A 144,179-nucleotide genomic window follows, 5' to 3' on the forward strand; every position below is an offset into this window, starting at 1 on the left:
AGCCGAAGAAAGGAAGCAAAAAATGGATGATGATGTGAATAAGGTGTTGGAAGAAGTTATGAAATTAGATGGTGTTTCTCCTTTTGTTGAAACCCATTGTAGCCCACTTGTGAGTGTCCCATATTGGAGAAAGAGGAGAGGTGGTTCCACTTTATAAGGTAGAGGAGTAACTCCTACTATTGCCAATTGGTTTTAGTATGAAAGCTCTGAATCCTAGTTTGTGGACCAAACTTTCCTCCTCCTTGTCCGGGTTCCCCAAGCCCATTTCATATTGTCTCGAAATTTAACTCCTTCGGGATCCTTAGAGGTGGCAACGACTCTCATGGCTGATAAACATAAGCTTTGAATATTTTTTCAAGCTCCAACTAACTTGAATATGTGAATGTTGGTTTAGTAGTGATTAGGACTACAATTGGTAGCGAGGACTTGTGTTCGATCCCCTGCAACAATAATTGGGAGGGGACTGAAACCTAACCACCCAAAACTAATTCCTGAATCTGGATTAGCCCAAAGGGTGAACCAGGTGGAACAAAAAAAAAAAAAAAAAAAAAAAGGGTAGATGGGAGCATTGTAGATAACTACAATGTATGGCCTTTGGAACTAAATTAAGGCTTATGGGTGCTTGAAACACCATATTTTGTGCCCCTTGATAGTTGGAGTATTGTTGGTAAACTAGTTGAATGTTATGTTTTGGTACTAATTTTAGGCCCTGTTAGATCTTCTAATTTGCATTTTGAAGTGATTCCTTTCTATTAAAAAAACCAAACAAGAACAAAGGGAGTATAGTTTAACCGATTTCTTTTCATGTTAAACCAAATAAATGAAAAGGAAATAGTGATTGATTCCTTTCCCCCCTCTTATTTGTTTCTTTTCCACTCCATTTCCATTATTCGAACCAAACACCCCTTATAATAATGTACGAAGTATGAGATTAGTCATGTTAGTCCTCATAGTATGTATCAATTAAAAATTACACATTAATTAAAATACGATTAAACTCATTACAAATTATAAGTTGCCCTTAAAGAAATTAAGGTAATCATAAAATTAGTTAAAATTAATTACCATCAAATTGACTGTTTTATAATAAAATTAATGTAAACCAATTGGTCATATTTATTCCATGTGAACTTACACTTAAAGGATTTTTTTTAAAAAGATGTCGTTACTTAGCTTGTATCAAAGATTCAAAGTTGGACTCAACTCCTCAAGCGACCTATATTGGCATTTTTAGCTTATCTTTGATACTAAGATAATTTATTGTTACAGATTTATAGTATCTATACACCATTATTATTTATTTAATAGTTTCGAAATTTTACTTTCATATAGCTAGTGTTTGTACTAATAGACACCTTTGTTAGCACCTCATTGTACCAAAAATGCACTAGAACTTATCATATCACACGGGTTGAATTGGATTCAAAATGTCCATATAGTTATATTTATATTAACTTAACTTTCATATTAGCTAGGTTTACAATTTTGTATGAATAAGTTACTATCCTAAATTAAGCTTCAACATAATAGGGTTTTCTTTGGACTATGAACATTTCCATTATCTAACCAAGCACCCCCATAGTGTTAAATGACCATGGCAAGGAACGAATGAATCATTTAACATAATAGGAATCCTAAAGTTAGCTAGATAAGTGCTGTACTAATAGAAAGGAATCATTTACTATCATAAATTAAGCTTCAAAAGTAATATTAAGCTTCAAAAGTATTAGTTAAATGATTCCTTGTTCCCTTCTTAATTATTTTCTCTCGATTTCATCCTCATTATCTAACAACACCCCCATAGTGTAGATTTTTGCTCTCTCCCAATGGTGGATCGGAGTGCCTTATTATGGGGAGTGGATTGTTGTTGTAATTGTTTGTCCCCTTTATTATTGTTTGCATTTTAAGTTTATTAAAAAGTCTCTTATGTTTTGCATGTAAATAAGTTCATTGGCCTAGTTAAGATTTGTGTGGGATCCCAATAACTATCAAATAACTTTTCAAATATGTTCAAATGAATCAACTTGATGAAATTTATCCATCTCCATTGTTGTAACAAATTGTTAGATCATTATATAAATGCGTGAGATATATGTATATTCTAGCAATACGTGCGAAAGATTTTTATTTGATTCAATAAATATATGTGCTTGAGATATATATTCCAGCGACTCGATGTACCACAATTCATTGCAAGCCTATTCATTGATCATTTTATTTTAATTTATTTGATTCAGTTTTCTGTGTTTGTTGAAGTTAGATTTTCTTTGCAGATATTTTTTATGTCACTTTATTAAAATATATAATTGATTTTTTGTTAAAAGAAAAAACCCCTACTATATTATGTACATTCATTGAATCAAGTGGAAAATAATATAATATGTTGTAGTTGAAGGGGGTATATAACTTAATCAGTTGGTAACAAGAGACATAAATTCTTCAACAAAATAAAACATACATCAAATCGTTTATCTTTTGTTTAAAGAAAACAAGCATCCGAGGCATCACATTAGACTTTGAAAGGCTAACAATTAACAACGTAACTACCTCTCTAGGCTGGCTTGGATCATCTTCCTCACATGCATGGCTTATTAGGGTATTACAAGACACAGTACTAACTGTCAAATTTACAACACATCTTTCTTTATCTATCTCTCATCTAGTATCACCATCTTTTCATACTTTATCTTTACCTCTCTATTATGGTGTACGTTTCAGAGTTTTGGATGATGAGGAAATGAGGATGATATTAGTTTTTTCGATAAATTAGTATCCTATTATTTGTTTAACATTGTTGTTCCTTTTTTTATTGGACATGACTGTTAACACGTAAAGTTGACAAGTATTATCTTTAAGCATATATATCTCAATAAAATAAAGAAAAAAGATTAATATATATATATATATATATATATATATATATATATATATATATATATATATATATATATATATATTCAAATCCAACATCATGTGAAATCTTCACAATTGATTTTTAACGAAAAATATCTAAATAAAGTATGATTATAGAATAAGGCAAGATTGCCTTCAACACCTTAAATTATAGCTTAAGTGTACTCATCACCTTAAAATTTGACTAGTAGAACACCATCAACTAATAATTGAGGTGCAATGCGTGCTAGTAAATCAGTAATTAATGGGTATTTTAGACACTCAAACTGAGACATTTTTGGTAACCAAAGGGTAATTGATGGCACATGTTTCACCCATACCTCAATCAATAATTGACAGTGTTCTAGCTACTAGTCAAAGTTCAAGGTGTTGGTTATATCCAAACTATAATTCAGGGTTTTGAGACCCTTTTTTCCACAAAAATTCAAAATAAGGACTTGTTCTGATTTACTAAAATGAGCTGAACTAAACTGAACTGATTGGAGCTGAAGTGAACTGAACTGATTGGAGCTGAAATAAACTGAATTGAATATTTTATGAGAAAAGGAAATTAAATTAGGAACTGAACTGAACTGAAATGAATTGAAGTGAAGTGAAGTGATTGGAGCTGAACTGAAAATAAGCTACAGAGAACAGGCCCTAAAGCATGTGAATAGATTAAAATGTCAAAGTAGCACAACCCTTAAAAATTGAACTACTAGATGAACATGTACATTCCTTTATTCTTTCCTATGCAATTGTATATGTCGAAGGAGAATCTAATCACGTACAAACTCCTTTTCTCTCAATTCAAAGCTTTTAGCTACTAAAAGAGAGTTTTATGCTAATATAGCACTTTTAGATGTTTGGTTGGTATGTTATTTGTCCTTAATCACACAAGACATAACATATCATTGTTGTTTATTAATCTCTTAATTAGCCAATTAGACAACAAAAACCAAATCTAGGCTTTTTTTAAAAAAAATAATATATTATATAATAGTCATTTTTTTATCAAACATGTTATCACCAAAATTTAGAGAAGATAGGGAGTTCAAAAGGTTAAATAGCAATCACTACTTCAAAGTATGGTTTTTGACAAGGCTAACACACCGACATTAAAATGATTTTATCACTACAATAATCGTATGAACTTTTACCATAAAACAAATAATGCTCAAACCTTTCAAAAGTAAATTTACATGTACCATAGCATAGGTGATTTATTTAGAATCCAAAGGAATTCCACAAAAATTAGACACCTTATCCTCGAGTTTGGAAATCAAGAACCCCTTAAGTTACATCACTTGGAATGCATGTGCTTAATGTTGGTAAAAATATCCTAAAATCCAAGATATAATATTTAATGGGGGAGATGTTAAAGATTTCGCTGTACTAGTTGCACAATGGTACGGAGACATAATCAACCTTAGATGCACAATATCCTGGTAACAAATGCCGTCCGCAATTAACACAACTACTTTCAAATCCGTGTGCCCAAACTCGAGGGGTGAGTAATGAATAGGACTATAGGAGGCCAAAGGATTATATTTTTGTAAGAGTGAGGGATAATTTAAGTGGTTAAAGCTCCCCCCTCCTCTACCGATTTCAGGTTATTCTAGGATCGTTTCTTAAAACTTGTCCTTGTGACTCTCTTAACACCCTAAAATAAAAAAGGATTATATTTTTGTGAACAAAGAAAACAGAAACAAATGAAAAAAAAAAAAAAAAAAAAAAACACTTGCGTTTTGATGTTAGAGGGTGTGGGTCGTCATATAACTTTACCGGCCAAAATTTCTAAAGCGGGTGTGAATCAAGAATAAATTTATTTGAAGCCTCAAAATTATTGGGTGCGTGGATGTTTGCCTGTTTAGCTAGAGGCTCGCCCTCCCCATCGGGTAAAGAGGAGGGCAAAGGTAAACACTAAGGTGCAAAGTATTCTCATATAATGCACAAAATGTATGTACATGGTACGTAACATGGTACAATATAACACACTTGAAAGCTGTTCTAATCTGGAGGCTCGATCAACTCCGTGGATATTAATGCAAGGCTATGCTCAATAGAGGCAAAGATTAAGAGAGCATGATAACTTATTACGTGTGGAATAAGCCAATAATCGATCGAGTTGGTTCTCTAGTGAGCTAGAGAGGAGAGAATGGAATAGAGGTTGCATTGCTCGATTAAACAGAATTACCAATTCTCCCTCTCATAGTTCACCACGAGCTAGTTCTCTACTTAGGGTGATTGAAATTCAAAATACAAAGGAAACTTAATTAGTCCAAAGTATAGAGACCTTAACTCAAAAACCTATCATCCAAATCCGGAGTAGTCCTAAGGATGGTTGACCTTTTTCGTAGTTGGTTGCCTTCATCATTTACAGTTACATTTTTCCCGTTTAAGAATGCTGAGTACCATCTCTGAGACAGCTTAGCATACCTGGTCCGTTTTGGATCATGAAAATCAACATAGTACAGACCAAAGCTGTATTTGTAGCCGTATAACACCTCGAATAGATCCACAAATGACCAAACAAAGTACCCTTTTGTATTTGATCCATTTCTGCAAACAAATTGAGGAACACAAAGAAATCAGAAAGTTGTATGTGGATTTCGACAGACTGATGCATTGATCGATATAATTAAAAACCAGCTCTCACAATTTAAGCTAAGAATTTTAATAGGTATATGCAGTAAATCAGTAATCATAGTTGATTATGCTCAATTATATACAGATTGATTACTGAGGTTTAGCAGAACTGTCATCTGTATTCATAATCTACTTCCTTCGCCTTCATTTTCACATTTCAATTCAGAAAATTGAAACCTAGTATATAAATCTTACCTCACAGCATCGAGCACACCTCCAATATGAGCTTGCAAATACTCTACCCTCGATAAATCATATAGTGTGGTACGATGCTCTGTCACTTGACCTGCAGGAAGTTTCATAACAAAACTCGGTTAATAAAAATTGTTATGAACATATGATAAAGTAATTTTTATGAATGTTTTTAATTTTTGTAGAAAGAGAACAAAATATCGAACCATTTTCATATATATAAATCTTAGGATTATTGTAAACATCTTTGAAATATTCCAAAAGTCCTTGCAGAGCCCATGGTATATTTGGGAACGTAGTCTGGGAGAAAAAGGTAAAATGTATTATACGATCAATAAATATAGCGAAATCATAACACAACTGGGTAAATATAGTTCCCTACCACTTCAGTTGGTGAATCACTTGTATAATTATAATCTGCAAAAGATGAAATTAAGATCAGCTTATACATATAATTCGATATGTAATATAGGAATTTCAGCCTATTCATCAGTCCAACAATCTCTGTTAATGACATTTTATTCAGTAAGATCACTATGTATAACCGATGAAATGAAATTAGTCAGTCTTATAAGACATACAGACACTTTTTATTGCCGTGTCAGCTAGATAATCCCTTGGCTCCGGGGTAAGGCTTGTGTGTGAGATCAACATAGCAGTGTAGTAATTCACTGCAATAAAGTCAAATGATCCTTTCACCAAATCTGATTGTTTTTTGGTGAAAACAGGAATCCAGAAGCCAGCATTTTCCTTCATTATTTTCGGGTAATCTCCATACATTAAGGGATGCATGAACCTGGTGGTCAATGAAACATATAGCCACTTAACACGTCTCGCTTGAGTCTAAATACAAAGTAAGTATTAAGCTCCAAGGCATTTTAACATCAGAGTAATATGAAATTACCAGCCAACAGAAAATTCACGTGCTCTCTGTGTTGCAACCACATCTTCAGTAGAATCTGTTGAAGGAATATAATGGTAGGTATAAAGACTGAACCCTATTTGGCCGAGTTGTTTAGCCTGCATAAATAAACAATGTGATTGTTTTGACTTACAAATCAAAGCACGACGAAAATGTGCCTAACAATATAGCATAAAGGAAGCGAAAATGATCAAGAAAAAAGCATGTGTGTCTAGATTATGAAATAAATGTTTTTTTTAGTCAAACCTGATACTTCTCCTTGTAAAGTGAAGCAGCTGATGCATGAGCAAGCAACATGTTGTGAGCAGCAAGATATGGCTCAGTTGTTGAGTCTCCTTTCGTGCAATTAACTCCGAAAGGGTTATAACATCTACCAGGAGGTGAATTACCAACATCATAACCACCTAAAACGAATATATTGGCCTCATTGATAGTTGTCCAATAAAGAACTCTGTCCCCGAATTCTCTAAAGCAAACATCAGCATATGCAGTGAAATCTTCTCTGTTTCAACATATCAATATCAGAAACTCATACCAACCACTACCCTTCCTAGAATAATAAACGTCGATCATCCAGGTAGCATTCATTGGCTACATGGAGGAAAAGGTGTAGTATCTTTAAACATGAACACTTTTTTACTAAAAGAAAACAGTTTGTAACCGAGGTAATTAAAGAAACACATACATAATCCTCGCATTGATAAATCCTCCATATTCATCCTCCAACTCCTGTGGTGTATCTAAGTGCATTAATGTAACATGCGGTTGGATCCCTGCAGAATGAATCGAAACCATAACTATGCTATCCAATTCAAGTTAAAGATATATACAATAACCAATGTAATGCTCTATATTAATATGAACTTAAACATATAAGATTTTACCGCGACTGATGAGCTTATTGATTAGATTGTTGTAGTATTCCAAACCCTTGGGATTTAAACGTCCTCTGCCATCTGAAAGCGATATGATAACATCAAGAAATTGACTACAAATTAGCACTTTGATTTCATCGCTAGCATCTCAAGGATTTGACTTTTTTACCCGGTATTAGTCTTGACCATGAGATAGAGAATCTATATGCATCTAATCCTGTTTCTGCCATGAGTTCGACATCTTTCTGAATAGAAGATCAATCATCCAATACAAAAAGTTTGTCAATTATAATGTAGACACTTAAAACTAGTGTGACAATAATATTATACTCCGTAGTAATTCATAACACAGAAGACATGTAATATGGAGTAGAACTTTTGACACCTTGTAATTGTGATATGCATCAGATGTAACATCTCCAGTGCCTTGCAAATGTTTCCCTGAAATTTTCTTATTCTAGTTAAGTGATAAATTATTGCTTGCGACGTTGGAAAAAATAATTCCAATTCAAATAATCGTACGTTTATAATTAAATTTCTTATTCTTGTGTTTTTATAGTCTTAAAATTACTTATGAGTGCTATCTATCTTAGATTCTTTCTAGAGTAAATACCAAATTATAAACTTTTTAATCTTTTTACACTACAGTTTTAGCATGTAATGAAGAATCTCACTAATCAACAATTAACAGCCTTGACAACAAATTTCAATATTTTTGATTAAAAATTACTCTAGATTAGTTTTTGTGAATTTTATGGTGTAAAAGTAAAGGAAAACCCAGTGAACGTAAAATCAAAAACAATGAAATCGTGTAAAAAGTAATGGAACTGGAACTAGCTTGTAAAGATGCAATATTACGATAATGTTATTAATGACACCAGAAGCATATTTATCTTCCAATTTTGGTGATCCAAGGGTGACTTAGGGTCTGTTCACTTCAGCTTAATTTCAATTCAGTTCAGTTCAACTCAGCTCCAATCAATTCAGTTCAGGTCAACTCAACTCCTAATTTCCTTCTCTCTTAAAATCCAGTTCAGTTCAACTCAGCTCCAATCAGCTCAGCTCAGCTCAGCTCAGCTCACCTCACCTCACCTCACCTCACCTCACCACCTAATTTCCTTCTCTCATAAAATTCAGTTCAGTTCAACTCCTAATTTCTTTCTCTCGTAAAATATTCAGCTCAGTAAATATGAACAGGTCCTCAATAGGTTGATTTTTTGTTCTCATTTTAGGCCATGACCCTCACCAAATCTTAATTCAATTTGTAGTTTGACTACCAAAATTAATTTTGGCCAACATATACACTTGCCGTTTTTACCACAAAAATGTCATGCTCACTAGTTTCGTTGACTTATTTACAAAATTGGCACTTGATTTGCATTTTTTGTTTGACAAAAGATAACAAGTGTCCCTTAAGAGTTAGGTAACATTGGATATATTAAAGTAAAATAAATATTAATTCTATAGATTGACACGAGATGTTGACATACATTTAAACTTAAAATTAATATTTTAGGTAATATATTACTTCAATAATTGGTTTTTTAACGCCCCGAACGCTCAGTAGCAAGATCTTTTTGTATAAGGCCCTGTTTTTTTGAGTTTCTGAGTAGAGTAATGTAGGACAGGTGTCAACAGATTATTAATACTTAGCAGAGCAAAGAGGGTTTAGCGCAAGAGAACAGGGCTAAGTTGTTGGTAAATTTGTGATCACTCTATAATAATTAATGACAAGCCACAAACATGCATGTATATGGAGTAATTGTAAAGTTAATTGCTAAGATAATAAGTAAATAAAGGTTAAAGAAAAATACAAGAATGAGCAAAGGTATCAAAGACGCTAGCTTTCCTTCCATCTTCAAATGCTGCTCCCTCAACCTTCATAGTACCAATTTATCAAATTAATTATTCAAAATTTAAAATTTAAAATAACCCACAAAATTAAAGCTATTTAATTCACTAAAATAAATTTAATTTGCTCATAACAAAATGAAAAAATAAAATAACCTGATAAGAAGATGTACCAGAACCAAAGATAAAATCAGTTGGGAAATCGTAACGGTTATACAATTTAGCACCAACAATAATTAATTTTGCCGCCCAAATTAAAAATAAGGTAAAGCATAGAGGAAGATGAAACTCATGAAAGGAGTTTAACATTTTTTTTTTCCTTTCTTGCTCACTCACATAGTAGCCTCCGCTTTCTCGCTCCTATCATGGCTATGTATCACGAGTAAACATAAAATACGATCCCTAAAATTTGTCAAAAGTTTGATTTTGGTCCTTATACTTTCAAAAGTATGATTTTGGTCCCTCAATCACCAATGACTCATCAATTGTGGTGGCTAGTACAATGAGTCAGCAAATTTAAGGACATTGCCTTATTTTATTGCTGACTGGACTATAGTTTAGGGACTTCTAATGCTGACTGGACCAAAATTTAGGGACTTTGTCTTTTTTTTTTTTTTTTTTTTTTTCTCAATTGCTACTAAATATGTTAATTAACCATATATACCCTTAATTAATCTAAACTATTATTTCCCTTCAAAAAAAAAAAAAATCTAATACTATTATTTCTCTATCTAATATTGAATTTATTTAATTTCCCACATTAATTTTAATAACTTTATGTTTTTCTCTCCTCAACTTCTTACCTTCCCCATTTTTAAAGCTCCACTACCCTACATATCTAACCCACTTCCACCAGCACCACCCTCTCCCACCGGAACCTAAACCCCCACCAAAGCCACCAAATTCCCCAGTGTACTACTCCCACTAAAATCACCCAAAACTCAATCATTTCCTATGAAAACCGCCAAAACCCCCACCAACACCATCAACGAACCACCAACATTGCTGCCATAAAAAATGAAACACCAAAACCATCAACAACCCAACCAAAAACCATCAAAATCTCTATCACTCTCACCAAAACCATCACCACTCGCATTGAGATTGACCAATACCCCCATCACTCTCAGCGAAAACCACCTGCACCGCCACCACTCTACTGAAAACCACACACCACCTCTAGATTTTCAAGCCTTTAACTTACCAATACATCCAGATCTATAACCTATAAAATTATAAGTATATATTATTATCCAAACTTCAAGATGGTGGTCGTCTCGTGAACTTGACATGGGTTACTCCTTAATGTTTTTTTTCTTAAATTCAAAACTAATTGTTTTCGATTTGATTTTTTTATTTATTTTTTTTTTCAATTTGACTGGCTTTTCTAGATTTGTTGGAAATTTTGGTTTTTTTTTTTTGGTTTTTTTTTTATTAATTTTAAGACAGTTGTGGTGTAATGATGATGGTGACGGTGGTGGTTTATGTAGTGGCGGTGGATGTGGTGGTGGAGGTTACTATTGTGGTTTTATTTTTGGGGCAAAGCGAAGACCAAAGCGCGTCGTTTTATTTTTGTGGTGTTTCATTACGCCACATGTCTTGCTCAGTTTTTAAACTTTCCCCTTAAAAAATATCTAATGCCAAGGTTTCTAAACTTTCACCATTCTTTATATAAAATGACATGTCATATGAGCAAAGTCCCTAAACTTTCCCCTTCATTTGACAACTCAGCAATTTAGTCCCTAAACTTTGCCTAGTCATCAATTTTTTCGCCGGAATAAGTGTTTAGTGGTGGTGGAGGGACCAAAATCAAACTTTTGAAAGTTGAGGGACCTAAATCAAACTTATACCAAAGTTTAGGGACCGCATTTGGTCTTTACTCCTATGTATCACAAGTATTCTTGGGAATGCAACAATTTTATTAATTTCATTGGATACTGTCTCGGTTTTTTAAATACTCTCTCTTGGATACTACTCCTCTATTTTAATAATACTTGTACTTGTTTTATTTCTCTATGACGGAGTTTTAGAAGAAATGCTAGAAATTACTCTAATAAAATAATATGGAAGTGATGTCGCTTGGAAAAAAAAAAAATTTATATGAGGGGATTATTAATGGGAGAAAAAAAAAGAGTAAAATACTAGATTAGCTCCCGTGCGATGCACTGATATAATAAAAAAGAGAGCTATATAAAACAATACTCTATAAAAAAAAACATAGGCAAAAGCTAATGAGCGCCCCCGGGGCGTTAGTTAAGAGAATTAAAGTGCAAATATTATAGTAAAATTAACATTAATTACACCAAACGACGCGTGATTTTGTCATGCTTTTCTAACTTAATACCATTTCAACCAATATAATTACTCCTTATCTAACGCCTCGGGGCGCTCGTTAGCAAGATCCAAAAACATAAACTAATGTTTCATTGGGTGAATGGTTGCCAAAAGTTTTATTAAAAAATTGTGAAGTGTTTAATGTACAGTATTCTGTATTAAAATATTTTGAATTTAATATTTAGTTTTTTCCATAAAAAAATGTCAAAGAGAAAAAAAGTTTAGGCGGGAAAAAATTAAAGGAGAAGCTGACACGTGTACAATATGGATAAATTATTGATGCAGCGGTTGCTACTTTAGTATTAGTTATAGACTAGATAATACCTGAGTCATGCTCGATTTTTTAAATTATTGATATTTGAAATATAGAATTTTGTAGAGAAATTCGAATTATAACACAATAGTCAATTTCTCAATTATAATAATAGTATTAAAATAAATTATATTAATAATTGAAGGGGGTACGAATTTGAAATATATTATTGATGATTTGATGCCATATAATTTATAATTAAGTGATTCATATTCGTTTTAAGAAGAACAAATTGCATGCAAGATCCGTTAGTGGGGCTAGTAGAGTTTTTCTTTTCTTTTTTTATAAGGTAATGCATATAGGACATACTTGTAGTTTTTTTTTTTTTTTTTTTTTTTCCTCCTCCAAAAACCGAGCAAAACACTTTATTAATCAACCAACTGATTCAAATCATCTGTTACAAAATCAGAAATGCCACTAGGGACCTCCTCCATCCACATTCTAACATCATCAAAAGAAAGACTTAGTTTTGCTAACTCATGAGCAACCCGGTTACCATTCCTCTTCACAAACGAGAACGAACAAGCTTGGCTGCGAAGAACAAGCTGTAGAATATCATTAACAACAAGGCCACCAAAAAAAATTGGCCTTGTTTACCACCATAAAAAAAAAACTTGTTGGAAAATTAGTATTATGTGCACCATGGTACACCTATAAATAGGAGTATCACGTCTATACTTTTGAACATTTAATAAAAAAAAATTGAACATTTTACAAAAAAATTGAACATTTAGTAAAAAAATATGAACACGTCACAAAAACAGAACATAAACATGCAATTTTTATGTTCATATTTTATAAAAAAATGTTCATTTTGTATACAGTAAATGTTCAGTTTATATTACAAAACTATTGAATTATTACGAGTCATACAAATTTCTTTCAAAATTTGTCTAACTCGTAATAATTCAAAATTTGCGATTGTTCAGATTTTTTTACTAAATGTTCAAAATTTGTTATTATTCATATTTTTTTTACGAAATGTTCAAATTTTGCGATGTTCATATTTTTTTTACTAAATGTTCAAAATTCGCGGTTGTTCAGAATTTTTTTACTAAATGTTCAAAAGTATAGGCATGATACATTGCGATTGTTCAGATTTTTTAACTAACTGTTCAAAATTTGCGATGTTCAGATGTTGTTACAACATCTTCAAAATTAGCAATTGTTCAGATTTTTTTTACTAAATGTTCAAAAGTATTGATGTGGTGCAACTATTTCTAGGTGCACCATGGTGCATCTTAAAATTTGCGCTTGTTAGCTATTACTAGCTCCACTTTTAAAAGTTTTATTTTACTATCAAAAAGTATTTTTCAAAAATTGGCTTTTATCACCAATTAACGGATTCCATCCATGAATCCATTAGTAGGGCCCACTTTTTGGCATTTCCTCCATCACTTCCCTCAATCCTCCACCTCTCTCGATCCTCCAAGACTACCACCCAACGACATCAACGCCACTCTTGCCCGTAAAACCCATCCGCTAGTAGCACATAAAAGCAACCACCATCTGACTTCAATGGTGGAATAATTAGAAGGGGTACGAATTTTAGGCTAGATGACAATTTTTTTGGGGCTAGGGAGGGGGTCGGAATGTGATTTGGGCTAGGGAGAGGGTCGAAATTTGGTGGTGGCTAAGGAGAGGGTTGGAATTAGGTAGTGGTTAGGGAGGGGTCGAAATTTGGTGGTGGCTAGGGTTTTAGGGTGGTCAAAATTCGGTAGGAGGGGGTTTTAAGGGTGGTCGGAATTCGGTGGCTAGGGTTTTGGGGTCGGAATTTGGTGGAAGGGGGTCGGAATCCGGTGGAAGGGGGTCGGAATTCAGTGTGGCTAGGGATGGAAGGGATACTGGCGGTGGGGCTGGGAGCCATTCCGGCGGTGGCTAAGTCGGCTCGACAGTGGGGGTGTCGCCAGTTGGTGGCTGGGATTTTTTGTTTTTTAATTTTTTTTATAATTTTTTTTTTGTTTTTTTAATTTTTACACAATAATATGATGACACGTGTACATGGTAGGCCCGACTAACGGATTCATGGACGGAATTAGTTAGTTGGGGGTGATTGGTGGTAAAAGCCAACTTTAATTTTTTTGAGTGGTGGTAAAATAAAACTCTTAAATGTGAAGGTAGTAAAAGCCAATTATTGGTTTTTTTAAGGTGGTAAAATTCAATTTTTTATTTATTTTTATTTTTTATATTTTAATTGTGAGACTTACAATGTTTTAGATTACATATGAATCATAAAAGACGATTAAAACATAGCTTATAGATAATTTAAAAGTCAAGCCTATCATCGGAGAAAAAGAATGAAGGAAGTACAAATATAGGTTTCCTAAGAAGAAATTCTAACACAATCGAGTATTTAATTTCAACATATAAACATCCATTAGAATTGGAAAAGAAGAATTTCCTCAACATACATGATACATTTTCTCCTATAAAACCAAACTTAGTTTCTAAATTGAAGATCGAGCACCAATAGTTGTATCCTCTGCTTGATTCATTTGTATATTTGTAGTTGCGTTTTTACCCTTCAAAAATTGAGAGTACCATCTTTGAGAAAGTTTAGGGTGTCTTGTCAAATTTGGATAATTGTAATCGACATAGTATAGACCAAAAGTAGCATCGAAGCTAAACAATAGTTCATATACGTCCAAAAGTGACCATACAAAATATCCTTTAGTATTTGATCCATTTCTGCAATATAGAGAAAATTAAATGAGTTAAAGATTTATTATATAATTATTTCATCAATTTTTAACAATATAATATTCCACTAAAATACAACTAAAATGAATAGTGTTTCAAATAAAAAAATTCTTTGATATTGTTGTGATCACAATTTTACTCTTTTGTCTAAAACTCCACGCACACTTCAATTAGTGGGACATTTAAAAAGAATATAAAGTATGATAATTAAAGATATTCACAATGAAAATAGTGTATCAGTAAACGTAAATATTCAACCCTGAATGGATCTTGTGTTGCTGTACTATAGCTTTCCGCTTGACCTACAACAAATTTTGCATTTTAACTACAATTAATTTACAATCAAAATGTATTAATAAATTCAAAAGTGAGGAGAAAGGAAAAAAAGAATACCATTTTCATGGATATATATAAGAGGATTTTCATATACATCCTTGTAATACTCCAGAATTCGCTCAAAACCCCATGGTTCATTTGGAAACATAAACTATAATATGGATCACAATAAAAAAATGTAAGATACTAATTAATAGCACTGTCAAAACGGTTTGACAGTTCGGTTTCGGTTCGGTTTGAAATCGGTTCGGTATTTAATCGGGTCGGTTTGGAATCGGTTTAATTGTCTCACGGGTCGGTTTTGGTTCGGTTTAAATAGTTATCGGTTCGATTCGGTTTCGGTTTATTCTTAAGCGGTTTTAATTCGGTTCGGGTTGTAAACAGTCCGGGTAGTAAACGGTTCGGTGCAAACGGGTTGCGGTTTGTTAACGGTGCGGTGTAAACGGTTTTTATCCCGGTTCAAACAGTTTCGGTTGGAAACGGTTTCGGGTTAGAAACAGTTCGGTTCTTTTTCGGTTCAGTTTTTAACTGGTTTGGTTCTTTTTCGGTTCAGTTTATAACTGGTTCGGTTCTTTGATGGTTTAACCACTTTAACGTTATTCATATCGGTTCCATTTCAAGTTTACTAAATTACGGTTCGGGTCGGTTTTCGGTTTCAAAAAATAAATTGTTTATCGAGTTGTTTGGATTCGGGCAGTTAAATGGTTTTGGTTTGAAATTTGATAGTACTTGCTAACCTTTTGTGTTCACAAGTTTTATATAAAGTCACGAATCATTTCATATTTACTATTTAGGCATCATATTATAAACAAATTCTCATTGATTTCATAAATACATATTATGTTCTGTTTCAAGTTTAGTCATACTGATCTTACTAGTTTATTACGAAGTAGATTATAAGAGTTAGTGTATTCATGTATTATTGTGCTTACAATTAGGTTATTATATGCTTCTTATTTAATCATTAATATACATGACTAGAGGTAGTAGTGTTGCTAATAGTTTGAGGCAGGGCCTGAGCCTGCTTGTTTTGCTCTTGTTTGTGAACACTGATTATCCTTAATGAATGATTTGCCTTGCTATTTTTAAAAAAATATTCTAAGATTTCTAATATTTAATCCATTTAATTATATTCCCGTCAAAAAAAAAAAATCCATTTAATAATATAAAAAAGTTTGTAAACGGTTCGATTTAGAAGTGGTTTGGTTCGTAAACGGTTCGCTTTTTAACCAGTTCGGTTTACAAACAGTTCGGTTTTTAAATGGTTCGGTGCAAACGGGTAGCAGTTTGCTAACGGTTCGGTGTAAGCGGTTTTTTTGCCAGTTTAAACGGTTTCGGGTTGGAACCGGTTTCGGGTTAGATACGGTTCGGTTCTTTTTCGGTTCGGTTTTCTTTTAGTTCGGTTTATATTTGGTTCGGTTTGATAACGGGTTCGGTTCTTATACGGTTTAACATTATTCGGGTCGATTCGGTTTCGGGTTTACTAAAATACGATTCGGGTCGGTTTTCGGTTTCAAAAAAATCGGTTATTAATCGGTTCGGTTCTCATTTGGGTCGGTCGGTTTCGGACAGTTAAACGGTTTCGGTTTGAAATTTGACAGCACTACTAATTAAATCATAAAATAAGGATATGTCTATTTCCTGTTATTTTAACTTACTTTAATCTTATTTAAGAAATATAAGTTCTGATATAATAAGTTTGATATAATAAGTTATGATACAATAAGTTTTTGAAAAATAGATCAGATAAAATAAGTTAAGACAATTAATTAATCAGAAAATTCAAAGAGAATAAGTTCAGATGAAATGAAATAAGTTTAGATAATATAGTTTCACACAAATCAGATGAACCAAATAGAGCCTTAACTATGTCATAATTAAAGCATGATAAATTAATGGAGAGTTTGTAACCTCTTCTGGCGATGCACTCGAATCAGAAATTGTAAGGCAGGACAGTAAATCTAATTAGGATTGTACCAGAAAAATAAAGAAATGTTTAAGAGAAGAAATTAATTGAATGTACACTTATTTATTATGTAATACTATATCTACAATTCTTCCTAATAAACGTATAAACTCAAGTGTTGCAAGTGTTAAAACACAATAAATGCACTTATGTTAAAACACTCAAGTAAAGCATACGATAGAAGATGAAGACATATAAAACATACATATCCACTCCACTGCCATGTCTGCAAACCAATCTCGTGGCGTTTTGGTGAGGCTCATAGAGTTGTCCTTAACCTTCCTGACGTGATAGTAATTAACTCCAATGAAATCAATTGAGCCCTTCAATAATTTTGACTCTTTTTTTGTGAAAACAGAAATTTTGTTGCCAACATTTTTCTTCATTATTTCAAGGTAATCACCATAAGTTAAGGGATGCATAAACCTAATACCCAACAAAATAAGGTCAAAATTAGAATTTCTCTTAAGATTCTAGAATAAGAACACAATTAATTAATTAATTTATTATATAGATCAATACAGAGTAAATGATAATAAGTTACGTTGAATAGAAATATAACTTTAAAAAGTGAAAAACTTCATCCAAACTATTGAACTACCATAGAAAACCATATCCTCATCCCACCTATCTCACCTAGGTGTTCCCACCAACTTAATTCCTACCTTCAAAGTTTCAATGCCTACATAATCTCCACCCTATATACCATAAACATACAACAAATATCTGTATAAAATACATAATAAGAAATCAATAACTCTAAAAGTGCATATTCCTCTACTTCACCACTTGTTTCAATTTCAATATCAAGTCATTCTTCCAATTTTCCTATTAGTTTAGCAAACTCGGATCATCTTCTTGGTATGAATATTTTTTTTAAAATATGTGGGACCCGAGCGAGATAGATACAATCTAACATCCACCCCCACCTTGCATGCATATTTCAAATTTAGACCCATCTCCGCCACATTAGAGAGTGGGGATGGGGGGACTCCTATTTGACTCATCCATGTGATATCTCTACTTGTATAGATAACTAAGCAAATTGGATAGCAAATTGGATTGTACATTGTTTAGCACTATTAAATATGACATTTAACAAAATGGTTGGCCATAAATAAACTAGCTTTTAATTGATGTCAAATACTAGATCTTAATTTTTCGTCTAACTAACAATTAGATAATAATCTTAAGAAAAAACGAACTTATTTTTTGAGTACTTTATTCTATATATAAATAAAATCATGGTATTCAACCTTGAACAATTCAGCTAGAGGTTGGTTGAAATGTTGGAGGGGTGGCACGACCTCAACCTCAAACTTCTGAGCCTCTCGGCTCAAACCTTATGGAGCTTATTTGACAGATATCGCTTATCTCATTCCTCATAATAAGTAAATTAAATTAACCTTGAGCTTACCAGCCGATTAGAAAGTCGTAGGATCTTCGACTTGCAAGTATATCTTCTCTTGTGTCTGTGAGAGGTGCAAAATGGTAAGAAAGGAGATTGATCCCAACGAGTCCGCATTGTTTGGCCTATATCCAATTGTATTAAATTACAATAATGCAAAATTAAGGTGGTAAGCAAATTTTGTGTACATTGTGTTATATCTAAATGACTAACAAAAAACAATATAATTATATATACAAAATTTTCTTTTTTTTTTGGCCATTAGTTAACATAGCTATGCAAGTCAACGCTTAATAACAGTAAAGGGGAGGGTAGAGGAATCCTCTACTCCCAAGTTTAGGTAGGTGATGGGGCTTAACCTTGTAATCTTAAAGTCACAAGGTGAATTGCCCACTACCTTCACCAATCATGCTTGGTATATATACGTAATAAATGATATCCAATATTTGAATGATTTAGAAGTACTACATACCGTGGTCCTTCTTGCAAAGCTAGTCGTCTAATCCGTGATTAAGCATGTGGCTTTATGCAGCATTCAAAATAGTTATGCATTTATTATATTCTAAGCAATGGATTGGAATTATTGCATGGAATTGAATCAACATACCTTATAGTTTTCCTTATAGAGCTTTACGGCGTATGCATGAGCCAACAATATGTGGTGAGCAGCAATGTATGGTTCCGTAGTCGAATTTCCTTTAGTACAATTGATAAATCCAAAGGGAGAAGAACATCTACTTGGGGGTGTTATACCAGCATCATAGCCACCAACGGCGAAGATATTCGCCTCATTGAAAGTTGTCCAATGTCGAACCCTATCACCAAATTCTCTAAAGCAAACGTCTACGTATGATGTAAAGTCTTCTCTATATAAGTGGATAAATTAATTGTCAATAGAATAACTTAGGTAGATTCATCTTTTTTTTTTTTCCTTTTGTATTTACGAATATAAGAAGAGAATACAATAAATATTGTTCATCTGATACAAGGTTATCTATAATATATGAAGTTTTAGGTGGGTGTAAGGTAACCGTTTTTTATTATTAGTTACAAAGTGCATAAGATTTAATGATAAAAGAGATTATTTTTCATAAATGAAATAAACCGAAAGTATTAATCAATAACTTGTTGGAGTAGGACTCGAGAATCAATTGAGGCTTGGCATATAAGCTAAGGGGATGAATTACTTGTGTTAAGCAAGGAATCATTGGATTGGTCAACTTCAACTGAGAATGTCTCTCAAACTACTTGGATTTTTGAGGTTATTCAAGTTGGAGGTGAAATCTTGTTTCAAGAGCTTTCTAAGGATAGGCCATAAGCTTAATTCCGATGAGAAACGAGGAAGTTATAATTGTTGTACTACGAGCTATCTGTGCTGATTCGAATAGGGGTTGCACGTCACGTCCGTGCAGCTACAATTCTAGACGACCAGTAGCTTCTGGTCTAATTTATCTTGTCTAGCACGTCCGTGCCTACTTGTTGCCATGTCCAAATATGTCGAGGGTATAAAACACATTAAGGGTTATTTTATTCATTATCCCCAAATTGAGTAAAACAATTAGAGCTAGGGTTTTGTTCTTGAAACCATTATGCTTTAGAGTGGAAATTAGTGAGAGATTACTCTTGTAAACACTAACTAAAATCAATACAAACATTCTCCTTGTTCTTGGGTGGGTTTTATAGTCTTCAAGTAATTGCTTGAAGGATTCTCCCACCTTGTCTCTTTTATTATCAAATTTCTTTATTGTTCTTTGCTAATTACTTAAATAATCAACCATTTGCTCTAACAAATTGGTATCAGAGCCAAGGTTAGATATTTGGGTATAATTAGGGCTTGTTATTGGTTCATTGAAAATTGAAGGTATTTTGGCCATGGGAGGTTCAAATTTCAAAATTGAGAAATTTAATAGGTCAATCAACTTTGGGTTATGAAAGTTGAAGATGAATGCCATTTTGGTTCAAAATGGCTTGGATGAGGAAATGCTTAGGATTAAGAAGAAGCCTTCGGCTATGGCGGAGGAGGAGTTTAACAAGTTGGAAAAGAAAGCTCTCTCCTACTACAAGAAAACTCATTTATAGCAAAAAAAACTCTAAGTTAGGGATTGATCATGTTTAGTGTTTGTTTAGTTGAATACATGTACACCTTAGAAAGTTGCACATTCCATGGAAGGTGTCTAATACTTTTGGAATTACATATTATAAGCATAGGTTCAAGTTTTTTCCATTGGGCTATTCAAGAGCTGATATTTAATTTCGTCTATCAATTTTTCCATTTGTGACTTTATCTTCTCCAATAACAAATAATGTGCTCTACAAAACTAACAGAATTTTCTAATATGCATGTGAGGTAGTAGATGACTTGTTGAGAAGATTCCTTCGAGCTCGTAATTTAAACGTGTAGAAGGCAGTATGAAGCTCTTAAAGTATTTGAAATTATTTAGATAGCTCAATTATACTCGTATAAAGAATAATAATTTATTGTCTCTATATTCAAAAGCGTTTGTCTCTTTGTGGTTTTTAATAGGTTTTCTTCTGTTTACTCCTGAGTCTTGACAAGTAGGAAGATACCCCTTTGGTTTTCATTCTAGACTTCTACTAGATTTATTGTTGTTACTATTGTAAATGTTGTTGTTGTTGTGGCTTATGCTGATGCTATTAAATATTGTAATTAACGCCTATCCCAGCATTGAACAACAGAAATACTTTCTTTTGGAACGAAATTGTAATGTTACAATAATTGTTAAAATATAAATCATCTTCTGCAACGACTTTTATTGTGGCTAAAACGTACTTTGTTTTGCAACAACAAATATCGTTGCAAAACAAAGCTTTGACAACGACAATGGGCATTGTATAAAATATATCTCATATAAGTAATAATGCAATTTATGGCAACGACAAATTTATAGCAACGACTTCTGTCGTTGTGAAAAAACTTTCTTTGGCAACGACAAAAAGTCGTCGTTTTGATTTTTTGTGACGCCAACACTCGCAACGACCTTGCAACGACAATCTTTATTTAGCATTGACTTTTACCATTGCCAAAAACCAGTTTTCTTGTAGTAAATTTAATTCAATTGAGCGTTTCTAATGAGGTGTTGAGGGAGGTAGCGAAGGAACCAACAGCGGCGAGGTTATGGTTGAAGCTTGAGTCGCTCTACATGACAAAATCGGTGACCAATCGACTTTTGTTGAAGAGCAAACTACATGACCTCAAACTTGAAGAAGGTAAATCCTTGAGATCTCATCTTGATGAGTTTTATTCTATAGTTATGGACTTGCATAATATAGATGTTACTTTAGATAATGAGGATTTAGGCATTTAGCTATAAGTTTGTTGTGCTCATTGCCTCCCGATTATAAGGACTTTAGAGAGACAGTTTTGTATGGTAGAGACGAATTGTTACTTGAGCGTGTTAGGAGTGCGTTGTTGCAAAGGAGTTAATTGAAAACCCAGAAATGATGATCTTGTTCATGGTGGTGAAGGTCTTGTTGTGAAAGGTAGACCAAAGGAGAGGAACAATTTTGGTGCTAAATCCGGTACTTCTAAGTCTAGATCAAAATCTAAGTTTAATAATGTTGTTTGTCATGCTTGCCATAAGAAAGGCCACATTCGGAAGTTTTGCCCGGAGAAGGGGAAAAAGGATAAAGGTAAGAATGTTGCTAGTACATCTTACTATGATGATTCGGCGGCGGTGGCTCATAGTGATAGTGATGATTCAATTCTTCTTGCGGTTGAATCGAATTCAAGGTCCAATGACAAATTGATACTTTATTCGGGGTGTTATTATCGTATCACTCCCAATCGACATTGGTTCTCTACTTATGATAGTTTTTAAGGTGGAGTGGTGCTAATGGGAAATAGTGTGGCTTGTAAGGTTACGGGGATTAGGGCGGTTAGGATCAAGATGTTTGATGGAATGGTCCTCTACCTATCAAATGTGCTTCATGTTCCGGATATGACTAAGAACTTGATCTCATTGGGCACTTTGGATAGCAATGGTTGTCGGTGCACTCTTGAAAAGGGTGAACTTAAGGTTGCTTTGGGGGCTCAAGTTGTGATGAAAGGCAAGAAGGTTGGCTTACTCTATGAGTTAATTGGGTTAACAGTTGAGGGTTCGGCATCGGTGGTGTCTTCGTCAATGTCCGAGTCCGATAATACGAAGTTGGGGGGGTGTTCTTTTTACTGTTCTTTTTACTGTTTGTTGCTGTTGTCTATTTGATTTGTGTTTGGTCTGGTTAGGGGGTGTTTGCTGTTGTCCTGGTCTTGTTCCCTGTGCCCTTCTTGGAAGGTAGTAGGGAATATGAGTCCAGGTAGTGTACTGTTAGTTTTTTCCAAAAGAACCCTTCCTATGAGGTGGCTTTTAGATTACTAACAGTCATAAGTGGTGGGTGTGGCCCAAATGGGTTTGTGTAGTTTGGGAGTATTTTGCCTCCTTTTTGTTGAGGCTTGTATTTCTTGTACATTTTGTACAATTTTTTGATCTAATATACTACTTACCAAAAAAAAGATAATACGAAGTTGTGGCATATGAGGCTTGGGCACATGAGTGAAAGAGGTTTGTCGAAATTGACCAAGAGGGGTCTATTAGATAATTAAGCTATAGATCCTATGGAATTTTGTGTTGGGGAAACAAAGAAGGGTTAGCTTCAAGGCGCCACACATAGAACCAAGGTTACACTTGATTATGTTTACTCGGATTTGTGGGGTCCTTCTAGAAAGCTATCTGTAACACCCCCAAATCTCCCTCTACGGAAATACTAGTATAATACGTTTAATTATACCGTAGAGATAGACTTAGGCGTATTACCGCCGCGTGATTACGCAAGGCTACTCAAAACTTACTAAATAAAAATCAATACTTTGCACTTTCAAAGTTCAATCACGAATACACCTTGCAAATAACATAACCATAAGGTTATCACAATATAAACTCAAATCTAATGTGCATGAACTATAAAACTCTTTTGAAATAATACTTTACTATAAAATTATAACTTTGAAATAGGTATTTTTATTTTAGAAAACTAACCATGAAGAAGATAAAGGAATAAAATTAAAGAGAATTGAATTTCGTTGGAAAGAATATGCAGAACTTGCAGAGGCCATAACTCCTTCAATATAACTCCGAATTAGGTGATTCTTGAGCCTAACCTCAAGGATTTTTCAAGAGGAACAATCTTTTGTCAAAACTGATCAGAAGTGCCCGAAAACTGGATTCAAAGGTATACGGGCTGATTTGTATAAAAAGAGGAGAAGAAAGTATGAAAAGGTTTAGGGAAAAGAAGAAGAATAAGAGAGAAGAAGAGAATTGAGTTTTGGTGTGAAGAATATGAGAGGTATGAGGGGGTATTTATAGGCTCACGAATGAAAGAATTATGGTAGGAGAATGTAGGAAGAATTATGGTAAAAAGTATTAAGGAAATTACTTGGAGAAGAGAGTTAAAGAAGTATGGAAAGTTAAATATTAAGGTGATTAAGAATAATAGAATTAAGGAAAATGTGTTGTCATAAAAATTAATATGGCAAAAAATATTAATTGGGGAATAATCAAGGATGAAATAAGGTAGGGAAATAAGATGATAAAATCTTTGTGAGATGGAAAATAAAATTAAGGAAAATAAGAGATTTTAAGGAGATAATTAAAAATACAATTTACCAAAATAAATCACCCAAAAATCCATCATGGTGGCCGAAAATTTGATCTTTCCTAAGCTCATATTTCGGACCTCCCTTTAGATATTTAGGGAATTAATTTACTAGTTTTAAGGAAATAATTGTGTAAATAATATATATTGTACAAAATAATTAATTAAGAAAATATCAATTATTCACTAAATAAATTCACTAAGAAAATAAGATTTTCTACACTTAGAAAATCCGAAAATCATAGCTTATTATTTAGGAAATTCGGACCTCCTAATTAAATAATTAAAATATAATTTTCGCTTAGTTAAAATATCCTAAATATATATAAATAATCCGGGTTTTAAAATAAAATAAATGGATAATAAATCTTATCCAAAATCCAAAAATAATACTTGAGTTTTAAAATACTTTTGGCGCCAAAATTTAAAGATCATTTTGGCTCTAAAATTCAAATAGTAAAATAAGTTACTAAAATACCCTTTTAAGATAATACTAATTAATTAATTAATTAGAAAATACGTTTTAAAAATACGGGGTATTACACTATCCTTGGGTGGTCACCGCTATTTTCTCACCTTTATTGATGATTATTCACGGAAGGTGTGGGTTTTTTCTTGAAAAGCAAAGATCAACTCTTTGAGGAGTTCCAAGATTGAAAAACCTTGATTAAGAAGCAAATCGGAAGGCAAATAAAGAGGTTGAGAACGGATAATGGGATTGATTTTGTGGAGAAAGAATTCACCAAGTATCTTAGAAACTTGGTATTGCTCATCATCGCACTTGTACCGGTAGACCACAACAATATGGAGTGGCGGAAAGGATGAATAGGACTTTACTTGAAAAGGCTTGGTGTATGTTGTTCCAAGCGGGGCTAAGCAAGGGATTTTGGGCCGAAGCGGTGAAAATGGCGGCTCATTTGGAAAATCGGTCACCACACACTGCTCTTGGGTTGAAGACGGCGGATAAGATGTGGTTGGGTTTGCCAGGAGATTATTCCGGATTGAGAGTCTTTGGCTGCCTGGCTTATGCCCATGTGAATGACGGGAAGTTGGAGCCTAGAGCAAAGAAGTGTATCTTCTTAGGATACACGAATGGGCTCAAGGGTTATAAACTTTGGGACCCTAACACATCAAGAATCATCATTAGTTGAATTGTTACCTTTAATTAGGCCGTATTTCTTCAAAAGGGTGATACGTCTTCTTTTGAGCTTGCCGAGAAGGAGGTGGAGAATGTTGACGGTGTTGAAACTCGTGAGAAGGTTGATGAAGTTCCCGATAATAACGGTAGTGTAGAGACACTACAAAAAGGTGGAAATTTTCCTTCCGCTTTATCCCCTAGGAAGGCCACCACTCTTAGAAAGGAACAATTTCCACCAAGTGCAAAAACCAAGTCTTGCACATGGAAGGGCTAAGAGGCATATAAAGCCTCCGGTTTGATTCGGTTTTGAGGAGATGGCGGCATTGCTAGTGACGTAGTCGATCTTGAGCCATCTTCATATACCAAAGTAATGGAGTGTGTTGACTCCAAAAGATGGCAATTGGCCATGGAAGAAAAGATGGAATCTCTTCACAAGAGTCAAACATGGAAGCTTGTAGAGAAACCACGAGGCAAGAAAATTGTTGATTGCAAATGGGTCTACAAGTATAAAGAGGGAATTTCGGGGATTGAGGATCCAAGGTGCAAAGTAAGAGTTTTATCACGTGGTTTTAGCCAAGTTCTGGAAATTGACTACAATGAAATTTTCTTACCGGTGGTAAGGCACACTTTTATTTGTTCACTACTTGCTCTTGTTGCCATGCATGATTTGGAGTTGGAGCAATTAGATGTGAAAACCACATTCTTGCATGGATAGCTTGAGGAGGAAATCTACATACGACAACCGGATGGTTTTGTTGTTGAGGGTAATGAAGAGCATGTATGCTTGTTAAAGAAGTCCTTGTATGGTTTGAAACAATCACCTCAATAATGGTACAAACTGTTTGACCAATGTATGTTGGGGCATGGTTTCTCCCGAAGTGACTATGATAGACGAAGGTGAATGATGACTCTTTGTTGTATCTTTTGCTTGTTAATGACATGATTGTAGTGGAAAAAGACATGTTTGAGGTCAAGAAGATGTAAGAAATGTTAAAGGGGGAATTCTAAATGAAGGATTTGGGGCCAGTAAAGAAAATTCTCGACATGAAGATCATAAGAAATCGTGAAAGACGGAGTTGGTACTTATCCCAAGAAAAGTACATTGAAAAGGTCATGGAAAGATTTCATATGATGGATGCTAAGCCCGTTTCCTTTCCTTTAGCATCTCATTTCAAATTATCATCCTTAAATTCTCCAAATGCCAAGGAGGACAAGGAGTTCATGTCATCCATTCCTTATGCCAATGCGGTTGGGAGCATTATGTATGCAATGGTTTGTACTCGACCGGACATTGATCAAGCTGTAAGCGTGCTGACTAGGTACATGGAAAATCCCGAGAAGGCACATTGGCAAGTCATCAAGTGGATCCTTCGGTATTTGCGGGGTAATTCTAGCACTTGTATTGAGTATGGGCGGAATGGAGATGGCTTGATTGGTTATGTGGATTCCGATTATGGTGGTGACCTTGATAATTAGAAGTCCACTTTGAAGTATGTGTTTTTCCTCGGTGGTTTGGCTATTAGTTAGAGGTCGGCATTGCAAGAAGTGACCTCCTTGTCAACAACAAAAACCGAATACATGGCTTTGACAGAGGGGTTCAAAGAAGCCCATTGGCTTGGTTCCTTTGTTGGAGAGTTGAGTTCGGAGAGATGTATTCCTATGATGTAAAGTGATAGCCAAAGCGCCTTTCACTTGGCTAGAAATCAAAATTCTTTCCGTAGGAGAACAAAACACATCGACATGAAGTATCGCTATATTCGAGATACTATTGCTAGTGGCAAGGTAGCATTAGGGATGGTGCAAACTTTGGAGAATCCGGCGGATTGTTAACTAAGCCTTTGTCGGTTGCAAAGTTTAAGCATTGGTTGTTATTAGCTATGTTACTTTTGACAGCCTTGTAAGGGTGGTTACACCTCTTGTAGGTGGTTTCATCTTTGTTGAAAATGTTAATTACACCCGTTGTTTTTCGGATGGTTGTTGTGGTTACTTGACATGATTGATTATCTTTTCAAGGTGGAGAATTGTTGGAGTATGAATTGAAAATCAATTGATGTTTGGCATATAAGCTAAGGGGGATGAATTACTTGTGTTAAGCAAGAAAGCATTGGATGGGTCAACTTCAACTGGGCAAATCTCTCAAACTACTTGGAGTTTTGAGGTGATTCAAGTTGGAGGTAAAAGCTTATTTCAAGATATTTCTAACGATAAGTCATAAGCTTAATTCTGATGACCAATCATAGATGTTTTACTACAAGATATCTATGCTGACCCGAATAGGGGCTACACGTCCGTACCAACTTTGGCACGTTTGTGCAGCTACAGTTCCAGACGACCAGTAGCTTCTGGTCTAATTTATCTAGGCTAGCACGTCCATGCCATATTTGGCACGTTCGTGCCTACCTGATGCTATGTCCAAATCTAACGGGGGTATAAATACCAATTAAGGGTTAATTTGTTCATTATCACCAAATTGAGTGAAACACAATTAGAGCTAGGCTTCTTGTTCTTGAAACTCTTGTGCTTTACAATGGAAATTAGTGAGAGATTACTTTTGTAAACACTAATTAAAATCAATACAAACATTCTCCTTGTTCTTAGGTGGGTTTTATAGTTTTCAAGTAATTGCTTGAATGATTTTCCCACCTTCCAATTTCTTGTCTCTTTTATTATCAAATTTCTTAGTTGTTCTTTGCTAATTACTTCAATTATTAACCATTTGCTTTGACAATAACATTAAGAAATGAATAACAATAATAATTATTTATAATATTATGAAACACAGATTGAATATTGATCGAATTCACAAGAACATACATGATCCTATGATTGAGGAAGCCTCCATACTCATTCTCAAGAGCCTGTGGTAAATCTGAGTGCACCAGTGTGACATGTGGTTCAATCCCTGCAAAAATTAAACATGGGGCTCGAATTATGGCCTCAAAATCCCAAGGTGAATTCCCCACTAACTCTACCAAGCTTTATTGATGTTTAAATATTTAGTCATTGAATTTGTATATGTACTAACGTAATAAAAGAAACGTATCAACTAAAAATGAATGGAGAAGTATTACATACCGTGACTAAGGAGCTCATTGATGAGATTGTTGTAGTATCTTAAACCCTTAAGGTTAATAGTTCCTCTGCCATCTAAAAGACATAAGTTTAATCACATTTTAAAAAAATGTAGTGGCTTGATTCGTATGATGTACAATATAAAAACGAAAAGTATATCAAATTAATTTACAAATGTAGTATGGAGGAATATGGTGTGTCATATGTTGCAACTTGCAAGTGATATGGTGTTTTGACATTATAGACACCTAAAAATGTCTCCCAAAAACCAAACCCGATGATGAACAACCTTTCACCGCCATTATTGGTTGGGTTGAGTATTTAATCTTTGGAGTGATTAAATCCACGCTTCCATTCAATACATTTCATAAACCAATCCATTTCCTAGCTCATTTCCCTATGCCATAACTTACTTTTCACTTTCCGTGTCCACATCACAAAATCGAGAGAAACAGATTTTGTGGCCCTATAATTTTGATCCAATTATTATTTTATTGGATAGGCCTTGAAATAAGCTTTCCAAAAATATATCATAAGCCCAATTCCAATTTAAAACGAAGAAGATATGAGCAAAATACTAAACTCGGCCCAAAACCGACACCCTTTCACTAAAACGGCCATATCATAAAATCTACAAATGATTTGGACATGATTTTAATTGGGTTAGAAAGTAGACTTGATAATATTTCCAATGATATATTATATGCCTTATTCCGAGTTACGGATCAAAAGTTATGGTTGTTTTAAAAACGCGTAAAAAATTGAAATTACCGCGCAGCAGCTAAAAAGACATGGCACGGTGCTTGTTCCCGTGACACGGTACTCCACACCGTGTCTCGATGAATTTTTCGTGTATTTTCCGCAATTCTTCATGCATTTCGATAAAAAGTACACCGTGACACGGCGCCACGTGCCGCGCCACAGTGGACTTTACCGCGTCACGACATTTTCTGCCATATCACGGTACATGTGCCATGTCACGGGAAGTTCCCGTGCTTTCCCCGTGTATTAGACTTCACGCGTATTATCTTTTAGGCCTTTTTCTGTCCCGCTTCACACCAAATTACCCCGCGTCACACTAAATTATACCGTGTCACGGCATATTTTGCCGTTTCGCGGCATTGATTTTTAGGGTTTTATCTTTTTAGGGTTCCGTGTGTTCCCTCAGCTCATTTTCTCTATAAATACCCCCTCCTTTCTACAGTTCGGGGTACCAAATCATTTTCTCTTCCTCACTTCTACACCAAAAATCATTCTCTTCTCTCTCTCATATTTTAAACCTTAAACATGTATTTCTAATTACATTATTCCTTCCCTAAGCACTCCAAGGAGTCCATACTTAACCCGATGTTCCGTCCTTAAATCAAGCCGTGAAAGGTATAATTAACTGATGGTTTGGATCAAATCAACTCTACTTTTAATTTAATTTAATTTCAATTTGATTTATATTTTTATTGAAGTTACTAACAATTTATTCATGATGTAGCAATTTAAAGGAGCACGAGAAATGTGAGTAATTAATTAATTTAATTACTTATTTTATTTTTATATTGCTAGTATCATGATTAGTTTAATTTATATTTAATTTGACTAACAATTTATTGTTAAATTGCTTCCAATATTAATGTTTATTCTATTATATTTATTGATCACCATATTGCATGTTTAAAGGGAATATGTAATTGAAAATTACGCCTAATAAGATAATTTGGACGACCGGTTTAGGTTCCTTTTTTAATCTTGTTATTAAATTAAGTGATCACAATATTTTAGAATTATGTGTGCATTAATATTCAACCAATTTAGCATAATAATAATGTGGAGCAAATTGAATCTTTGTTTGCATGCCTTTGAGAACGCAGTAATCATTTTTCACAATAAGAATCGAGTAAAGGCTAATACGGGAGAATGTGACTCCATGACTCACTTTGTACTATCATCCCCGATCCTTCTTTCGTGGTTCCGAACCATATGGAGTTAGTAATCTCATGGATTGTGAATGGGGTGTAACCTTCATGGGTCAATCGTTGTTGCCTACCATTGTCCCTTTATTTGTGGTTTCCTTTTATGATCCGTGAACGGTTTACAAGTTCCTTAAAAACTTGTTGGCGGCTCCCTACTTTCCTTGTCCTTAATCGTATATGTCAATTCCCACTTCCTATGAGTGTCAAGCATATTCACAACATGCTTAACGTAGGCGCACTTCAAATGACGCCTACAATTTGGCGACTCCACTGGGGAGGATTCTTGGTTATTTATCGATTTGGGTGATCGGTATTTAATTAAGATGAGTGGATGAGACTTGAAAGATTCTTGAAACTACGCCTGTGATTAAATTGGCATTTTTGCATATGCATAGACGTTTTAACTTCGTATTTCAGGTTTGTCCCATAGGAAAAATTGGATAACCTGGTCGCGAAAGAAGAAAATAGGGGCACTAGTCAGATTTTCTGACTACCGCGCCACGGCAGAGCTTGCCTGTCACGGCGCAGGGCACCATGACGCGGTGTCCAGCACCCTGAAACGGTAGATTCTGCCGTGTCGTGGCAATTCTGAAATCCTTCCAATGACCTTATTTCTCTTTTCACAGTCAGCTTCCTTCGATTTTTCTGAAAAAACATGTTAGTTCTACATACGTCTTAGCCCTGGGGGATTTATGCTCTATCAACCAAAAAACGCTCATGGCAATAAGGGTTCATCCGAGTTATTAAATCCACCCAAACCATGGTGTCGAGTTCGATTTCATCACGAACTCGCGGAGCCGCCCGTTGGCATACACCCTCAAGGGAGGCTACCTTGTCAATGCGTCCAAACTCTTAACCATGGTACCCTTTTGACATCAAATAAACTTGACCATAGTGTAACATAGAACTTGACCTTAGGTTGCGAACTCTTCTTTGCATCATTGTGCCTACGTGCCCTATGTGTGATTGTTTTGATCCTAACCTTAACGAGTTTTCTTTGTCTGTGGTGGTTTATTTTATGACTTACTAACGCCAATGGACCGTAATCACTTTGTAATTAGCGCAAATACTAAAATAAAATAAAAACTGAAAAAAAAAACAAAACTCTTGGAACTGATCACCGCGCCACGGCAGAAATGCCGCGTCACGGAAATCAGTGCCACGTCACAGTAGGTTGTACCGCGACATGGTACAGTTTTCCGTGTCACGGCGCCCAAGGAATAAGTCTAGTCAGCTTTTTTATAGTCTTCCGTGCTAATTTGGTCCTCGCGACAGTCATTTTGGTTATTGTTCACATGTCTAGCCATACGATTATACCACGAGTCTTATAACATCACTTAATCACTCACGAGTCAAGTATAGTCCAAACATTTTCTTTATTTTCCGACTCGAGTCGTGCACCATGTCGTTTATGATCGTATACTAGGTTCATGTACCCTTTTTTCGTCATAATAAAAAATGAGTGGAGTTTTTCTCACCTGTTTTCAAATGTCAATTTTTTCCCTTTCCTTTGCTATCTTGAGCAACGAGTCAAACAATTAAGTGAATTATTTTATTTCACATTACTTGGTCAAGGAGTAGGGATAGATTAATACGGTTCGAGTCATTACCGCAACAATCTCTCAGATCTAAGAGGCGTTCAAAGAAAACTTCGCCATCTCCACATTACTTATCACCTTTAAACTACTTTCTGTTCGTTCCAAATGGCCACTAAGGAAGATATTGAGAAAATCAACAAATCCATCGAGGCATTGTCTACCATGATGCAAACCCTTACCACTAGGGTCATTACCATGGAACAAAACAAGGTCACTGTTGCTACCCTTGACAAATTGAAAGAATAGATGAGCAAGATTTCTGAGGATTTTACCTATGTGGAACAGCCTCCTACTCCTGTGGATATGAAAGACAGGGTCCCTGAAAAGTTCTCCACCGCTGATATTCCAAAGTTCAAGCCTACTGACAATCCAATATTCCATTTGAAGGTGTTCTTTGCAACCATGGCTCTTAAGGGATTGGACGTAACACTCTTCCCTACGGTGTTCCCTCTCTCCTTAGAGCGTGCTTGCCAACAATGGTTTTATTCCCTAGATGCCAAGCGTACTGCGACTTGGAAAGATGTCACCGACAGTTTCATGAATCGTTATAAGTGTAACATTCAAACCAAAACTTCTGAACGGGAACTCTCCATTCTCAAATAGAAAGAGAATGAAGGCTTCACTGCTTATCTGTACAGGTGGAGGGAAACGACTTCACTCTTAGTAGATCCTCCTAAAGAAAGAGTGATGGTTCGCCTCTTTATCTAAAATCTGACTCACAAGTATAGGGAACATCTCAAATTTCTTCCACTGAACACTTTCGAATCTGTATACCACATCGGCATCAATATCGAGGATGAGCTAATAAAGACTGCTGGTAATAACAATAATAACACTTGGAAAAACAAGAAGAACGACCTTCCTTCTTCTTCGTCTTCTAAGCACAAAAGTACTACCAACAATATAAGCCAAGTTGATCTCGATGAAGTGTTAGCCCTTGATACTCCATTGCCCAAGAAAATGAGAACTTACGCTCCTTTAGGAATGACTTATGATGCGGCCTATGATCGCCTCTATGGTCAAGGCTTGATCACACCTATTGGGCCATTTCTAGAGCCAAAATCTGAAGAAAGGAGCGCTAAATGAAATCCCAATGCCCATTGCAAGTACCATCAAGGAAGGGACCACACTACCGAGCAATGTTGGAATTTGAAGGACGTCATTCAAGACTTGGTGGATGCAAACAAACTTCCTGTCCGTCCAGGTGACAAGAAGTAATGAACACAAGGCGCACAACAGATCCTTCGTGCAAGATTCCATTATTTCTTTTTTTTTTATCATTCATCTCCATTCCCCCATTCATGTCTAGCATAAGTTTTCCATTTCGAATTTCTATATGTTTCATGTGTTTCGTTCACCTTTTCCATTAATAAAATGAGCATATTTCCTTGACATCTCGATCATAGCATTTTTCGTTCACTCATTCAAAAAAAAAAAATCAATTACCGAACTAAACACAAGGTACACCAATGACTTGAGGCATCTTTGCAACCCTGTCATTCCCTATTAACCATTCAATCACTATCCATTTCTTCGTCAACCACTTTGAGTCTTGTCTAACGATTGACCTTATTTATTCAACCCACATTCACTTAACCCTGGGATGGGAAGGTGTGCAATTTGTGTAACAGTCAGAAAGCAAGTTCAAATAAAAGAAAATAATAAGTAAATAAAAAAACAATGTCTAATGGCAAGTGTTCCAATGTCTTTGATATGAACACGTCTCAAATTGTGTCTCTTATCGAGTGCTTGATACCGTGCCTAAGAAACATGAATGCTAAGTGATTGATGGACCGCATGATCTGAGATTGCCTACATTGATTCATAAGAATAAAAAACAAAAGAAAAGAAATTCAAAACAAAAAAATATATGATAAATAAAACTTGCAAAGTCCAATACATAATTGCATATCTTGGGGGCTTATCTAAGGTCTTGAGCCTTTTACCCCTTTCTTCCTTAAACCATCAGCTTAACCATTACAACCCTTGAAATACCTCTTTGAGGTGTATACACACTTGTGCAAAGTTCGGCTAGAGCTACGTACGGCCTGATTCCTAACGGATACGTAGGCAACCTCACAATGAGGTGCGACCACATTCATACTCACACTCATATTCATATCCATGCATGATCAAGTCAAAGAATATCCAATGCTTATCCCTACCCATTTAGAGCTAGACTTGGGGGCTTGAACCAGACCATCTAGCCTACCTAGCCTAAAGAGTCACCTTCTCGACTCTTCTCACATCTATTTCCCTTACCATAGCTTTTGCAGCCTCACCTTAGTATCACTTTCACACACTTCTTGCACACATACATAGCCATATCATCTTTCCCTTAGGAACCCTTTATCATGAAATCTTGTTTCTCTACCGCGCATGCTTCATCATATTTCAAGACAACATTCATTAGAAGAAACGTTGTATACTTGCTTAGCTTCCTGACTTGAGCAATATTTATTGTTTCACGCATCGCATAATGTGCATAGTACCATTTATATATCAATGATTTGTAATCATACAAAGCATATCGTTCTCAGCTCCTTGACCTAAGCAACGTTCATTATGCAAAAATCACTTCATCTATATACGTGCTTAACTTCCAGACCTAAGTGACGTTCAAGATTGTTTCTTTACACCATATATGATTCTTAGCTCCATGACCTAAGTTCATTCATCTATTGTGTCACATGATGTAATTTTCCTTAGCCTCCTGGCCTAAGGACATGCATCATGCATACATTATTTTCAAGATAAGCAATGCAATCCATACGATTCATTTCTTCTTGCTCAACGAGGAAGTTCAAAACTTCTTCCCTTTTTCATGTCTTTTCTTTTGAGGAAGTTCAAAAACTTTTTCAAAATTTTTTCATCGAGAGAAAGTAAAAAACAAAACTTTTTTTTTACGTCTTTCTTTTTTGGGAGAAAGTCGGTACTCTCCACTCATGACCAAAATAACGAAAAAATTTTGCTTTTTGCATTGTCGATTGCTTGTGTCTGCTCATACACTCAAATCATACTTATACAGACACAATCACAAGTCATACACATGTCATGTCATGTCAAGTCAAGCTTGATCAAGTCAATTGATCAAGTCAATCACAGTATATGTGAGTCCCTTGGCAAATTTCATTTTGCAGGTCTCATTTACAGCCCACGTTCGGGGACAAGCGAACCATCTACAGCCCACGTTCGGGGACAAGCGAACCATCTACAGCCCACGTTCGGAGACAAGCGAACCATCCACAGCCCACGTTCGGGGACAATCGAACCATCATCATTTTAGTGATCATCTCCCAAGCGAAGATGATTCACAACACAAGGTTCTCGACACACAGAGACTTGCAATCTCATCATCAGACAAGTTTTTCCTCAAGCATGGAAAATTGTCGATCGTTGCCACCTCTCAAGGCGAAGAAATCAGCGATTATATCATCTCTCGACTTTCCTCAAGCATGGAAAGTGTCATCCGGTGGATTTCTTCAAGCATAGAAACCTGCCAAAATCATCTGTCGACTTTCCTCAAGCATGGAAAGTGTCATCCGGTGGATTTCTTCAAGCATAGAAACCGGCCAAAATCATCTGTCGACTTTCCTCAAGCATAGAAAGTATCTCAACAAATATCATCCAGTAGATTTCTTCAAGCATAGGAAGCTACCAAACTCATTTGTCACCGATACACTGGTGTCAGATACTATCGAACATGTTTGCCACCAATACACTGGTGTCAGATAAGCATTCTATCCCTTTACTCTTTTATCTGTGGAACTAACATTTTTCTGCAGGTATCGGCGTATACAAAGTGATTTAGGATCGCAGAACGTCTTAATAATTCTCCATCCCTATCGACTACTTTGACTATCATTTTCGAAACTGACGTTTCTACAAACTCAGTCAAAGTGGGGGCTTCTGTAGACACCTAAAAATGTCTCCCCAAAACTAAACCCGATGATGAACAACCTTTTACCACCATTATTTTGTAGGTTGATTATATAATCTTTGGAGTGCTTAAATCCATGTTTCCATTCAATACATTTCATAAACCAATCCATTTCCTAGCTCATTTCCCTACACCATAACTTGCTTTTCACTTTCCGTGTCCACATCACAAAATCGAGAGAAACAGATTTTGTGGCCCTATAATTTTGATCCAATTATTATTTTATTGGATAGGCCTTGAAATAATCTTTCCAAAAATATATCATAATCCCAATTCCGATTTAAAACGAAGAAGATATGAGCAAAATACTAAACTCGGCCCAAAACCGAAACCCTTTCACTAAAATGGCCATATCATAAAATCTAAAAATGATTTTGACATGATTTTAATTGGGTTGGAAAGTAGACTTGATAACATTTCCAATTATATATTATATGCCTTATTCCGAGTTACGGATCAAAAGTTATGGTTGTTTTAAAAACGCGTAAAAAACTGAAATTACCGCGCGGCAGCTAAAATGCCACGACGCGGCAAGAAAAGACGTGGCACGGTGCTTGTTCCCGTGACACGGTACTCCACACCATGTCACGGTGCATTTTTCGTGTATTTTCCGCAATTCTTCACGCATTTCGATAAAAAGTACACCGTGACACGGCGCCACGTGCCGCGCCACGGTGGACTTTGTCGCGTCACGACATTTTCTGCCATGTCACGGTACATGTGCCGTGTCACGGGAAGTTCCCGTGTTTTCCCCATGTGTCAGACTTCACGCGTTTTATCTTTTAGGCATGTTTCTGTCCCGCGTCACACCAAATTACCCCGCGTCACACTAAATTATACCGTGTCACGGCATATTTTGCCGTTTCGCGGCATTGATTTTTAGGGTTTTATCTTTTTAGGGTTCCGTGTGTTCCCTCAGCTCATTTTCTCTATAAATACCCCCTCCTTTCTACAGTTCGGGGTACCAAATCATTTTCTCTTCCTCACTTCTACACCAAAAATCATTCTCTTCTCTCTCTCATATTTTAAACCTTAAACATGTATTTCTAATTACATTATTCCTTCCCTAAGCACTCCAAGGAGTCCATACTTAACCCGATGTTCCGTCCTTAAATCAAGCCGTGAAAGGTATAATTAACTGATGGTTTGGATCAAATCAACTCTACTTTTAATTTAATTTAATTTCAATTTGATTTATATTTTTATTGAAGTTATTAACAATTTATTCATGATGTAGCAATTTAAAGGAGCGCGCGAACTGGGAATAATTAATTAATTTAATTACTTATTTTATTTTTATATTGCTAGTATCATGATTAGGTTAATTTATATTTAATTTGACTAACAATTTATTGTTAAATTGCTTCCAATATTAATGATTATTCTATTTTATTTATTGATCACCATATTGCATGTTTAAAGGGAATATGTAATTGAAAATCACGCCTAATAAAATAATTTGAACAACTGGTTTAGGTTCCTGTTTTAATCTTGTTATTAAATCAAGTGATTACAATATTTTAGAATTATGTGTACATTAATATTCAACCAATTTAGCATAATAATAGTTTGGAGCAAATTGAATCTTTGTTTGCATGCCTTTGAGAACGCAGGAATCACTTTTCACAATAAGAATCAAGTAGAGGCCAATACGGGCGGATGTGACTCCATGACTCATTTTGTACCATCATCCCCGATCCTCCTTTCGTGGTTCCGAACCATATGGAGTTAGTAATCTCATAAATTATGAATGGGGTGTAACCTTCACGGGTCAATCGTTGCCCCTTTATTCGTGGTTGCCTTTTATGATCCGTGAACGGTTTACAAGTTCCTTAAAAACTTGTTGGCGGCTTCGTACTTTCCTTGTCCCTAATCGTATATGACAATTCCCCCTTCCTATGAGTGTCAATCATATTCACAACATGCTTCACGTAGGCACATTTCAAACGACGCCTACAGACATATTTATTAATTTATTATGTTTGGACGAAGAAAGTAAAGTATTGTTAAAAAAAAAATTAAAAATTAATAATAGGATTTTCTTTGAACAATAATCATCGATACTTGTTGGTGTTTCAGTAATAACCATCAATAGCTTTTTTTATTATTATTTTAAATTTACCACCTACATTTTATGAAAATGATAAAACTTCCCACTGAGAAGTGGTGTGAAGTCTCAGTGGCAAGTTTTAGTCTTTTGGAAAAAAGTTGGGGATATATTTCAAAAAAAAAAAAAAAAAAAAAAAAAAAAAAAAAAAAAAAAAACTGTTGGTTGTTATTACTAAAACACCTACAATTGTTGGTGGTTATTGTCAAAAAAACCGTAAAAATATGGTACAGAGGGTGTATTTATTATTTTTTTCTTAGACGACAAAAGTAATGTATTAATACATACTTCCTGCGTTCTTTTTTACTTGACTTGTTTTTTTAATCACACCTGCCAATGCACAACTTTAACCATCAATAACTCTAATTTTTTATAAGTAAATATAATAAAAGTTATATATTGTAGTAGTAATTATTGAAATGATTCTAACAAGATCTCACATGAATATATTTTTTTTTTTTACTTATACTTCACAAAAGATGGTTAAAAAAGGGGTAGGTTGTGAATAGTGTAAAAGTCAAAGCGGGTCAAGTAAAAAAGAATAGAGGAAGTATTAATTAAGTAAAATATGGTATGAAAAATGAAGGAAAATTTGTTGAAAACCATCTTATAAAAACCAAATTTTGTTGAAAACCATCTTATAAATTTTTTTTTGTCAAAACACACCTGTTTTAAAAAAAATTTTGTCAAGACACAACTATTTTAAAATTCTTTTTGTTAAGTCCCATCATTTTCCCACGTTCCAACTAATTACTTACATTTTCGGCATTGACTCACATGTGCACCTCACGTGACTCACTTAACTCCACTTTTCTTTTATTTCCCCCCCCCTTTACTTCCATTCATTCCCCTATTCGTCACTCCTCTTCATCATAATTTGGTTTTTATAGCCTTTAATACAATTGCACGGAATATGTAAGTGACGAAGGGGGAATGAATGGAGGGAAGGGGGGAAAAATAATAGAAAAGTGGGGTTAAGTAGGTCACGTGAGGTGCACATGCTAATCAACGCCGGAAATGTCAATCAATAGTCGAAATCCGAAAAGTGGTGGGATTCAACAAAAAAAAAAAAATTAAAACAGGTGTGCTTTGACACAAAAAAATTTATAAGATGGTTTTCAACAAAATTTGGTTTTTATAAGATGGTTTTCAACAAATTTTCCAAAAATGAAACATCAAAAATCCCTCCTCTTGATTCACGAGAAGAGTTTTTAATGCGATAAGGTAAGTAAATTGGTGATCGTACCTGGTATTAATCTTGACCATGAGATAGAAAATCGATAGGCATCCAATCCCGTTTCCACCATGAGTTGAACATCTTCCTAATGAATAGACGACCTACATTTATTAACGAATACTAACAAATACTGTAATAATTTTGATTAGAACAATTATAAAATTAATTGAAATACAAAAGTATAAATCAATCACCTTGTATTTATGATATTGATCACAAGCTACATCTGGATTACGTGTGTCATGCTCTGACAATTATCAATGTTGAATGACGAAAACAGTTATGAGAAGTTGAGAAAAGTAACATTTTTATGGGCTCATGGGTCAAATAATTAGGGGTGAGGAAGAATCAGATATCCGATCCGAAACTTAGTTTTAGTTCAGATATCCGTATCCGAAAATTCATATATTTGATATTTGGATCCAATCCGAAAACTTTCGGATATCCGAAATCCGAAAATCTGAAAATTTTGGATCGGATAGCTCGGATATCCAAAATCCGACCCCTTAAATAACATTTTTTTTATAAAAGAAATCCTTTTAATAATATTATATTATATAAATAATAATTTAATTGTAAATTTTTATGAAAATAGGTAAATTAAATTAATTTTGCAACAATTTTCTAAAATAAATACAGTAATACATTGCAAGTTTGCAACTGTTCTATAGAAAATAAATAAATAAAAAATCATTATTGGACAACTACTTGAACAACCAGAACAACTCTTCAAATAGACTAGAAATTTTTTTAAAAAAATACAACAAATAATTTTTACAAATTACAAAATAAAGAGGGATATCGTCGGTGTTGCGGGGTGGTTGTTGCGGTCGTTGATGACTATCGTTGGAGGAGGGTGTTGCGTAGGCCGCTAGTAAAGCAGCCGTGGTTACGGTTGTTGATGACGATTGTTGGAGCGGTTGTTGATGACGATCGAAGGAGAGAAAGGAAGCTGGTGGTGCGGTGGGTTGCAGAGATTGAAGGAGGAGACGCGGATGAAAGAGAAGAGATAGGGAGGGGTGGTGGGTGTAGTCCTTGCAGAGATCTAAGAGGAGGAAGAAAGAGAAGAGAGAGAGAGAGAGAGAGAGAGAGAAGGATGAAAGAGAAAATAGAGATTTGAGAGGAGAGAGAGAGAGAGGGAGGGGCGGTGGTTTTGATTTAGGGTTTGTCAGTTTGGGTGTTTGGGCCTTTGGGGATACTTGGGCCTTTGAGAGTATTTGGGGTTTACTGATTTAGGTTTTTTTTTGGATTTCGGATCGGATATCCGATTCGATATCTGACTTTTTTCGGATATTCGGATATCCGAAATCCGAAATTCCGATATCCGAAATCCGAAATTTTTGGATCGGATATCCAATCCGAAAATATTTTCGAATCGGTTATCCTAAATTTTCGGATCGGATGTGGATCGGATTTTCTGATTATCAGATAGTTTTGCTTAGCCTTACAAATAATGTAGGTGTCTATAGTTGGTTATAATTTTTGAGTATTCGACGCAATAGTTTAAATGTAAGATTAAAACTTGTTTATATTATTGTCCTGTCTTGCTTTCTTTAGTTTTTAAAAAATGGTTTTATGGCGCAAAGTGTTTAGGACTATTATGTAACATTTTTTTTTTATTTTTTGAAGAAAATATTATGTAACATTTATGATTATATATAACCATATAATATGTTGAATATAATTAACATCAATTTAGAAATATGTAGTAAAATCACGCAACAATGTATCTGGGGTATTTCTTAATTTTTTTTTTTTTTTTTTTTTTTTTTTTTTTTTTTTTTTTAAAATATGTGGCCCAACTTACTTCTTTTCTTATTACGACTTACAAGCTGTTAACTTACCACTCACCAGTAAGTCTTGTACGTGGCTAGCCACACGATGTGGCCACATTGATTTATAAGAGTAATCTTTATTTATATGTGTGAATAACTTCATTTTTTCATAAGATTAACCTCATATTGTCCATAAAAGTAACTCAAATTCATTATACAAGTGAAATCAAATAATTTAATAATAAGTAACCTCATTTGTTCATTCAAGTAAGCCCTATTCTTTTGTTTTAAAAAATAAAAGGTTAATTCCACCTATTTAAGAGACTAATCCTTTTTTTTTTTTCATTTAAGCAACCTACATATGTTAGGTAACTCTATTTACCCATCATCGTAACACCATATTACTTAATAAATTGTCTTATATGTGTATATATGAAGTGACAACACCATGTGGCTAGCCACATATAAGAGTTTGTGAAAATAAAATACCTCCAATTTTTATTATTTGTAAATTTAGAATATTTTATATCTCATAAATAATATCCTAAAATTACAAATAATATTTAAATCAGAGGTAGTATGAGAATTATTTTTTTGTTTTTTTTTCATTTTTTCTTTGGACTTGTGGCTTGGGCTAGGCAGATGGCCTTATCGCGCATTTTGGTCGAAGGTGATGCATTGAATGTTGCTAACATGTTAACGGTCTTTCTCAAGGTTTCTCTCCTTTTATGGCTTTTTTTTTTTTTTTTTTTGGGTTTTTCTACATAGTAATCCTATATTATCGACTTTTTAAAGATGTGCCCGTCCTTTTAAGAAATTCTACAATGTAAGCTAGGGTATATTAAATAACTGTACGGTGCCTTTGCCGTTAGTTTATATTTAACGCCATTATGTTTTTATTTCTTCTAGCAATTTAATTACTTGGCTAATAGTGTTTTTTTTTTGTTTTTGGTGGGGGGGGGGGGTGTTTCCTCTAATTTTTCGCTCCCTCCTTCCTCCCTCTTATTTAAGTCCTACTTTTCCCTGCTTTCATCCCCCTTCCATTTTCTTAATTTTTTTTTTTTTTTTACTTTCCCATTGTAGTTCTCTTCTTCTTCCTTCCTCCCACTTATTTAGGGTTTTTTTTTTTTTTTTGATCAAACATGAAAGAGAATGAAACAGAGAGTAGAGAGTTAGGGAGGGATTAATGTTAAGGAGAGAGAAAGGTACAATTAAACGTGAAGTTAGGTGACGGAGTAAATCGTTCGTCATAAATAATGCTAACGTGGGGTACCATATAGTTACTTATTGTATCCTGGGGTTACATTGTGGAACTTCTTAAAAGGGTGGACACACCTTAGAAAAGTCGAAACTACAGGGTTACTATGTAGAAAGGTGATGAGAATCGATTCCATGATCTCATGAAAATGGGAGGAAAGCTCTTACCACTTTAGCTATTCCTCACTCTCTCTTTTTATGGCTTATTTTATATATGCTGACATATGCTCTTTAGTTATATCTTTTGATTTTTTAAAATTTCTCATGTTCGTAAATCAGGTAATACATTAGCAAATCTAATGGCAAGAGGGGATACTCGCTGTTTTGCGGAGTTTGTTTGTATGAGTTTTTTCTTCAAAACTTAATTATCTTAGCGAAATTTGATTTAGAATAACATTATCTGCTAGCTTTTTCCCTCAAAAAAATCTACAAAGTAACAAATTAACTACTTTTGCTTTAGAATTATCTTTCAATGATAATCTTTTTAAATCTCTTTGTATGGTATAATTTAAATTTCCTTTTTTTTATTGTCCCATTCATTATTATTTATGTTGTCAAATTTAAATACTTTGACATGAGTAAACCTATTAGAGATATTTGTTATTTTTGATATAAATAAGGAAATTATGTTATCTACCTAACTATTTTTGTCCTTTTAATATTATCTTTTGTAGTATATAAAAATTTGGTTGAAAAAAGGAGTAAAGATTGATAAGAATCATGTAGGCTGAGTGTTAAGCATATGAGCAAACTCAGATGTGAGTGAAAGTGTTGTTCCACCTTAAATGAGTATGAAAGTGTTGGAAAGTGTATCCTACATTAAAAAAACAAGAAAGTTGTGTCTACTTTATAAGGCTAAGGGGCTACTCCCCTCATTGCCATATACTTTTGAGGTGGAACCTCCTTGGTCGTGTAAAGTGGACAGTTGTGACGGGTGTGGCCCAAACCTGTTTATCATTGAGCTTCGTAGTAAATAATGTGCTCAATTTAGTTAACTTACTAGAACGATGGGCAAAAGTATCATATATACTGGGCTTTCTTCCATCCTGTAATGCTGCTCCCTCAACCTTCACATACAAATAAATTACATGAGATTTTTCAATTTGGAAATATAACAATGGGGCATTTTCATCATATATTAATGACTCTAAACACTAAAATTAAATCATTCAATCTAGCCCAAACTTGAATCATTGATTCATACAAGCCAAGTTTGAATTTTATCCTAAACTTTTTACTACCTTTGTTTCATATTATGTACAACATTGGATACTTTTTTGTGAAATATAACTATAGTATTTAATTGCTGCAAATAATGTAAAAAGGAGGCAGTATTACACTCTTACAAACTATATTATAATCTTTATTGTTATTTATTTACCTATACATCATTTTAACGTGATTATATATATAAAAATCAAGAGTTAGAAGAAATGAAATACAAACCTGATAAGCTGAGGTACTAGCACCAAATATGAAATCCTTAGGAAAGTCGTAACGATTATACTCTTTGCCTTCACTCCCAGCAACCCTTCTCAACAATGCTATGCATAGATGCAACAAACACAACCTTGCACTAAACCTCATTGACATAATCTCTCTCTATTAACTCTCTCAATTACATACCAACTTTTAGTGCTATTGACTAGATTGCAAATACAATACATAATAGTACTAAAGTCTAATAACATGATAAATATGTATTTCAACTTTATGTTATTTTTCATTCTATTGTTCTAGCACATAACACGTATGTTTGTTTCTATATTGCGTGAAGGTGAACCTTGTATTTTTATTTTTTTTTTCAAAAGGGTGTAATTGCAAAATTCCAAGATTAACATGTTCTATAATCTATCACAAATGTCCTTTCTGTCATTTACAATAATACTTAATGTGATGAAGACTTCTGAAGGATCCTTGATCACCTATTGTTGTTGACCACTAGAATTTTTATTTTTTTTAATTTGTGAATCTTGTTATATTATTTGTCTTTCCACTTTATCCTTGATGAATTTGTACATGTGTCATTGTTTCATGAAGGACTATTTGGTGAGGGATTATTTTAGATGTTTACTAACTTAGGTCCTGTGTCATGCATGGTAAGTCCAATTTTTATTACAAAAAAAAGTGTATCTAACAAATAAAAGTGATGTTTTAAAGTAATTTCATTAATATATCAATAATATGAATCAATTTTACTATGGAGTATTACTTTTTTGACAAAATCTAACATTACTTTATTTATTAAACGATTAAAAAGGAGTTGGAATAATATTTTAGGGAATACTTGTCATAAAAATAATATAAAAGATTTGGAATAATATTAATATATTATTATAGTCGTATCAAATATTCACCAAAAAAGAAGTTTATAAGGGAAAGGGGAGTTTTGGAGGGAAAAAATAGCACCTGGATGTGACACGTGTCACTCCAAGTGTCTGTTTTAGTATAAATATATATTATTAAAACTCAATGGCAAGAATTGAAATCTTGCCACGTGTCGTTAATTTCGCCATGTAGTGCCATGTCATGTTATTATTAATCATTAATGTTTCCTCTCAAAAAAATTCTAATTTGTTAGCATTAATATTAACACATTATATGGTAATAAAGTTATTTAAAAATGAGTTATTCATATTCATTAATTCTAAAATTTTTAATTGTCTTATATGTATATTTTTTAACAACAATACTCATTTAAAATATGTATTTCTTTCAGTTACTCATTTAAAATATGTAACCCAAAAAAGTATAACAAAATTTTGGTTTTTTCTTTTGATCACAATGTATGTTTAATTAAGGAATTTTTTTTATGACAACTGAAGAATAAAAATCCGTTAACAAATTAAAAAAAAAAACTAATATACTTCATCTGTTTCTATTTTATCTAAATTATGCTCAAAAGTGCATATGGGGGCAACTTTTGAAGGTAATAAGGTAAATTATGTGCAACAAGGGACACAAAATCATAATTTCTCTTTCCTCTCCTTAAATATTGTGCCTAAGGCCATGGGTCAAGTAAATAGAAATGGAGGAAGGGCCTGAATTGAATTGTTTATGGAGAAAGAAATTAAGAACTGAACTGAATTGAAATTAAGCTGAAAAGAACAAGTCCTTACGATAAAACATTTAGGTTATCGCATATTATTAAGCAAAATTTGATGTTCAATAATATTTGCAAAAATTAACAAATGTTTATTTTTTAATGAAACCACCAATCCATTTCACTTTATTATTATTATTATTATTATTATTATTATTATTATTATTATTATTATTATATATATATATATATATATATATATATATATATGACCCGGGGCATCGTCCGGGCCAAAAACTAGTTAAGTTATTGATTGATTATTTTTTTGTTTAATAATCTATCTATACAATATATTAAAAGGCGTTCCTAAAGAAGTTTGGGTGTCACGTGGCGCTCTTCTCAAAGTTCATGTCTAAAAATATGGTTCTTACAAGATTTGAACCCACGGCCTCAAGTTTAAAGTCCAATGTGTTAGTCACTAAGCTATTACCATATTACATGTCATTCAATGAAAATTAAATATTAATAAAGATTTTTTTCATGGCAATTATGTACCCGGGGCATCGCTCGGGCCTAATACTAGTTATTATTTATAAGTAGTGAAAATTCTTTTGAAGTTTTTTATAATAAAAAAAAATTAGATTATAACACATAAGTGTACGATATTTGCTTTACATTAGAAGAAAAAGAGTGCTATATAAAAGAATGAGTTGTGCCCAGTAGTTAATTCCCCAGATAAATAAAATTTGTTTATTTGGGGGTATAATCATTTTTTCAAGTACCATTGGAGGGGTACATGCGTCTTTTCATGTACTACTTGAAGGGTACATGTGTAATTTCCTCACCATACATTAAATGCAAGTTTGCAAACAGTAATTGGACAGCTCACCAAAAATACTGAATAAATGACCATGCTTTTTCAATACATTTACATAAATGCCATCGATAAACTTGTATTTGCCGTACAAGAATATGATATTATAATATAAAAACAAAGATTGATTTTAACACACCTCTATGTGAGGAGAATAGAAAATTGTACTCTTACAATGGGTGTGCCTAATTATTTTTTGGTCTATAAAAAACATTAGATACGTGTGATATACTCATAGTTAAAATCAATTATGTTAATCAATGCGTAGATTATATATATAATCAATTATAGTTAAAATCAATTATAACTATGATTTTTTCAATTGCATATCACATAAAAAAGTAGAATCTCTCAATATGCAATATTTGTCATTATGATACAACTATACTTTCTAAATTGAAGATCGAGTACTAATAGTTGTATCGTTTGCTTGATTCATTTGTATATTTGCAGTTGCGTTTCTTCCCTTCAAAAATTCTGAGTACCATTGTTGAGAAAGCTTAGGATGTCTTGTCAAATTTGGATCATTGTAATCAACATAGTATATACCAAAAGTATAATCGAAGCCAAATAATAATTCATACACGTCCAAAAGTGACCATACAAAGTATCCTTTAGTATTGGATCCATTTCTGCAATATAGAGAAAATAATAAAAGTTCTTGTCAAAAAAAAAAAAATTATATAAATAATAAAAGTTAAAAATTTATTATTTAATCAATTTTCAATCTATTCCACTAAAATTCAACCGGTGTGAAATAAATTCTTTGATATTTTGTTGTGATCATAATTAACTAAACAATGAAAGGGCTTATATAAGGATTTTCTAGAGGCAAATTCATAATTCCTTCCAAAGTTAATTTATTGTATAATTAACATCAATAATTAAGTTAAGCTCATGATTAATAAGAGTTAAGCCCCGTTTACTTCACCTTATTTTTGTTGAACTGAAATTATTTTTATTGAAACAAAATTATATTTGCTAAATTTAAACTATTTTTACTGAACTTAAATTAATTTTACTGAACTGAAATTATTTTTGCTCAACTGAAATTATTTTTACTGATTTTCTATTATAATTCTTCTTTAAGAAAACTGAATTTTACTGAACTGAACTTATTTTTACTGAAATGAAATTATTTTTAATGAACTGAAATTAATTTTACTGAACTGAACTTATTTTTGTTGAACTGAAATTATTTTTACTTTATATTTTTTTTTAAGGTGAAGTTAACAGGGCCTTAGTGTAACCAAAGCTAGTGTAGTATAAGATGAAGAGTTGAATAATACATATGTCCTTATATATAATATATGCATGACCATGTACACTTTGATGCAAAGTGATTGATCTTCCACATTTTGGCGTTTGATTTAATTGTAGTGTCCTTATTCTGTTTTGTTCAAGATACTTAGGTTTTTTATTTCATAGGCACTTTGGAAGTGCATGTGTGGGTAGGGGGGAGGGTAAGGGAATCTCCACCCTAAAGTGTCTCTAGTGGGGTAAAAAGGTAAAAATGTTTGTATATATCATTATATATATTTCAAAATCAACTTTTTATAACTTTTAATTATAGATATATTAATATAACACAAACTATTGCGTGCGGACGTCCGCACCCAATAGTTTGTGCGGCGAAGTTAAATTTTTTTCTCAGCTTTATGCTATTTTCACTTTTCTGTTCTTTGAAACTCAAAAAGTTGCAGAACCTTTCTCTCTCCTCTTTTTTCTTTCTTCCATCTTAAAAACTCCATATTCATTGCGATTTGCAATTGGTGTGTGATTTGTGACTGAATCTAAGGCTGCTATCTGGTGGAGTTCAAATATTTATGTTCGATTGGTGGGGCATCGTGATGCGTTCTGGTGGTGGCGATTTTGGTGCGATTTGATGGCTATTTGGTGCGCGTTGGTGGGGCGATTTGGTGGTGGCTGTTTGGGTGTGATTTGGTGCGAGTTCGGCTAGTGATGCGGGTGGTTGGTGGGTTCGGTGGTTGATGACATTCACGAAGAATCCTTCAAAGTTAGGTAATAATTGTAGTAACTAGGTACCTCTTTGGATTGTTGTGTATCACCGTTAAGGGTGTACATAAACAGGACTGGACCTGAAAACTAACCGGAACCAGACCTGTTGGGATCGAACCTGACCCGGACCTGTAGATTCAAGTCCGGTCCTGGTCCTTGAAATTTAAGGATACCGGTTCCGGTACGAACCAGGTCTAAAATCGGGGTTTTCAGGTCCATACCCGAAGCCCGATAAAATTGTGTTTTAATCCTTTACTTTAATTTTCTGGAAAAAAAAAAGTTCTGAGTAAAATTGAGAAATCAGGGTTTCTCGATTAAATATGAGCGATAGAGGTGAGAAGAAGAAGAAGAAGAAGAAGAAGAAGAAGAAGAAGAAGAAGAAGAAGAAGAAGAAGAAGAAGAAGAAGAAGAAGATGATGATGATGATGATGATGACAACAACAAAAGAGCAATAATATAAATTGAAAGAGCTAGACCTGACGATTATGGTCGAGCTGTTTCGAAGATGGCAGTTACCCAGATTTGCAAAGGGGTTGGATTTGAAGCCATCAAACAATCTGCTTTGGAAGCAATTTATGATATTGCGGTTCGATTCATTTGCGACTTAGGCAAATCAGCTTCTTTTTATGCTAATTTAGGCCGTAGATCAGAATCCAACCTTTTTCGACATTGTTAAGGGTTTGTAAGATTTTTCTGGGTTTTCTGAGAATAATATTCTTAATCAGAGGTCTTATTTTGTTCGTACTGTTGAAGATATTGAAATCCCTTTTGCACACCCAATTCCAAGGTTTCCTGTTTCTGTCATGAAAAATTCAAGGAAATTGCAAACTCCAAGCTTCTTGCAAATGAGCGATGGAGGTCTGTTCAGGTCCAAACCCGGACCGGACCAGTTTTTCAAGTCTGACCTAGAACCGAACTTGTTGAATCAGGTTCGGTCTCCGGTCCTCAAAATTCGTGATAGTTACATTTTGAGTTACATTTTTAATGAAAGTGGAAATACCTGCGAAAGTTTCAGTAAAAGAATTATCACGAACGACAGTAATTTCCCTAAAATTGAAAATTCGTTTCGAACGCCAGACTGCTATACCCTTAGAGCAAAGCGAAGTGGAGTTTGGCCCTCACCCCCGGAGTGAACCGGTGTACAACCCTAATCACCATCATTATAGCTAAGTGTTGGTGGTGAGTAGAATTAGAAGACTTGGAGAAAAAGAGGGGAGCTGTGACGAAGAGTACAAGGGAAGCCGAAATGCTAATTGTTGTACATCACATTGAGCTTTGATGATGGCAGGATATTAAATCTTTAATATCTTAGTTGTGATTTTGCCATTTTGTGATAGTTGGCTGATATCTTTAAAATCTTGATTGATATGATTTTGCCCATGATTTTGTGAAGAAGAGTGAGGAGTAGAGAAAAAGTGAGAAGGGAAATAAAAATATATTGTATGTCTTAATCATATTAGCCAATAAAAGACGCATATCAGCCATTAAAATGAATATATCAGCCAATTGATGTTTAATATCAGTCAACATTAGGGACATATATATATATATATATATATATATATATATATCAGTCATTAATAAAAACGTATCAGTCAATAAAACGAATATATCAACCAACAAAAGATACATATCACACTACTAAAATTCGGTTAAATTGCGACCGTTTTTCTACGACCGTCAAAAAAACGGTCGCAAACGATGAAATTTGCGACCGTTTTTTAAGCGGTCGCAATATTACGACCGCTTTGAAAACGGTCGCAATTTTGTGACCGTTTTGCAACCGTTTTTATCTTTTTAGACGGTCGCTTGGATGTTTGAACAATTAAAAATAATTCTAAATTAAAATAGATCGTTTGCGACCGTCAAAGACGGTCGTAAATGTCATAATCTGCGACCGTCACTGAGACGGTCGTAAATTCCAAAATCTGCGACCGTCTAAGACAGTCGTAAATGTCATAATCTGCAACCGTCACAAAGACGGTCGTAAATTTTATAATCTGCGACCGTCGAAGGCGGTCGTAAATGTCATAATTTGCGACCGTCAAAAGGACGGTCGTAAATGTCATAATTTGCGACCGCTGTAACGGTCGCAAAAGGGATTTTTTTCTTAAAAAAAAATTATGCGATATAAATGAGCCACACCCTAAGAGTTTCTCAGCTCTTAGCCTCCGCCTCTTTCTTTTCTCTCTCCTCCTCTTCTTTTTGCTTTCTCCATGGTTCCATCTTCTTCTCTTTCCTTTCTCCTTCCTCCTCATTTTTATTCTTCATTTTCACATCTCCATTTTCGTTCCAAGTTACGCTCCCCTCCTTTTCCGTTCTCTTATTCTCCGGCAGCGTTGGTGGTGTGTTGGTTTGATGCTTAGCTTTGTGGTGTTAACTAGTTCATGGTTTTTAAGGTCGAATTCGACCATGAAAAGTCTAGATCTACACTTTTCATGGTCGAATTTGGCCTTATTAAACCAAATTTGAGATAAAATTCGAAGTTTGAGGCATGTTTTCGTGTTTTTGGTTTATTTTCGTTTTGTTTTTGGTTGATTTTCGTTTCTTTTTTATTTGATTTTGTTTTTTTTGTTGAATTTTGGGTTTTATATATTTTCGGGTACATTTTAATTGGATAACTTTGTGGGTTAATTTTCGTTAATTTTAGGGTTTGATATTCAAAGTGAAATTGTTTGATTTTTGTTATTTTTTTGATTTGATTTTCGCTAAATTTTGGGTTTTCATGTTATTTTGTTTGATTTTTGATTAATTTGGTTTATGGGTGGCTTTTGTGGTGGCTGATTTGGGTTTTTGTGGGAAAGGGTTGTGAATCCGGGGTGGGCTGGAGTTCTTTTCGTGTTGTTGGGGTGGCTGGAGGTGTTTTCGTGGTGGTTGAAGGTGTTTTCGGGGTGGCTGATAGTATTTAGGGTGGATGGTGGTGGTGGGTAGATGTGAATAGGGTTGGCAGTGGTGGTGGGTTGGTGAGGCTGGATACGGGGTGGGGTGATTTTCTTTTTTTTTGTTTTTTTTTTTTAATTTTAGCGACGGCTGTAGGCGGTCGCTAAATCCAATTTTGCGACCGCTGACATACCGGTCGCAATTATATTTATTTGCGACCGCTGACATACCGGTCGCAATTATATTTATTTGCGACCGTTTTTCAAACGGTCGTTGAAAATATCAAAAACGGTCGCAAAAAAATTGCGATCGTCAAGCGGTCGTAATTTTGTTTTTTTGCAACCAAGGTAATAACGACCACCACGTTACGACCGTTGACGGTCGCAATTAAGTTTATCGACCGTTTTTGCTATTTTCAACGACCGTCAGAGGCGGTCGCAATTTGTCCGAATTTTAGTAATGTCAGCCAACAAGAGGAATATATCATTCAATAAAAGGTATTTATCAGCCAACCGAAAAAATATATCAGCCAACAATTGAAGCATATCAGCCAACAAAAGGATGAAATCAACAAACAAAAACAACTGGTAACCAACAAAATAAACATATCAGCCAATAAAATGAAACATACAAGTTAACCACTAAAATATATATATCAGCCAACAAAATAAATACATCAGCCAACTAAAGAAACATATCAGCCAACAAATGAAACACATTAGATAACACATGAAAATTTCAGCCAACAAGTAAAACATCAGTCAAGCCAGTCACACGGAAATTTACGTGCGGGCATCCACACGCAATAACTTCTCTAAATATAATTATGGTTGAATTTATGAATCGATAAACATAACATTAAAAACTTTAACAACGTGTTTCGTTTGCGGCTGGGCTTGTAAAAGAACAGAGTACCCCTATAACACAGATCGACTAAACCCTATAATACTAACGAAGTAGTCCTTGTAACACTGACCAAATAACCCTTTATACATTAACGAAGTAAAACCTAGCAACATGTAAAATTTGGTGAAACTTTAAAATAAAACATAAACAAAAACAAAGGAAGTATAACTGTGAGTCAATAAATTACTAGGTTCTAGTAGCCTTACCTCATAGCATTATGCAAACTCCCAACATGGTCGCGTAAATATTCAACCCTGAATGAATCGTCGGTTGAAGTATCATAACTTGCAGCTTGACCTACAACCAATTTTCATTTTAACTACAATTAATTTATAATCAAAACATATTAAAAATAAATTTCAAAATGAAAGGAGAGGAAAAAGAATACCATTTTCATGGATATATATGATAGGATTTTCATAAACATCCTTGTAATACTCCAAAACTCGCTCTAAACCCAATGGTTCATTTGGAAAGAAAGTCTAGGAAAAATAACATAATTAAGGTGTGATCCATTAATAGATGATGAATATACAAATACAACCAGATCATGAACAAGAGGCTTAATTGACTTTGAACCTTACCTTTTCAGATTGTGCACTCGTATTAAAAACTGTTAAAAAAAAATTAATTATTAATAAAATAAAACAAGTTTATTACTATTGGACATACTTCAAGTGAACGAAAAAAATGTATTTAAAAAATGAAATTTATTAAATGTTTCAAAAGAAAAGAAATTAACTAAATGTGTTAAATGTAAGTAATCCAATAATAAATAAATAGAAGTACTCCCTATAACATGTACCCATTTGTATTTATTTATGAATACTTGCAATACTTTTTTATTTTAAGACAATAAGGCCCTATTCACTTTACCTTAAAAAAATAGTATTCAGTAAAAATAATTTCAATTTAGTAAAAATAATTTTAGTTCAATAAAAATAATTTTAGTTCAACATAAATAATATCAATTTATTAAAAATAAAGTTCACTTCAGTAAAAATCATTAACTTCAAATAAGAAATATAACCAAGAATAAGCAAAAATAACAATTCAGTATAAATAATTTCAGTTCATTAAAAAGAATTGAAGTTTAGCAAAAATAATTTAAGTTCATTAAAAACAATTTCAATTCAGCAAAAATAAAGTGAGATGAACACAACCTAAATAATTAAACCTCTTGTAAAAAAAAAATTAATAATAAAAAAACAATAATTAAACCATATATTGTTTAAATCTCCAACTAATTCTGTATTGATTCTCTCTCTATGACTCCACCTCTCACACACACACACAATAAAAAAAATAAAAAATAAATAAATGTTAAAAAAAAAGGTTCTTTTACTTTTCACAATTTTCGTGAAATTAAAGTTCTTTAAAATTCATGTGTTGCAAGTATTCATTGAGAACGAAAAATGAATTAATGATTTGCAAGCTATGTATGAGCTATGAAGTACGGAATATGATAGAAGACGAAGAAATAAAGCATACATAACCACCGCGTTGCCATATCGGCGATATAATCTCGTGGCGTTGTGTTGAGGCTCATTGAGTTGTCCTTGACCACTATCGCAGTATAATAATTAATTCCAACAAAATTAATTGAGCCCTTCAATAATTTTGACTCATTTTTTGAAAAAACAGGAATTCTGGTGCCAGCATTTTTCTTCATTATTGCAGGGTAATCACCATAAGTCAAGGGGTGCATAAACCTATTACGATACAAGATAAGGCCAAAGTTAGAATTCCTCTTAAGATTCATGAACTAACACAAATATAAACTTATTCTACCGTTCAAATTATGGGTAATGTTGTATAGGGCTAATGCTTATAACCTTGATAAACAAGGTATTTATGTAATTGACATCTAACTACTATTAATTGTCGTTAGCTTTTCTTTCATTCCTTTTGTTCAAATGCTTTCCCTTTCCTCTGGTTTTCTCTCCTCTTTCAACCTTCAATTTAAATGGCGGAAAATATGCACTTTACTATGACATTGAACTAGATGAAATCAATGGAGGTGCTGGTATTAGTTTACGAATGCATGACAAAAATTACACGCAAATTAATGTAATTAATAAATATATTTCGCTAATGTATAGCATTATCTTTCAATTTGTTCATTAAAATTATAATTCAAAAAAATCAATTCTAGCTATTCGGCTATCCCTACCTTTTAAAACATATGAGAAAACACTTTTAAATAGTGTGAGGATTATTATATCCTTAGAATGTTTTTTTTTACCTATATGCCCCTATTAATATGATGCTAATTGCCTCTAAGGTTTTCATTGTATGATTTAATAATTCAACTCTTATGAATAGTATTTACACAATTATATTCTCTAAAATGTTTATTTAGTTTGTTTTAAAAATAATGTTTATTTATTTATTTGCCCTCATTAATATTAGTTCTCTTTTTTAAACTGTTAAGAATAGTGTAAGAATATTTATACCCTAAAAATATTTGTTTACATAATTTCCCTCATTATGTGTCATCTGAAATACAATTTTTTTGTATACGGCCTGGCCTGCTATACCATGCAGCAAGGGTTACTCGAGTTTCTTGGTTAGGGGTTACTCGAGTTTCTCGGTCAGGGGTTACTCGAGTTTCCTGATCAGGGGTACAAGTTGCTGGGGTTACTCGAGTTTCTCGGTCAGGGGTTACTCGAGTTTCTCGTTTAGGGGTTACTCGAGTTTCTCGGTCAGAGGTTACTCGGTCAGGAGTTACTTGATTTATCGGGGTTACTCGAGATTCTCGATCAGGATTTACTCGAGTAACCCCTAACCGAGTAACCCTTGACCGAGTGAATCCTTCGAGTAACCCCTGCCCGAACCCATCAAGTAACCCCTTATCGAGTAACTCGAGTAACCCCTAACTGAATAACTCGGGTAACGCCTAACAAAAAAACTCGGGTAACCCCTAACAAAAAAACTCGGGTAACCCATGTCGCATAGTGTGGCCTGCTTCACCAAAAAGTTGCTGCATCTGAAAAAGTTCCCAAGATATGGTTAATTATGGCACGCACGTTAGTTGCTTTAGTACATCCAAATGTACAATTTATAGTCAGACAACTATAACAGATACAATTTTAATTTTTTTTTGGAAATTTTGTCTTTTACCGCCTCCAAAAACCCATTTATTGGCTTTTACCACTACATACAAAAATGAAAGTTGACTTTTTCCACCAATCACCTCCAATTAACATATTTCGTCCATAAATCCGTTATTGGGGCCTACCATGTACACGTGTCACCATATTAATGGGTAAAATATTTCATATAAAAAAAAATCAGCCACCAACCGGCTCCCAGCCACCGCGTCGGTATCGGCTCCCCACCCATCAACATTACCGGCAGTCCAACCCTACACCCATACAACCCCATCGCTGCCACAACACACCGCACCATTACACCACAATGGCAGTAATCCAACATTAAGCCGGCGCCACTCTACCAACAGAGGCCACAACTACTACTCACCTTCAACCCCAAACGCACCAGCCACAACCATGGATTCTAACCCCTCCCACTGGATTCCGACCCCCTTTCCACCAATTTCCGACCTCAAAACCTTAGCCATCAAATTTCGACCACCCATAAAGCCCCCTCCAACCGAATTTCGACCACTCTTAAAACCCTAGCCACCACCAAATTTCGCACTCCTAAAACCTTAGCCATCATCTAATTCCAACCCTCTCCTTAGCCAACACCAAATTCGAACCCCTCCCTAGCCCCACACGAAATTATGACCAATCGAGGTGAGTTGATTTCTTTGCCAACTGGTTGACATGGAAGATCAGGGGAGATGAAGAGGAAACGTCAAAAAGGTGGGCCCTACTAACGGATTCATGGACGGAATTTGTTACTTAGTGGTGAAATTCAATTTTTGGAAATGTTATTGTTGGTAAAATAAAACTTTTTTTATGTAGGTGGTAAAAACCAATTAGTGGTTCTTTGAGTAGTAAAAGTAATAATTTCCTTAATATTTTTTTTTTGTGAAACCGTATTATAAGATTATACCGAGTTCTCCTCAGAAATACTATAATTTTATTTATTTTCAATTTTCCATGGTGACTCTATGGAAAAATAATCTGAAAAAAAAACAGTGCTAGAATATAGTAATTCTAGAGGTCGCTATCTAGAAATTCCCTTTTAAATGTTCTTTAATCGAAGTCAAATATTTTTATATTTCAATTTTCTTTTATAATTTAGATTATAGTCTTGAGAGAACACAAACTTTAATGTTTTCTAAGAATTCGTTCTCTTCAACTTAAATTCAGTTCAGTTCAATTCACCTCCAATCAGTTCAGTTCATTTCAGTTCCTAATTTCCTTCTCTCATAAACAATTCATTTTAGATCTATTCAGTTCAGTTTAGTTAAGCTCCGATCAGTTCAATTCACTTCAGCTTAGTAAATCAGAACAAACCCTATTACCTTTGCACCATAAATAAACGAATAAATAAATAAAACCTAACCAGGTTAACCAATTACGTTTGAGTTTAATTACCAGCCCAATAGAAAATCATAGGATCTTTGACCTGCAAGTATATCCTCTTTTGTGTCCGTAAAAGGTGCAAAATGGTAGGAAAGGAGATTAAACCCAATGAGTCCACGTTGTTTGGCCTATATATTAGATTAAAATAAAATCAGATTAACCAAATAGAACTTATAAAAATGTAAATCTAATTAATCAGTAATTAAGCATGCCAATGTGTTTTGTAATGTTCATAATAGTATATGAGAATAAGGGTGTGTTCTATTCACTTGTTTTTTTACTTATCTGAATTTATCTAATCTTATCTGAACTTATTAAAACTAATTTTAGTTGTAATTTTAACTTAGGTAATCCTTATCAGAACTTATTTTTCCTGAACTGAACTTATCTGAATTTATTAGACCTGAAATAAGTAAAAATAACGTGAACTTAGCAAACCCTGACACTTTATTTTTACGAGCAACGGAACTTGTGGAAGAAGTATAGTATGTAGCATACCTTGTACTTATCCTTATAGAGCTTTACAGTACATCCATGAGCCAGCAATATATGGTGAGCAGCAATGTATGGCTCCGTAGTCGAGTTTCCTTTAATACAATCGATAAATCCAAAGGGGGAAGAGCATCTACTTGGGGGTGTATTACCAACATCATAACCACCAAAGACGAAGATATTCGCTTCATTGAAAGTTGTCCAATGCCGAACCCTATCACCAAATTCTCTAAAGCAAACATCTGCGTATGACGTAAAGTCTTCTCTGCATAAGTAGGTAAATTGATTACCAATAGATTATAATAAATAAATAGTTTTAGATAAATTTATCGTTATTAGACACTTTTTTTTATATACTAACTTTTAAATAAGGTGGGTTTATACAATAAATAGTCAGCACATATAAAGTTAGGACGTGTTCGGCGCTAGCATTTGATTAGCTTTTAGTGGTTTGACTTGGTCAAACCACTACTTAACAAAAAATGTGAATGTTTGACAAAGTAGTGGTTATGGTAGCTTTTAATGGTAAAAGTAGCTTTTATGAAAAATTAGAAATATTAGCTTTTGAAAGTACAGGTAGCTTTTGAGGTAGCTGTTGAAAATTTAATCTATAGTTTTTAATATAATATACTGATTTTTATATGTAACAGCTAGTCAACCGCTAGTTTACCGAACACTCATACCTAAATTATCTATCTTCACAGCTACAACTTGTTGACAGCTAAAAGCTACCTACACAGCTTACAACTACCTTCACTGCTAACAGCTAACTTCACAGCTATATTTTGCCGAACACACCCTTAGTCTAAAAGAATCAAAAGTTACATAGATATACAGTAAAGTTACTTTTTATTAAAGAATAAATTAATAAATTGCACAATATTTAAAATAGAGGAAAGATATATAAGGTATAAAAACGTTGATGGAGTGGATAAAAAAAGAGAAAGCGCGTGAAAATTTGTGTGAGATAAAAATGAAACGTACTATATGAAATTATCCAAAATGAAAAAAAAAATGAAAATATTAATAAAAAATAATACTACTTCGTATGAAACAGGAATTTTTTTATTATCGACAAGTACATACATGATCCTAGGATTGAGAAAGCCTTCATACTCATCCTCAAGAACTTGTGGCAAATCTGTGTGCAAAAGTGTAACATGTGGTTCGATTCCTGCAAATTGAATTTGAAATCTTACTCAACAAAGTTACCCATAAGATTATTTATACTACCTTCGTTTCTTAATATTCCTTTGTTGCACATAATAAAAAACGAAGATAATAATTATTTTTACTAAATATCTGCAATATAACTTGTATCATATTATGTACCGTGACTGATGAGTTCATTGATGAGATTGTTGTAGAATCTTAAACCTTTGGGGTTAATAGCTCCTCTGCCATCTATAAAAAAAGTCAACATTTTGAAACATTCGAAATGGAATACACATACTCGCAAAGTTCCAAAATATTATGTGATTGTATTATGTTATAGAGGATTTTTTTAATTTCAGTTAAGTACTAGAATATGTAATCTAATTAATCAAGGTTTAAAAAAAAAAATAGAATAAACAACATTATCTCATAAACATAAAACAATGAGATTAAAAAGAAAAACAATACTCCCTCCGTTTTTTATTTGCATCACTTGAGAATGCACAGAGTTTTAGGAGAGTAATATAATATTGTGAGTGGGTTAAAGAGCATCCACAAAAACTAGCTACATGTATTTGTAGCTAAGGATTGCTACATCATTATTTTTCAAGTTACATAATTCAAGCTATAACCTCTACAATAGCAAGTTATTTCTTTTGTAATTTTATTCTGTCTAACATAATAACACATAATAAATAAATATATTAACAAATATATAAAATATATTAAAGAAATAAATATAACAGTATTGAGTGGAGTGAAACTATATAGCTCTATGTAGTTTGTCTTAGTTACAAGAGGTTGTAGCTCCACAATGGTTAGCATATAGCTAACAATTATTTAATAATTGCTACAAGGTCCTTGTGTACAACCATTATGGATGCTCTAATAAATTATTATAGTGAAAGTAAGATGGGGATCATAAAAGAGAAAGTATGTGAGACAGGATGTATATTTTTATTATTTAATTGAAGACCATGGAAGAGAGAAATAATAAGATAATTTGAATATGGTTTAAAGTAAGAGAGAGAAATGATAAAATATCGTACAAAGTTACCAAATATAAAAATGATGCATTTAAAAAAAAAACATCCATAAAAGAGAAGTGATGCAAATTTTAAAAAAAAATTAATATATATATATATATATATATATATATATATATATATATATATATATATATATATATATATATATATATATATATATATATAAACAACCTGTTTCTTGGAGTAGTTGTTTTGTTAGTTAGCTACCCACATTCTACTCAATAAGGATTGTTTGGGTATCCCTATGACCCTATCCATTTAGAGTGCCCACGTTACAATTGAGTGGGCAAGTGATTGATGGATGTGTGATGGTCTTGTTTAATTCAACTTATTTTTTCTTATTTCAGAAAATAATAAGTTTAAATTATATCAGATTATATTAGAAAAAATAAATTCAGATTAGATTAATAAATATAAGTTCAGTTTTTTATTGCTAAATATCTTTAATTTTATAATGAAAAAAATTATGAAAATTACATAGTAATAAAATATACATTATTACGAATCCAACAAGACCCCACTTGATATATTTTTTCCTTATAAATTATCGTACATTTAAGGTTAAATTTAAGTCAAATTAAAGATCAGATCAGATTAGATAAGTTCAGATCTGATCAGACTAGAACATACAAGTTCAGATAAGCAAAAATAAGATGAACTAAATAATCCCTAAATTTTAGAGATAACAATCAAGATTGCAATATGATGATTTGGACATTGTAAAAGTTTTGTGTAGAACGGACTCACGTGAGTCTGGTCATACAAAAAGAAAAAAAAATTGAGGAAAAAACAAATCTTAATGGTCAGAAATTAGATAATAATAGTCAGATATTAGATTATAATGGTCAAAAATTATATTATAATGGTCAAATATTTAATTATTAATATCAAATACTATATTATAATTGTCAGAAAATAGGTTATACATACCAGAAAATAGGTTAAATATATCAGAAAGTAGATTATAATGGTCAGGTATTAAAACCCCTCCTTCCTTCTTCTCTTTCTCTTTCCTCAACAACCCACCATCTCTCTCATCTTTCTCTGCAACTCACATTATTAGTTGTAGAAATCATGTAATTTGAATCGATTAATATTTTGTTGATTAGAGAAAGCGAAGAAGGAAGCGCCCAAAGTAGGTGTTCGAGTATCAAAGCTTTTGGTTGACGCTGTTAATGGGGGAGTTCAAGAATCATTTCTCCATCAAAAGCAAATCGAGCTCGAAATTCGAGCTTTTACTCAATGGTTTTACTCATCAATGGCAGAGTTCAATGGCTGAGTTCAATGGCGGTGTTCGAAATTTGAGCTGTTAATGGCGGAGTTCAATGTTTTACTCATCAATGGTTTTACTTGAAATTCGAGCTTTTACTTCTACGGTTTATTACTCATCAATGGCTTTGTTGCTTCTAGATCTCTTAATACTGCAATTAAGGTCTGGGTTTGGGCTCTTTTGGGTCGGTGGTGGTGGACTCATGTGAAACGGACTCACAGAAAACCTTATGTTAAACTTTTGAGTTATAATTTATTAACAAGTATTTGGGCCTAGGCGATACCCCAAATCATTATATTACATTTTTTTCTTTTAACTAAATTTGTTATACATATTTTGTATCAAAAGATAACATAAAATATCACATACTCCCTCCGTTTTTTTTACTTGCATCACTTGGAATTGCACGGAGTTTTAAGAGAGTAATATACTACGTCCGTTACATATTATGTGCAACTTTTGGGGTATTATTTGTAAGATAAAAATATTCAAAAGTTGCACATAATATGTAACAGAGGTAGTAATATTGTGAGTAGGTGAAATTATTGTAGTAAATGTAAGACGGGGAAAATGAAAAGGAAAGTATGTGAGAAAGGATATATATTTTTATTATTTAAGTGAGGACCATGGAAGAGAGAGAAGTGATAAAATAATTTGAGTGGGGTTTAAGTAAGAGAAAAAAATAATTAAATATAGTATTACCTCCGTTTCATATTATTTGCAACGATTTGACATATAGTAGAGAAGAAAAAATGTCTAATCGTTGCAAATAATATGAAATGGAGGTAGTATAAAGTTACAAACAATAGAAGTAATGCATTTAAAAAAAAACACCTATAAAAAGAAATTGATGCAAATAGAAAAAAAAAAAAACGGAGGTTGATAGCTTGGTGGTAAGACGCTTTATTCTAGAATTAGAGGTTATATGTTCAAATTTTGTGGAGAACCTTTTTTTTTTTTAATATATAATAAGTGCATGACATGCAATGACAAACATATGGAAGGCAAAACCACGTGGCGTTGAGTTGGTGGCATGGCACAATAAGAAGTTAAGTGGATGATGTGACGTAATGAAGGAATCTACGTGACACATAGACTTTCTTACTTTCTTAGATTTGTTTGTTTTTTTAATAGATTACTAGTGTGTAGCCCAGACATTGCACCGGGTTGATGCTTTAATTAAATTTTGTTATTATATGTATTTGATTTTTAAGATGCTTTTTAAAAAAAAAAATAATAATGATTAGACCTTTTTTTTTTAAGCAAAAACGGGATAATGGCATTTTATTAATAAGCAGCAAAAAATTACATCACATCAATCTCTACCAAGGCCAGCAGACCTTGCAGAATAGAGTCCACAAATAGTTGTTCAACACCATTACTAGGCTCTACTCTAGCTGCTAAATCTGCCACAGTATTCCCACATCTCTTCACATGAGAGCAATCAAAAGCTTCAAAACTCTTGCCAATTTCACGATCATCCTCAATTATAAGATCGAGAGGAGCTCTCCCATCGCCAGCCTGTTTGATCATCTTGACCACTCCGCTAGCATCACACTCAAGTTCTATTTTGTGGTGTCCTAGTGTTCTTGCCATATTAACACCGAACCTTGCTGTCATTGCTTCCCCTTCCTTCAGCGAAAAGTTAACAAGGACTCGGCGTACACTCGCTACCATGATCTTCCCCTCTTCATTACGCACCACTACCCCTAGCCTAATCACGGAGACAGATAAAATAGCCACATCCGTGTTGAACCGCATCCACCCAGCACAAGGTCTTTGCCAGGAGCTACGAGATCCAACCTCCCTTCACACTCAAACCTCCTGTTGCAACATTGTACTTTTTATAATCTTCCACAAGCTTAACAAATCCCATAGTACTCACCACACAGCAGCTCTAAGGTTGTTCAAACGCTACGGAGTTCCGATACGCCCACGCTGCCCACGCAATCACAGCAAATTTACTCAAATCGTTCTTATCTACCTTCAATTTCATCCATAAAAGGAGCTCAACAAAGGATGAAAGTGGTGCATCCCTCAAGATTTCATAAAAGGAGGAGCAAATCCAAATTTGCGCGACATTGGGACATTAAATAATTGCGTGGCATATGGTTTCAGACTTTCAGGGGCATCATTGCATAAGGAGCAGCGATTATTATCACAAATGTGCCTGCTATACAACCTCTCTAACTTAGCAAGGGAGCCAGAGCAAGCTTTCCATAGAAACTGACGCAGCTTTGGGGGTCCTTCCATGTTCCACACCGTCCTCCAAACCTCTTCACCCTCTCCACCAAATCGTTCTTCCTATCCTCGAACATGGCCTATGCGATCTAGCCAGTACCGACCCTGACTTAGTGGTGTAAATACCATCTTCAGCAGGCCACCAATACCGGATATCTTTCGGACCTCTAGAGATAAGGGGTATCCCACCTATGCGATTAGCATCCTCTTCAATTAAGTGCAGATGGACCTGATCCCAATCCCACTCACCCCTATTGTTTTGCATTAATCCGATACTCTCAAGGACCCTGTACTCTCCAAGTTAGGAGTAGGTACTGACGTAGAGTAGCTTCCCGGCAGCCACGCATCATCCCAAACATTGATGCTCTCACCATTATCCACCTGCCACTTCAAGCCTTTAAGCAGAAGAGATTTTGCTCCCTAAATGCTTCTCCAAACATAGCTTGGATCATGACCTCTCAGAGAAGAAACAAAGTCGTTATTTTTGAAGTACCGAGCCTTTAAAATCTGGCGTGCAAGAGAATTAGTGTCACAAAGCAACCTCGAACCTTGCTTGGCAAGTAGTGCTTGGTTGAAAATTTTTAAGTCCCGAAAACCCATCCCCCCCAAGAGATTTCGGGAGACAAAGTTTCTTCCAACTTAGCCAATGCATCTTCCTACTCTCCCGATTCAAACCCCACCAACCGGGTAAGCATTGAGTGAATTTCATCCAAAATTACATCAGGAATTCTAAATACACCCATCATATGCGTCGGTATTGCCTGAGCCACTGATTTGATAAACACCTCACGTCCCGCTTATGACAAAAGTTTCCCCTTCCACCCTTGCATCTTCTTCCAAATCCTCTATTTATGCAATTAAACACCACTCTTTTCGATCTCCCAATAATTGTCAGTAGCCCCAAGTATTTTTCATGTTTATCAACTTCCCGGACACCAAGAATGTTCAAAATGTCATCACGTCGTCCCTGTTCCATACTCTTGCTAAAAGCTACTTCAAATTTCTCAAAATTAATTTTTTGTCCCGATGCTCTCTTATAAACGCTAATTATATTAGCAATTTTAGAATATTCCTGAGTCATCGCCCTAGCAAACAAAATACTATTGTAGACACCCAAATGTGTCTCCCCAAAACCAAACCCAGTGATGAATACCTTTCACGTCATTTGATTATCGAAAGAAGCGAAAGTGTGAAAAGTCTAGTGATGAGGATGTTTTTATTAAAATATCTCTTCTTTCTGTTTTTGAATATATTTCTTTTTTTACTCTATTTGTGAAAAACATGCATTTTAGTTTAGTTTGGTCCGTGACAAGGGTCCAATAATGGTGTAGTTGGATGGGGCTTGAAAAGACCTTTCCAACAATAAATTATAAGCCCAATTCCGATGAATAATGAGTAAGTTATGGCCAAAATACTAAATCAGGTCCAAACCGGATTTTACCTATGACCCAATGATCATGTGGGGGGTCCAAAGGTTTAATTCCATTCCTAAACTAATTAGGATTTATTAGAAGCTTCTATGAGTTTCTAAAGATCTTAATTATCCTTTTTGAAAAGATAAAATCATAGAGTTTGAAATTGAATAAAAACTTTCCTTTTTTAAAACTTTCCTTTTTTAAAACTTTTCTTTTTTAAGTCCTAATTCTATTCGAATTTAAAGATGTTCAAAGACAGTCAGATATTATTTTCGTGCCTCATAATCTTTATCAGAATATTATATGGTTGGATAGATCTTGAAATTATCTTTCCAATGATATATTATAATATTAACTCCGAGCTATAACGAAAAAGATATGAAAGGAATACGAAACTCTATCCAAAACTGACACCGTCCCACTATTTCGGCCATATATTTTTATCTACAACATATTTTAATCTGATTCCAATTTAATTGGAAAGTAGACTTCAAGAGCTTTCCAACTACATATTATGTGACTTTTTTGAACTTCTGGATCAAAAGTTATGATAAAAACAAAATTCGCAAAAACTGCTGACTGACGAGTTTTATTTCGATTCGAATTCGGATTCTTTTCTTATTCTTCGACTCTCTTTTTTCCTATAAATAGAGGTCATATCTCCCCTTTTTTGAATCATCTACAATCTACAATCAACAATCATCATCTCTTTCTTTCTCTCTCTAAAACTAGAAGTTTTCTTATCTCTATTCTTTTTCTAAACCTTCCTCTTACACAATTCCTCATACATTAGCACTAGACACACCTAGCCAAGTTCGAAGTTGCCTTTGCCCTAGACTTGAAAGGTTATAATTTCTGAGGGTTTGGTCCCAAATCTCTATTTCAATTATTTAATTTGATTGTTTGATTTTATATTTTCCTTGAAGTTACTAACACGTGTATTTTGTTATTAGAAAGAGATACGAGGCATCAAAGTATGTAGTCTTATTGCTCTATTCTTGTAGAAAGCATGTTTGTTATTTATTAATTCCTAGAATCATGTTAGGATGTTATTATTGCTTTCTAGTATCATGTTTAGGGTGCTTCCTATGCTTTCTAATATCATATTAATAGCATGATTAGTATCATGCTAGGGCTAAAGCTTTGATTTTTATGTTTAGTGACATGCTAGGGTTTGTTATTAATCTTGTTAGTATCATGCCTAGGATCTTGCTAATATTATTATGCTTTATGCGTTAACATGACTGTTTTAATTATGATTGTTATTATGATTATAATTATGATGATGATTATTATGTTGCTTGATGTTTATTTATTGTTATTGCTTAATCACACCTTTTATGCATGTTTAAAGGGAATTTGTACTTGTAATCATGCTTAATAAGATAATTAATAATCTTGTTTAGGGATAATATGATTATAATTCAAGTGATCGCCAATAATAGATTTATTTGTGCATTAATATTCAACCAACATAGATTAAACAGGTTTAGGGTTAACCTATTGATTGTATGTTAGTCAGAAAGCGCACATGAATACGAGTAAAATAAAGTAGAGGCCTATTATTAGGGCAGGTTCAATCTCTTTTAGGTTGCATTTTTACCTTCATCCCCGAACACCAGTCATGGTTCCAGACCTATTGGAATTGACGATCTCATGGATCGTTAAGGGGTGTAACCTTCACCCTGTGAACGGTTTATAAGTTCCTAAAACTTGTTGGCGACTCTTTTGCTCTACCTTCCTTCCCTTTGGACGCCACCATGCTTAAGTGTATGATTACAGTGGGGTTCAAGTTTGGGGTAATGCTTGAAATATTCCCTCAAGTTTTTGGCAACTCCACTGGGATAGTACCTTTGACCATAACGGTGTCTTAGCCATGGATAATCAAGGATCTAAAAAGAAACCCAAAAGAGAACTCACATCCATTGTAATGACCTATGATGTTGCTTTCGATCGTCTCTATGATCGAGGATTAATCAAACCTATTGGCCCTACCAAGGATCCAACGCCAGAAAAGCGATCTTCAAGATGGGATCCCAATTCTTATTGCAAGTACCATCAAGGAAATGGTCACACCACCGATGAATGCTACAGGTTTCAAAATCTCATTCAAGATCTCATAGAAGCAAACAAGATCCCATTGCCTCTAGCTAACAAGAAGACTGGGTGATGATGAAGCAAAAGATATAAGGCGGGCTTCAACGACAAGATTTCGTGACCTCTTTTTCTATTTTTCTTTCTTCCTTTCTCCAATAAGTCTAGCATAGACACCTTTCACTTTCCTTAGATTTATTTTTTAGGATTTTTTCCTTTTTCCTTTTAATAAAATGAGCATTTATTTCCTTGCATATGATCGTTGCATCGCGAAAAAAAAAAAAAAAAAAATCCATGTCAAACTAAGCATAAGGTATACCAATGATTTGAGGCACCCTTTGTAGCTCATATCATCTTCACCCTTTCAAATATACAATCCTATGTTTGATAAACCACATTGAGCCTCGTCTAACGATAGACCTTTCTTTCTTCAACCCACATCTACCTAACCTTGGGATGGGACAGTGTACAATTTATGCAATTTTAAAAAAGTTTGAGTGATTTCAAAAGATCAAAATAAATAAAATAGCAAAAACAATAAAAGTGTACAAAAAGGAAAGTGTTCCAATGTCTTTGATATGAAAATGTCTTTGATATGAACACGTCTTAGATTGCGTTTCTTATCGAGTGCTCGGTATCATGCCTGAGAAACATGAATGCCAAGTGAGTGATAGACCGCATGATTGGGATTGCCCACACTTATCAAAAAGGTTCAAAATAAAAAATTCAAAAGCAAAAGAAAAAAAAAAGAGCAAAAATATAAAAGAGAATTCAAAAATGAGAAAACTCAAGCATAAAAATATAAGGATCCAAATGCAAGGTTGCACACCTTGGGGGCTTATATGTGGTCTTGAGCCTTTATCCCTTTCTTCTATAACCTTTAGCCTAACCACGTTACAACCCTCAAAAGACCTCTTTGAGGAATACTCATACTTGTGCGAGGTTCGGCTAGAACTATGTTCGGCCTGATTCGTAACGGATACGTAGGCAACCTCACAAAGGGGTGCGGCCGTAATAAAAATCATAATTGATCATATCAAGGGATATCCAATGCTCATCCTTATCCATGTAGACCTAGACTTGGGGGCTTGATCCTTACATTATTCGCCTACCCAGCCTAAGAGTCACCACCATTTGACTCTTTTTAACATATTTTTCCACCGTTAGCCCTTGCAGCCTAACTTTAGTGTCACTATCACACACATCACAGATACATGACCAAATAGTCCTTCCCTTAGGAACCCTTTGTCATGAAATCTTAACACAACATTGAAGCATACTTTGTCATAAAAAAATCACTCATCACTCATCATTGCATCACAAAGTATGAAGTGCTTAGCCTCCGTGCCTAAGTTACCCAAATACTTTCATCATTGAGTCAACAATTGAGATAGCCTAGGATGAGTTAATCTTTGCACCTTTTGAGATAGCGTCAAACAACGTTTGACTAAGCTCATTCAACATGCACCATAAAAAACTTCCTCCTTTTTGCGTCTTTCTTTTTCGGGAGAAAGTCGGTACCCTCCACAAAAATGACGGAAATTTTTGTTTTTTCTGCATTTCGAGTCATGTACATATCGAGCTTCATGAGTCAACACTATGCACACACGAGTCACACGAAGTGAGTCATCATTAAGCCAAGTTTATACCTTGAGTCATGTTAAGTCAATGAGTCAAGCAACACTAAGTCTTAGGTCAACCCTAAAAAAAGATAAGCAAAGTCCTATAGTCCAAAATATAAATGCAGGTACATTTCAGTGAGTAAGAACATTCCCGGATTTTTTCGAAAAACCGCAAATGAAAACCTGACTCCAGCGTCAGACGACAAGGCTGTCGCTTGGCGACAAAATCTGTTGCCTGACAACAGAGCGAGGACGCGGCGACAGCGTTTTCCAGCGTGTGTCGGAACAGCAATGAGATACATGACCCCATATTGGATTATGCGGACCTCATACGACAATTTCGGGTTCCTTGGTACGCCAGTTAGCCCCTATAAGCAAATTGACATGATTAGTAGTCGGCTCGATTACAATCGCAGTAAGTGATTGACCTGACGACAATCGTCTTACTTAGTTTAAGCGCCTAAGCATTGGCTCATTACAAGCACCAAGGCATCGGTTCAAAAGCAAGCACTTATACGACAATTTTTCCAAGATTGGATTGTCATCCCCAACTGACAATATTTCCAAATATGGATTGTCGCGCATCTTCTTCAACGACAATTTTTCCAAGATTGGATTGTCATCTCTGGCAAAGTTTCCAAGCATGGATTGACGTGCTCCTGCTCTGTTTGGCAATTTTTCCAAGATTGGATTGTCATACACATAGTTCCCTATGGCAAAATTTCCCAAAGAATTGTCGTAGGTCTCTACTCATCATAAATTTCGGCAAAGGTTCCTCAACGTGGATTGTCATTCATTTCAGTAAGTGGTAAATTTTCCTGAAGTGGATTGTCGGTCGACTCTTTTTTTTGCAAATGTTCCAAGACGCGGATTGTCAATAGTGGTAATATTTTCCTAAAAGGATTGTCTCATAGCGTTGGGAAAATTCCAAGGTGGATTGCTTTCAAGAGTTATATTCCAAGATGTGGATTGTCGATCGTAGCAAAGTTCTTATGACAGATTGTTACGAAGCATTGGCAACTTTTCCCAAAATTGGATTTTAGCAAATTTTCCGAGATACGGATTGTCGCTTCATCGTAGCAACATTTCCATGGATGGATTGTTACGTGGCATTGACAACTTTCCCTAAATCGGATTGTCGTACATCATTCAAGAGTTTTGTTGTCAACTATTCCTAAAGAATAGAGGATTGTCATCACCCCCACAACATCAACATCAGCGAAGTTCAAGCGAGCTTTGAGGATCAACAAGCGTTGGTCTTCGGTAATTTTCTTCGGAATATTATCAAAATAAATGAGGATGACTTCAAGCGGAGTTATCTTCGATGGCGTTCCCTAAGATGTGGAAGGTTGTCGGACAACTGAGGATGGCTTCAAGCGGAGTTATCTTCGACGGCGTTCCCTAGGATGAGGAAGGTTGTCAGAAAACAGGAGGTGACTTTAAGCGAGGTTATCTTCGAACATATTCCCTAGGATGTGGAAGAAGGTCATAAAACAGCGAAAATTGAAGGCAACTGCAAGCGTGGTAGTCTTCAGGCGATATCCCCTAGCTTGAGGAAGATCGTCAAACAAAATTGGTTACTCCAGAAACGTGTGCTCGACGGTGCAAGATACGCGTTTCTTAACGCTTTTATCTGTTTAACTAACCCTAGTTTGCAGGTATCAGCGTTACAAGAATGATTTAGGATCGCAGAATGTTCTGAATCATTCTCCGTCCCTATCGCTACTTTGACTTTTGTTTTCAAAACTTGAGTTTCAAACTCAGTCAAAACTATCATCCGCAAAAAACAAGTGTGAAACCCGTGAAGCCCCTCTACATACCCTAGCTCCATGTATCAATTGATCATCCGCAACTTTACTCAGTAAATTTAAAAAGGCCTCTGCACATAACAGAAATAAGTACGGGGAGATAGGATCTCCTTGTCTAAACCCTCTAGCCGGAACAACATAATCATCAACAACCCTATTCCGTTTAAAAATGTATTCGACACTCGTTAAGCACATCATAATTCTCCTCACCCAGCCATCACAAAAGCCAAATTTGTGCATTACCATGTCAACAAAACTCCACTCCACCCGATCATAGACTTTGCTCATATCAAGTTTGAGCGCCATTGTCCCCATTTTGTCTTCCCCTCTACGTTTCATGGCATGAAAAATTTCAAACGTAACAATAGCATTGCCTGTAATTAATCTACCCAGCACAAAATCACTTTGATGATGGGAAATAATATTCGGCAAAATTATTTGAGCCTATTTGCAAGCAATTTAGAGATAATTTTGTAAGCAACATTACAGAGACTGATGGGGCGGAACTCACTCATTCGACGCGATTCATTGCATTTGGGAATGAGAACTATGCAAGTCTTCTTGATGTTCGAGATGTCAACACTGCAATGTCACCACCCTTGCACAAATTTGACAACGTCTGGGCCAATAATACTCCACCACTTTTGGTAGAAAAGTGCATGCATCCCATCGATCCCCGGTGTCTTTTTTGGATGCATGTTCGAAAGCGCCTCAAATACTTCCTCTGAGCTAGGCTCTTTCGTCTAATTCAGCAACAATCTTCTTACAAACACTCAGCATTCCCCCATCAGGTTCACAACATTGCCATTCTCCAAGCTCCTTCTCTTTGTCACTGATTTTTTTTCTTATATCTCCAAACGATTTTCTTGCCCATACACCCAAATTAGATGCACAACCTTCTATCCTTTCCTCCATCATGAGACCCGCACTGTCCTCCCACGCTTTTTTAATAACATTATGGCACTCCGGCTTGGGTAGCCATAAGGCTTCAAAATGGAACCTTTTTTTCCTGCCCCTTCTACGAATTTTTTCCCTCTTTTGCAAAAGAATGGGAGCAAGATCAGACAAATACAAAGGCAGAACCTGCACAACATGGTTTGGGAAAAGGTCTAACCATCTTTCACACACAAAAAACCTGTCTAGTCTTTATTTAACTACCCGCCCCGGGTCATTCCCTCTTTTCCACGTAAAAATGCATCCTTTCTACCCCAAAATCGAGAACATTACAAGCATCCACCGCCTCACGAAATAAATCCATTTTTCTTTCACTTTGCACCGCCACACCTTACTTCTCTTCTTCAGTCAGTATCTCATTGAAATCTCCAAAAAAAAGTGATAGGCACTTCAATACTCTCCTTTAAGGACTACATAAGCTCAAAATTAAGGTGTTTCCGTCCATTCTCCGACCAACCATACACTCCAACCGCTGCCCAAAGAGGCACATTTAATTCGTTCCGAATTACTTCCGCAATGTGATGATTAGAGTAGGCGAAAATATGAGCATTAACTCCTTGCCACCAAAGACCCACGCCACCCGAATTACCATTGCTACTTACACATAAACCATCTTCAAAACCACATCTTCCTCGGATTGTCTCAAGTCTATTTGAATCAATCATAGTTTCACAAAAACTATATTTGGGCTATTTCTCCAACACCATGATTGGAGTTTTCGAACTTTCCGGGGGTTGCCAAAACCCCGGCAGTTCCAACTCAAGATTTTCATTGTTGTTCGCGGGGTTGGGTATTACCAACCTCCGCTACTTCAAAATTTGTGACCATATCCGTTCCACCTACATCCACATTTGACTTCTTTTTTTCCTCATTTGACATCTCCATGACTTTCCCTTCTTCTACATCTCCTTCCTTCCTTTTTTCACCAACCCGAGCATAGTGTGACTCATCCCACGTCATAGTAGCATCATCATTATGATGAATAGTTACTCTCTTTAGCTTGCTCATCATTTTACCTGCCTCCTTGCTCTTTGTATTGTTCCCCGTCACACCCACAACAAAGCTACCTGGCCCTCCCCGTACATCAAGCTGGAAATCTCCTCCCTGCTTAACAGACTCCGAATTGGGTTCCACTACCTCATTCAACACACCAGCTCTCACCACATTCCGCAACACCCCTTCTTCCAAAGCCTCTTTGTCTACCCCAGGGGACGGCTATTGAGGATTATCAAAATTAGTAGCCACAGAATTAACTATCAGTTGCTTGCTCATAGGTTTCTTTACGATGAAGAGCTTTCTTGCACAACTTTTACCTTCCCCGCTACTACCCTCACCCTCTATACCCTGCACCTTCCATGGAGAAGCTACCCTCAAAGTATCACTGAACCTCCTTCGAGCTGTCACATCGCCCACATTTTCATCTCAATCCTTCTCACCATGACCAAGCTTACCATAACAATAACAGAAAAGTGGTAATTTTTCATCACAGTCACCTGCTCCTTAACTCCACCTCTCATCTTCAAAAGAATTTTATCCTTCAACGGATTTCGGGCATCAAGCAACACCCTAAGCCTTAAAGATTTGGTGATTCCTTCAGCAACATCATCACCTAGGCTCATAAAAGAGCCTAATTTATTGCCAATTGCTCTTGCATTCTTAGCATTATTTCTTCTACTAAAAGGAAAAGCATATATACTAACCCAAATAAGTATAAAAAATAGTGGTATCTCAGACAACTTTACATCCCCTTGCGCATCATTAAGAACAAGGGCATGTCTATCAAAGTGCCATGGTTGTGCATCCATGACCATTGCTTTGTCTCTCCAATGGTGAAATTGGAAAAAGAATATATTTTTATCAATACAATTTGCCTCCATACCATGCTTAGGGTTCCACACACGTTTCATCATGGTCATAAGGGCATTCGCATTCACTTGTCTATCAGTCCAGATTCGGCCAACCACTCCTAACGCAACCTTTGCTTCCTCTTCAGCTCCACCATCCACCACCCAATCTATCTCTTCTTCATCATCGCTGTGTGGTGTCTCATTAGCAATTTTGTCATAATTATCACTAATTAGAGCCATGATCAATCTCGGAAAACCGAGATCAAAACCCCCGAAAGAGGAAAAACCCTAGCAGGAACTAGATGAACCTTGTCATTTGCAAATAACCATTTTTCTTATAAGAGGTTGGATGTTCGAATCTCTTTATCCTCATTTTTTTTAAATGGTGTAATGTTGGTTAATTAAGTGACGTGACATAATAATAAACGTTGATTGACTGGTGACGTGGTATAATGAGAGATTGAGTAGGTGACGTGACGTTATGAAAAGGGATTTAAGTGACACATGGACTTTCTTAAAAATGTCTTTTAATAGATAGATTAGTATAGATAGAGGTTTGTCTAGATTGACATATCATAAACCCTAAAATAATAATAAATGTCATATATTTATTTGTTTCTGGACGGAGAAAATAATAAATTAATTTAAAAAATATGTTATTCATAAGGTACTACTTAGATTGTAATTGTACCTGGAATTAATCTTGACCACGATATAGAAAATCGATAAGCATCCAATCCTGTTTCCACCATGAGTTGAACATCTTCCTGGTGCATTAGATGACATTCATAATTATTGAATATTTTGAATAATAACAATCTAGCCAGTTTAGAATGAAAAAAATCCTCATAAAATAATACTTTTTCTTTTTTTTAGTTAACTCCTTTCTATTATTACGCTTTGCCAACACTTGTTTTTTAACGATTAATATCTCTAATTATCAACATTGTAAAATTATAAAAAGTGGATATTAATAAAATATACAGTTTTTTCACCATATACCCATGAGTTTTTTTGTTTATTCACCATATATCCTTTTGTAAATTCATCGTATACCCCCAAGTTTTCACAAAAATTCACTGTATACCCTTTAATGATTGTAAACTTCGTCAGTCATCAGGGTTAACTATGACCCGAAACCACCCTAAATACATTCCCTTATTTCCAAAACCACTCACATTCCTTTTCCCCACCCCTAAAACCACCTCAAATTTCCTTTTTTCATCCTCATATGAATCATACGAATATGATTATGGAGATTTAGAGTGGTATCAGGGGTTGGAGAAAGGAGAAGAGTGGTTTTAGAGACTTGGGGGGGGGGAGATCTAAGGTAGTTTCGATGCATAATTAACCAAATTCCACTCATCTTGTTGTCATTAAGGGTATATGGTGAATTTTTGTAACAACTCAGGGGTATATGGTGAATTAAAAAAATTTCATGGGTATATGGTGAATAAACAAAAAACTCAGAGGTATGTAGTGAAAAATCCGTAAAATATACTACCTCCGTTTCATATAATTTGCAACGATTCGTAAAACGGAGGTAGTAGATTGAAACGATACAAACAAGATCCCACATGAATATGTTTTATCATATCTATAAACCACAAAAGCGAGTCAAAACATGTTGTGTAAATAGTGTAAAAATCAAACGGTGTCAACTAAAAACAAAACGGAGGAAGTATAATGAAATATTGATTGATCACCTTGTATTTATGATATTGATCACATGCTACATCTGGATTACCCATGTCATACTCTGAAAATTACAATTTACTTAATTAATGAAACAAAGCAAGTTAGTACGTAGATGGAAAATTGTTAATTTCAAGAGGAATATGTATATAGAGGCATTTGCCTATGTGTTCAATTCACCTGCTTTTCACCTATCTGAAATTTACTAAACTTATCTGAATTTAATTGAACTTATTAAGGCTTTGTGCCGTTCACCTTATTCCTACATATTTCAGGGTTAATAAGTTCAAATAAGTTCAGATAAGGGTTAATAAGTTCAGATAAGTTCAAATAAAATAAGTTCTAGAAAAATAAATTCAGATAAGTTAACATAAGTTGTGATAAGGGTTAATCAAGGCTACCCAAGTTTAATTTATAACAAAAATAAGTCCTAATAAGGGCTAATAAAATCAAATAAGTTCAAAAAAGTTAAGATAAGTATAAATCAGATGAATAAAACGCACCTTAAAACTTATTTTAGTTGTAATTTAAACTTTAATAGCCCTTATTAGGACTTAATTTTTATGGACTGAACTTATTTTAACTTAATAGAACTAATCTGAACTTAATAGACCTGGTATAAGTGAAAATAAGGTGAACAAATTAGGCCTTTATTATCTTCTCCCGATCTCTCAAATTCAAAAGAAAAAATCTGGATTTATGGCACAAAGTATTTAGGACCATAAACGTAGGGCCTTTTCTGATTTATTGAGTTGAGCTGAGCTGAACTGAACTGATTGGAGCTGAGCTGAACTAAACTGAACTGAAATGAATTATTTATGAGATAAGGAAATTAGGAACTGAATTGAACTGATTGGAGCTGAGCTGAACTGAATTAAAATTGAATTAAAATTAAGCTGAAGAGAACAGACCCTTATAATATACAATATCTAACATTTTACCATTGTAAATAAGCATATACTCGTAATGTATTCCGTAGTTCTAACAGACCCTTATAATATACAATATCTAACATTTTTTTTTTTGAAAAAAATTGGCTTCAACTTAAAAATGCGTAATTGATAAAATAACATTCTTCTTTTCACTTACTAGTTGGATCTCCGCGTGCGTAGCACGCGTCAACCAACTTTAAATGTAGATATCAAATCAATTTAAAATTAATAGAATGACTAATTACTTGAAAAAGATTTTAGACAACATTAGAATATAATACTACCTCCGTTTATATTCCAAATTTGCACATTATAATTGACGGAGGGAGTAACATTTTATAAAGACAAATTAAAGTTTTGTTAATGACGGTAAAAGTTTTCAAAGAAAGGCTCTATTTTGTTCATTATAGTTTTCACTAATTTAGAAAAATAAGCTCTATTAGAATTGATAGTTTATGTTTTCTTTACATGTTATGTACGAAAACCTAAACTATTTTGGCTGAATTTAAATGTTTTTGTATTGCTGAAATTAAAATATTTTTATTGTACATGAATTTATTTTCACTAAACTAAAACTATTTTCACTATAAAAAATTATTTTTCACTAATCTGCTATTGGATATATATGCTCTTTGAAATCAATGAGTTTTACTGATTAAAATATTTATTAAAATCTTACTAATTTAAAGCGGAGTTATCGTAATTGAACTTAGCTAAATATACTATACTTAGTATTATAAGAGTTTATTACTTTGTTTATTCACTTTATTTTTACTTATTTCAAGTCTAATAAATTTAGACAAGTTTAATTAGTTATGGGTAGGTTTTATTCACCTGATTTTTACTTATTTGAACTTAAGTGAACTTATTTGAACTTATTATATTACCTAAATTATTATGAACTTATTAAAACTTATTTTACTACCTCAGTTTCATATTTTTTACAACCTTTACCAGAAATGGATGCTACACATTATTTACAACTAATGTTTTATTTCCTTTTTAAGTTGTCATTTTTCTCTATCTTTCTCCTCATCACATGCATTCCTATTTTTCTCTCTCTATTTTACACTCACAAACAAATTTTGCATAGGAGTCCGTGCACCCTTCAAAGTTGCAAAAAATGTGAAATAGTGGTAGTAGTTGTAATTTGTACTTGAGTAACTGTATCCTATTAAATTTTTTTTTTCTTAACTTAACTTATCTAAATATATTAGACCCGAAATACGTGAAAACAAGGTGAACAGGTCAGGGCCTAAGTTTATACTTCGTATATGATAAGTGCAGGAAAATTAAGTTTTAATAAGTGTAGATGTGTTGTTTCTAAAACAAATAAATATCATCATTATATTCCACTTTAAAAAAAAAAATCCCCTAATTAAATGAAAGTCTTATTTTTTTACAACTAATTTTTCTTGATCACCTTTAATCAATCATATCCCCAAATGGAAAGAATTACACTTCGTCCAATTTATCTTATTTATAACATCTAAAAAATATGCATAATACCATCCTTATTTACCACCTTTTAAAAATTGTACATAAGTAAAATGTGATCATATATGATTTTGTTAGATTATTCATCTCAATATTTAAATCAAACTTAGCTTATAATAATATATACCAATATATTATACTCTCTTTGTTTCACAATGATTTTTCTATATGAAATTTTTTAACTATTCAAAATGGCATAAAATCTTCAAAAATCTCATGTATATATAAGAGCAACTATAGTCATATGGGGTCTACTTTAATTCATTGCGCTTAGTGCTTTATTAATATCTTAAATTCATAAATCTTGCTAATATATTGAAGATATTTGCAATCAAATATTTACCCCTTATTAAAATCTTCAATTCTTTCCAAAATGTAAGAAAAAACATCATCAAATAAAGTTCTTATTTAATCAATCTCAATATGTACTTTTATAAATTTTATTAACTTATTTTTTTGGTGTTTATAGAGCCACAGGGGTAGGTGATGAGAATCTATCTTAGACATGGACGGAAGCTCTAACCACTTGAGCTATATCCCTCGTTCTTATTTTATTAACATGTGTTAAAGATATAAACAAGTTAATAGAGAATGTGTATTGATAAATGCGTCAAAAAAAATAAAAGTAACTCAGTGGAATAGAAAGAATACTGAGGTATATATATAAATAAACGGCAAGTAATATTAATTACAAAAATGGTAACTAATGATTTTTTTTTCTTTCTTTTTGGATAAAAATTAATGATTTTATAATTGGAAGGGATGCAAACACAAGCTTGTAAGTGAATTTTCCATAAAATAAATGTAGTCCTTACAATTAACGTCTTACTTAGTGCTTTAAAGTTTAAATGTATGAAAGTCTTTATATCTTGCAAGCAATTACATAAGACTCCGTTTTTTTTTTAAAATCGCAACATTTACTAAACATACTTTTGCACACACTCTTTTGAGCGTCTTTTATAATTTATACACTAAAAATAAAACATTAAAATCGTGTGGGATCTTGTTCGATTTTCCCGGAATATATTTTCATAATATCAAATTTTTTAATTTAGATTTTCTTGAAAATATTTTAGGCAATTCAATTGACTTAAATTAAATAAGAGGTAAGTGGAGTGGTTAGATTATTAAAAAATTATAAAAATATAGTAGGTTTAAAAGTTTATTAAAAAGTAACAAATCTGAGGGGGGAAGTAGTAGTGAGTTTGAGTGGGGATCATAATAGGAGAGATAATTATATTATTAAAATGTAACTTTTTACAAAAAAAAAAAAAAAAAAAAAAAAGTAACACTTATTAAACATGTCCACATTTGATAAGTGTACTAATTAAAATACGGAGGGGGTAATATGTAACAGGCACTACAAAAATGGAAGGAGTACTAATGCTCCTGTGCTGAAAATTTTTAAAAAAGGAAAAAAAGAAAAGAAAAGAAAATGTGCATGATAAACAAAATAATGTTCCCTTTGGTTCATAATGATCTTTCTATTTACAATCATGTGATTATTATTTTTATTTTGTTTATTTTTTTTTTGGTTCATCAGCATATGAGTTTTTTTTATGTTTTTTTTTTGGTTTGGTGCACATCATTGGTGTGTTCTGTTTTGAGCGTTCTGTTTTTGGTTTGCGTGTGTTGCTGCTTACTTTAGTGCGTGGTGGTGCGTGTTGTGTGCTGCGCCTTGCTAGCGTGGTGCGAGTTCAAGTATGTGGCAGTGGTTTGTGCGTGCTGTTTTGGTTTGGTTGTGCGGTGCTCGAGTGTAGTGCTGCGTGGTTGTCTACCGTATTGCAAGGTGTTTTGTGTGGTGCTCGTGTTTTGTGTGGTGTCGCAGCCTTGTGGAGCGGTGTGTGCTGCGTGAGTTTTGGTGCTGTGCTGCGTGAGTTTTGGTGCTGTGCGTGAAAAAAAAATGTGCATGATAAACAAAATAATGTTCCCTTTGATTCATAATGATCTTTCTATTTACAATCATGTGATACCTATTGGCTATAATGGCTACAATAGCTATCCATGTAATATAAATATAAAGGAGAATACTTTCAAAAAAAAAATAAAGTTTATTATATCATATTAGTAGGACATGTTTGGTATTTTGATAAAACAATAAAGTGTAGCAATATCCTTTTAAACCAAACCATGAATTGTCTTTATATATAAGTATAGATGCACTAGACAACGGCATAGTTTTATATGGCTTAGCGTAACTTCTTATCTCATTGGGACTTAGCTAGATTTTTTTTTAGTTGGGGAAGTTTTAACCTTCCACTCACTCTCCCACCTTCCCCACTACCACCCAAAAAAAAAAAAAAAAAAAAAACAAAAAAATCTTTTTTCTTTAGGCTTGTAATTGCTTTTTTATATAAAAATGAACGTATGCTTTTGCCTTTAGCTTTATTATCTTTCATTGATAATATAATCTATTAAATATCTTTGAATGTTATAGTTTTAACTCTATTATTTTATATTTTCTTAATTCTCAATCTATTCAAACTTAAAAACTTTAACCTCTATGAAAACATATAATCCCGTGTAGTACAATATAGTCTAGTCTAATTAAGTTCATTTAAATGTGTATAGTCATAATTCTAGTTTCTATTTTTATATATTTTTCAGTTACACGTGTCTAATATATATATTGTCGTCACAAGTACACATTAAAGACCGAGCAAAAAGTAATTAGGACAAATATATAATAAGATCAAATCGGTGGTTATATATATAGTGTAATACACCATGGGTTGAGAAGAGAAAGAACACTAAAAAATGAAGGGAGAAAAAAAAAATAGATAAAAAGTGGAAAAAAAAGCACTAATTATGTGTTTCATGAAGAAATTTGTTCATCTTTTTTTATACTAAAATGTCTATCATATCATTCATGTAAGCTGAGCTTTAGTAAATAAAAGTTATGAAACAAGGTTTACTTACCCAAACGATGGGCAAAAGTATCATATATGCTAGGCTTCCTTCCATCCTCTAATGCTGCTCCTTCCACCTTCAAATACAAATTAATATTTAAATTTAAATTAGATTTTTCGATTTTTAATCATCAATCTGAACGAAGCTTGCATTGATTCATACAAGCCAAGTCGAGTTGTATCATTTGTTACCATACGATTTACAACATCCTAAGTATATTTTTACGTGGTTGTTAAATTATATGAAAATCGAGAAGTAGAAGTGAAAATACGTACCTGATAAGCAGAGGTACTAGCACCAAATATGAAATCCTTCGGAAAGTCGTAACGATTATACTCTTTGCCTTCACTTCTAGCAATCCCTCTCAACAATGCTAAGCATAAATGCAACAAGCACAACCCAACTCCAACCCTCATTGCGAAACTCTCTCTCTCTCTCAATTACTTACCAACTATGAGTTTAATTGAATATGTTACAAATATATTAAATGGTACTATAGTCTAAAAACATGATAGTTACGTCTTCCAACTTCGATTTCTTCTTAAATTAATTGTTTAAGCACATTACACGTATTTTGTTTCTATATTGTGGCAAAACTTTTTATAATTATTTCTAATTTCTAATTTCGCTTTCAAAAAGGTAACCCCAATATTCCACAAATGAATATTGAAAATTTGAGCTACTCCGACCTTTTTATGACTTTCAATATTTAAAGGTGATGAAGACATGTGAGTGATCATTAACCACCGATTGTTGACCACTGTAATAAATTAATAATATACTCATCTTTTTCTTTTCTTTTTTTTTTTTTTTGGCTTCCCTTTAATCTTGATTCTTGAACTTGTACATAGATCACAATTTCATGGTAGTGTATAGTAGTCCTGGAATCCTGAGCTAAACTCGATGACCCGATCCGAATGATCTAACCCATGACTCGAAATTGACTTAAAAACATCGACTTGAAAATGTCAAGAAACTCGAAATTGACCCGATCCGACCCATACTCGACCCGAAAATAGAGTTAACCCGATCCTGACCCAACACCCAAATTGACTCGACTCGAAGTTGACCCAACCCGAAATTGACCTGAAACGTTTGACCCAAACAAACCCGATACTCGAAATTGACCCGAACAGACTCAATATCCGAAATGTCCTGAACTAAAATTACTTTATAATTGAACTAAAAATATCTGGTACCAAAAATAACTCAAATTGTTCATCTTCAACCGTAACTAAGCTCATAAACCGATTTGATAGTTCTTATTATAACAATAATAAAATACAAAATTATTGATTTGAGCTAGATCCACAAATAATGAAATAACCCGATCATGACCCTGATTTTGACCCAACACGTATACGACCCGAACATACTTAACTTGAAAATGGTGTGACCCGAAAATCGTTATTCTAATCAATAATTTACTGAGATATTCTAGAAATGGCTGGAGCTGGAGGGACTTTTGATCAAGGTTCGTAGAATTCACACTCTGTGAACTTCAATGATCCTTACTACATTTCGAAGAATGATCATCCAGGTATGCAGATTGTTAATCTTCTTACTATTTCGAATTTTTTGAACTGGAGTAGAGCTTTAAAAATGGCATTGATAGCTACAAATAAGATTAGATTTGTTACTAGGGCTATAGTTATGCCTAATTCTGATTATGTTGAGTATCAAAAATGGATAAGAAATGACAATATGATCATGTCTTGGATTCTGAATTCGATTGATATAAATTTAGTCGGTAGTTTCATGTTTGTTAATTTTTCACATGAATTGTGGAAAGAATTGGCTGAATGATTTGGCCAGAGTAATGCACCCTATTTGAGTTTAAGAGGAATTTAACTCGAATTCAGCAAAATGATGCTTCAATTGCTGAATATTATTGTTAATTGAAACAAGTCTGGGATTAATTGCAACTTTTGGATGGATTTCTAGATTGCACTTGTGGTGCTATGAAGGCATGTAGTTGTTGCATGTTGAAGAAGATTCTCGAGGCTGATCAACGCAATAAATTGATGCAGTTGCTTGCTGGTTTGAACCAATCTTATGATCAGGTGAAAACTAATATGTGGAATACTGATGATCTTCCTTCAGTTACTAAGGCATATTATATGCTTCAACAAGTTGAGAGGCTGAACAACTTGAATGTTGTTGCTCATGTTTTGCCTAAGGCTAGTGCTTTGGCAGTGAATAGAAGTGGCGTTAGTACTTAGTATGTGTAGGCGTCATTCGAAGTGCGCCTTTCTAAGCATGTGGTGAATATGCTAGGCAGTCATAGGAAATGGGAATTTACATATACGATTAGGGACAAAGCAAAGTAGGGAGTCGTGCAAGTTTTTAAGAAACTTGTAAACCGTTCACGAATCATTTAAGACAACCATGATAGGGGACAACGATAGGCAACAACGACTGATTCGTGAAGGTTACACCCCATTTATAATTCATGAGATTACTAACTCCATATGGTTTGGGGAACCACGAAAGGAGGATCAGGAATGAAGGTACAAAGTGAGTCATGGAGTCACATTCGCCCGTATTGGCCTCTACTCGATTCTTATTGCGAAAAGTATTTCCTGCGATCTCAAAGGCATACAAACAAAGATTCAATTTGCTACAAACTAATATTAGGCTAAATTGGTTGAATATTAATGCACATATAATTCTTAAATATCGTAATCACTCAATTAACAACAAGATTAAGAAGGAACCTAAACCGGTCGTCCAAATTATCTTATTAGGCGTTATGTTCAATTACGTATTCCCTTTAAACATGCAATATGGTGATCAATAATAAAAATAGAATAAACATAAACATTGGAAGCAATTTAACCATAATAACGTTAGTCAAATTAAATCATAATAATAAACCTAATCATGATACCAGCAACAAGAATAAAAATAAGAGTAATTGAGTAAATTAATTAATCACGTTCTGTGCTCTTTAAATTGCTACATCATGAATAAATTGTTAGTAACTTCAATAAATATAAATCAAATTGAAATTAAATTACATTAAAAGAAAAGTAGAGTTGATTTGGTCCAAACCCTTAGTCGGCTCTACCTTTCACGCCTTGGTTTAAGTATGAAACTTCGAGTGTTGTATGGACTCCTTGGAGTGCTTGGAAAAGGAATAGTGAAGGCTATTATATACGCTAAATCAAGAGAGAGAGAAGATAATGATTGTTGGTTCATAAGAGAGGAAGAGAATTATTTGGTGCCCCGAAACTGTGAAAATCAGTCTCGTATTTATAGAGAAAATACAAGGGGTGAGGTACGAAACCCTAGAATTGAAGTGCCGCAAGGAGATTAAACCTAGAAAATGCCATTTCACGTTGCAAAATATCGTGACACAGTACAATGTACCGTGACACGTTACAATTTGCCGCGGGCGCGACAATTTTTCCGTGGAGCGGTAAATTCCAATTTTTACGCGTTTTTAAAAATTCGATAACTTTTGATCCATAAATCGGAATAAAGCATATAATATATAGTTGGAAAAATATTCAAGTATATTTTTTTTAACCCAATTAGAATCAGGTCAAAATAGTATGTAGATTTTAAGATATGACCGTTTTAGTGAAAGGGTGTCGGTTTTGGGCTGAGTTTAGTGTTTTGCTCATATCCTCTTCTTTTTCAATCGGAATTGGGCTTATGATATACCGTTGGAAATCTTATTTCAAGGCCTATCCAACCAAATAATATTTGGATCAAAATTATAGGGCTACAAAATCAGATTAGCTTGGTTTTGTGATGTGGACACGAAAAGTGAAAAATAAGTTATGGTTTGGGAAATGGGATAAGAATTGGGTTGGTTTATGAAATGTATTGGATGAAATATGGATTTAAGAAATCCAAAGATTAAATACTCGACCCGACCAATGATGGCGGTGAAAGGTCATTTGTAGACACCTACTTTTGGCCTCTTGTTCCGACAGGAAGTGCGATCATGTTACAAAAATCCGTTTTTCATGCTAGATCAAAGTTGAAGTGTTTATGGACTATGAAATGCATTATGAAGTAAGTTAAAACCTATATTTGAGACCAGGTTATTTTAGAGCCTTGTCAGATTACTAATTAGGCCTTAAACGTGCTCATACATGTTTAAACTTGATTAATAACGGACCCAAATGCGTCAAATGCAATGATTGGATCCAATGGATCTTACATTGTTAAAAATCGAGCCAATCAGATAAACCAACCATCAAATTTCTATGCAAGGCTAATATAGATGCATAGCCCTATCAAAGATCTTTCCAACGGTATATTATAAGCCCAATTCCGAATTAAAACGAATAAGTTATGATTAAAACACTAAATCGGGCCCTAAAACCGACACCCTTGCACTCCAACGGCCATATCTTTTGATCCATAACATATTTTAACCTAATTCTAACTGAATTTGAAAGTGGATATTCAGATATTTCCAATGATATCTCACACGCTTTAATCCAACTTCGCAATAAAAATTTATGCAATTTTTAAAAACGCGTTTTCTTATAAGGCAAACTGCACCGAGCACAACTCAGCGCGCCTGGTGCGCACAAGTCATTGAGATGAGCGTGACACCCAGCGTGACTCAGAGAATTACGTGCGCCACTTGACGGTGCGGCTCTAAAACCCTAAACCTAGATTCCTACGCCTAAAATAGGGGTTTTCGTTCAACCCTAAAGAGGATGGAAAAATCAGAATTCTAACCCTAGCATTCTCAAAACCCTAATCTCTCAAGTTCTCTTACTATCATACTACTTTTCTTCTCTCTTCCTAAATAATTTCCAACCCTAATTGAATCCATTGAAGTCCTTGGAGGTACGAAGAAGAAATAAATTCCATAAACGCATTAAACGGAGATTTAACATAAAAAGAAGAACGGTTAGTTTCCTGAGCACTTAAATAAATCACCTTTCTTTTATTGTTTAAATAACTTTAATTGAATAAATAGTGTTGTTTGATCACTTTAAACAACTTTTAATTAATTAATTCATATAGTATTCTTGTGTTAATCAAGACTAGAATTTGAGTAATTAATTGATTGTTTTATCACCTAAGTCAAGGCAAACATTGTTTATTTCTTGTTCTTTTCACGAATTTGAATAACAAAAGAATAACGACTTTTGCAATGTAATTCCTACGTGATTAATGCTTGTAAATAAAATCCGAACTTAGTTTTTAGGAGCCACATTGTATATATTGTTTGGTGATGAAATTGTGAAAAGGAAAAGCTAGTAGAGGCCGCACTAGGGCTAGAATAGCGATTCCTCCCTAAAAGGAACGTTATTTTCGTACCCTCGCTCCCGAACTCATTTCTGGTACACGTAGACCAATTTGGGCATGGTTAAACTTACGATTCATGCTAAATATCCCTTGAACTCTACTTGGGAGAAAGGCATGAACGAGGTTTATGATTTTTCCTAAAACTTATTGGCGACTCCTACTTGTTTCTTACAAAAAAGTGTAATGATAGGTCCCCCAATAGTCAGGAATTCAAATCCTAATATACCCTAACAAGTGTGAAGTCCTAGGCTTTTAAAGGGGCATGGGAATCTAAGGAGAAGGATCCCCTAAGATGGGCACACCCTCCTTACATCGTTCATCATCGGGTTTGGTTTTACGGAAACATTTTTAGGTGTCTACAGTAGGCATGTTGGTACTAGTAATAAAGGTATTGGTGATACTGGTACTAGAGGTATTGTTCTCGATCTTTTCAGCAGAGAAGAGACCTCAAAATGCAGAAGTATGATAGAACTCATGATCATTGCAAAGCTAAAGACCATACTATTCAAGAATGTTTAAAGCTTATTGGCTATCATGAATGGTGGACTACCTTAAAAGGAAAGGTTCATAGTTCTGTCAAGGCCGTTAATGTTGTTTCTGGTATTCTTTGCAGAGCTCCTATGGGAATTGGTGAATCTAATACTTCTGCTGGTTCGGCTCCTACTATGATTTTTACAGTATCAGCAAGTAATGAAGATGATGCGGTCTAACAAAGAGATACCTTCTTATCCTTTGTTTTTAGTCAACTTTGCAGGTATCATTTTTGTGTTTAATGCACAATTGATGAAAAAGAAGTTTGATAAGAATGCATGGATTATAAACACAGGAACATTTGATCATATGGCCTTAAATCTAACATTATTCACTACTTTACAGCACTTTAAATCAAATATCACTATAGGCCAGATTGTCTGATGGAACAATTAAACATGTTAAGTTTTCTAGTACAGTCCAATTAACACCGAAATTACCATATCAAATGTACTTTTTATCCTTGAATTTAAACACAGTCTTTTGTCTGTTAGTCAAATGCTTGAACAATCAGGTTTATTAGCTATTTTTAGAAGGATTCTCGTGTTTTTTAGAACCTTGCAACTAAGCAAAGGAAAAGATATGGATTCAAAATTTCTAGTTTATACAAATTTTTTAGATCTGCATCAACAGTTTCTTATCATATTCATGAGTCTTATTCTATTGTAAATAATATCATTACCTCTAGTTCAAATTAAATAAACCTAGTATTGTTGTTTTTTTATGCTAGGTTAGGTCATCTTTCAGTTAGTAAAGTGAAGCATGATTCTAAGTTGTTTTCAGGTAATAATACTTGTGATTTTAGCTGTGAAGTATATGTATATTTGCTAAGCATCACATGTGCTAAGATATTTGAAGGCTACTCTGAATTATGGATTGCTCTTTGCTGCAAATACTGAACTAAAGATTTTTGCTTACTGTGATGCTGATTGGGGAGCTTGTACAGATGTGGCAGATCCTTAACTATATGTTTTGTGTTTTGGGGAAAGTCTTTGGTGTCTAGGAAAACCAAGAAGTAGAAAGTGGTTTCTAAGAGTTCTACTGAACCTGAATACATAAGTATGAGCCAAACTACAGAGATGTGGTTTGGATTGATGGTTTGTTTAGAGACTTGCTTGTAGAAGTTCCCAAACCCATTACATTGTTCCGTGACAATGTTGTTGCCTAACCTATTGCAGATAACCCTTGATTTCATGAAAGGACAAAGCATCTAAGAAGGAAGCATTTCATCAAGTGAGAGAAAATGTTCAATTGAGATTCATTTCAACTTCTCATGTTAGTTTTACCTTATAGCTTGCTGATATTATGATCAAGCCTTTGGGCACTGATCAACATAGATTTCTTTCACATAAGATTGGTCTTGTTAGCTAGCATGCAATTTAAGATTGGCTTAGTTCTTCACCAAGTCAATCTTGAGAGGGGGATGTTGAGCTAGTTGCCACGCTGGCAATCCGTGCAGGCATTTCTGTTATGGTTCATAATAGAATTTTGTTAGCTTGTTTTTCATAGTAATTTTCTATTTATAGCTTCTAGAATCTTCCAGTAATAATAGCAAAGTTGTATATATAGGTTGTAAGGTATAGTAGTTGAAATCGATCATTTATGACATAATGAAATAGATTTATGATTTCTCTCTCTCTAGATTTCTTTTGTCTTCTCTCTTTTCTCTGAGTTATGTGGTTTGTATTAATTGATTTGAATAACTAATTATATTATCTTAATGTATAAATAAAAAGTATTTGGTAAATAACTAATTTCTTAAACTTGTTTCGGTATGTAAAATGATTAATAACAACAATTACATATTTTAATTGTGATAGAGTTTTAAGTTAATAAGGATAAGTTGTTAACATTTCACCTTATAGTACTTGAATAAGCTCATGATAAAAAAGCTCCTCCAAACAACTTATTGAAAATGAGTGTATTTTGTGGAATAAAAGTTTTGAATTAGCACACCACCAACCCGTTCCCCCTAATTAGCTTATTGTAGTGGTCAACTTGTTAATATGCATGGGTTAAATCAGCTAAATTTTCCCCAATAAGCTCTCCATCAAACACCCTCTATGACATTTTTTTTTGTACTCTCTTCGTCTTAGAAAAATTGACACAATTAAATTCAACGCACATGTCAATATATTAACCTTTTATACATCTATTAATTAGTCTATTACTTATAAATTTACCTTTTTTTTTCTTTTTTTATAATGCAATTTACCTTAATCTTGAAAATACTTTATGACAAGTTTTGATGATTTACCATTAAGGTAATACACAATCATGTAGAATCTTATTTTATATTTGTCTTAACTTAAACTATCATAATACTAATTTCTATAACCGTTATTTTGAAAATTAAAGATATTAGTGATTGAATTAATGCATTAGCTAGTGTGAAATCAGAAGTATTGCAATTAAAATAACTAAGAAAGTACATAGTAATTCCTAAGTTGGATATAACAACACTAGATAGATATGAATTCCAATTTATTTAATTAATTATTAAATTTAAAATCCGAACAAAATTTGAAAATTAATTATTACGTATTAAATATTAGTAAACATATACTCGTATAAAACTTGATATTCTAAAACTTTATTTATATGTAGTACCCATTTAACAACATAATACATGATAAAGTCTTTTCTTTTGAAAATTTTAAAGCAGAGGAGGATGTACATGTACCAAGCTTGGTACATCCAGCTTTTCATTCTTGAAAAAAAAAAAGAAGCGGAAAGAAGATACTATTATTATTTAAAGAACATCCAACTTTTGAGTTTTTATACTGAATTATTTACTGTGTACTTGAAGGAATTTGGAAATTATTTTCCATATTAATAGGATCTCAATTTAGTATCTTGTATATTCCTCCATACTTTAAATATTGTGAAATTCCAAAGATCGAAAACGACGGATGCGCGCACATTCAGAATTTTATCGTGATTTTCATCACCATTTTATTAATGGTGTGAATGATGATTTGTAGGTTGAATTTGAGATCAATGTGACAAAAAGGTTAAAGATTATGTTTTTTTTATAAATTATTGTTATGTTCATTGTTATTAATAACTCTAAAATTAATGTTGAATTTTAAATCAATTCACATGTTCTGTTTAAATATAATTTATGTTCATTTATTTCTTTTTCTTTTGTATCTTTTATGCGCTTTTGTTATATCCCTTATGTTCTTTTGTTTTATCCCTTATGTAGTTCTTCTAAGTTTTTGTTATTTTTGTTAATCTTGTATGTGTTTTAGCGCTGATGTTATTTGAATTCAGCCCTTACGTCCTTTAAATTTAGCTCTAATGTTCTTTGAATTTAAGTATTATATACTTTGAGTTATTGATTGATAAATAATTTATGTTATAACATAACTCTTAAATTAGTTTATAACGCTATTTTTAATTATTATAATGTTAATTTTGAATATGATTTAAAAAATTTTATGTTTTTCTTAAAAAATAATCATCATTTAATAACTACTTTTTCCGTTTTTTAATACTTGCAATACTTCCCTAAAATGGAAATGTCACAGTACTTGCAACACACTATAAATGGAAAGTCATTTTGGGGAAAAGTTATAATATTTCCTTTATTTAAATCACATGGCCTACTAGATTACACTCCTAACAACCACTCACCGCATTTTAAAGTGTATTATATCATATATGTGAACCCCACATTTCTTAAATATCGTGAAAAAGTGTGTGTTGTAACTATTTAAAAACGGGGGAAATACCTAATAACTATGTACTACATTGGTTTTTTTTTTTTTTTTTTTTTTTTTTTTTTTTTTTTTTTTTTTTTTTGAAATAAGGATCATGAAGATTGATAACAATATTCTTTTAATTGGGACCTGCTTTATTGATGATTGATTTCCAAATCTAAAGAACATCCTTAATATTAATAGAGAACATGATAATATTAATTATTATATAATGAAAATTATCTATATTTATCCACCATGATCTAAGGACAAAATTCAAAAAATATTTTACAATAAGTAATGAACATTATGTGACAAATAAAAGTACATTAGATGTACACTTACAATCAATAATGAACATGTAACGACATTTACAATAGTTGTTCAAAAGATTAATAAAGATCATTATCATATATAATAATCGACATATGAAAAGAATATAGTGTTAATAGCTAATTGTACATTACAAACAAATATAAAATACATCATGTTTTCTGATAAGAAATATTATTTAACAGTATGTTTTTTCACTGTAGATATATATTCATTACAATTTAACATTATGTTCTTTTCACTATAGCTATATGTTCATTAAATTTTTATAATATGTTCTTTTCGGATGTACCATGCGCTTCATGGAGGCGTCTCTAAAACCATTGATTACTTTTCTTTACCATGACTTTCTCATATTTTTTTTTCGTTTTCTTATTTTGTGACAAGGATAACAGAGCATCTCTCATCTTCTTCAATGTGAATAGCATACTACATTTCATGAATTTGATAAAATGAAAAAGCATTTCCAATTTTAATATAAAATATTGACATCAAAATATGTACATAAATATATCCTAAGAAGACATTTGTTGATGGAGTTGTTGAGGGTGCTTTCTCAAGTTCTCATCATCTCCAAATAAAGAGCGATCAAATTGAAGTTCGATAGTTCGTTGTACCTTCTACTATATTCTTTTTTACATGCGTTCTTGTGCTTTCTCTCTTCAAAAATTCAGAATACCATCTTTGAGACAACTTAGGGTGTCTTATTAGATTCGGATCATTAAAATCAATATAGTATATACCGAAAGTATAATCAAAAGCCGAACAATAGTTCATATACATCCATAAGTGACCATACAAAGTACCCTCTAGTGTTTGATCCATTTCTGCAAGGAAAAATTAAAATTAATATAGTAAAATGAGTTAATAACTTAATAATAATTGGTAGGAATATATGATGTATTGATATATCTATGTAAGTACATGAACAATGTCATATTCTGAGTTAGAACAAAATATTATTAGTGGGCCTATTAATTACAAAATAGTGGGCCTATTAATAGTTTTGGTAGAAGCAAATTGGGTCCATTTGCAATTGATCCTTCGTAAGACTCGTAACAAAAATAATTAGATCACGATATTGTCCTATGATTATCCTAGGCTTAAATGTTGTAATAAGTCTTGTTTCTTGCATAAGACAGACTTACATTAAATTTTATGATAATATGGTCAATTTAAGAGTAGTTTTAACAACTTTTAAAGTAAATTTAATCCCTTTAAGGATAATTTTTAATTTGGTTAACTTCTAATAAGAGTTACTAAAGCTACCTAAATTCTTTCTTAAAAAAAAAAAAAAAAAAAACCCCTAAATTCTAATTTCAACTTAAATAAGTTCTAATAAACTTTACGAGTAATAAGTTTAGGTAAATAAAACATACTTCCTCAATTTTATTTATAAGAGAAATGTTTCTCTTGTAAACTATGTCAATGCAAAACTTTGACCTATAACGTCTTGAAATATTAATAAGTAAAAATTATAACAATTGAATATTAATGAATTATTCATTAAGACAAGTTCAACAAGTATCCACAAAACTACATTTATACTTACGTATAAATTTGAGATATTAGTTAATGATTAAAAAAAAAGAGATATTAGTTAAAGTAAATTAAATGAATAATACAAAAAGTCAAATCGTTTTATTTATTTAAATATGGAGAAAGTATTTAAAATATTTTTAAAATGCACATGTGGAAAACCCAATAATATATAACGGAGTATTAAGTATAATATATAATTTTTTTTAGTACTCTGTACTCTGTAATTTTGTATACTCCATTTGTCCCAAAATACTTGGGATGTTAGGGTGGATACGTAGTTTAAGAAAATAATAAGAAAATTCATTTAAAATATTTGGTTTTTTTTTTTTTGAAGAAATTTAAAATATTTGTTTATTGTATAAAAGATTCTCTTTAGTATTTTTATATTGTAAGAAAATAACAAGTGGGGGTAGTAAGGAGAGAAAATGTGGGATTTAATTGGATTTTGGGGTTTGTGGTCCCAAAAAGAGTATAGGAAATTATTTTTTTTATTAGTGGTCTCATTCTATATTTAGTAACATGTCAAGTATTTTGGGATAGACGAAAATGAAACCGTATCAAGTATTTTGGGGTGAAGGGAGTATTAGTTTAGTCCCATAATTTGATGTCTATTTCTCAAAAAACACGGTAATTAAGGAGAACGGTGGAAGTAGAGGAGTATTCTATTAAAAATATTAAAAGTAGAGAATATTGTATGGGAATAATAAAAAGTAAAGAATATTATATGAAAAAAAGAAAAAGTAAGGAATGATTTGTTGGATATATGTGTGGATTTTGTATGGAAAGATAAAAAATAAGTAATGATTATAGGTTATTTTTAGAAATAGGAACAACATTTTGGGACACCCAAAAGGAATACAGGCACGAAATTATGGGACGGAGAGAGCAAATAGTAAAAAAAAAAAAAAAAAAAAAAAAAAAGTAAAATTAAACACGTAAATGATGCAACAAATAGCCGGTATCAATATCATAGGATTCAATATAGGCTATATAGAGCCTTACCTCATAGCATTAAGCAAACTCCCAATATGGGATTGTAAATATTCAACCCTGAATTGATCATTTATAGATGTATTATAATTTGCCACTTGACCTGCAACCAATTTACATTTTAACTACAATTAATTTATACTCAAAACATATTAAAGATAATAATAAATAATAAAAAAAAATAATAATAAATAAAGAAAAAAGGAATACCATTTTCATGGATATAGATAAAAGGATTTTCATAAATATCCTTGTAATATTCCAATACTCGCTCGAAACCCCATGGTTCATTTGGAAACATAAACTAGGAATTATATCACAATTAAACATGTTAGACATAAATAAATCAAGAATAATACACAAATACAACCACATCATAATGAAGATGTTTGATTTTAAAACTCACCTTTTTTGGCAATGCATCGAAATCAAAAACTGTAAGAAAGAAGGTTATTAGTATTTGACATAAATTTCTACAAATAAATACATTTCTAGGGCAAAATTGACCTTAATAATCTTAATTATGATAGCTTCGGACGCCACATATTATAACTTTTTTTTTTATTTATTTTTTATTTTTTTACGGACATACTCCCTTCGTCTCAAATTACTCGCAACGGTTTGACTTTTTGCACTATTCACACATCTTCCTTTGACCATCTTTTTTAACTATTATATGAAAGTCAATGTAATCATGTTAGATATTGTTGGGTCTATTTAAATGTATAGTTTCTTAATATAAACTTTTTATAACTTATATAAATATATAATAAAATATATCAACGGTCAAAGATATGCATCGACAAGCGTGTCCAGTCATAATGTTGCAAGTAAAGTGGGACAGAGGGAGTAATTTTTATTTTTTAACATTGAAAATGAAAACAACACCAACATGACTATTTATAGGGTTGTCAATGTCACAAATGACACCCGTTGTAAAAGTTGGTGCAACAACTTTTGTGTGTGGCTAGTCACACCGTGTGGCCAGCTAATAAACAAGTAACCCAACCGAATAGCGTCTGACTGGCTAAGTAACTCTGACCAACCGAATAGCCTGTGACTGGTCGAGTAACTCCTGACCAAGTAATCCCGACCAATCTTTAAAAAAAAAAGTAAAAAATGTGCTCGTGTGACCAGCCACATATAAAAGTAAAAGTTTATGAAGTTTTGGTGATTAGATAAAGTTAGTGCAATAAGTCATAGTTGATTTTAAGTTTTTTACTTGATAAAAAGTACTTAGAAGCATACATATCCACTCCACTTCCATGTCACCAAAATAATCTCTTGGTCTTGGATTTATGGAACTGTTCATAGAGTTGTCCGCGACTGTCATGATACTATAGTAATTAACTCCAATAAAATCAAATGATCCCTTCAATAATTTTGATTCTTCTTTGGTGAAAGTAGGCAATTTGGTGCCAGCATTTTTCTTCATTATTTCAGGATAATCACCATATGTCAAGGGATGCATAAACCTAAAATATGAGCATCAGAACAAGGGTAAAAGTTAGCATGCCACAATATTTTTATATCTTCAGCTAATAGGCAGGGCCGGCTAAGGCCTATGCAAACAGACCCTTAGCACGGGGTCCCGTAATATTGACGGCCCAATATTTTCGGAGCCCAATTGTTTTAAAAAAAAATTCCATTTCCTCCGACTTCTTGTATTCACGCGAATCAGAGCTAAATAAACACAATTATACCAAATTCCTATAACTTAATTACCCCCATCAATGCATTGCAATTCCCATAAAGTTCAAGCACAAATGTAAAATATTTTCATTTTCAACTATTTATAATTGAATGATTGGATTGCCATATTTAATATGTTCCTTGACAGAGTAATTAAAAAATAAAAAGCTGGAAAAAAAATTGAGTTTATTTTTTCATTATTATAATTGTATTTTTTTTTTTTTTATATAAGAACCTTATTTTAAGATTAGAACAGGCCCTGAAAATGTTTAAGACGGTTTTACTAATAGGTTAAGTATAAGCATTAGATATACTCCGTATTTTTAAAATTTCATTATTTCGGGACTAATAGACATGGTCAACAATTAATTGCCTAGTTGGTATAACTAGTTGTTGAATTAGTACGTTCATGCTTATTGTATTTACTTTTAGCTTTTTAATATATTGTAGTTAGCTTTTAAGACTGCGTCTATTATAATTCTTTAATTTGGAGCTTACCAGCCAATAAGAAAATCGTAGGCTCTTCGAGCAGCATCTACATCTTCTCGTGTGTTCGTAGCAGGAGACATATGGTAGGAAAGGAGATTCATCCCAACAAATCCATGTTGTTTGGCCTACATCCAATTGTGTTAATAACATACATATAAAATCATGTAGAAAAAAGGCGTAATAAAACATGATATCATATATTCATACCTGATACTTTTCCTTATACAACCTAACAGCAGATCCATGAGCCAACAATAGAAGATGAGCAGCAATATATGGTTCAGTCGTCGAGTCTCCTCTACTACAATTATATGGTGCGAAAGGGGGAGAACATCTTCCTGGAGGTGTATTCCCTACGTCGTAGCCACCAAAGACGAAGATATTCGCCTCGTTGAAAGTTGTCCATTGCTGAACCCTATCACCAAATTCTCTGAAACAAATGTCTGCATATGCTGTGAAATCTTCTCTGCATTCACATATCATCCATCACAGAAAAATTATTAGTAGGTGTTAAAAAAATAAAAAAAAATAAATTAAATAAAAATTGACACCAAATTAATTAGAAACTATAGAATAAGATCATACTAGACCATGTTTGACAAATTAAAGTGAATTTAGGAGCTTATAAACTGTCCCCTGTAGGTCACATAATGACTTATAGAGTTATATAGTGTCAAATATGGATGATTCTATGGTGTCATTTTTAAAAAAATGACACCATAACATGATGAGGTGTCATGTTATGATTGGTCTATTTTTTATTTATTTTTAAATACCTAAATATACTATACATGTATGTATAATTGTGAATACGTTTATTTTATAATAGAATACGTAATTATGGTTTTTTAAAATCTAATTTATCTTAATAAAATCATTTTCAAAAATTAAATTAGAATTACAATTTAGAAAAAAAAAAATTTATCATTGTTCTTCGTTGTTCTTCATTCATGATAGTTTTGACTAATGTATAATCTATTCGCAACGCAGACCAAAATTTCGACCAAAATTCTGTCCAAAATTCCATTCAAATTCGGGTACAAATTTCGTTAAGGGTTCGATTGATGATTTGATTAATGTAAAAATCACTTTATTTAATAGTTTTGAGAATGGAAAAAGCCTTAGGAGTGTGTATTATGATGATGTAAAATGCAGAATTTTTCAGTTTTTTTAACGTCAATGGATAACGAGGGTTTGCTCTTCAATTTAGAGTTCGAGTTTTTTTTTATTTTTTTCGCACTGTTTGATCCAGAATTGTGTTTTGCGATTTTTGTAATATGTTTGTGATTAGGTAATTACCTGTATTTAGTTAGGTCATTAACTGTATTTATTTAGGTCATTACCTTAAAGTTTTAGTTATATATAATTAGGTTATTACTTGTAGTTGGAATATGTAAGGCATTCATTAGTACTCGTACTAGTTTTGGTCATTAATTAAAAATTAAGTTTTATGTTTTAATTGGAATCTGCTCGTTCTCAAGACATTCACATGAATTAGCCAACAATTGCGTTGGGTAATCACAATTTTACGCTAATTGTATAACAAAAAAATGATTTAAGGAATTTTTATCTTATCATTTTTGCAAAAAAATATTTATGTATCATTATCTTATCATAGTTTGAAAAAAATATTTTTGAAATTTTTATCATATCATTTTAGCAAAAAAATATTTATGGGATTATTATCTTATTATATTTTGGAAAAAATATTTTTGAAATCTTGGGCATATATATTAGTGGCTATAATTTTGAGATATTCCTAAATTAGTATATTGTTCTTTATCAAATCCTGCCACGTTCATAAGTAGAGTTTTACTTATTTTTCTTTTTTCACGTTCAATTGTAGAATCATAAGTAGATTAGAGTAATAATTATTTTGGTCATCATTGAATGATCACATTTTTTTTTGTTATGATCTATATTTCAATCTACTTCACTAGAGTATTTATGTGACCTAAAGTTAATTTCATTATCTAAGGCGATGTTATTGAGTATGTGAGTTGGGATATATTCTATTAACCTTATTTTCACTTATTTTAGGTATAATAAATTCAGATTAGTTCAAATCAGTTCAGTTTAAATAAACTAAATTCTGATAAGGGTTACCTTTGTACAATATTTAAACTAAAATAAGTTTTAATAAGGTCTAATAAGTTCAGATCAGTGAAAACCATATGAATAGAATACACCCTTGCTTTGTTGTTTTGCTTAGTTTGTCAAAATAATAGTGGTTCTCGCCTTAACTTTAGCCTGACCATAGAGGCTCAGTTATGAAAATGGCTTGGCAAACCAAATTTTTAATTCTAGTTACAAAATTAATGCTCATGCATGTCACAAGGTAGTAGCTAATCAATGAGACACTAACTAAGGGTTTGTTCGCATTTAGTGAACTGAGCTGAACTGAACTGAACTGAATATAGCTGAAATTAATATTTTATGAGAGAAAGAAATTAGGAGCTGAACTAAACTGAACTGATTAAAGCTAAAATTAATATTTTATGAGAGAAGGAAATTAGGAGCTGAACTGAATTGAATATAGCTGAAATTAATATTTTATGAGAGAAGGAAATTAGGAGCTGAACTGAAATGATTGGAGCTGAAATGAACTGAACTGAAATTAAGCTGAAGTGAACAAGCCCTAAATACGAAAGAGATTAGCTTGAAAACTTAGTTATATTGGAGTTGGTCTTAGCTTTCCCTGCGTATGTCTATCCTAGTTGAAATAGATGTGGGGACAGAGAGTGTACAAATTAATTTCATGTAGAGTGTCTAAGATCAAGATTAACAATGTCTTGATCTAGAGACTTTTTTTTGTCCCATATCACATTACAATTTTAAGGTTTTTACTATTGTTCAATTTTGATACGACTATATTCAGGATAAAGAGTGGCTATGCTTCCTAATTAAATTTTTTTTTAAATAAATTATCATCTTAAATCGTAAGGTACAATACCAATTATCTTACCTTGATACCTCAAACTATATTTTGTAGTTACAAAGTGATCCAATCCTGATAAATAGAGTATTGTAGGTTGGAAAAACAAATAAAAAAGAAAAATCCCCTGAAATATTACCCTAGTAAACCTTTTGATATATATATATATATTTTTTTTTTTGACAAATCCATTTGATATAGACAACAGGTAATAACAAAAAATAAAAAATGTCTGTACTCCTAACAACATTTTTATAAACACTTTTGATGCACAAATCTTATAAGTCACCGTTTTTACAAGTTTATAGAAATAAGTCTTGCATAAATATATATTAATTTTGTGTAGAAATGACCGTTTATACAATATTTTTATAACCATTGTGTGTATGTTTACTTTGGTTCGATGTTTTTTATGGCATTAACTTTGTTTTAGGTTCTGACCTGCTAATAATTTTGTTATTAATTTGGAATTCTTTAGGTTCTAACCTATTAATAATTTGGTTATTGCCTATGATAATTTTCTGTTGGTTCAGATCTATGTCCTCTTGTTTTGCCTTTTTTTTTTTGAGAATTATTACTAATACTTCATACATAACACTAATTCACTGAAAGGTTCATTCTACCAAAATATTACTTTGATAATATAATATATTATAAATAATAATATAATACTCCGTATATGGTATAAAATTTTAAAAAAATATTATATGGTAATTATCTTGTATAATATGAGTTTAAAAAAATATAAATAATTAACAAAGATTTCAGTTACAATAGATAATTTTTCTAAATTAATAGAAAGATGTTGGACGCTTTTATAGGCATTACTGTTTTTTTTTTTTTTTTTGGAAACCATTTATAGGCATTATTTAAGGAGTATTAATTTGTGGAAAATATACCCAATATATTATAATTAATAATTAAAACAATTAAACTTAATTGATAATAATGGCAAATAAGAACTGAATAACAAGTGATTAACAAAGAATTTTAAATAAAAATTCCCTAGTATAAGATATGTATTAGTGGAAAACATATCATATAATAAAGTAGGAATGATTACAACAAAAGAACTTTTAATAACCCTTTCAATAAAAATAAACCTCCACTTAATATTCTTCCCACAATCTCAGAGACAGCGACGGTCTAGGAGAAGTGTCGGGCGTACATTGTAAGTATGGACTAAATTTGAGCACCAAAAAAAAAAAAAAAAGTATAGACTAAATTTCTTTGTAATTTTGGTCTAATTACAAATATATCAGTATATTATTTTTTTTTGACAAAATATAAGTATATTATATTAGAGTGAAAACGTATATCATAATTTAATTTTCTGTCAGGTCCATAATATAATAAGGTTAATACCATAATATAAAAAAGACTGTTTTCTTATGTGATGACCAAAGATAGTTTAGGTCATTACCTAACCCACAAACAACTTCGAGAAAACTTGAGTACATTTATCAGATCAAACAGGGGTTGCGGTTGTTAAAAAAATGCGACCACTTCATCTTCTACAAAATTGATACTCTTTGTTCTTTGACAAAATTGCACAATTTGAGTCCACATAAATCATATTTTCGAACCATTTAAAGCGGAATTTTTCATTTGCAAATAATTATAAATGCGATTTGTTATTGAGATTTTTTATGAACGAAAACTTAAAATTAAAAACTGCAAAAAACAAAATGCAAAAACACAATTGTTTTCGAAATTTTATCACGATTTTAGCAATTATTTGTGAAATTATCAACAATTAACATTAAATTCGGGAATGGGGGCTAATCTATGGTATGATTGATGAACGATGATGAATGATGAGCCATGATGAACGATGGTGAGTGATGGTGAGTGATGAAGAACGATGAACGATAAGATGAACAATGATAAACGATGATGAATAATTTTGACATAGATGATGAACAATGATAAAGGATGATGAAAATTTTTGATGTAGATGATGAATGAATTTAATTTTATGATTTATAATTATAATTATAAATTCGAAAATTAATTTTTATTATAAAAAAAAGTTTTTCATAATTTATAATTATGTATTTCTAAAAAAACACATGTATTAAAAATAATACAAAAAAATACAATTTTAATACATTATGGACATTAAAAATAATTCAAAATGATAATAAAAATACAAAACACGATCCAATTAGATTTTGCCACATCAGAAAATTGTGGTGTCATTTTTAAAGAATGACATTATAGAATTTTTAGTCAAATAAGGTAAATAAAAACTCCATTTATTTGTTTGAAACCAATATTTGCGACTATTTGTTAATGTATATGTTATGAAATGAAAGTGTATAAAAAACTAATTATTATGACGAAGTACCTACATGATCCTTCGATTGAGGAAACCTCCGTACTCATCCTCAAGGACCTGGGGTAAATCTGTGTGCATTAGGGTAACATGTGGCTCGATTCCTGCGAGTTTGAAGTGAATTTAACCCTCTATAATCCTATCATATAGCTTAATTAACATTTTTTCAAAGATGTTAATACAATGTACTTCAATTAAAACGTGTTTACAGCTAGAAAATTATTACCATGGTTAATGAGTTCATTGATGAGGTTGTTGTAGTATCTTAAACCTTTTGGGTTAATAGCTCCTCTGCCATCTAAAAGAAAATTAAGAAAAAGTTTAAGTTTATCTAAATCATAAACTTAATTATTGATTAATTTGATAAATATGGTGGTAAAGTATGAAAATTGGTACTTGGAATTAATCTCGACCAAGAGATTGAAAATCGGTAGGCATCCAATCCTGTCTCTACCATGAGTTGAACATCATCCTAGTACCATTAATCATAAACATTAATAGATAATAATTCAAGAATTATTCCAATTGATCATCCTAATACCATTAATCATAAACATTAATAGATATTAATTCACGAACTATTCCAATTGAATTAAGTACATTATTCAATTATATCTATTAATCTGTTAGCCATCTTCTATTTTTGTTTTTTGTGTTAGCCATCTTCTATTGGAATTAGCCATCAAGACCTATTCCAATTCAATCAAGAACACATCTATTAATGTGTAAGCCATCTTCTATTGAACACAACCAATTGAATCAAGAACTATTCCAATGGAATAAGTCTTATGTATTAGCCATCTTCTACTTTTGTTTTTTCTCTGTCAAGTACAAGTTGTGCAACTAGGTCCAACTCATATGTTCAACTTTATTACCATAGGGATAAAGTCAAATTAAATCACAAACCATTTCTAAAACATTTCAAAATAGTACGTGTACCCATTTTTTAAAATTTTATTTGAATAACTCATATAATGATACCAAAAAAAAAAAAAAAAAAAAAAAATAAAAATAAAAAAATAAATAAATAAATAAATAAATAAATTGTAAAACTAAGTACTCGTATTAATAATCACCTTGTATTTGTGATATTGATCACATGTCACGTCTGGATTATGAGTTCCATGCCCTGAAAATTTGAATGTGCACTTAAAACTAGGAAATTGTATGATAAATATTGGTATGTAACTATCAACTATGTACTACATTTCATGCAAAATGTTGCAAAATGTTTGAATTTATTATTTGAATCGATATTATGAAACTGCAGTTAAAACAAATCTAATAATAATACTACTCTATTAACTTTGTAACTTTGAGGTATTATTTGTGAGATATAAAATATTCCAAAATTACAACTAAAAGTTAACGGAGGTTGTAATATTTTATATGACTATAATTTGTATATTACCAAATAGGTATAATATTATGAAATCGAAATACTAAGAACAATAGTCGAAGCACTCAATGAAAGCTTACTATTTTGATGAGCAAAAGTATCATAAATGCTGCGCGTCCTTCCATCCTCCAACGCTGCTCCCTCAACCTTTAGATATTACAAAACATGAAAGGTTTACAAATGAGCACATTTTTTTGGGATACTCGATAAGAAACACGAGCAGTTTATTTTATAACAAACGGAGTATAAATGTTCGTACAATATTAAAGAAACTTGATAAAAAAAATGAAACGAAACAGAGTACCTGATAGGCAGAGGTACTAGCACCAAATATGAAATCCTTAGGAAAGTCGTAGCGATTATAGTGTTTGTCCCCAAGAACTGTTTCTCCAACCAAAATTGAAGATATAATTACCAATCTTATTATTGTCAACATTTCTTCGTTTCTCCTATCTCTTAATAATCTCTTACCTTTTTTTTTTCTTCTGTTTTCGAATAGACTGAATCTTTTATTACTTCGTCCTTGTTTCTCTAGTTACAAATTTAAAATGTTGTGGTCGTCAAGTTTGGAATAAAATGGGATCCACACTAACAAAAGCACTCAGTCATGTTGTATTGTTGTACATTGTTTACTAGATCTATATCGACTTAACAATCAAGTACAAAACGAAAAAAGTATATACTCCGTATATGTTACTCATTCACTTGCCGACCTACGTATCATTTTCAACTGCTGTCAAAAAAAAAAAAAAAAAAAAAAAAAAAAGGTATCATTTTCAACTGAAGGCATATTACAGCAAAGCATATTCACATATTTAACCATAAAATTAAAGTAACAGCCAATACCCTTCAAAATAACGATAAAACAATAAGCGCTACGTATTATGATGTTGATGCATACGGATTATATATGTACGTATTTGTGTTGATTTCTTGCTGTCCTATCTTTATTGGTCTCAATCAGAATCAATAACTATGTTTTTAAGGTATGAGTCATGCAGCTCATGCTCTTTATTTTATACTCCTTTCATTTATTTTTAATTTATCCATTTTGACTATTTACACTTGATGATACTCTCTTCGTTTTTATTTTTTAGCTAGAGTTGAGATTTTTCACTATCCGTATGTCATCATTAACTTAATTTTTTTTTACCAATGTATAATACTCTCTCCGTCCCTTAATGATAGTCCCTTATGGACAATTCTCAAGGGAATTAATAAATATAAATAAGAAGTAGTAAAAGTACATTGTAAAAGTACATTTACGTTGGGTATGCAAAAAAGTAGAGACTTAAAGTAATAATGTACATGAAAAACAAAATTTACATGGGAAAGTTAAATTTACACAAATATTTTTGCAAATTGGAGGGAATTTTGGTAAAAAAATAATTTAATATTAGAAAATTTTGAATTTTGGTACCTCGAAAATGGACCGTGTTGAATTTTCGTACCCGTTTAAAACTTTTTTTTTACTTTGGTACCCATCAAAGTGTAAAATTATAGGTTTTGGTACCTCCGTCAATGTTCCGTTAATTTTTCCGTTAGTGGGGCCCATTATCTAATTATTTAATAATTTAATTTATTAAAAAAAAAAAAGAAAAAACTTAAAAAATAAAAACAAAAACCAACCAGCCACTGCCACCCTTCCCCCCTCCCCGTCAGCCACCCTTCCCCCTCCTCGTTCCGGCTGCCGGTGCCCAAACAATCCCCGGTGTCGGCGAGCCCACCTCCTCCCTTTCTCTCCTCCAATCTCAACCGCAATAGCTGCAAAACCACCGCACACCGCCGCACAGCAGCATCTGCCCACCAAAATAACCACCGTTCGCGAAAACAACCCCCTCACCTGTTCACCGGCCTCCCCCTTCCCTGAAACAACCACCATCCCCTTTTCGCCGCCCCTAGAAACCCTAAAACCCACCTAAAACAACCCGAAAAACGAAACCCTTTTAGGGTTTTTAAACAACCTAGAAAACGGGTGGTGTTCTGGGTTGTTTCAGGTGGGTTTTGCTGCCATTGCGGAGATGTTTCAGGTGAGTTTTCCCAGTGCGTGTTGTAGGGGTAATTTTGAAGGTGGTGGTGTCATGGAACGACAAATTGGAGGTGCTGGTGGTGCGAATTGGAGGTGCTGGGGTTCGAATTGGAGGTGCTGGGGGGCCAATTGGAGGTGTTAGTGGTGCAAATTGGAGGTGCGGGGGTTTGAATTGGAGGTACTGGTGGGGTGAATTGGAGGTGCTGGTGCTCAAACTAGTGGTTGCTATGGTGCGAATTGGTGGCTGTTGTGGTGCGAATTGGAGGTGCTGGTGGTTAATTCGGCGACTAACAGTGGTTGCAGTCATGGTGGTGAGGTGAGGTGGCTGCGTGCTTAGTTGCTACCGGCTTAAAGGTGGCTGGAAGATGATAAGGCCCACTAATGGAAAAGTTAACGGAACATGGACGGAAGTACCAAAACCTATAATTTTACGCTTTGATGGGTACCAAAGTAAAAATAAAAAAAAAATAAAAAAAAAAGTTTTATATGGGTACGAAAATTCAACAGGGTCCATTTTTGAGGTACCAAAATTCAAAATTTCCTTAATATTAATGGTACTTGAAAAAAGCAAATGAGACTATTATATTGTGATTTTTTGTTTTAAAAAAATAAACATCAATAAAAATAATATGGGATCTCAACATTATACATAATGGGTTAATATATATATATTTTTTTAATATATAAACATTACTATCGAATCTTATAGTAATTGGCAATTTTATAACAATAGTGTTAGGTTAGCATTTTTAATATACAATACACATAAAAGTCTGTCAAATTTAAACTATCTGTCATCTATAATAGTTACAATTTATAAATGTTGTATTAAAAAAATAGATCAAATAAAAAAATTGTTGCGCAAATCTAATTCAAATTTACAAAAATAGTTCTTAAAAAAAAAATAGAAAACAAAAACGAATTAACAAAAATTAAATTCATAATTGAGATCGTTAAAAAACAAACTCAAACTTTACACATTGTAAAAGATTTTTTTTTTTTGACACAGTGAAAGTGAATTAATTACGAAATTTTTTTAAAAATTTAGATGATATTTTGAAACACAATATTTTTGAACGGTAAACACAATTTTTTTTTCTTTTTTAGGAAAGTAAACACAATTGTTTTAAATAAACACTTAAACATCAATAATCCAAAGATACAAAAGCATTTGAAAACAAAATTAAAATCCTATATAAACTTAATAAAAATCAGATATGAAAAAAGTGATATTTGATAAAATTTAAAAATATTGAAAATAATAGAAAAAAAAATTGACCACTTAACGTTGAAATAGAAAAAAAAAATTATACAGATTTTTATGAAAACCTACACAAATTGTAAAGCAAAATGCGCCTATAAATTCAATACCACCATATGAAAATTGATATTTTAAAAGGATTGTAATCATTTAGGATAAAGATGAGAGTTTTTTTGTAATTAGTTTTTTTTTAACATTTTAGTTGAAAAAAAAAAAAAATTTGAAAAAAAGGAAGAGGACAAGTGTCCTTTAAACTTCCTGTTTAAAAATAATAGTATAGTAAAAAAAAAAAATTTGAAAAAACCAGAAGAGGACAAGTGTCCTTTAAACTTCCTGTTTTAAAATAATAGTATAGATTGGCCATAAGAGACTATCAATAAGGGTCAGAGGGAGTTTATAAATATGATCATATAATATGTTATTGGATTTGTCATAATGTCTACTTTTATAAATTAAATTTTTTAATAATTTTTACTAATCTCTCATTAAAAATATTGATGGTTAAAGTTTTATCTCGACAAATATGCAAATTCGACAATAGTTATACAAAAACAGAGGGAGCATAAAATTTTGACATTTTTATCATTAATTTTTAATAATTAGTTAGAAATTATATTATTTTGATATTTGAAAACTATTTATTGAAATTTTTTTTAATAAGATCTCGTATAAATACGTTTTTTCTTATATACTCCATCCGTTTTTAAATACTTGCTCCATTTCTCCATGCGTGGAGTTTTAGGAGGAATCGGAGAAAGTAATAAAATATGGAGGTAATGGGGTTAGTGGAAGAATAAAAAATTGTAAAAAACAAAAGTAATTGAATTAATTAGAGGTGAGTGAATATGAAATTAATAACATATGATTTATGTTGGATCTATTAAGTGAGAGAAATGAATGAAATATTGAAAAAAATTTCAAAATAAGGAAATAGAGCAAGTATTTAAAAACGGAGGGAGTATTGGAGTATGTAAACATTGGAAAAAGTCAAAATAAATAGCTAAATTTTAAAGAAAGGGTGAGACTAGAACATTTGAATTCCATGTTGAATTTTTCTAGATCTTTTTTTATTATTATTATTATTATTATCAAACTTGTTGAATTTTTCTTAAATAATTCAATTCAATTCTTAATAACATTGTGAAATATTAACCATTTTCAAAAACAAAAAAAATATTTAAAACTGACTTAGACCTTAAGTTATCAGATAAGTTTAAACAAATAAAAAAATTTCCTCGATTATTATATATATTTTTTCAGAAAACAAGCAAGCGGGAATTTTATTAAATCAAATCAAGCTCCGATCCGCCAAAGTTGTAAGACTTTGGGGAAAATAGACATACAAATACGTTCATCTATGTATACTTCCATTGTGTAACTGATTTGTTTTTCGAACATCTTGTTGACTAATCTCTGGTATGTTGCTCCAACATTCTTTAGTCCGAAAGGCATTACTTTGTAGCAATATATTCCTCGGCTAGTTATGAAGGATGTCTTTTCTTTGCCATCTTTGTGCATGAGAATCTTATTGTACCCACTGTATGCATCCATGAAAGAGAGTAGCTCATGTCCAGCTTTAGCATCCACCATGGCATCGATGTGAGGGAGTGGGAATGAATCCTTTGGGCAGACCTTATTGATGTATGTGAAATCGATGCATATTCTCCACTTCCCATTTTTCTTTTTGACTACCACTACGTTGGCTAACCAGTCTGGATACTTAACCTCTCTGTTTTTTCCAGTCTTGAGCAGATTCTGAACTTCTTCGTTAATCACTTTGTTCCTTTCTGGTGCAAATTTCCTTCTTTTCTGCTTTACTAGTATATGTTTCGGGTCCACGCTCAGCTTGTGTGTAATTACCTCTAGGGGGATTCCCTTCATGTCTTCATATGTCCATGCAAACACGTCCTTCTCTGCTTCCAATAATTCTAGAACTTGCTGATTGAGGTCTTTACTCAACTCTGCTCCTATTTGTACTTTCTGATCTTGATGGTGAACCTCTTTTGCTTCTTGTTCTTCTGCAATGCTGATCTTTTCCTGGCCTAATTGAATCTCTGATTGTTATGCTGATTCTTTCTATGTAAATGTTGCTTTCAAGGCTATTTTATAGCATTCATTGGCTTCCTTTGGGTCTCCCTTGATTACTTAGATTCCCCATTTGGTGGGAAACTTGATGATTTGATGATACGTAGACGGGATGGCTTTTATTTCATGTATCCAAGGTCTGCCTAAAATCATGTTGTAGGATGAAAGAGTATTGATCACTAGGAACTTCACTTGCAGGTTAATCCCTTTTGCGTAGGTAGACAATGTAATTTCTCCAATAGTCTTCTTAGTTTTTCCACTAAATTCGACTAGCGTGCATTACCAACTTATTGGTGATATTTTTCTTGTCAATGTTCATATGTTTCACTGTATTGAGCACAATGATGTTGGCTGAACTTTCGTTGTCAACCAGGACCCTCTTAATCAAGTAATTTCCAATTAGGAGCGATATTACTAGGCCGTCATGGTGCTCCTCTACCGCATCACTTTTTTCGAATATGATAGGAATATCTATCCATATTTGCTTGTGTCTTCTTTGCTGGCATGTTCATGTTGTTTTCTTTGGCGTGGCGCTTCGCTGCTAAGTACGTCAGGCTGCACACTTCTAATCCTCCGGGTATGAAACAATTGGTCTTGACAATTGGAGGAGGAGGTGGGGGGCCACCTTGATTGGACTCTCTTTCTCTGCCTGGGGTTTTGGACCTGTCCGTCATGAGTTCTTTGAGATATCCCTTCTTCAACAGTTAGACAATTTCCTTTCTGAGCGCTACGCATTCATCAATAGTGTGACCAATATCTGAATGGAAGTCACACCACCTCGACGAATCTTTCTTCTCTCTTAGCCTATCGCTCTTTTTGGACCACTGCACAGTGTCACCCATTTTGTTCAAGGTCCTAATCACACCTGTAGGGGTAACATTGAAACAATATTCATGGAATTTAGGGGGGGGGGAGTTTAGGATCTTCCCTCTAATCTGAGAATTCTCTCTCGACAACATTGATTGTTCCTTCTTCAAAGCGGGATCGCTTATAAGGATTAGATCTATGATCCATTCTAGGAAAGTTGTTGCTCCTTCTTAATGAACGATCTGGCTCATTCCTTACGTAGACATCTTCTTCAAATCTTACTAGGGCCATTGCTTTGGCTTGGACATCTTCAAAGGTTGTGTAGGGATACTTGGCCAGTTCCTTATAGAGCTCGCTTTTGTCCAGCAATCCTTTTCTGAATGCTTCGATAGTTGTGGGAGCATCACATTTATGTATCCCAATCTTCTCCCTATTGAACCTGTTAAGGTAACCCCTTAAGGATTCTCCAGGCCTTTGCACAACTCTGTACAAATTTGAAGATTGCTTCTCTATCTTCCTACTGCTAGCGAATTGGATCTTAAATAGGTTGACCATTCTTGCAAAAGATCGAATAGTCCCATTATCTAAATTAATGAACCAAGTTAGAGCTGGACCTGAGAAGGTGGCTCCAAAGCCTTTGCACATAATTGCCTCCCTTATATCTTTAGGTATTGATCTAGTCATCATCTTCTGCTTGTAGAGGGACACGTGCTCATCAAGGTCTGTTGTTCTGTCGTACATGGCCATACTAGGCGTACTGGACCTCTTCGGCACTTCCACCATGGCAATCTCTTCTGAGAAGGGTGACTCTATGTAGCCATCTTCCACCTCTTCTTCCATGGGCTTTGGCACTCTAGGGATTTTTGCAATCTTAGCCTCGAATGCCTTGAGGTACTCCTTGACCACCTTTTCTATCTTTCCCTCCTCAGTTCCTGCTTGCTTGCTTTTTTGAAAAGTACCTGCATCTATAAAACCTTTATCCAGGTTTGCGTCCCTGTGTTAGAACCTTTTTTCCCCGTTAGTAGGGGTATGAAAAGCTCCTGACATATCAAGTTGCATGACTATACTTTTGGTATTCTTTATGGAGTTAGCTGTTTTGGATGCAACTGACTGTATTTAGTTGCGAAGGGCTTCATTTTGTTTGGTCAAGCTAGTGACTTTGGCTTCAGTTTGGAATTTTTGTGCGAACAAGGTTTCGATTTGGATTTTCTGCTGGTCCAAGGTTTGGCGGAATGCATTCATTCCTTCATTGATTTCTGCTATGGTGAAGGGTACTAGTGGTCCAGTCATGGCCATGCTTCGAGGCATCACTATACACCTCAAATCCATCTCTCCCATCGGGTAATACTAGCACTGGTGCAGAGGTCAATCACTCTTTGAGGGTTTGAAAAGCTGCTTCACAACTTTCGTTCCACTCAAACTTGCTCTGCTTCTTCATAAGGGTAGTCATGGGTCTGGCTATCCTCGAAAAATCTTTAACAAACCTTCTATAATACCCAGCTAATCCCAAGAAACTACGAACATCGGTCACATCCTTAGGTGTTGGCCACTCACTAACCGCTTTGATCTTCGCAGGATCCACAGATACACCCTCTTTCGAAACGTAATGCCCCAAAAATGCAACTTTCTCCAACCAGAACTCACACTTAGAAAATTTAGCATACAACTTGTTCTTCCTAAGAGTTTCAAGAGTAGTTCTCAAGTGCTGAGCGTGCTCTTCCTCATTCCTCGAATACACCAAAATATCATCAATGAACACCACTACAAATTTATCCAAATACTCATGAAACACTCGGTTCATCAAGTCCATGAATATGGCTGGTGCATTGGTTAACCCAAAAGGCATGACTGTAAATTCATAATGCCCATACCGAGTTCTAAAGGCTGTTTTTGGAATGTCTTTATCTGCAACCTTCAACTGATGGTACCCGACCTCAAATCAATCTTCGAAAACACACTTGCCCCCTTCAGCTGGTCAAACAAGTCATCTATCCTAGGTAGAGGGTACTTATTCTTCACAGTCACATTATTCAACTCTCTGTATCAATACATAGCCTCAAACTCCCATCCTTCTTTTTCACAAATAAAACAGGTGCTCCCCAAGGTGATGCACTGGGCCTAATGAACCCCTTATCCAACAGCTCCTGTAATTGAGCCTTAAGCTCGCTCATCTCAGCTGGTGCCATTCTATAAGGTGCTTTCGAGATAGGTGCAGCTCCTGGAACTAAGTCAATGGTAAACTCAACTTCCCTCTTTGGTGGCATTCCCAAAATCTCTTCTGGAAAGACATCTAAAAACTCATTCACAATGGGTACATCTTCCATCCGCCTACTCCCACTCATACTCAAATCTTGAACACAGCAAAAGCACAATGGACATCCCTTATTCACTAGCTTCTTGACCTTCAAAGCAGAAATAATCCCAAAACCCTTAGGCTTCCCTAAACGTCTATAGGACACTGTCTTACCCAAAGGATCACTCAGTTGTACCCTCTGCACCTCACAGTCTATCTTGGCCTTGTATGAACTCTGCCAATTCATCCCCAGAATTACATCTAAGTCCCCTAGATTAAACTGAATAAGATTCGATGGAAAGATAGCTTCTCCTATTTTCAAAGGCAAGCCTTTGAATATTTTATTACAACGAACAAGTTTACCCGTAGGCAAACTGATTGACACATCAACATGACTCGATTCAGTTAAGTTTAACTTGCGCACAATAGAAGTAGAAATGAAAGAGTAAGCTGCTCCAGAGTCAAACAAAGTGTTGACAGAGACAGTATGAATAGAAAAAGTACTAGTAACTACATCTGAGGACCTCTCAGCTTCTCCCTTGCTCATCACAGACAAGCGCCCGGGAGTGCTGTTTCTTCCTTGGTAACCATTGTTGTTGTTGCCTGAGTTGTTGTTGTTGCCGCTGTGAGACTTGTTGTTGCTGTTGTTGCCATTCCCAAACTTCCCATTCTGACCATTCCCTTTATTCCCTTGGTTGTTGAAATTGTTTGGCCTCTGTTGGGTATTCCTACCATTCCCACCATTTCCCTATTGCTTCTTCTTGGTGTAACACTCATATTACCCGTGCCCCTTTTTGTTGTAGAACCGGCAAGTCACCAAATTCCCATCACAGTCTCTCCCAGGGTGGTTTCTCCTACACCTCTTACAGTAGTAGGTTCTCTCTCCATTGTTAGCATTAAAAGAACTGCTAACATTTTGGTTACCCCCTATCAAACGAGTTCCCATTCCTAGGCCTCTTAAAGTTACTCTGGTTTTCAGGTTTCCCAACGTCCTTCCTTTTCTCCCCAGCCTCAGTACTTGCACTAGCACTTTTAGTATTCAGATGGTACAGGTGTGCAGTTCTCTCATATACCTTGTCGAGGGTTTTAAAAACTTTCTCAGCGGGGTCTTTCTGTAACTCGTCAGTCAATCCCTACTCAAAACTCTGAGCCTTTAGTTCTTCAGTTGGTACCAACCTCAGGAGCGAACCTAGAAAGGGTCATAAACTTATTATAATACTCAGAGATTGACATGTCTCCCATTTCCAGGCTTATAAACTCCCGAGCCTTCTGTTTCTTCAGGAATGGAGGGTAAAACTTATCCCTTACGGAGGTCTTAAACACTTCCCATCCAAAATTAGGTTTGGCCCTAATGGTCACATCATTGTCTCTCCACTAGATATCAGCTTCGTCCTTAAGGTACATAGCAGCCTAGTCCACTTTCATACCCTCAGGACAGTTGAGTGCCACGAACAGCTTGTCAAACTCTCGAATCCAGTTTTCTAGGAAAGTAGGGTCAACACCTCCCTTAAATACCGGTGCCTAACCTGGGCCAACTTCTTGAACATCTCTGCTTGGGGGTCGACTTGGTCTCCCCGATTTTAGTTCAGATTTTTAGCCAACAAACGAATAGCATCAGCTAAGGCAGCATTCTCAGCCATTCTAGCTCTACGCCTGAAATAGAATAAATATGAACTCCATTTTTAAATGAAGCCCAAATACTATTCACACGTATTCATGAGTCACAATATTACATTTTGTCACATAAATTGGTTCAAAAGGGTACTTTGAGATTGCACCCCCTTGTCCCAAGCAAAACCGCCCAATATAAACACGATTCATACGCTGGATTTAATGAAGTTAGGAAAATTATTTCCCCATCCCGCGCCACTTTTACTAAATTTAATCGTAGACAAAGAAATTCTCCCAAAATTATATGATCACATAAGTTAAACTTGCTCTTACTCACAAATAAAAAAAATAAAATGAAGCTCTTAAAATAAAATAAAATAATAACTCTTATATAACCATAAAAAAAGGTATCAATCCCAAATAATAACTCTGTAGCTCTGGCTACTTATTAAAATTAATCATCTAAATCAAATTATAATAAGGTTCTACGAACCATTGTTAATGGCAAATGCCTTATTCATACTAACTCCACCCTAACAAATATAATTCTCAAGGAATCACATTTCAATTTTTGTCTTTCTCCTCACTATAAGTATTAACATCAAAATCAGGATCATTTTCATCATCTGAGTCTTCAATAATTATTGCCTTATAAAGCGGATTCGGATTCCTAGTAGCTCTCCTCCCAGCATTTGGATTTTCAAGTGGTGGTTGCAGCCATTCAAGATCATCCTCATCTGGAAATTCAATAAGAGTATACTCGTGGAAAATTCTATTGTAAGTTTTAATCTTATGCTTTTTATTCTTTGCTGTCCTAAACTCATATAAGCTCTGGTAATCTTCTTCATCAGGTTGAGGTATTGTTGGTGTAAGAATCCTTTCCAGAGTTTCAAGAGTATCTTCACTTCGAGTATCATTCTCATCCTCAGACATGACTATGGGGTTGTTTCTAGTACCATTCATGCTTTCAGACGTGAATACTGAGTCGCTCATCTCTTTTCTACGTCAATCCAACACAACGAACATTAAAAAAGCATAACACAAGCACATCACAAAGTAAATCAATTAAGACATTAATTACAACATGTTAAATAAATAAGAAAAATAACACTTCTTGTGATAATTAAATGATAAGATATGTATGAAATATGAATGCTTTCCCTTCTTAAGTCTACCTAAAGCTCACCAAGTAGACAAAATAAACTTCAAAATTATTTTAAATAAAATGGTTTAAAACATACTTAGTTTCAAAAAAAAAAAATTTGTCTTTAAATTCAAAATCTTCAACCATTAAATGGCGCCTAAGACATACTAAGCTAATTGGCTTTAGTGGTAATTAAATCTAACCTAAGCTCTGATACCACTTTGTAACACCCCAATAATTCTCTCTTTAAACCTGTGAGGACCCTGAAAAATATTCAAGAGAATTACTAGCGTGCTACCGCCACGTGTTCAAACGTTAAGGTTTTTTCAGAAAATAGCAGCGGAAAAGCTAACTCAATTATATATAAGTTTCAAAACCAATAACTAAAACCAAACTAAATCTTACAACTTGGAACCAATAAGGCCCTCATTCAAAACTCAAACCAATAGAAATAGTACAAAAGTAAAGTTGAGATTAAATAACTTTAAAAATAAATAACAATATAAGTAAGAAAAGCAACCAACACTCCACTCAAGATCCCACCACCTAGATACGGATGCTGCATGTGTAAGAACCTGTGGTTAGTCTGCTCCCCAATATTACAAGTGTAAAAATTGGATCGTCACAGGGTCATTGAAAGGCAAAGGCCATGACCAAAGAAAGACACACAAAGCACGCAATCAGCAAAGCTGAGTACATACAAGCTGCAAAACATAAAAGGAAATCCCTAACATGCTACTAATAATCAATCATCACGCATCATTAGTTTATAGACTCGACACATGACTCAACTATTTATATTACTAAGACTCCATTAATTAATAATAGGTAAATCATTATTTTTCTTTTTATTCGTTGGATTAAGCAATAGACAAGGTTATCAAACCCATGCTCCTTTTGGAACATCAATAAAAGAAAAACCCCATGCCTCCTTTCGGAAACATCAATAAACATCCAACGACCACGGGCGCGACTCCGTGACCGTAGTTAGTATGAGATCTCTCCTAACTCCTAGTTTTTGAAAATTATTTGAAATAAGAGACTCGTAGATCAGACGACCTCGAGAAAAGTGCACGGCTAATACCCCGTGTACCCCAACCCCTGATTGTCATTACTCTAGATGTGCAAAAATCCAGAGTTTTATTGCTCATCCATCTTGCACTTTACGTGATTTACAAGTTTAGACTTGGTGATGACTCATATGCATAACAATACAAACATTCCAATATCAATTCAATCAAGCAAGGCAAGTTTCCAATTTCAATTCTTGATTTATTAGTGAAAACAACATTTATCATTTAATCCTTTAACTACCTCAGTGAATAAACACGTTGAGTGCATAAGGAACCCCATAAACTTAACCCCGTCATATAAGACTTAAATTTCCTCCGTTACTCATTCTATCTCCATGATCAAAACGAGTAATAAATGAATCATTTCACCAAACACATACCTTTGCCTCTAAGAGCACCTTGCATAATTAGTGCATAAACAACACTTGAAATATAGAATAGTGCACAACATATGGAAATCACAATGTATAACCAAACAATTTAGCCCAGTCATCCCTATACATGATACTAAGTTCTCGATCCGTCCTTAAACATGCACCTAAAAGCAAGGTTTCGTAACTTGTACGTACCTTGTGTAAACAATTCGATTGGTCACTTTAAAACTAGAAGTCGCCTTCTACAAAGTCCTCTCCTAAACCAAACAATGAGGAATAAATCAATACCAAAGCAAATAAATTTACAGCAATACTAGATTACTTCAAAACCTCTTAAATAATTAAAATAAAGCTTTTAAATTGTTCCCCTTAGTCAATAATAATAATAATGTAACATCCCAACTATTAGTTTATATGTTAAAATCATGAAAATATAGCGTATAATATAAAATTACAGCAAGTTTAACTTACTAACATATGCTGAAAATTTGTTTTATTAGTAGTTTTTGCAATTCAAATAATCTATACTTATCATATTGCATAATTAGTTGTTTAAAACATATAAAAGCATTCTAAAACTTTAATTTTGGCTCCAAACTAATAAAAATCAGATTATATAAAATCTGAAAAATAATTTAAATTATAAATTTCAAACTTTTGAAGATCTCCATTCATAATTCAATAATTAGAATAGTGTATTACATATTAACCCTTTAAAACCCTTCAAATAAACATCATAAAACCCCAGTCTCACAAAATATATAATCTGAAAATTAATTTTAAGTATAAAATTGTGGGTTTTATCATTATGAAATCATAGTATTGATAATTAACTTGGTTAACACGTTTTCAAACCCTAAAACATGAAAAATCAATGTTTAAACCCTAAATTATACAACATATATAATCTGAAATTTTGTATAATAAATTAAACATGTCAAAACTCATAAGTTTATAATCTTTTATAATCCAAACATATTATCAAACCATAATAATATAATTTAGAACAAAATTTTAATTAAAGGTTGAAACTTTAAACAATTTTAATTAAGATAATAAAGCAATAAAAAGAAATAAAGGAAGAGAGGAAGAAGAGGGGCGAACGAGCAATAGCAAGGGGGGTCGGCTGGTGGCCGGCGGTGACTGCAGGCGGCGGCAGGGGGCGGTGGTGCTGCGGCTGGGTGTCGGTGGTGCTAGCAGCAGCTTCAATTTTTTTTTTTTTTTTTGTTTTTGTCGTGAAAACTGAGGGAGGAGGGTAGTAGAATAGAATAAATCTTGAGTAGGGGAAAGCTTGAGGGTTTTATTAGTATAGTGGCTTAGCTTCCTAGTTCTTATAAAACTAGGATTGTTACTTGGGTTTAAAGTGAGTGGGTTTTAGAAAAAGAGTAGGCTTAATGAATAACGGGTTGGACTTGTATAATAATTAAAATATAGATGGTGAAATAATTTTTATGAAATAGTTTTATTAACTTTATAAACATTAAAATTTTATTTGTTTATACCATAGTAAAATAAATCATATAAATAAATAATCATAGTTAAATATTCACATAAATATTTTGAAATAAATTTTTGTATTTCACATAATTTTGGGGGATTACAGGATATTTGACTTCATTTTCTTACTTTGGAACTTTGAGAATTCTAGAGAGAAGTCATAGCTTTTTAGAGAGAGAAAGTGATTTTTCCTTAATCTTCAAGAGCTCCGCTGTGTGATTGAATTTTCCAGTCACATATTTTGAGTTTTCCGGTCAACTTTCAAGACATTCAAGGATTTCCAAAGTTTTCTACACGTACAGAGGTAAGCCGCCTGTTCTTCTCACTTTTTTTATTTGCCTTAGTTTTTTCTTAATGCTTAAACCTGGCTCAACACTCGGCTTCGTCCGTTTCTCCTCATGAGGCCAGTCGTTTGCCTGGGACTGAGGAGTCTAGAGTGGACGGAGACGAGCTATCTCCTTCATGGAGTGGGTCCATTTCCAGTGTGTACCGACTCTCATCCACCTATTCTTCTCTGTCCTTGCAGTCGCAAATGGCTCGGACGAGGCAAACGTATGACAAGCACGCCGCTAGAAATCCGGATGACAGTCTGGTTAACCCAAGGGTCCCTTATGACCCAAACAACACGAACACATAGACTGAGTCAACCATCAATACGGCCACAAATAGTGGCACTGAGTGTTTTGTGGTCGAAGTGACCACTTCTTTTGAAGAGCGCCAAACGGCACAGGGCATCTCTTCTGCCAAGGGGACGTCCGGGCAAACTCCGGAACTAAGGTTCCCCCAATTTGCCAACTCGGTCATGGATCCGGCCGAGTTTCTATCTCAGGAGAGGCCTCATTCCTCTTCTCGGGCAGAAACTGGACCGTCCGTCCCAATTCTTGAACAACCCTATTTCCAACATAGCAGGTTGGACAGACCTAGAACTGGCATTGTGATTGCCGAACCGTCCGATTTTCCCCCTCCCAACGCTCTTCCTTCGAGAAATCAGGCAGGCGTAAGCAAAGATAAGGGCAAAGGTCCCTTGGCGTCTGAGGGCGTTGTAGTTTCTAGAGGCGGCTAGGGCTCTAGGAGCAGGAGCTCGGCTGAGGCCACTGAGTTGGACAATGTCTTGACCTTTGAGTTTGGAGCCGCTCCTCACCTTAATGAATAGGAGGCAGAGAATGAGGCGGCGGCAGAGGAGCCTGTTGCCAATATTGACAATTTTAAGGACCCATACGCCTGTACGGTTGGTAGCACGGCCTTAGGCTACCTTCATGATGGGTTGGAGGAGTATAGGGAATTTCTCCTATTGGGAGAGGGTTTTAAGCTGAAAGAGCCCAAGCGATCTCTTTCTTTGGCCGCCTAGGAAGAAGAGGGGCCGCGCCGAAGGTCCTTCGGCGTCTATCGCGCTGCTTTTGATATCGGACTTCGCTTCCCCCTCCATCCCTTCGTTCGCACCGCTCTGGACGAATATAACATTGCTCTTTTTCAGCTAATGCCGAACAGCTGGTTGAATATTTTTGGCTACTTGGTGACATGCATCTGGAAGGGCTTTAAGCCTGACTTTCCGGTGTTTTGCGAGATGCACTCCATGACTCGCCTAGAGAAGCACACGGACGGATAGTTCATCCTTAGCACCACTAGAGATTATTTGGTGGTGATGGACCGTGTGTCAAAATGGCGAGACTGGAAGAACCAATTATACCGCATCAAAACAAAGGACGTTGAATTTAACCTGCGGATGAATCGGTTTAATGCTAAGCCGAACCAGCTTGGCCGGGGGCAGCACAAGCCATACAAGCCACCTGTCCACCCCAGCCAAGCGCACCATCTTGACTACTTTGGTGTCAAGAAGGTACAAAGGGGCGGCAAAACGGTGGCCGTGCCAAAGAACTGGATTCCTTTGGCCGGCTGGCTTTGGGACCCGATATTTATGTTTGCATGCGGCCTATACCGGAACATTCCCCAAGGTGGGGCTTTGAAACTTTTATCGTTCACATGCTAGCTTTTTATTGAAAATTTTTTAAACTCTTTTTCTTCTTTCCTTGTGCAGAAAAAGCCTTCTCCATGCTAGACAAGGAGAAAAGGGAGAGGTTGACATGTCCAAGCTAGAATTGGCTCGGTACAAGGCTCGGCAGCGGTTGTACGAGGAAACCAAGGAGGTACTGTCGATTAACTCTAGCCAGTAACTTTTCGTCCGTGTTAGTATGTTGGGAAGAGACTCCTTCCTATTTTTGCACGGACGCTGATTCAGTTTTTCGTCCGTTGGTATGTTGGGAAAAGACTCCATGTTTTTGCACGGACGCTGATTCATTTTTTCATCTTTGATTCCATACTAACTTTTTAATTGTCTTTTTCAATTGGCCACTCCTACTCTAGATCAAAACGGAAACTGTCGCCCACTGCTTCCAAGGACGGCCAGGCATCCAAGACTAGGAAGACGGGTGCATTTAAGACCTCTTCCGACCCGGCGACCAGGACAAAGTTGCGGACTGCTCCTAAGAAGTCCAAAGGAGAGCCACCCCGGCTGTCACCAAGCGGGGACTTCAAGTCCGTGGATCCAACAACTGAGTCGATCCATGATGAGTCCGTGAAAGCGAAGCGATGGGGGGTAAGTCGTCCCCAGCAAAACCGACCGGCCCCGTCTCGACTCCACATGTTGAGAGAGTGAACAAATCTGATTGGCCGGCGGCTGCCACTTAATTGGCTAGGGAACAACCCAGCCACGTCAACGAGGGAGGTGACGAGCCGCTGTCGCTGCCTCCATTCAACTTTCCTTCTCCTCCAAGCTTCTCAGACGGTTAGTCAGAATTTTGGTGTATTGCAATCATACTTGTTTTTATAAGCCCATTTTGCTCAATTTAACACCATTCATGGCCGAGTCACATACTGGTGCTGACCGAAAGGCCATGAGAGAAGCCATGGTCCGGGCCGTTCCCCAAGCGCAGCGTGATAAGCTTAGGGGGAATAAATGAGGGCTTCCTCGGCCCTATGATTAACTGTAGTGCCGAGGTAACCATTAGTAGTTTCTGATATCTTGAATTTCATACTTCGAATATTTTTCACAATTTTTCTTTTACTAACTCTTTATGTCCGCATGTAGCTTTTTCTCAGGCTTAATGCCTTCCTAGATTGGAAGGATAAAGAGAACAAGAAGATGAGAGAGGGATGGGAGCTACTATGGAAGGCTAAAGACGCCAACACTGGGAACCTTGCCCTTTAGTGCATAGATTTCAAAACGGCCATGCAGGCGCTTACTGACAAGGCGACGCGGCAGACCGAGGACCTCGTCAAGCTGCGCAAGGCCCTTGAAAGAGAAAGGCTGGCCAGAGAGGCCCTTCAGCAAGAAAGAGATAAGGCGGTCTTGAACGCCCAACAATGGTAGGAGGGTTTTTGAGACCTCCGAAAAGCTGAAGAAGGAGTTATCCTTAGCCCAACAGGCCCTCAAAACGGCCTTGGACCAGGCAGACTCCTTCAAGCTTGAGGTGGATCAATTGAAGCAGTCCGTTTTGAACTTGACTAAGCAGTTAAAGGCACCCCGAATCCGTAACCCCACAGAAGTCATCCGCATTGAGCATGGTGACGAGGAGAGGCTGAAAAGCCACTTTTTCGAGGCCTTCGAGTTGATGATCGACGAAGGGGAGGCCGTCTACTACCAGGACCGCTTCACCAAGCGCCTCAGATATATCTGCCTCAGGGAGGAGGCAAAGAAAGTGGGGCAGCCCCTTCATGAGCTCGTTGTCACTTCGCCCGAATCCGAGGAAGATAAGGAAGATGATGAAGTGGAGGAGGAGGAGAAGGTGGAGCCAACTGGTGAGGAGGTGCTAGCTGAGGAGCCGTCTGCCACTACTGCGGTTGCTGACGGGGAGCCGACTTGGAGGAGCCTGCCAATGAAGAAAAATCGGCTGAATAGAACTCAGGTCCTCCAACAGCAGTTATCAAGCTTCAGTCTTCTGTTTTTAGTACTTAGTTTATTTTCACTTTTTGTTGAACAATTTTATTGGCCGCCTGATTTGAGCGGTTTTGTAAGATATTTCACTGCCTTCTTAGCGGTTTTAATTTATTTTAATTTTTCTGCCTTCTGAGCGGTTTTTATGAATTTCCATACTTAGCAAATTTTACACACTTTGTTATGCTTTTTATTGTTTTCGTACGAACACTGGGGGTATGCCCCTTTATTCGGCGTTCGTCTATTCCATATCCTAAGTGGTTTGATTAACTTAGTAGTTTTTATACCTAGAAGGGTATGACGACTAGTAAGTTAATCAAATAATAGTAATGATTGCCCTTGGACTAGGTGAATCGCCGAATCAACACTAGGTATACGGTCGCTTAGCTGGCTTTATATGAGTCGTCCGTTGAAACTATTGCTCGAACATACTTAGGAAATTTCAAGTAATATTTCAAATTAAAAATTTCTAAGTTTTAGCTAGACTAGAATGCCTAGGTATGCCCTTGCCCCTTTTCGGGAATAAATGCCTTAGGTAAATTTGGGCTACCTGGTGCCTAGTCGTCCGACCTGGTTGAGGTCAAACGCTTCCTTTGGCCTTTCAGTCTTTGGCTGAATTAATTAACTTAAAGGTGCCTTTTCTAAACAATTGCACGGCCGCTTGGTTGTACCCTTTGCGGCCGAGCTGCTAAATTGCAAGTAACTTCGGACTTTTGTTTAGTCTCTTTTGCAGCTGAGTTGCTATGTTGCAAGCAGCATCGTTATTACTTTCACTCGGCATTTTTGCTAAATAATAAATAGACATAAACGAATAAGATAACAATGCTTGACTTTTTCATTAATTCGTCAAAATTACATTGTTGGGGTCGTACAACTTTAATTACAAAGCTCGGTCATCTAAACCTAGCTGTATATACAGCTTTTTGGCTAAGTAAAAGAAAACTTTAAGCATAGTAATTCTTCAAATTGTCCGTGTTCCAGGTATGAGGAATAGGATGGCCATCTAAGGCCTCAGGACGATAGGTGCCATCTCGGACTTCTTCTCTAATTCGGTAGGGCCCCTCCCAATTTGAGGTTAACTTTCCATCCTCATTGGCACGGCCTACCGCTTCCATTTTTCTTAAGACCAAGTCTCCCATCTTTAGCGGTCGCTTAGACAGTCGCCGATTATAAGCTCTCGTCATTCTGAGACCATATATTTCATGTCTAAGGGCCACGTTGCCTCTTACCTCTGGAAGGAAGTCTAGGGCGGTCTTCATAGCTTCCCAATTGCCGTTCTCATCATATAACATTACTCGGAGAGTAGGCTCGTACATGTCAATTGGGAGCACATGCTCAGCATCATAGACTAGGAAAAATGGGGTTTCTCCTGTTAAACTTTTCGCAGTTGTACGTATGGACCATAAGACATTAACCAACTCATGTGCCCATAGGCCGCCCGCTTTTTCAAGCTTGCGCTTGATGCCATTATAAATCAGCTTGTTATAGGCCTCAACTTGGCCGTTAGCCTGCAGACGTCCAACCGAGGCAAAACAATGAGTGATGCCCTTGTCACCTAGTCAATTTTTGAGTTGGGGCGTTTCAAATTGGGGTCCATTATCGAACACCATTGAGTGTGGCACACCATAGCGAGTGATTATACTTTTCCAGATAAAGGCGGACACATCCGTCCACTTAATTCCTCGGACGGCCTTAGCTTTAACCCATTTGGTGAAGTAGTCTACTGCTACTAACACATACCGCCTTTGCCTGGACGCAGGAGTATACGGCCCCAAGACGTCCATGCCCCATTGGAAAAGGGGAGTGGACTACTTATGACCGAGAAGCTATTTGCAGGTCGGTGAATAAGGGTGGCAAACCTCTGACACTTGTCACATTTTTTCACCATTTTCATGGCGTCCGAATTCATGCTCGGCCAGTAGTACCCAGATGGGTAGCCTTTTCCGCTAAGGCCTGTCCGCCTATGTGGGATCCACATTGCCCTTGGTGGAGGTCGTCCAACACATCATGCCCTCTTTCCGGGGTGATACATTTCAAGTATGGTTTCACAAAAGCTTTCTTGAATAATTCCCCTCTCTTCATTTCGAACCAGGCTGCTCTCTTCTGCATCAACCAGCTCTCTTTCGGATCGGCCGGAACTATCCCATCCCATAAGTAGGAGATGATTGCATCCACCCGAGCAGAGCTTCTGTGAATGATTTGCAAGGGCTCGACATCAATACTCCTCTTTTCCTTAACTTCCCAAAACATTGATCTAGGAGTATCACATGATGCCGAGAATGCTAACTTAGAGAGGGCGACCCTGGCCGCCTTACACATTCTAAGGCCGGCCAGTAAGGCTTCGTATTCGGCCTCATTGTTGGAGCCTTGGAACATAAATCTCATTGCGTACTCAAACTTATCTCCTTCAGGAGATTGACAAATGATACCAGCACCGCATCCGGTCCCTGTTGCACTACCATCCACATAAACCTTCCAGATTTGGTCCCCTGCCGGCTGCAAGTCCGGCCGAGTCATTTTAGCCAAAAAATCAACAAAGGCCTGCCCCTTGATTTCTTTCCTAGACTCGAACGTTATATCAAAACCTCTTAGTTCCAAGGCCCACTTAAGCATTCAGCCATTGGCCTCCAATGTTGTGAACGACTTCTTCAACTGTTGGTCTGTGTAGACCACTATTGAATGGTCTAGAAAATACGGCCGTAGCTTCTTTGACGCCATAAACAAGGCTAGGACAAACTTCTCAATGGGTGGATACCTAAGCTCGGCATTATGCAGTATGTGGATGATGAAATAGACTGGGATCTGGTGGCCGTCCCTTTCAACAAGCAGGACGACACTTAAGGAGTGTTCTGAAACGGCAAGATACATGTATAGCTTTTCATCCTTGAGTGGACTGACGAGGCGAGGCAATGTATGAAAATGGCTTTTTAATTACACGAACGCTTCCTCGGCCTTTTTTCTGTCCACTCGAACATGGCTTTCTTCTTAATTGTCTGAAAGAAGTATCGACACTTATCCCCTGATCTTGACAAAAATCAGCCGAGTGCAGCTAAATAGCCGGTGAATCTTTGTACTTCTTTGATTGTTCTTAGCGTCTTCATGTCCAAGACAACTTAAATTTTTTCAAGATTGGCCTCAATTCCACGCTGAACGATCAAATATTCGAGAAATTTGCCGGACTCAACACCAAAGACACACTTCTTTGGATTTAACATCATCTTATGCGGCCTGAGTTCGGTGAATGTTTCTCTGAGATCATTTAGATGGCCGGCCGGCTCTTTTGATATGACGATCATGTCATCAATGTACCTTCCATGTTCCGGCCGATCTCATCTCTAAAGACCGTATTGATAATCTTTGGAAAGTGGCGGAGCATTCTTCAAGCCGAACAACATAACTTTGTAGCAATACAGCCGCTACTCGGTCACAAATGGGGTTTTTTCTTGATCTTCTTCCTATAATGGGATCTGATGGAATCCGGAGTATGCGTCCATGTAGCTCATAAGGCATGCCCGACCGTAGAATCAACCAAGCGATCGATCTTGGGCAAGGGAAAACTATCCTTAGGGCATGCCTTGTTAAGATCAGTGTATTCTACACACATTCTCCAAGTTCCATTCGGCTTTTTCACAAGGACTACATTGGCTACCCAATTAGAGTAGTAACATTGCCGAATGAAACCAGCATCCAGCAGCCGCCTGATTCCTTTCTTCCCCGTGGTTTCTTTTCTTCTACCGAACGGGCTTAATTACTGGATTCACGGCCAACTTATGCACAGCCAGGTCTGGGCTTATACCTGGCATTTCACTAACTTCAAATGCAAACACATCTTTAAATTTTCTCAGCAGCTTGACTAGGTCATCTCCAAGCAGACCCACAGCTATAGTGCCTACCTTGACCGTCCGATCATGTTGATCGGGGTTAAGCACTATATCTTGGTGATCGCCGGCCGGCTGGGGCCTCAACTCTTCTGGCCGGCCGACGACCATTAGCTGCTATGCCATGTCGGCCATGGCCGACTTGCGCTTCTGGCCGACTTGGTATGTTTGGAGTGACTCTTCTTCGGTTTTTGGCTCGGACAACTTTCCTCGTCCGCATACTGTTGGCTTTAATGCTAACTGGTTACACTCTTTAGCCATTTTCTAGCTTTCTTGAATTGAGCCGATTTTCCTGTCCGACCTCTCAAACTTCAGTAGCATCAAATGAGGTACGATTACTGCTTTTGCTGTGTTTAACGTGGGGCGGCCGAGTATGACATTGTAGCCAGTGAGCTCTTTGACCACTAGGAAGCGGACAACCATGTCCCTTCCTTCCCCCTTCTGCCCAATCCGAACGGGTAAATCGATCTGTCTCACTAGATGTATGATAGACCCCCCAAATCCAACCAACGGGTGGGAAATGTCCTTGAGAGCATCCTCGGGGAACCTCAAATTTTTCAAGGCAGCCAAGCTGATAATATCAGACGAGCTACCCGTATCTACTAATATCCGGTTAACCTTCAAATTGGCTATTTTCATAACAAATACCATGAGATCATTGTGTAGGCTCAGTCATTTCACTAACCGTCACTTTTGGGAAAGGTTCAACTTTCACCCCTTCAACATGCATCACTTTGCCAAATTTCCAAGCGTCTTGCTTAATTCCTTTCATGGTAGGGCCGCCTGCAGCAAAGCCCCATAATATAACAACCACTATAACAGAATCAGTGCTATTTCTATCATCTTCCTTTTCATTTTTCTTTTTCTTATCGGATTTGTTGTCTGTTCGAGTATAAGTGAATTTTGATTTCAAGACGTACGAATTCAACATGCCCTTTTTGGCCAGTTTATCCAGTAACCTCTTCAAATTGATGCACTCATTCTGTCATGACCCACGTCCTTGTGGTAATGACAGTATTTGTTTTTGTTGCGATAATGGGCCGAACCTCTCATCGGTTGGGGCTTTCAAACTCAAGTTTATCTTTGATTTCCATCAAGATTGAGTAGCAATCCTTGTTGAACTCGTACTGTGGTTCGTACGTCTTGACCTTCTTTGATTTTGGCTACTGGCTGTCAGCAACCTAAACCTCCTTTCGCTTGTTTCCTTCTTTTTTCTTTCCGGCCGAGCCTTGCTGAGAAGGTTGCTTCTTCTCAGCCCCCTTGGCCGGCTGTTCCGCTTTGGTAAGCGAACAAAAGTCAGATGCCTCAATATAGGCTTCGGCCTCTTGCAGCACGCTTGCGTATGTCCTTTCCTGACTAAATCAAACTTGAAACCGTTATGTCTTAACCCCCAGAGAAATTCCGAATAGGCCATTTCATCCGGTAGATTATGAATTTGGGCTTTTTCTTGATTGACCCTCTGAACGTACGAACGTAAACCTTCATTCTTTCCTTGGACGATTGTTACAAAGTTCAGGCTGGTTTTCCTTCGGGGAATGTTATTTGAAAAGTTTCCAACAAGCAATAGAATGAGAGTGGTAAAGCAATTTATGTACCCGGCCGACAGACTATTGAACCAGTCCTGCGCCACGCCCTTGTGGGTGGCCGGGAAGTAGCTGCACCATGTGGCATCGTCCTCACTTTGCAAATACATCAGATTTCTGTACGAAGTGACGTGTTCTTCCGGGTTGCCTGTACCATCATAGGCACCCACAAGTACACTTTTAACCTTTGCTGGTAGAGGAGAGTTAAGAATCTCTTGAGAAAACGGAGGCAGCTTGTCACCAAGATTCAACAAGCGCATTTGCCGGTCAATAAGTTGAGGTGGTGCGGCCGATCCGTCCAGGTAAGCTGCCGGGTTGAACGGATGGCCATATTTCCCGTACTGTCTAAAAACAAGGGGGTTAGGCGACAGAATAGGATTGAAATTCTGGGGTGTCTGCTACTAAAACGGTTGAACTAGAATAAGAGTTAGAGTACGAACAGCTTGACTCCTGCTGGTCCTGGCTGAACTGGTATGTTTGGAAAGAGATTGGTTAGAGAATTCATCCGGCATTGTTGGAGTCGAGGCCGTGTCCGAGTGGGCCACTCGCTCCCGTTGCTTGTGCCGGATATATTCCCTTGCATCCTTCTAGCGCCGCGACAGCTAAGATTCTTCCTTTTGAGGCTGTCTAGTCTGCCCCCTAGCCGACTGTGTTTTCTCAAGGAGCCTAGACAGGTTCGTCCGTGGCACCCAGGGAGATCATCCATGCTGTCGTCGGAATGGGGTGTTCCCAGCATCCATAGCATGGGTTGCCTTACTTTGATTTTTCCTTGGGGCGCTTTCTTCCTCTCTTCTAGATGGATGTCTAGAGGTAGATGCCCTTTTACTCTCAAGCGCTTTTCGAAGTTTGTTCAGAGCGACCTTTAGGGAAGCAGAAGTAACTGGAGGATCCTCGGCCTCATGGAATGAAGAGGTCAGAGGATCACTAGAATGAATCGTTGTGACTATGTCTTCTACATGGCCGTCCTGACCAGGGCCAGGGCCGGCATTAGGTGTCTAACTATCTATTTCCATAACGGACGAGTATCCCCACAGACGGCGCCAAATGTTTCAAGGTATTTTTAGAATCCCTCGGGATACTGGTCACGCTCTGCTGGCAAGTAGACTCGGACACCTGCAAAACAACGGAACTTCGGTTTATCAAAGATCCGCCTCTGACGATCAAGTAAGTTACCCGAAAACGGAATAAACCAGAGAAAGAAAGTATAGAGAAGTTGGAGCTTTTAGTGCTCTTTTTTTTAAGGTTCTGTCACAATCCACCCCTCCCATCATAAATGATTGGGGTATTTATATGGGTGGGAAATTGTGCCCCTTTAGGGCTTGTACCCTAGATTTCTGTGCCCTGATTGGCTGCGCAGTCAGCTGATGACACATGTCGGATGGGGGCGCCATTTTACGGCATTCTTGGGATTTGGGCCTCCTAATGTAAGGAGGCCCTTTACTCTCTTTTCAGGTGCTCTTTTTGAGCTGTAATGCGTCATTCTCCTATAGGGACACGTGTCACCCTTTGATTGGGCCACGTGTCACTATGGGATTGGACCACGTGTTGGGGTTTATTTTTTCCCTAGACACCAATGACCAGTAACCTGTTGAGTTTGTTTTTTTAAAAAAAAAAATTTAAATGCCACATGTCAACATATGAATGGTCCAAAATAAAAAAACTTAAAAAACTTTTTAAAAAATTAAAAAAAAAAAAAAGAAAAATCCAGCCACCCTTTCCCACTCCTAACCTAGCCGACACCTAACCCTTCCCCATAACCTCGTCGGCAACTGGCCGGCCAACCCCCTTAACCCCGAAAATAGTCGACCGACCTCTTTTTGAATTTCTCTACTACTCTGATCCCTCTTCTCTTTCTCTCTCTTCTAATTTCCCCAACTCACTCTCAAATTCATTCTTAAAGCTTATATTAATGGTTAACCTGACAATTGTGTATTTTTTTTTCTAGAATTTTAATTTGATTGGAATAATGTTTGAATTCGTCATGTAAATTGATTGTGAATTGACGATAAAAAGTGTTTGAGTTTTTGTGTTTGGTTAATTCAATTGTATGCTCAATTGAGTTGACTCGGGCTAAGTCGGCTCGGGATCGAAAATAGTAGTCATGGGTTTCGAAATTAACAATAGTAGCAGTAGCAGCAACAATAACGAAAACGATGGCAATGGTGGTGATGATTGCAACAATGCCGAAAAAATAGTGTTGATTGGTGGTGGAATATGAAATTGATTAACACCAATTGGGGGTCGGGGTGCTGTGGGTAGGTTTTCCGAGGTTGGGGTAAAGGAGGGGTTGTCGGAAACTAGTAGTGGGGGCTTGGGGAAGGAGTGGATGGGTGTTTCCGCCGATCGAAGAGGAGTTATAAGGGGGTTTTACAATAGGAGGGGAGGGGTTATGTGCACGGTGGTTAGGGAAAGGTGTATAGTCGACGTCAACGACCATGGGATGGGGGTGTGGACGTCGGCCAGCGTCGAGGATAGGAAAGGTAAGGCTCAACCTGATGGCAGTGGGGTGGCTGGCGTTGGGAAGGTGTTTGATTTTTATTTATTTATTTATTTTAATTTTTTCAATTTTTTAGATTTTTTTAAAGTTTTATTTTAGACCAATCACGTTTTGACACGTGCATTGGTAACCTGCAATAAGAGGTTGTTGACCACTTGCTTACCGATTGGGATTACTACAGGCAAACTGTAGGGAATATTTCAAGCATTACCCCAAACTTGAACCCCACTGTGATCATACACTTAAGCATGGTGGCGTCCAAAGGGAAGGAAGCTAGAGCAAAAGAGTCGCCAACAAGTTTTCGGAACTTGTAAACCGTTCACAGGGTGAAGGTTACACCCCTTAACGATCCATGAGATCGTCAACTCTAATAGGTCTGGAACCATGACTGGTGTTAGGGGATGAAGGTACAAATCCAATCTAAAAGAGATTGAACCTGCCCTAAAAATAGGCCTCTACTTTATTCTTCTCGTATTCATGTGCGCTTTCTGACTAACATGCAATCAACAGATTAACCCTAAACCTGTTATCTATCTTGGTTGAATTTAATGCACAAATAAAACTATTATTGGCGATCACTTGAATTATAATCATATTAGCCCTAAACAAGATTATTAATTATCTTATTAAGCGTGATTACAAGTACAAATTCCTTTTAAACATGCATAAAAGGTGTGATCAAGCAATAACAATAATCATCAAGCAACCTAATAATCACAATCATCATAATAATAATAATCATTATAACAATCATAATAATAATCATAATAACGCTAAATCATAATAATAGCAAGATCCTAGGCATGATACTAACAAGATTAATAACAAACCCTAGCATGTCACTAAGCAATAAAAATCAAAGCTTTAGCCTAGCATGATACATGATATTAGGAAAGAAAATAGGAAGCATTCTAGAAATCATAATTGATATAAGCAAATCACCCTAAATATCATACTAAGGAAAGCATCCTAACATGATACTAGGAACCAAAATAACAATCTTAACATGATTTCTATATCATAAGATCCATTAAACAATTAAAGTACTTACTTGAATGCCTCGTATCTCTTTCTAATAAAAAAATACACACTTTAGTAACTTCAAGGAAAAGTATAAAATCAAACAATTAAATTAAATAATGGAAATAGAGATTTGGGACCAAACCCTCAGAAATTATAACCTTTCATGTCTAGGGCGAAGGCAACTTTGAACTTGGCTTGGTGTATCTAGATCTTGTGAATGCGGAATTTTGTTTGTGAAAATTTGGTTTAGAAAGAGAGAGTATCAAGAAATTCTTAATGAGGGTTGGCTATTAAAAACGCAAGTTTAAGGAGCTATTTATAACGAAAATCAGCCTGGATATGATAAAAAAGAATCAGAGTTTCAAGAGGAATAAAACACGACGCTGTCGCCACACAAGCATCTGTCGCCGAGCGACAGGCTTGTCTCCAGGCGACAACCTGTGGTGTAGCGCTGCAGGCAGTTTTTCCACACATTTTCCTATTTTTGATAAAATTAAGCGCACGAGGGGTAAAACCGTGATTTTATTTAAAACACTTCTTTTATTCTAAAAAACTCAATTATCAATGCTAATCACATTAGGATTCAAAAGAACCTTCTAGAAGATTCTAGAAGACTATAATCAATCCTAATTGCATTAGGAATCATAATAGGCCCTCATCTAGATCATTGGGCCGCATATAAAGGTTAAACCGGGCCCAGTTTAGTAATTTAGCCATAACTTCCTCATTATTCATCGGAATTGGGCTTATAATATATCGTTGGAAATCTCATTTTGAGCCCAATCCAACTACACTATTATTGGACCCTTGCCATGGACCAAACTAAACTGGATTGACTATTTTCATAAAATAGGTTTTCGAAAACAGAGAGAAAGAAGAAAATTAAAAACTAACCGCAACACTAGACTTTCCACACTTTCTCTTCATTTGATTATGATTTGACGTGAAAAGTATTCATCACCGGGTTCGGTTTTGGGGAGACACATTTGGGTGTCTACAGAAACTAACCCCATAGTTGGGATTATTAGATAATAAACCTTAGTTGAGATTATTAAAACTAAATCGTCCATAGTTGGGATTATTAAAGTGTATTTTTCCTAAAATTTAATGATAAAAAGATTATGTAATACCCCGTATTTTCATACTTATTTTCTAATTAATTAATTAGGAATTATTTTTTAAAAAGGGTATTTTAGTAAATTTATTATTTGGAGCCAAAATGATATTTGAACTTTGTCGCCAAAAGTATTTTGAAATCTAATTATTATTTTGGATAAGATTTATTATTCATTTATCTTATTTTAAAAACTGAATTATTTATATATTTCAAATATTTTAATTAAAGCAAAATTATATTTTATTAATTATATTAGATGGCTGAAAATTCCCATTATTTAGCTATGGATTTTGGATTTTCTATGTATAGAAAATCTAATTTTTCTTATTTATTTATTGGTGAATAATTGGTATTTAATTAAAATTAATTATTCTATATTATTTACACAATTATTTTTATTATTTACACAATTATTTTTATTCCTTAAACCGAGCAAAAATCTTCCTAAATACTACTAAGGGAATCCGAAAATCTGAGCTATGGAAAGCTCAAGATTTTCGGCCCTCTTGTATTATTTTGGGGGAAATTATTTTGGTAAATTGTATTTTTAATTATCGCCCAAAAATCTATTATTTTCCTTAATTCTATTTTTCCATCTTCTTAATATTAGATCATCATATTTTCTTACCTTTATTCCTCTTGATTATTCCCCAAGTAATCTCCCTTGCCATATTATTTTTCATGACAAACATACCTTCCATATTGTATTATACACAATCACCTTAATATCAAAACTTTCCATATTTCTTTCATTCACTTCTCCAAGTAATTCCATAAACCCTACTTGCCATAATTCTTCCCACATTCTCTTGCTATAATTCTTGCATGAGCTAGCCTATAAATACCCCTCCATACCTCTCACATTCTTCGCACCAATTCTCTTCTTTTCTTCTCCTCTTTTTACACAAATCATCCCGTTTATCTTTGAAGCCAATTTTCGGGCACTTCTGGTCAGTTTTTGGGGTATTGACGTTTCACAGCAGATTGTTCCTCTCGAAAAATCCTCGAGGTCAGGCTCAAACCACCCAATTTGGAGTTATATCGAAGGAGTTACAACCTCTGCAATTTCTGCCTATTCTTTCCAACGCAAATCCAATTCTTCTCTTTTACTTGATTCCTTATCTTTTCTTCTTCTCTTCTCTTATTCAATTATTATTATTATTATGGGGGATTTATAAAAATTATTATGAGTAGTTTTAATTATATAAAATCAGATTTTTAATGATGTTTATGAAAATTAATTTAAAAGGTTCATGTACATATAGTTGGGGGTTTTTAATTTAAGTATTATGATTATTTGTTAACCTTATAATATTTATTTGTAGGGTGTGTTCGATCAAGATTCTTGAGGTTCCTTTTGTGTGTTTTTGCTAAGCAAGGATCAAGGTGCGTTAGGTGGCTAGATACCTTGAAAGTGATTGGTTTGAATAAACATGTTTGAATGATTTTATGATGATTGAATTAAATTGAATTGAATTATGATTTATGAAATAAAAGCATGTTTAAATAAATTGGTTTTGATAAATAACTTGGAGTATTGATTTTATATCATCTTTTAAATAATTAAAATTATTATTCATGTTTAAAAGGTTTGATTTTGAAAGCATGTGGAATTAAATAAAAAGGAGTTTGAATTATTATTATTAAAAGTTGGAATTATTGGATTTAAAGAGGATTTATTGAATTATTTTTATTGATACTTTACAAGCATTTTGGTAATCCCACTGTGCGGATTTGGTTTATTGATAGGGCCTTGGACTTTGTATGACCGGGTCTTTCCTCAAAAATAGGCTTGTAATATAAGGAGACTAGCTTGGGGGGTGTGCACACTTGGGTGAGGAATCGGATTAAAAGGAATTGGTTTTAAAGTGGAATTGGTTTATTGAATTGACTATTGATATTGATTATTGAAATTGGTTTTGGAATTTTGAGTTGGAATTATTGGTTAAATTATTGGAAAGGATGGAATTGATTTCGAAAGCATGTTTGCTAATAAATTGAGTTTAATTATCTTGCATTTATCGTACTTAACATATTTTGCTAATTCGTATTTCTTGTTTTGTTTTGGTTCGCCCTGTTTACCTTAATGGTAAGCAGTGTTGACTAATTTCAGGTGGAGTCAATAATTGAGCATATGGAGTCCCGGGAATGGTTTCATCTAGATTAGGAAATGTTGGTTTTGATGTTTATTTTTGAGTACTCATGACAATGGTTACTATTTACAGTCTATTATTAATAAAAGAAGAGTATTAAAGTTTCCGCTGCGAAGTTTTGGTTTTGTTTAGTAAGTTTGAGTAGCCTTGCGTAATCACGTGGCGGTAATACGTCTAAGTCTATATCTACTGTATAATTATACGTATTATACTAGTATTTTCGTAGAGGGAGATTTGGGGGTGTTACAAATTATTTGTCATAAATGAAATAAACCGAAAATATTAATCAATAACATGAACTCTTTAAGAGATGAATAAAAACAATAATTATTGATAATATTATGAAACACAGATTGAATATTGATCGAATTGAAGAGAACATGCATGATCCTAAGATTAAGGAAGCCTCCATACTCATTCTCAAGAGCCTATGGTAAATCTGAGTGCACCGGTGTAACATGTGATTCAATCCCTACAAAAATTAAACATGGGGCTTGATCTTATGGCCTCAAAGTACCAAGGTTAATTCCCACTACCTCTACCAATCTTTACTTGGTTATATAATATATTTTTTTTTGGTAGAAAAGAGAACATAAACTAAAATTAGAATAACAATTTTACAAAAGAAAGGGAGGGTTAGCCCTCTCCTCCATTGCATCTGCAGAAAACATAGTCAGAGTTCCTAGTTTTTCTTTTAAAATAATATCATTACAAACCAGGGGAGGGGTGTCAAAAGTAGCCAAGTTATACAAAAAATCATTTCTCCTCCTTGCTTCCTTTGCCAAAATATCCGCTGCCAAGTTCCCTCCTCTTTCTTCACAGCACAGGGTTGTGCCTAACTGCTGGTCCAGGAGCTCCCTACAAATTTCCAGGATATTTGTTAGTCTACTGTTATCATGTAGCTCTATGTTTCTGATTAGCTCTAGTGCTTGCTTGCAGTTTGTTGCTATTAGGCAGTTTTTTTGGTTATATAATTTGTATTTATTGATGTTTAATTAAATATGTTAGTCATTGAATTTTTTCATGTACAAACGTAATAAAATAAATGTATCGATGAAAAATGAATGGAGAAGTATTACATACCCTGACTAATGAGTTCATTGATGAGATTTGTTGTAGTATCTTAAACCCTTAGGGGCCGTTTGGTTAGGGTTAATAATAAAAGGGAAAGGGAATGAACATGCCTCATTCCTTTTGTTGATGTTTGTTTGTCACTTTAATAATTCCCTTTACCCATTTTTATTTTTGAGTTTACCCAAAATCATTCTACTTTGATTCCCCACCCCTCTAGCCTTTTCCATTCCCTTTCTTAAGCCACCGTTCCTCCACCATATCCACACTAACCACCAACCTTCTACCTTACCCCCACCGCATAGACACCACCCAACCAACTCGCCGCCCCTTCCCCGGCCATCGCCGCCCCTCCCTTGGCACTCGCCTACCCCCGATAAGCTCGCACCTCCATCGAAAAGTATCCCCCACCCTTCGTCAGAAGTCGCTGCACCTGGTCGCACTTCCCCCAACCCTCACCGGAGGTCGTCGCACATTCCCCATCCTCGCCAGAAGTCGTCGCACATCCTCCCACCCCTATTACCAGAAGAAAATACTAGCCACCGCCGAAGCTCGTCGCATTTTCAAACTAAAAGCAGCAGGAACAACAATTGTAAGATGTTTCTTTCAAAATTATAGAGAATTGGAGTAGTAATCTAAGGTATTTTATTCGATTCTTGTTACAACAATTCTCTGCAATTGATAAAACCCTAGATATTTAGGGAAATTGGAGGAGAGCGAGAGAATCGAAGTGAGGTTGAAGCTTGGAAACCCTAACTATGGCGATTGAGGAAAGAGAAAGAAGAGTGAGGTGTGACGAACATCGGCGAGGTGGTGACTGGGCGGTGGAGTGGCTGGAGAAGTGGGAAAGTGAAGAAAAAGGGGGTTGTGTGGTGGTGTTGGTGATTCCTTTGTTTTTCCCATTTTTTTTATTTTTATTTTTAATTTTTTTTTTGTTTAAAACAAACAACATACTACATGGAATGGTTTGTCATTCCATTCTCTCCCAATCCCTTTGTTCATTCCATTCCCTTTACCTCGGGCGAACCAAACGGCCCCTTAAGGTTAATAGTTTTTCTGCCATCTAAAAGACATAAGTTTGATCACATTTTAAAATATTGTAGCGAATTGATTCGCATGATGTATAATATAAAAATGAAAAGTATATCAATTATAGGATGGAGGAACATGGTGTGTCATATACTACAACTTGCAAGTGATATGGTGTTTGACATATTTATTAATTTATGTTTGGACGACGAAAAGTAAAAATTATACTTTGTACATATTAATAATTGTTGGTGTTTTAGTAATAAACATCAACAATTTTTTTTTATTAATATTTTAAATTTACAACCTACATTTTATGTAAATGATTAAAACTTTTCACCAAGAAGTCGTGGGAAGTTTTAGTCTTTTGGAAAAAAGTTGAGGGTAAATTTCAAAAATAAATAAATAAATAAAAATAAAAATAAAATTGTTGGTGGTTATTACCAAAACACCAACAATTGTCGCTGGTTATTGTCAAAGAATCCTTAAAAATATGAAAATTCTAATGCAATCTTATACCTTTTGACTACCACAATTTTTTAAAATGGACGGCTGAGATTATTTTTTTTATTTATTTTTAATTAAAATTTTTTATTTTTTTAGTTATTTTTATATATTTTTTAATTCCCGAATTTCGAAAATATTAAAAAATAATTTGTAAAAGTTAAAAATATATTTAAAATAATTTAAAAAGTATTTGTAATTAATAATTAAAAATATATCAAAAAACAAATAATCTCAACCGTCCATTTTAAAAAATTGTGGTAGTTGAAAATTACAAGACTACATTATAGTCATCTTTAAAAATATGGTGTGGAGGGCATATTTATTAGGTTTTTTTTTTCCTCTTTTTTTTTGTTCCACCCGGTTCACCTTTTAGGCTAATCCGGATTCGGTAATCAGTTGTGGGTGGTTAGGTTTCAGTCCCCTTTCAATTGTTGCTGCTGGAAATCGAACACAGGTCCTTACCAAGTGTAGTCTCAATCACCACTACACCAAAATTCAATTGGTATATTTATTAGTTTATTATTGGATGACTAAAGTAATGCATTAATACATACTAAGTAAAGTATGGTATGAAAAATGAAACATCAAAAATCCCTCCTCTTGGCTCGTCAAGATAGAAAATCGATAGGCATCTAACCATGTATCCACCATGAGTTGAACATCTTCTTGATGAATATATGACATACATTTATTAATGAATATTCACAAATAATAATCTTGATTAGAATAATAATAAAATCTTTGCATGCACCCGGTTTACAATAATTTATTGTAAATCGGGCGCCGCTACACGTGCGGTTTTTTTTAAAAAAAATTTCATAAAAGTCGCGAAAACTGAGAACAATGGAGGAGAGAGAAACTGAGAAAACGCAACAATGGAGGAGAGAGAAAACGCAACAATGGAGGAGAAAGAAAATTTGATTACCTTAGGGATTCGATCATCAATGGAGGATTCATCAGCAAACTTCAATTCTTCAAATTGCAGTAATTTGATCCACGATTTTCTACAACAACAGAGGCAAATTCAAACACCATTGTTAGGTTATTTTGACCTAAATTGCACAATAATAGAAGATGAAGCAGAGAATTTTGTAGAAGATAACATCGAAACTACTCGAATTGATGACAAACACAGAGAAGCGCCATTAATGAACGAGGATTGAGAAAGTATAAGCACGAATCAGGACACTAGAGGTAATTAAATTGACAATGCAGAAGAAAATCAAGTGGTTCCTCGTAAGTCAATTGATTCAAATTCAGCACAAACATCCAAATCAAATGAAACTAAAGGTAATTTCGATACAATCAACCTTGGAATGAAACTGAATTTTGAAGTTAATGTGCTGAATTTTGTTACTCTTTGTGTGAACGAATGTTACCCTTTTTATGCATAAAGGTGACCCTTTGTACACACAAATGTTACCCTTTTGTAAACTCACATGTTACCTTTTTTTTTATAAAACGTACAATCAACCTTGTAATTATTGCAAAGGTTACCCTTTTTATGCATAAAGGTGACCCTTTTTATGCATAAAAGTGACCTATATTGTGCATAAAGGTGACCATTTTTATGTATAAAGGTGACCCTTTTTATGCATAAACGTAACCCTTTTATGCATAAAAGTGACCCTTTTTATGCGTAAAAGTGACCCATATAAAACATAGTATTTATTTAAACATAATTATATGCTGCTACTGCTTATCTGATATGACAGTGTTAAATCACAGATGCAAATCCAATTGATGCTTCTGGTTTAGATCTTAGAGGATCATTTGTACTGTTGGTGTGGTAAGACAAACTTTTGAAGAAATCTTAGAATTATATGAAAAGCATGCAGCTATACTCGGGTTTTCAATTAGAAAACATACAACTAGATAATCACAAAGACAAAGATAGTAAGTGAAAAATATTATGTGTGTTCTGCTGAAGGAAAGAGAAATTCAGGTGACAAGAAAACAAAATTGGTTGAAATGATTGATGAAAAGAATGTAAATGTGAAAGAAAGAAAGCAAAGGCAAGTAGCCATCACACGATCTGATTGTAAGGCAAGCATAAGAGCAAAACTTAATGAAGAAGGACAGGTTGAGGTGGTGTCACATGTAATACAACATAGCCACTAACTAACAAGGTCACAGTGGCATTACTTGCATCGTTCTGAAAGAAAAATGACAGAAGAAAAAGTTGAAGCAATCAAAATAATGAAATCTTCATGTTTGACTACAATGGACAGTTACAATTACATGGCTACTAAAGCTGGAGGAGAACAGAATATAGGACAGATTGTTGTAGATCACCTAAATTTCTATTCAAGGTTAAGAATGGAGCAAATTCAGGCCGAAGATGCTCAAACTTTAGTGAACCTTTTAAATCAAGAACAATCAGAGGATCTAAACTTCTTTTTTAGAGTGAAGTTTGACAATGAAGGAAGAATTTCCAATATCTTTTGGAGAGATTCGATGATTCTAGAAGACTATAGAATATATGGAGATGTTCTTGTCTTTGATACAACATACATAACCAACCGGTATAATCTTATTTGTGCTCCATTTGTTGGCATAAACAATCACTGGCATAATTGTATGTTTACATATGCTTTTATTGGGGATGAAAAAATTGAATCGTTTGTGTGGCTACTAGAAACCTTCTTGAAAGCTATGGAGGGTAAAACACCAACTTCAATATTCACTAACCAGGACCAAGCAATGGCAAATGCAATTAAATAGGTAATAAGTTTATATTTACTGCATAAAGTGACACTAAGTAATAAGTTACACTTTTTAGTGTGAAAAATGACCATTTTTACTACATAAAGTGACCCTTTTTACTGCATAAAGTGACCATTTTTAATGCATAAAGTGACCCTCTTATTTTGAATGTAGGTGCTTCCTAATACAAGGCATATACTTTGTATCTGGCATTTGGAACAAAATGCAACAACCTAATAACCAGATATGGGGCTCTAAAAAAAAACAAAGAGTTCAAGTATGCATTCAACCAGCGCTTAAAGTGGTGTGTGACAGAACAAGAATTTGAAGAAAAGTAGCAGGCAATGATGCAGAAATATAACTTGACAGCACACTCTTGGTACAAAAGAGTGTACGAATTGAAAGAGAAATGGTGTCCTGCCCTTAGTAGAGATTTCTTTTCAGCAGGAATCTTGTCATCACAAAGGAGTGAAAGCACTAATCATGCTATAGGATTCAAAGCAAGTAAAGCAACTACCTTGACAGAATTTTATACCATATTCAAGAAGACTACCAATCATTGGAGAAGCATAGAGAAATATGATGAGTTTACCTGTAGCAAGTCAATATCATTCACTTTATTGCCACTGTTTGGAATCCTAAAGCATGCTGCACAGGTAAAAAGTTTACTCAAAAGTTCATAAATAACACATAATATATAACAGATTAAATCTAGCTCATGAATTTAGTGGACATGTATTCACTTTGTCACTCTTTAGAGACTTTGAAGAGGATTTTGGATACTCTATGGCAACAACTGTTCAAATGATAGGGACAACTGAAGAATGCATACTTTATCAAGTAACCCTAGAAGACAAGCCATGGTCTGCACATCAAGTAAACTATATACAAGAGAGCCAAAGTGTATGGTGTACTTGCAAAAATTTTGAAGCATCTGGATGGTTATGTTATCATTGCATCAAAATTCTACACCTACATTTAGTAACAAGAATACCAGACAAGTATGTTACAAAAAGATGGACTAATTTCTCAAAAACAAAGACATGGAATAGGTTGAAGAGTCAGGATCCTACACAGCCATATATACCATGGAGGCAAACAATGATGAGGAAATACTACAATCTAATCTGAAAAATTCAAGAAAATGAAGAGACAAGAGCATTTATGGAAGAAAGCTTCAAAAATAATCTAAAAATGGTGGAAGACATACTTGCTACTGCTGCTTGGAAAGAAGAAGGTGCAGAAGCTACTTCTGACATTCCTAATGTGGTAGACAACACTCAGAGCAATGATGTTTCTTCGGCATCCAGTACAAGCACAAGTGTACCAGCAATACTTGATCCTAAAAGAGCTGTAACAAAAGGAAGAAACAAGAGAGCAAAAGGAGGACTTGAAAAAGGCAAGAGAAAAAAGAAACCAGCACTGCCACCTCCTCATTCAGAATTTGGATCAAAGACACCAAACATACGACCCTTTTAGAAAAATTTATTACCTGCCTTAGAATTTTTTTTTTATCAATGTTATATTACTTCGTATTGTTATACTTTCTTTTTTTAATTTTACTCTATGACTAGTTTGATTTAAATTTGAATGATGCTCTTATTACTTAATTAGCATATGTTTAGTTTCCCTTTTTACCCACAAAAGTGACCCTTTTAAATGCATAAAGTAACCCTTTTTGATGGATAAAGTTACCTACTTACTTTGAATGTAGGTGCTTCCAAATAAAAGGCATAGGCATTCAATTTTCACTAGAATGAAACAATTACCCTTTCTACCCACAAAAGAGACCCTTTTTAGTGCATAAAGTGACCCTTTTTAATGCAAAAAGTTACCCTTTTGGGTGCTTCAAAATACAAGGCATAGACATTCAGTTTTCACTAGAATGAAACAGTTACCCTTTTTATTCACAAAAGTTACCCTTTTCATGCATAGACGCTAACCCTTTTATAAACTAAAGTGACCCATAAAAAAACTAAATTGAACCTTTTACCTGTATGAAGTAACTCTTTTTACCTGCATCAAGTGTTTGTCCCTTTTAATGCATAAATGCATAATTAAAAAGAAAGATATGTACAAAATAAAATTTCAAATTACTTAATGTATGCACATACATTCGGTTTTCAAAACAAAGCATCCAAAAATACATTCAATTTTCAAAAAAACCCACCAAACACTATACCATAAAAGATTTAATTACATCATTGCACTTGATGTATGCACATACATTAAGTTTTCAAAAACTATTTCTACACCTAATCACTAAAAAGTCATTTCACTATTTAGAAGGAGTGTACTTCTTTGTTTGCTTTTTTTTTTCCCTTTTATCTTTGGGATTTTCTTCTTCTGCCTCTGCCTTTGCTTGTTCTTCTGCTTTATTTTTTCTTTCATCAGCTTTTTTTTTCTTCTTCTCAGCAATTGCAGCCTTTAATCTTACTTCAACTTCCTGGACATAAGTCGCATCTTTCTTCCTCTCATTGAACTTGGCTACTTCTGGCAAGACATCGGCCCTAGATTCATTCAAATCACACAATACAAGTGTGGCACAGATCTCTCCACGTAGAAATTTTTTTCCAGCAACCTCACAACAGAAAAAAAAAAAACTTATCAATATGAAATTAATAAAACAACAGAAAGGGAAAAACAAAAGACAGATAGATGAATAATTACTGTTTTGAGATTATTTAATTTGAATGGTTCACCAACAAAATGGAGCATGTGATACATCAGAAAGACCCCACAGTCCAAATAGTCAACCTTATCCTTTCTCCATTTCAACTCAACAATTTCAAAGCGATAAGAAGGTATCTGAGAACTCTTTGGATGATTTCTTTTGCTAAGAAAGCACCAAATTGATCACACTGATAAAAAAAATATAAAAGTTTAGAATACATTGAATAAAAAGATTAAAATCTAAAGTAAAAAGTAACCCTTTTAACTGCAAAAAGTGACCTTTTTTACTAAAAAAAGTTACCCTTTTAGCTAGAAACGTACCACTTGAGCAGACAAATCTTTAAAGTAGTCAAGACTAGAATCACGCCAAATAATATTGTCAAGATAATAGATCAACTCTTTTGAATGATCAAGAACAAACAAAACGTAGTGATCCTCATTAAGAATAGGAATATTGATCTGAAACAGAAAAATTAAAAGTGATTTAGATAGAGCATTTCATAGACATAACTCTTTTAAGGGTATTATATTAGTTTAGCATGAAGCATACCAGTTCAGCATCCATTATATCACATTCAGGATTCTCGTAGCTGACCCACCCTTCCCATACACCGTGCAAAACGTTAACAACACTAGAAACTCACGTTGGCTAATGTTTTCGCAAACATGCAACAATGCAAACTATTAAAGTATAAGATCTTGTTTATATACAAATATAAAGTGAATGTGTTTAAATATAAAAATATCAAGTTACTTACACTTTGCCTCGAACCAAAAAAGAATCTTCGATGACCAGAAGACTCAAAAAAAGCTCTCTCATTCAAATACAGAGCAAAGCAATCAATAATGCACCATAGAATCCTAAGAGGAGCATTAAGGGACACCATATCTTCTCTTGGAACTAGAAAATTCATTCCAAAAGTCACAAGATTCTCACTGCAACGATAAAAAATAAGATCAACATTTAATAAAATAAAAGGAAAAAAAAGGGAAAAAAAATAATACTCATAGAAAATGACACTTAACTTCCTATGCATTGATTCATCTTTCGGCAAACAATTATCAAGAACTTCCAAATGTAACCGAGGCAAACCGTTGAAAATCCAAGCATTACCCTTCAAAAAAAGAGTAACAAAAGGCACATTCTGACCTAATGACCCACAGTTCACAGAGCATAAAGATTTATTAGATCTGATAATACGCTCGGAAATAACTTCTTTAGATATAGGAACATTTTCATTAACTCCTCCTCCTTGATCCTCATTAACTTCACGAACAGAAACCTTTTCATTAACTCTACCACCAACATGAGCATTAACTTCAAGAACATCAGCATTTTCATCCTTATTATGTTGTTTACCACCATACGCTTCACGAAACAACTTATGTGCAAACTTCATCTTAATACACTCCTCAATTATACCATCTATAAGCTTATGGTAATGAGGATTAGAGACTAACTATTAAGTTTGAGAAACTGCAACAGGATCCTCAGAAGATAATGAAACAGTTCTTTCAGAAAGAACATTGGAAACCAAATCACCCAAGGTTTTAAAACCATTTGCCTAACACTTGATAGAACATCCATGTTTCTTTTAAGCAAAAGAAATGATTCATGAATAGCCTACAAAACATATAAACAAAGAAAGAATTAAACAAATATGACAAAGAAAAATAACAAAAAAAGTAACTGAAACTGAATATTTAGGGTAACTTTAGGGTACAAAAAGGGTAACTTTAGTGCACAGAAAGGGTAACTTTAGTGCACAAAAAGGGTAACTTTTAAGCACATAAAAGGTTATTTTTGTAAACATAAAGGGAAACTTTTGTGTACATAAAGGGTAGCTTTTGTGCACATAAAAGGGTAACTACTACACATGAAAAAAAAAACACTTACATCAGTTGAAATTTCTTTTATTTCATCATCAGTCATCACACCTTCTGGAAGCTCAAATTGAACAAAGCAACCAATTGTACCACTTGAAGAACCACCACTAACTCTTAAACCACCCTGAGCAGATCCCAAAGTAAGAGGTTGCTTAACAACAACAGATTGGCTAATAGGAGACTGTGACACAGGATACGTAGTAGTATCCAATGGTCCCTGTCCTAAACAAAACTCAAATTGAACAAAGCGGCCAATTGTACCACTTGAAGAACCACCACTAACTCTTAAACCACCCTGAGCAGATCCCAAAGTAAGAGGTTGCTTAACAACAACAGATTGGCTATTAGGAGACTGTGACACAGGATACGTAGTAGTATCCAATGGTCCCTTTCCTAAACCACCAGCTTAGATCTCCAAATTAATCCGACTTTTAATCTTAGCATCTGTCCAATGCTGAATCAAAGGAATGTTACAACTCTCCTTTACTCCTTGAAAATTTAAATGATGAAAATACAGAATTTGCAAAAGCACCAAACATCCACTAACATTTTGAGCAGTTAGATCATTGTTATAGTTATCAATAGATTTGTTTAACTTCTTCAAAACATAAGAACACCAATCAAAAGTTTTGATTTCATCAACTTCTTCAACAGTCTTTAGCAACTTCAATGAAGCAGTCCTATTAGTAGTAGGAGCTAAAAAGCTAGACATAGCATGAACCACAAAATACCTCTTAAATTCCTCCCCTCCACCAACCAAAGCTTTCATCCGAGCCTCCAATTTTGACAAAGGAATAGGTTGCTTGTCAGAAATATCAAAATCAAATCTCCATGCCTGAATAATACAGTTGTCTACACTTGCATGTTCAGCCTTTTTTTCAGTTCAGGAACATGAATATCACTCATAGGAAAACAAAACACGTCACATACATTATTCCTAGTAACTATGAATTCTTTACCACTACTAATAGTAAACATGCAGCTACCACCATTAAAGTTTTTAACGAGCCAAGGAAGCATTTTACGATAGAGAGTTTTCAACTTTAAATTTAATAAACCACCAAAACCATCTTCTTGAACAGCTTGTTTTTTATTAACACTAAAGCTCTGCACCAAGCATTCCAAAGTATATGGTCTACACTTTGTAATTAAAGGTCTCAGGTCACTATATAATTTATTTTTTTTTAAAAAAAAAGAAAAAAGTAAATAAAACAATAAAATAAACAAATTCAAATCAAGTATCAGTCAAAGCTTGGTGCAAAACAAATCAAGTATCAGTCAAATCAAGTATAAACAAATGCAAAACAAGTTCTCTTACAATGAAGTATCAGAGTCACAATCAGAATCCAATTCCAATTGAGGACTCATCTTTCTCTTCTAACGTACTGTTTTTTCCTTAGCAGACTCTTCAGGCACTACTTTACCCTTCTTAGGTACTATTTTACCTTTAGGAGCCTCTTTAGTCAAAATTTGACCTTCTTAGGCACTATTTTACCTTTAGGAGACTCTTCAGGCACTGTATTAGCTTTCTTAGATACTACTTTGGCTTTCTTAGGTATTACTTTTGCCTTCACAGAAGACTCTTTATAGCGATATCCACCTATAGAACCAAAACCACCTACATTTGATTAATACAAAAAAAATTAACACAAATTACCAATTCATAAGCTACCCTAGCGAAACTATAAACTACAAAAGTGACCCTTTCAACAGCAAAAAGTGACCCTAAAAATATGCATAAAGTGACCCTTCTAATCACAATGACATACTGCCTAGCATACTCAACCTAAAACCAAGATCAATTCCAATTAGCATACTGTCCCTAAAATCTAAGCATTGAAAATTAACGAAGAGAAAATTCTGAAAATAACATGCACTAGTTAATGGACATATAACAAGTAAATACAATTATCAATTCAAATTATCATAATCTCCGTTAAAAAAAAGCAAAAAATCAAAGAGCAAATTCGCAAAAAATATCATGCAAAAGTTGTTTAACACATAACAACACATGAATAAGCAATTTTTAACCAATTAAATACAATAAACAAAAAATTAAAACAAAAATAAACACATTAACTTCAAAATTCAATTCCAATTATCATAATCTACATACAAAATAAGCATAAAAGCAAATGCAAACTCTGAAAATAACATGCACTAGTAATTCGACATATATGTGCGAAAATTGAATTGAAAATTTTGAAAAATTGATGAAAAAATTAAGTAAACACACCTTCTTTAGCATCTGAAGACTTCTTTGTACTCTTCTTCTTCACCACTGCAGAATCAAAACACTACAAAAATCGAAAGCAAAAACAAAATAAAAAAACCTAAAAATCGAAGAAAAAATAACTAAAACTAACAAAAATCTCAAAAAATTAAGTAAACAAACTTGAAATTAGAAAATAAACTTCGAAATTGAAACGCAAAGAGCAACAATCAACTAGAGAAGAGAGATTGAGGAGAGCGAAAATTGGTTCGAAGAGAGAGAAAATGTCGTATTGATCTGAGGAAGAAACAAGAAAGAGAAAGTAGTTGTGCTGAATAATAAAGAAGAGAGAGAAAAATTGTTTCGATAAATTTAAAAAACCGCTTGGCACATGTGAGTAAAAAAGGAAACAAATTTTGTTTCCTTTAACAAGCTGATTTACACTAAATTAGTGTAAACCGACCTTTAATAAACATTTGAATAATAAAATTAACTGAAATTGAATTATTGATCGATTACCTTGTATTTGTGATATTGATCACATGCTACATCTGGATTACATGTGTCATATTTTGACAATTACAATTTGTACTTAAATCAAGGAAATTTTGTTAAGAACTACCAATTAAAGCGTGTGTTTTGAAAACAACTACCTATGAATGTTTTTTTAAAAAAAGAACTACCACAAAGTTGTAAAAAGTTTAAGTAGCACTACCACTCTAATAATTTCAACTAGAACATTCGTCATGTAGGTTCCACTTTTTACCTTTACCTCATAAAATCATCATCTAAATTAACTAAATTACCCTTCATAAAGGTAAAAAATGATAAAAAGTGAGACCCAAATGCCGGAGATTCTAACAAAATTGTTAGAGTGATAGTGTTACTTAAACTTTTTACAACTTTGTGGTGGTTATTTAAAAAAAATTAATAGGTATGTTTTTAAAACACGTGCTTTAATTGGTAGTTGTTGATAAAATTTGGGGGTTGTTAAATATCGTCCTCGAATATCTAATTAACGCCCGCAAAATAAAATAAAATTACGTATTTATCCTTATAATAATGATTATAAAAATAATTAATTTTACCTCAATTTCACACTTTTACTGTACACAAAAATTTTTACCG

The 144,179-nt window shown here is 34.4% G+C and overlaps 6 protein-coding genes across 11 annotated transcripts; all 6 read right to left on the bottom strand.

Moving 5' to 3' along the window:
- Positions 1 to 5,189: 5,189 nt before the first annotated feature.
- Positions 5,190 to 9,693, bottom strand: LOC145570968 (cyanidin 3-O-glucoside 5-O-glucosyltransferase (acyl-glucose)-like). The gene is made up of 13 exons (XM_081630081.1): positions 9,538 to 9,693; positions 9,345 to 9,408; positions 7,916 to 7,971; positions 7,700 to 7,775; positions 7,540 to 7,611; positions 7,341 to 7,428; positions 6,902 to 7,157; positions 6,638 to 6,753; positions 6,315 to 6,529; positions 6,116 to 6,150; positions 5,940 to 6,033; positions 5,737 to 5,827; positions 5,190 to 5,454 (listed from the first exon to the last, which is right to left on the bottom strand). The coding sequence occupies exons 1-13, from the start codon at positions 9,688 to 9,690 to the stop codon at positions 5,190 to 5,192; spliced, it is 1,581 nt and encodes a 526-aa protein (XP_081486207.1). The 5' UTR covers positions 9,691 to 9,693.
- Positions 9,694 to 17,035: 7,342 nt separating this feature from the next.
- Positions 17,036 to 43,972, bottom strand: LOC145570407 (beta-glucosidase 11-like). Of its 6 annotated transcripts, none has more exons than XM_081629476.1 (9): positions 43,622 to 43,972; positions 43,176 to 43,242; positions 39,338 to 39,390; positions 39,153 to 39,228; positions 28,301 to 28,372; positions 28,040 to 28,127; positions 19,046 to 19,304; positions 18,448 to 18,563; positions 17,036 to 17,456 (listed from the first exon to the last, which is right to left on the bottom strand). In XM_081629476.1, exons 1-9 carry the CDS (start codon positions 43,766 to 43,768, stop codon positions 17,192 to 17,194), a joined length of 1,143 nt encoding a protein of 380 aa, XP_081485602.1. In that variant the 5' UTR covers positions 43,769 to 43,972; the 3' UTR covers positions 17,036 to 17,191. The 6 variants fall into 6 exon arrangements, 5 of the variants coding, with proteins under 5 accessions (XP_081485602.1, XP_081485603.1, XP_081485604.1 ...); XM_081629478.1 differs by having other exon boundaries at positions 17,317 to 17,456; positions 18,448 to 18,502; XR_014096457.1 differs by having other exon boundaries at positions 17,438 to 17,456; positions 18,448 to 18,960.
- A 2,390-nt stretch (positions 43,973 to 46,362) lies between these two features.
- Positions 46,363 to 79,962, bottom strand: LOC145570409 (cyanidin 3-O-glucoside 5-O-glucosyltransferase (acyl-glucose)-like). The gene is made up of 13 exons (XM_081629482.1): positions 79,653 to 79,962; positions 79,387 to 79,453; positions 74,050 to 74,102; positions 73,035 to 73,110; positions 58,221 to 58,292; positions 57,975 to 58,062; positions 56,895 to 57,153; positions 56,409 to 56,524; positions 53,389 to 53,609; positions 52,482 to 52,510; positions 52,286 to 52,379; positions 52,104 to 52,194; positions 46,363 to 46,724 (listed from the first exon to the last, which is right to left on the bottom strand). Exons 1-13 carry the CDS (start codon positions 79,791 to 79,793, stop codon positions 46,484 to 46,486), a joined length of 1,548 nt encoding a protein of 515 aa, XP_081485608.1. The 5' UTR covers positions 79,794 to 79,962; the 3' UTR covers positions 46,363 to 46,483.
- A 10,017-nt stretch (positions 79,963 to 89,979) lies between these two features.
- Positions 89,980 to 99,778, bottom strand: LOC145570411 (beta-glucosidase 11-like). Its single transcript, XM_081629484.1, has 10 exons — positions 99,608 to 99,778; positions 99,438 to 99,509; positions 99,228 to 99,315; positions 94,146 to 94,404; positions 93,948 to 94,063; positions 92,980 to 93,232; positions 91,968 to 92,061; positions 91,770 to 91,860; positions 90,651 to 90,661; positions 89,980 to 90,059 (listed from the first exon to the last, which is right to left on the bottom strand). The coding sequence occupies exons 1-10, from the start codon at positions 99,666 to 99,668 to the stop codon at positions 89,980 to 89,982; spliced, it is 1,125 nt and encodes a 374-aa protein (XP_081485610.1). The 5' UTR covers positions 99,669 to 99,778.
- A 19,881-nt stretch (positions 99,779 to 119,659) lies between these two features.
- On the bottom strand, positions 119,660 to 120,499 carry LOC145570969 (uncharacterized). The gene is made up of 2 exons (XM_081630082.1): positions 120,323 to 120,499; positions 119,660 to 120,223 (listed from the first exon to the last, which is right to left on the bottom strand). Exons 1-2 carry the CDS (start codon positions 120,497 to 120,499, stop codon positions 119,660 to 119,662), a joined length of 741 nt encoding a protein of 246 aa, XP_081486208.1.
- Positions 120,500 to 122,857: 2,358 nt separating this feature from the next.
- LOC145570970 (uncharacterized) lies at positions 122,858 to 123,244 on the bottom strand. Its single transcript, XM_081630083.1, has one exon. It carries the CDS (start codon positions 123,242 to 123,244, stop codon positions 122,858 to 122,860), a length of 387 nt encoding a protein of 128 aa, XP_081486209.1.
- Between the last annotated feature and the right edge of the window lie 20,935 nt (positions 123,245 to 144,179).

Source organism: Chenopodium album, chromosome 12 (genome assembly GCF_948465745.1).
Source record: "Chenopodium album chromosome 12, dcCheAlbu1.1, whole genome shotgun sequence".
NCBI classification, from domain to species: Eukaryota; Viridiplantae; Streptophyta; class Magnoliopsida; order Caryophyllales; family Amaranthaceae; genus Chenopodium; species Chenopodium album.

Bases quoted from the DNA above. Each gene is read 5' to 3' on its own strand.
- LOC145570409 (XM_081629482.1), bottom strand. From the start codon at position 79,793: ATGAGGGTTGGAGTTGGGTTGTGCTTGTTGCATTTATGCTTAGCATTG. The intron at 74,103-79,386 runs GTAAGTAAACCT...TGTAATTTTCAG, and splicing joins TACTTTTGCCCATCGTTTGG to AGTATGACATGGGTAATCCA. The intron at 52,511-53,388 runs GTATGCTTTATT...TTTTTTTAACAG, and splicing joins TATGGCAACGCGGTGGTTAT to TTTTTAATACGAGTGCACAA.
- LOC145570411 (XM_081629484.1), bottom strand. From the start codon at position 99,668: ATGGTAGAGACAGGATTGGATGCCTACCGATTTTCAATCTCTTGGTCG. The intron at 99,510-99,607 runs GTACCAATTTTC...ATTTTCTTTTAG, and splicing joins TTGGTCGAGATTAATTCCAA to ATGGCAGAGGAGCTATTAAC. The intron at 91,861-91,967 runs GTATTCCTTTTT...AATTGGTTGCAG, and splicing joins TATCTATATCCATGAAAATG to GTCAAGTGGCAAATTATAAT.
- LOC145570969 (XM_081630082.1), bottom strand. From the start codon at position 120,499: ATGGACGTCTTGGGGCCGTATACTCCTGCGTCCAGGCAAAGGCGGTAT. The intron at 120,224-120,322 runs GTGTTCGATAAT...GGACGTCTGCAG, and splicing joins ATGGTGTGCCACACTCAATG to GCTAACGGCCAAGTTGAGGC.
- LOC145570970 (XM_081630083.1), bottom strand. From the start codon at position 123,244: ATGGTATTTGTTATGAAAATAGCCAATTTGAAGGTTAACCGGATATTA.
- LOC145570968 (XM_081630081.1), bottom strand. From the start codon at position 9,690: ATGTTAAACTCCTTTCATGAGTTTCATCTTCCTCTATGCTTTACCTTA. The intron at 5,828-5,939 runs GTTCGATATTTT...AACTTCCTGCAG, and splicing joins GATTTATATATATGAAAATG to GTCAAGTGACAGAGCATCGT. The intron at 5,455-5,736 runs GTAAGATTTATA...ATTTGTTTGCAG, and splicing joins GGTGTGCTCGATGCTGTGAG to AAATGGATCAAATACAAAAG.
- LOC145570407 (XM_081629476.1), bottom strand. From the start codon at position 43,768: ATGTCAATGAGGTTTAGTGCAAGGTTGTGTTTGTTGCATCTATGCATA. The intron at 19,305-28,039 runs GTATGTTCTTGT...CCACTTATATAG, and splicing joins TTCCTCAATCATAGGATCAT to AGAAGACTTTACATCATACG. The intron at 17,457-18,447 runs GTAAGCTCAAGG...GTTGGGTATTAG, and splicing joins TACGACTTTCTAATCGGCTG to GTTTATGCATCCCTTAACTT.